This window comes from Mesocricetus auratus, unplaced genomic scaffold (assembly GCF_017639785.1).
Source record: "Mesocricetus auratus isolate SY011 unplaced genomic scaffold, BCM_Maur_2.0 Super-Scaffold_100676, whole genome shotgun sequence".
In the NCBI taxonomy this organism is placed as follows: domain Eukaryota; kingdom Metazoa; phylum Chordata; class Mammalia; order Rodentia; family Cricetidae; genus Mesocricetus; species Mesocricetus auratus.
Genome location: NW_024429266.1, coordinates 161,430,330 through 161,570,530, shown reverse-complemented (window position 1 = coordinate 161,570,530; position 140,201 = coordinate 161,430,330). Strand labels below are relative to the sequence as shown.

General features: G+C 43.0%; 1 protein-coding gene across 1 annotated transcript; it reads left to right on the top strand.

Annotated features, from left to right (window-relative positions):
- Window positions 1–25,994: 25,994 nt before the first annotated feature.
- Shq1 (SHQ1, H/ACA ribonucleoprotein assembly factor) lies at window positions 25,995–122,162 on the top strand. The gene is made up of 11 exons (XM_005071212.4): window positions 25,995–26,232; window positions 27,352–27,416; window positions 31,644–31,766; window positions 32,484–32,644; window positions 39,640–39,752; window positions 47,776–47,903; window positions 58,543–58,697; window positions 61,188–61,241; window positions 62,516–62,639; window positions 83,322–83,442; window positions 121,473–122,162. The coding sequence occupies exons 1-11, from the start codon at window positions 26,090–26,092 to the stop codon at window positions 121,981–121,983; spliced, it is 1,698 nt and encodes a 565-aa protein (XP_005071269.1). The 5' UTR covers window positions 25,995–26,089; the 3' UTR covers window positions 121,984–122,162.
- The last annotated feature ends 18,039 nt before the right edge of the window (window positions 122,163–140,201 follow it).

Genomic DNA, 140,201 nt, shown 5'->3' with positions numbered 1-140,201 from the left:
CTTGGGCACCAACCTAGTCCCTCTTGACCCAGGGCAGATTTTTTTTTTTTTTGCACTAATGAATGACTGCTGGATACAGTCCCTCTAGGTCCATGTACTCTACTGCAATTGTAGAATGGATTGCAAGGTTTAAATTTGAAATCTGACAGTCACTGGCTCGGCGAACCTCAGATAAACATGGAGCTTTTCCAAGCTTGCAAAATGGGAATCATAAGCCTTCTATAACAGGCCTCTATGAGCATTAAGTTAAATAATCCTTTCAAAAAGAACTGCACAGTGTGGGGCTCAAAAATGAGGATCCAGTGGAATTTGTGGCAATGAATAAAAAATAGTTTATCATAATATACACGTGTACATCTTGTTTTCTTGTCTGGCATAGATTTAAGATAGAGAAATAACTTCACAATCCGATGTAAGAATGGACTCTTCAGAGATCTCATTAAGGCAATCACCAGCTCCAGATTAGAACTTCACAGCTCTTTTCCTAAGGCATCCCAGTCAGGACCTGAAACATTAGGACATTCTTTTCTACTCTTCATGAACTGACAGGAGGCATTCTATAAACTCTCCCTGAGGTGCATCCCTGGGCATCTAGAAGACTGTTGTCTTATAATTGATCTAAAATTTAATTACATTATAAATCATTATGTTAGAATCTGATTATAAGTCTTTGGGAACCCACTGTCCTAGCAATAAGGCTATCTAATAAATGAGAAGCTCTTACCAAGCAAGCATCCAGGAGGTAGAAGGGGCACAGTTGGAAATCTATGTGGCAAACCTTGAAAGAAAGGAAGTAGCTCAAACAATGTAGTAGTGGTCCTCCCTGGCTTTGCCAGGAGCCTGGGTGTCATAATCCCACCGTGAAGTGTCTAGACTTGTGGGGAGGGTGTTTCGGGTGGTCACGGTAATTACCAGGTTCTTCTGCCCTGTTGCTGACACTGCAGCAGTGATCTGGACACTTGGCAGAGTAAAATATTGACCTGGGCCAAGGGCCAACATAGATACTCAAGACCTGGCATTTGGCTTTTAGATTCAGAAATGCTGTTAAATTGGAGTATAGCCCAGTAGTGAAGAACGCTCCCCTGAATCTGTCCAGGTGCCTTCCCAGTTCCATAAGAAGAATGCTGCACACAGCAAAGACCCAGTAAGGCAAAGTAGGTCAAAGTAATACACCACTGTGGCCAGGGTTCAGGCATCAAACACAAAGAAAGAATTTGGAACCCATAGACTGAATCAAACAGAGGATGTGGTTTTGTGGAAGCTTTCTGATGGGTATGTGCATGTTTATGTGTCTATGTGTGTGTGTGCACATGTGTGTGCAGTTGTACATATGTGTTTAGGTACCTGTGTGTGTATGCATGCCTGTGGATGGCAGAAGACACTTGGGATGTGTTGGTTTTTTTTAGGCACTTTCCTCCTCTATTTGGGGAAGTAGGATCTAGCATAGGCCTGGAGCTCACTGAGTAGGCTAGGCTGGCTGGGCAGCAAGTTCCAGGGACCTTCCTGTAGTCATCTCCAATGCTGAGATTGTAAGAGTGCACCAACACTCTTAAAGGAAGGGGAGAAAGCCTTCTACTTTTTTTTCTTTAATGTGGACTCCAACCCTCTGAAACAGTATGACCTAGGCAATTTATTGTTGTGGAATATTCCTTTATATTATGTGAAGATGTATCACCGTGATTGCTTTAATAAAAAGCCAAATGGCCAATAGCTAGAATTAGGAATAGGCAGGACTTCTGAGATGACAGAGAGAGCCCTGGGAAGAAGAAAGTTAGGGTTGAGAGCCGGATGCAGAGGGAGCAAGATGTGCAGGAGGAGAGGTAAAAGCCATGAGCCATGTGGTAGCCTATAGATGGATCTAAGCTATAAGAGCTAGTAGCTATAGGCTGGGCTTTCATAATTAATAAGTCATTTTTGTGAGCTACTGCTCCAAAGGGGAAAAATCTGTCTACAACTTATAAAAGAAAGCATTTATTTGGACTTACAGTTGCAGAGGGCTGGAGTCCATGATGGCAGAGTAAACGCTTGTTAGTTGCTCTTTCAGCTGCTCAAATCTAAGTTCTCCTTCCGGAACATTGACACCTCTGTTACTGGTTGCTCCTGCCAGAAATTAGACCCATTCTCTTTCCCTCAGTTTCTAGATGAATTATTTACAGCTTCATAAGAAGTGGCTCCAAAATACAGTGGGGGTAAAACACCACACATCTGGGGGTTTGTTTGTGTTTTTGAGACAAGGTCTCACCATGTTACTCCAGTTGGCCTAGAACTTGCTGTGTAGACCAAGCTGTCCTCAAATTTACAGATATTCCCCCCATCTCAGCAGTCTGATTTCACAGTTTCTGCATGTTGGGAATGAGGTTGGTTGGCCAAGGTGTGCTGTCCAATCAGAAGGTTCAGCTAAGGAAGTATGGCAGATGGAAGGATCCAGTTTTTCTTGGTTGTTGAACTGAGGGCAACTATTATTGACTGACTGGTAATCAGAGACCTCCCTCAGGTCCTTGCCATGGGGTTTCCTCTTTCTTTTAAGACTGGGTCACAAGGTAAGCCAGATAGACCCTCCTAGCAAGATAAAATCTACAGGCTTTCCCCACCTAATCCCAGCGCTTTGCCACCTTTCTATTGGTTCAATTCAGTCCACACCCCTGGGGGAGGGAATTACACAGGGTCTGAATGCCAGGAAGAGACACCTGGAACCCTTGTGAAGCCACTAACTTCCTATCCCCCCCCCCCCGCCATTCAGCAAAACAATTACTTCTGCTGGTTCTCCTCCCAAACCTAACTGGTAGCTGTGTAGAACCCTCCAGAGAAACCAGCACGAGGTAGGAACAACCTACCCTTAACCAACAACCTCTGGAAGCTCTGTGGGACAGCTGTGACAAAGAAAACCCTCAAGGTGGACAGTTTTGGGGATTTCACGGTTTTGTGAGGTTCCCTCTGGGAGCCTCTTCCAGCTTTTCACAGGAAGTATTGGAGAAAACTCTCCTCCCACTTCTGGCAGAGAAGAAGTTAAACCATTTTGAAGCCCACCAGGCCTTGCTAAGAAGGCGTCCCTTCAAGAGAAACTTCCTCAAAGCCTAATTTTATTGGGTGTAACAGAACGCTACCAACCTTGGCGAAGGGAAACGCCCAACTTCAGCCCCTTCCAGTTAGCTTGGGCTACTTAAGACTGATGTTGAGCACGGAGGAGCACTCGTGATGTCCGCTGGAGGAGCACTTGTGATGTCCCCTGGAGGAGCATTTGTGATGTCCGCTGGAGGAGCATTTGTGATGTCCGCTGGAGGAGCACTTGTGATGTCTGCTGGAGGAGCACTTGTGATGTCTGCTGGAGGAGCATTCGTGATGTCCGCTGTAGGAGCACTCGTGATGTCCGCTGGAGGAGCACTTGTGATGTCCCCTGGAGGAGCATTTGTGATGTCCGCTGGAGGAGCACTTGTGATGTCTGCTGGAGGAGCACTTGTGGTGTCCGCTGCTGGGTGCCACAGACAGCAGAGGCGTGGCAAGACTGATGCCCAGTCTCATCACTGCCAATTGCTCCTTTCCTTCTTACCTTGTCAGTACATCCCCAAAGCCACCTGCCCCAGTTCTTTATGACCAGTACAGAATCCTTGACATTCAGCAGCAACAAAAGCATCCTAAGGCATATGAAAAGACAAAAGACCCAGGCTGAAGAGACAGTGCCTGTATCAAATAAGTTTCAGATTCGACGCCCATGTGACACCGTTAATGGGATTACCAGTTAGTGACTTCAAACAAGTGTTCTTAGTACGCTAAAAGCTCTAGTTAGAAGAGCAGAACAACACATAAGAACAGATGTGTGATAAAAAGAAAAAGATGGAAACTTTAAGAACCAAGAAAGGGTGCTAGTGGTTAGAAAAATAAAGACACTGAACATATAAAGATTTTTTCAGATGGGGTCTCATTTCCTCATGTCCAGGATGGCTTTGAGTTTATCATGTGTAGCCAAGGACGAACCCTTCGGCCTTCACCTCCCGAGTTCTGGAATTACAGACATGTGCAAGATCAAAGTAGCCAAAATCTTAACAGATGTGAACCTAGCTAATGAAGTCCCACCCCTATCTGAGGAGCTATTGGTTGTTGGTGGCTATAGGGAAAGGGAGAGTCACTTTTTCAAAGTCACATGCACCCAGAGGCCACCCATGCTTCAATAGATGGTCCCACACCATGCACATAGGAGCAGCAGTAAGGATATACAGCAGATGTTAACTAAAGCGAGAGAGTGAGTTGGGAGGGAAAAATAGAGGGGATGGGGAGAAATCAGAGGGAAATAAATGGGATGCATTGGATCCAAATACACTATTTGCATGTATCAATGTTAAATGAAATATTTAATAAAAAATTAACAAACTATGTAATATCCTTACAAATCCATGTACATTAAGAGAATTAAAGAATACCATAAACTTCATGACTACACATTTGATAACCTGGATGAAATAGACAAGTTTCTTAAAAGATATAACTCATAGAGCTTCCTCAAGAACAAACAGAAAATCTTAGTAGGTTTATATCCATTAAAGAAGTTGAATCAAGCTGGGCTGTGGTGGGTGCATGCCTTTAACACCAGCACTCGGGAGGCAGAGGCAGGTGGATCTCTGTGAGTTCAAGACCAGCCTGGTCCTCAAGACCTAATTCCAGGAAAGCCTACAAAGTCACAGAGAAACCCTGTCTCAAAAAACAAAACAAAAAAAATGAACAAGTGACAGCCTTTCAAAAAAAGAAGTGCCCAGCCCAGATAGTAGGTATCTCGTAAGTTCTATCAAACATATGTGAAAAATTTCTATCAGTTCCATGCAGTATCCTCCATAAGACAGAGCCAGAGGGAAAACTTACTAGTTCATTCTATGAGGCTGGCATTGCCTTGCCCACCAAATCAAAGACTTTGTAAAAAAAAAAAGAACTCATGAACTTAGATGGAAAAACACTCAGCAAATGCTAAGGAATCAAATTCAACAAAGCATGAAAGGAAATCTACATGCTATAACCAAATGAGACCTCCTGCAGTTGTGCAAAGATGATTCACATTCAAAATCCAGTTAGCATTATTCATTGTATCCACAGACGAGGGGAAATTAATGGAATCGTGTGAACAAAAAGAGCTTTTGACAACATCCACTACCCATTCATAGAAATAACTCTCAGAAAACTAGCAACAGAGGAAACCCCCTTAGTCTGGTAAAAAGGAAACAGTTGTTATAATACTTAATGGTGAGAAACTAGAAAACTCCTTGCTAAGATCATGAACAAGACAAGGACATCCCTTCTCATCACACTTGATATTCTAGATGATGTAATAAAACAAGAAAAAGAAATAGCAAGGGTAAAATGGCTAGGAAGGAAATGTAGCTGTCTTTGCAGATAACATGACCAAGCTGTAGAACCCAAGCACACACAAGCCTCAAGGCAAATAAACAAGTTCAATAAATTTGCAAAATACAAAGTTAATATACTGAGGCTGATCCCTTTTTGTTGGGGACTGCTAGAACCTTGAACAAAATGGAGTCTGTCAACCGTTTCTTGGCCTTCTGACTACGTGACTACGAGCACACATGCCCTTGAGACAAAGGAAAAGGCTAACCATAAAAGTTAAATTTACACAGGGCAGCCCACCCGCCTAGCCAGAGGGAAGTACCCTTACAGAGTAATTGTCTTTGTTTACAAGATTATAGCGTTCTGCTGTACACTCCCTACCCCTCCCTAATTCCTGCACCTGACTTACGCCGACAAGCATTTGTGGAATGCAACTAATGACTGATGGAAAATTACAGCTTTGTCTTTACCGTATTTGGTGTATATTTGAATTGAGACTTGATTGACATGCTTGTACCACCCCCTGAGGTCCTTCCTCTATAAGTTCCAGCGCGCCCCAAAAAAATAAAGGCTCTTGATCAGCGAACGTTGTCTTGAGCCTGTTTCCATTAACCTCTTGAAGTTCAATTTCCAGATCGGATCTGCTCGTGAAGGCCCACTAAATTAGTAGCGACCCTCATCACCTCACCCCCACGGGTCGGGGGTCCCTTCCCGGGGGTCGCAACTGGCGCCCAACGTGGGGCACGAGTTACAGACCACTGATCGGACGGCAGAGGCGCGACGAGTCCGGAGCCCACTCATAAGGCGTCAGGTAAGCCCCATCCGGGTGGCGGGTGGCGCAGAGTAGGGTTAGTCTAATGACCTAGGTTAACACCGCCGTCCCATCCGTCCCGCGAAAATGGGGACTAGTATCAGCACAGAAGCTAGATTTATTAAAGGAATTCAGAAAGAATTAAGAGATAGATACACTGAGGTTAAAAAAAAAATAAGGAAGCCATATTTATTAAAGGAATTCAGGAAGAATTAAAAGATAGAAACATTGAGGTTAAGAAAAAAGATTTACTTAAGTTTTTGCTTTTTGTACATGAAGTTTGTCCCTGGTTTGTCATTACCTGCCCAAAAATAGTTTGCAGTACTTGGGAACGGGTCGGGGCCGAATTAACTAGTTATTTCGAAACCAAAGGCTCTAAAAGCGATAAAAAGATTATGCAAGGTATTGGGATCTCTTAAAAAGTATCATTGTTAACACAAAGGAAAGCCCCCAAAATGAACAAATTCTTAAAGATGCCCAGCAACATCTAGAGGTCGCTTCCCGAGGGTGTTCTAGTGCAGCTCCAGGGCAAGTTCTGTCGCTGATCTTTCTAAAGATTGTTCCTCTTCCTCTGCTAACTCTGACTTTGATAAGCTTCCTCCTTCTCCTTCTGATCAACCTACTTCATTTGCCCCTAAAGTTCGATCTCTAGCCACCTGTATCTACCCCTCCCTACGGGCTCTCCCCTCTGCTCCTCCTGAGGAACCTCTCGATCCTGGGGACGCCCAGGAGCTAGAGGAAGAGGCTGCCACATACCTTCGGGTTCGGGCGCGAGGTCTCTCTGGCCACGAGACCTCCTGCCTACGATCCTTCCTAGCTCCCTGATCTTCCTCAACCTTTTGCTCCCAAATACTCCTCCACTGTTGATGCTGGGAATTGAACCTGGGTCATCTGGAAGAGCAGCTAGTGCTCTTAACCACTGCCCCATCTCTCCAGTACCCCAAATATCAGGATATTTGTTTGGTGGATATGAACAAAATGCCTTTAAGTTTAACCAGCTCAGTATTGAGGCTGAAGACAGTTATAGTATTGACTTACTGTAAAGCTTAGTAATCTATATAGTATGATATTAGTGAAAATCCAAACAAGTCAATACAACAGAATATAATGCTTAGATGTCAATTCACACAAATACCAGGCAATTCAATTGAGTAAAGATTCCTTCTCAACAAATGTGCTGGAACAGCTGTATTCCCATACACACACACACACACACACACACACACACACACACACTATGTATCTTACACCACCCACACCCACTCCCCCTCACACACACACCCCAAAATTGATCATTGGCTCAAATGTAAAAATATTATAAAACTTTTAGATAACACTTGATGCAAGACTGTCTAAGTGGCCTTGAATTAATATTGATGAGCTTTTCTCTCTTTTTAAAGATACAATGCTAAAGGCTGATTCACAAAAGAAATTCATGGATTAACTGGACTTCCTTAAGGTAAAAACTGGTCTGTGAAAGACAACGTAAAAGGAATGAGTAAACAAGACAGACAGAGAAAATATTTGCAAAGGACTCATCTTATACAAAGAACCCTTAGCACTCAGCAATAAAAAGAAGACCAACCTTTCAAATACAGAAGCCAAAGACCTAAACAGACATCTCAATGATGAAGACATACAGATGTCAAACAAACATATAGAAAAAGGTGGGGCTGGAGAGATGACTCAGGGGTTGAGAGCACTGGCTGCTCTTCCAGAGGACCTGGGTTCAATTCTCAGCACCCACATGGCAGCTTGCAACTGTTTGCAACTCCAGTTCTGGGAGACCTAGCACCCTCATGCAGACATACATGCAGGTAAAAGTAAACTAACAAATAAACAAATCATGTTTTAAAAAGGGAAGTAGAGGCAGGCAGAACCCTGGGCTCACTCTGTAGCCAATCTAGTCTACCTGGTGAGTCCCATGCCAATAGAAACCCTGTCTCAAAACACAAGGTGGATAACTCCTGAGGAATAATACCCTAGGTTGACCTCTGACCTGTACATGCATGCACACATAAGTACCCATAGGAATACTCTCTCTCTCTCTCTCTCTCTCTCTCTCTCACACACACACACACACACACACACACACTCTCTCTCTCTCTCACACACACACACACACACACACAATCTCTCCCTTTCTTTCACACATACACTGTCTCTCATCCCCACACACACTCTCTCTGTCACTCCCTCCCTCCCTCCCTCCCTCCGTCTCTGTCTCTGTCTCTCTGTCTCTCTGTCTCTCTGTCTCTCTGTCTCTCTGTCTCTCTCTCTCTCTCTCACACACACACACACACACACATACACATACTGGGATTGTAGGCCTGAGCCACCATGCCTGTCAACACTTTCTCTTTATAAGGTAATTACCTCAGGCTTCTCATGGTAGTGGTGGCAAATTCTTCAGTTGTTCCCACACAGATACCACCCAGTTCACCTTTCCCACATCAGTTTGAGATAATCTTGTCATGTCACAATACTCCTGTGTGTTTTAGAATATTTCCAGGGTTTCTATCCCATACACGTATCTCCTGTGTATGAGTGAAAAGGCATTTTCCTAGTACCTACAGTGTTTACACACCTAAAATGGTACGGTAAGTCTGATCACGTTGAGAGCTGTCTATTTTTCCACATGAACTTAGAAGTTTGTCTTGTAAATTTTCAGATGATGCATTTGGCATTGAGGCTACTTCATAAATTAACTTATTAAGAGTTAACATTTTCATTATGGTGAGCTATCCAAGACAATGACGTGTCTCTTGTTTGTTCAAATTGCATTTGGTGTCTCTTGACGGTGCATAAACTCCTTTCGATATGCATGACTGAGCTGGTGGGAACGAGGACACTTAGTGATGCCCGAACCCAAGAAGCTAACAACCAGGGTTCTTCAGTACTGAAGACTAGCATGTCTGTGAAGACTAGCTAACAATCATGATTCTTCAGTACTGAAGACTAACATGTCTGTGAAGATTAGACAGTCAAGGTCCCAAGGCATGTAGTAAGCATTAGGACATTTAATTAAGACACAATCCCTTCAAAGGGTGTCATTTTGGTTAGGAACACAATGATATGTCTCCTTCACAGAAGCTTCGAACTATGCTCCTCAGAGGAGGAAGAAGGCAGCAGGGAGTTGGGGATTCCCAACAACCCTCATGTGGGTTGATCTTCCATGGGAAAGAAGTTTCAGGTGGAAATGCCAGACCAAAGCAGTCTCAAATAGGCAGCTCCTTCCATTTCCAAAAGCAAGAACTAATTTTCATTGACAAAACACAATTTAATTCTAGGTGTTAAACATTGTGTTGGGTTTTTTTTTGTTTGTTTGTTTGGTTGGTTGGTTGGTTTGGTTTTGCGAGACAGTATTTCTCTGTGTAGCTTTGGAATCTGTCCTGGGACTAGCTCTTGTAGTCCAGGCTGGTTTCAAACTCACAGAGATCTGCCTGCTTCTGCCTCACAAGTGCTGGGATTAAAGGTGTGCACCACAACCTCCTGGCACAGTGTCTGTTTAAAACCCATATCTGCTTAAAAGTTCCAGCACTCACCTGATTTGAAAATAGCTCTTTTTTCAAATGTAATTAGATAGATACTGCTAAGTAGGAATCCTCAGGTGAGATCATTCTGGATATAGAGTAGGACCTAAAGCCAATGGCTGGTGTCTTATCCATGGAAGAAGGAGAACCGGGAAGTATAGTTCAATGGTTGGCTCTTGTCTGTGTGCTAAAGATGTACAAGACCCTGTGTTTCATCCTCAGAAACACAAAAATATACATAGAAGAAGATTTGAGAGGGCACTGAGAAGCACATTTACACAAAAGACAGCCAAGTGAAGACAGAAACAGATTTCACTCACAGTGTCATAATTTTAATGATGCCATGACAACCAGAAACTGTAAGAAGTAAGGAGGATTTTTCCAAAAGGTTTGCAGGGCAAGCCTGTCCCTACCGGCAGTATAGCTTCGGCATTTTGCCTTCCCAAACCTGAGAGAATACATTTCCATTGCTGAGGTTACCCAGATGTAATTTTCTGTGGATGCCCTTGTCAATGAATGCACCAGCTTCTTAAGGATCCACACAGATAACAGAGGAGAAGATAAATCATGACAAGCAAAAACCAACACAAAGAATAAGTTACAGAGAATGCTGACAGAGCAATGGCCAGTGTGGGATATAAGATTAGTATATACAATGGTTCTAAAGAAAGAAGAGTCTTGGGAGATGCTTAATCAGTAAAGTGCCTGCCATGCAAGTACAGGGTACTGAGTTCAGATCCCCAGCACCCATGAAGAAAGCTGGATGTGATGTCACAATGGAGCAGCAGAGACAGGACAATCTGTGTAACTTGACTGATCAGCTAGTCTTGGCCCTGTCTCAAAACTAATGTGGAGAACAATAGAAAAAAATACCCAGAGTTAACCTCTGCTCTCCACACGTGTACACACGTCTAACTACAGACACGTGCACGTGAATACACACACACATATACATACAATGTAAATATAGTTAAAATAATAAATAGGAGAGGTTACAGAACTAGTGTTGATATAGAGATTATTTAAAATAACTAGGAAATTGGAGAAGAGGTATAACATCTAAAAATTTTAAATATATAACAAGTAGGAACTCAATTAATAAACTAGATAGCATGTGAAATTTACCTGATGGAAAATGGGATAAACTAGGTGATGCAACCAAGGGAGCATCTCAAAATGTAGTCCTAATAGATTTCTTTTTAAAGTCATAAATTAGGAAGGGTTGGCAAGAGGTTTCACAGAATATAGCCCTTGAAGTGCAAGCCTTCTGACTAGAGAGTTTTGATCCCTAGCACCCACATAAAATTAGGCAGAGATGGCTCGGTGGTTAAGAGCACTGACTGCTCTTCCAGAGGACCCTCGTTCAGTTCCCAGGACCCACATGGCAGCTCATAACTGTCTATAGTTCCAGTTCCAGGGGACCCGACACTCATGGCAAAAACCCCAATAAAATAAATTTGAAAATACAGGCAGAGCAACCCAATTGAAATCCTCGCACTCAGGAGGAAGAGGCTGAACTTCGCTGGGGTGGACTTGCTAGCTAGACTAGCAGGAATTGGAATTGGCAAATTCAAGGTTCAGCAAGAGACCCCTGCCTCGGGAGGCCTGTCGAGATGGCTCAACAGCAGTCAGCCAAGAGCACTTGCTGCTCTTGCAAAAGACCTGGCTTTGCTACCCAGCACCCAAAGAGTGGCTCACAACACCAAAAACTCTAGTTCCAGGGAATCCAACACCCCCTACTTGATCTCTGTAGGTACCAGGGACACACATGGTGCATGTGTATGCAGGAAAAACATACACACATGAAAATAAACAAACAAACAAATAAATAAATAGGCGCTGCTTCAGTCAATAAAGTGGACAAGAGGCCTGGTGTCAGCTTTAGACTTCCACACGCAGCAGCAAACATGTGTGTGGACACATCAATAAAATGTTACTATTATACACAGGTCTTTCACACGGCATTACTGAAAATACCCGAGCAAACAGTATGCGTGGTTTGGTCTTATCATAAACAGATGTTTGAAAAAGAAGTGGACATGCCGGGCGTTGGTGGCGCACGTCTTTAATCCCAGCACTCGGGAGGCGGAGGCAGGCGGATCTCTGTGAGTTCGAGACCAGTCTGGTCTACAAGAGCTAGTTCCAGAACAGTCTCCAAAGCCACAGAGAAACCCTGCCTTGGAAAAAAAAGTAAGTAAAATAAAAGAAGAAGAAGTAGACAATATTAGGGTTGTGTTTATCTCTTGATGGGAAATTAATTTTCTTTGTATTTCCCATTTTCCTATTTTAATAAGCAATCCTCTAAGACAATTTAATGTTCCTGAGACTTTTCTTAGCAATTCTTAGTGCTTTAAAAACTTAATGGAGACTGTCTTACTTTCAAGAGCCAAAAGCTGGAAATGGGGCAAATGTGTTTCAGTTGGTGAACAGAGATGCAATTTAGATTATCCAGGTAGTAGAGAACTGTTCACGAATAAAAGGGGGTGGTGTATGCTGTGACACGGATGAACCTCAAACACTGAGGTATGTGGAGGAAGCCAGACTCAGAAAGCTGCATGTTGTATGATCCACTTGCTGTGAAATGTCTAGAAAAGGCAAATGTAAAGTAAAAGAAAGTGAAGGACTCAGGCCAGCTTGAGCGTGGGTGGCTAGCATGGCCAGCATGGTTCTGGCAGGCTTTGTCCCCATTATCTCTGCCGAGCTAAAAACCTTTAGGTTACATTCCTAAAGCTGCCCCCAAGGCTCATTCCCTTTTTTGACCACTTCCTCCTCCTGAGGCAGACTACCAAAGTCCAGCTATCAAAATATTGAAGTCCAGCAATCAAAAGCCCCCCTTGACTCACCTAATTAACATGCCCAATTAAAATTAAGCACCTCATTCTAATGGGGTTTCCTACCTTTACCTTCACAATCCACCATTTGTTTGTGGGTCACATCTGCCTCCACTCCACCCAGAGGCAGTCCTTTGTCCCTCCAGGACAAATACTCCTGCCCCTTTCCCTTGTTCCCTCCTTCTTCTCCCTTGTCCTCTGTCTCCTCTTTGTCTCTTCTTCCTGCCCTCTGTCCCTCTGGGGCAAACAAACCATCTTGGTCTGATGACTTGGTCTTGGGGATCCTAGGCAGATACCTTTCCTTTCAGAAAGTAGATCAAAAAGCCATGGTTTGGAATGGGGGCAAAGTTTACATCCAAGTGGGGAGAGAGGTTTTGGGGGGGATGGAGTGTTCTGGATTATGTTGACAGTTGCATAACTTGAAACTAAAAATCCCTGAGTAGTCCACTTAGCGTAAATGCTACAAAATGTAAGTTATACCACAATAAAGTTGTTTTTAAAAACTTAATGGAGAATTTGGTGAAAGTTCAGAGAGTAAAAGGGGTTTGCTTTTCAATTTTCTTTCGGCTCTACTTTTAATATGAAGAGGGTGGATGAGGGAAAGTTGGGAAGAGATTTACAATACAAAATTAGAGAGAACTCGGTTTGAAACACTCTTGTATCCGCATAGACAGAATTGGTAGCTAGATGGCCCACAGTGTTTCTGATGGCGGGACTGAAAGCCTGTCTACAATTTACACACAGAACACTCTCCTTGTTTCGTTTCCATAGCCAACTGTGGCTTCCCAGAGGGGAGCCGATAATGGAGTTAGCCTTGAGGATTCATGGCTTCACCAACCAGCTTTGTAATGCTGCCCAGGCATGGAAATTCTCTAGCCTTCACTTTCCTTGCCTGGTAGAAGGCGAGCAGGCTGTGCTTTTGATGGTGTGAGAGTCCTGTTCCGCTACAGGTTTCTTTTCCTTGGCATTCACCACCGTCAACTGCTTGTGCCAGATTCCAATCTGATGACCTCCAGTCTTGTGCTCTTCATCTCTGATAAGCTGACATGGATCCACCTCGTTATCTACGACTCTCCCTGCTCCCACTGCCTTCGTTCATTCTCCCAGACTTTCTTATTAAAAACAAGCTTTTTCTAGTTGTTCCAATGCCGAAGCATTTCTCCATCTTTGGATCCCTCTGATCAGTGGTTCCTGACCTTCTAATGCTGTGACCTTTTAATACAGTTCCTCATGTTGTGGTGACCCAACCATAAATTTATTACCATTGCTACTTTATAACTGAAATGAATAACTGTTGTGAATCATAAAGTAAATATCTATGTTTCCCAATGGTCTTAAATGACCCCTGTGAAAGGGTCATTCAACCCCCCAAAGGGATCACAACCCACAGGTTGAGAAGCACTATCTTTGACATTAATTTGTTCCTTATGTGTTGGCTTTTTACTCTCCCAAACTTAGTGCCTTGAGGCATTTTGTTATACTCACCATTTTGTTAGGAATGAAGATAGACACAGTAGCTTCTCTGTGATATAACCAGACCTTGGCTGGGGCAACTCAGATGACTGGAAGTAACTGGATGGACTTTATTTTAGAGACTTGTTTCTGTCGTCTAGATTCTCCCCTGCAATCACATGGCATCTGCTAGGACTTGAAAGTCCAGAGTAGATTCCTCAATCTTATGAATGACTTCTGGGCAAAAGTGGCTGAAGAGCTGAAGTACAGGAAAGCCACTCCATTGAGTGCTGTGTTTCAGAGTAGTTGGATTTCTTACCCAGTGACTGCCCTCAGAGTACACAGTGCAAGAGTCCAGGATGGAAACAAAGTCTTTTATGATTGGGTGTTCCTCTTATGTTCTAGTTAGCTACATACACCCAACTTGGATGCACTGTGGAAGGATATTCCAAAGGCATACTTACTGAGAGTTCTGGTTCCAAGTGATGTATGATCACTCTTCATTGGTAATTTGACTGGATTTGAAATCATTTGGGAGACACACCTCTGGGTGTTTCCAGAGAGATTTAACTGGGAAGAGGAGATTTACATGAGCACAGGTCATTCCACCTCACGGACCGGGATCCATAACTGAATAAAAGAGATGAGATTCTAGGTTACTCTAAATCTAGTCAAGTTGACAAATGAAGATTAGCTGTAGTGATACTTTGTTTGTAATCTAACAAGTATAGCTTGCCTGAAGATCAGAATGCAGAGCTAAGCCACTAGTTAATAACACACTTAATTAAAAGCTAAGCCACTAGTGAGCCACACACCTAAGCCACTAGTTAACCACAGAGCACCGGCAGTGGTAATCACACCTTTAACCCCAGCACTCAGAAAACAGAGGCAGGTGGATCTCTGTGCTACATGAGATGAATCAGTCTAAAAGAGAAACAGAGCTCACACCTTTGATCCCAACACTTGGGATGATACGCCTTTAAGTCCAGCACTAGAGAGGAACATAAGGCGGGAGCTCAGTGCAGAACAGTCTGAGTTTTTGGTGGAGAGCATTGCAGTCTGTAGTCACTCTAAGGACAAGATCGCCCCCACTTTGGTCTGAGCTTTGATAGAGGTAAGAACTCTCTAGAGGCTTGGTTGCTTTGCTCTTCTGATCTCCAGCTTGCACCCCAATATCTCTTTCTGGGTTTTTATTACTCATGCAACAATTAACGATTGCATAAAGTAAGTTTGGGGGTTCCTATCCTGGTCATGTCAGTGGTGTGTGACAAGGTGTGACTTGGAATAGTCTCTCAACCTTCTGCATTCCAGTTTCCTCATATTCTTATGGTGATCATGGTGGTGACACAAGTTTGTTTTTCACCTAGAGCTGGTGTGTAAGTTGAAACAAAGATATTGTTTGCTAACTGTCAGAGAAACCACTCTCACATCAATAAGAAACCCACAAACATCAGCCATTATTATTGCCTTAATTTATACTACTAATGTATTCTGTTGACTACAGTGCTTGCCACATAAAGAAAAGAGAAAATTCTAGGCATTGTCTCCTGAAGTAGAACATACCCATTCCATAGACTGTGGCAATGAAGTCAACTGGCTCTACAGTGTCCATTTAAACACTGTGTCTTATAGCTTCAGGACCTGAGCCTAATTCCGAGAATCCACAGAAAAAAGTCCAGCATGGTAGCATGCAGCTGTAATCCCAACCCTGGGGAGGCAGAGACAAGCAGATTTCTGGAGGTTGGCGGCTAGCCAGCCTAGTTTCCTTGGGAAGTTCCAAGTCAGTGAGAGGCCTTGTCTAAAAGAAGGTACCTGAAGAATGACATCCAAAGTTGTCTTTTGGCTCGCACTCACATGTGCACATATGTGCACCTGCACACACATTAGCACTTGCAGAGTAATATGGGAAAATCCGAGTGGAGATGAGAGCCAAGAGCGAACAAGATGGGAAGAAGGCTCCAGAAAGTGTTGGATGATGTGAAATTGGCAATAGCATAATTGCTACCTGCATTTTCTCCACCAGAGCCTCTTACTGAGAGGATGTGAATTTATTTTGGAAAAAAAGGTGACTCATGTGAACTCTTCTGGGAAAACAATATAAAAACAAGCCCGTTACACTATTTTAACTTTATAGAGAAGTGCCTGAAATGAGTTTGTAATCCATGTAATCAACAGAAATAGCCCCAGATTGCAGGAGGGCCTATTTTTCTTCTCCTTAGAGCTCAGAGTTTTGTGGCTGTTGTTTTCCACAAGATTAGTTTTCTTTTGGTCTAGCTGCACTACTCAAATTGCACTTAGGAAGAGATGGTGAGCCCTGGCAATGTGCTTCAGAAATGCACACAAATTCGTGACTTTATGAGTGTCCCCTCAGTGAAGGAACCCTGTGAAATGATGCCGCAGGAAAACAGTGGAGGAGGTGGCTGTAAAGTTAATGTGGGAAACTCCACCATGAAGAGGCTCAGCATTTGACTCCATTTGAAACAATGGACCTATCGGACAGCAATGGTCTTTCCTTCCTTTGTTTCTGGGGTTGTGCTGCTTTCTTCAGTGCCGAGGATCGAACCCAGGGCCTCAGTCATGCTGAGCACATGCTTCTCCAGGTCTTCAGATGGTGATCCAGCTAGGACCCTTAGAAACAGACTCGAAGGAGGTTTGGGTGGATGGGTTGGGTGCAGATGGTCTGGGCAGTCAGGGCCCATGTTCCTGGGGGAAATCCTTATGGAACTCATAATGAGGCTAAATACTGCAATTACAACGAAAGCCTCTCTCGGTTGTTGGGCTCCAGAGATGGAGTGGCTTTTTCTTTTCCAGGATCTAGCTTTCTAGAATGGTCTCATTTTAAATGAGGGGTCAGGTTCTTGTACCATTAAACCTCTGGAGCAGGGTGACATTGGACAGGGCAGTTTTCTGAGGCTAATGGCATGGCTGTGCAGTAGATGGTGGCCAGGCAGTAACAGCCTACATATCCTGTGTTCCCTAAGATATTTTACACAGCTAAGTGCACAAAACCTCAAACACAAAGCTTTGTGAACATTTACACTTGCACATGCCCAGGCAATCCCACCTGTATCAGCATCCCAAAAGGCTTGTGTACTCTCCCAGTCAGGAACCATTCCTACAAAGGAAATCACTATTTTAACATGTCTTCAATTTCAAATAAATGGGAACATCTAGTATGTATTCCCTTTAGTCTGGCCTTTTTGACTTAATATACCTATGTAGTTCATGCATGTTGCTGAGTAGAAGAATTATAGGATTGGCTCCCACAAACAAACACCAGAATATGAGCTATTCAAATCTCTTATATAAAACGGCATCGTATCTGTGCCTCATACCTATATTATCTTATAGGATTTCAAGTCATTTCTAGGGCTGGGTGTGCTGGGAAGAAGTGGTGTGTGTGTGTGTGTGTGTGTGTGTGTGTGTGTGTGTGTGTGTGTGTGTGTTGTAGTGGCATCTTGCAAGGTCTTTGATGCAGCTGAAGACTAGATAGTCACAGCTAATATGCTCTCTGATCTTAGCTAGAGCATATTAGGTACAAGATTTAGACTTTTCAGAATAAGATAGCTATCAGAATAATCTCTGTAATATGCCTTTACCCTGGGACTGGATATTGAGTATGTGTTTCTTGTGTAATGTTGCTCTTGCTGGTTGTAGGACTAAATTTTTGTATGTTTTTACCTTTCTTCTCTTGAGTATGCTTGATATTTGTTATCATTGTATATAGTTTTTGTATCAGGCCTAAAACTTTATTTAGACAAAAGGGGAAATGTAGCGGCATCTTGCTTTGCCAATGAACCTGTGGTGGTGGCCACATCCTAGGGGCATGTCTTCAGGTGTGCAGATGTGACCCCTAGTAAGGAAGAGGAGGGGCTGTCTCGATTTCTTGGGTTGTGATGAGAGCATCGGAAGGGCAGAGACTGCATCTTCTGGAGGTTATTTGCTATTATATGTATAAGTGCTTCTCTAATAAATACCTGTTTATCATTTATCTTGGGTCTTGTGGACTCAATTAAATTTCAGGGGGTCAATGGTTCAAGGCCAGCGTGATCGACACTGTGAAACCTGTCTTAAAATAAACAAATAATAAATCACGTCTAGGTTCCCTACATTACCTAATACTATGTAAGTAACTGCCATACTGCATTGTCCAGGGGGAACAACAGAACAAAGGTCTGTGAGCATGTGACCTGGGCAGTTTTGTTTCCTGAATATCGTGAGTCTGACGTGTGGCTTCAGAGACTGTGGGCCAGGCTGCATGCAGGTCATTCATTCTGATGGACAGCAACATTAACTGGATAAACCACAATCTGCCACTTTTTCAATTTATTTATCTATTTTTTTAGCACTATGGGTTGAACTAGAGCTTCATATGTGCTAGGCGATTACAACTGAGTTAGCTTTCCATTTTTTTTTTATTTTTAATTTTGAAATAGGGTCTCACTATGTAGCCCAGGCCTTGAACTTAATATCCTCAGCCTCATGAAGAGCCTATAATACTCTGTGTGTGTGTGTGTGTGTGTGTGTGTGTGTGTGTGTGTGTGAAGGCTGGAGGTAACTGTCAGTTGTCTTTTCCTTTTGTTCTTCACCTTGTTTTTATAAGATGAGTTCTCCTGGCTCTAGTTACCTCCACGCTTAAAAACACTTACTGCTCTTCCAGAAGACCTGAGTTTGGTTCTGGCATCCACTCGAGGCACCTCACAGCAGCCTTTAACTCCAGCTCTAAGGCATCTGGTGTCCTCTCCTGACTTTAAAGACCCCCCCCGCTTAATAACACACACATACTCATGAATAGAAATAAGAAAACAATCCTTAAGTCAGGTGTGGTGGTATATAGCTTTAATCCCATCAATCAGGAGGCAGAGGCAGATGGGTTTCTGTGAGTTTGAGGCCAGCCCGGTCTATGTATCAAATTCCACAATAGCCACATAATGTGATTGTGTCTCCAAATAAATAATCTTTTTAGAAAAGAATATTAGAGAACTTGGCTTAAATCACTATTGTGTCTGCATAGCTGGAAATGCCAACTAGATGAACCATAGTGTTTCTGATGCCAAGACAGAAAGCCTAACTATACTTACATGCCCAACACTGGCCTTCTTTCCATACAAAACTGTGGGAAAACATTTTTAGTTGGTCTCTCACTAAACCTGGAGTTCACCAATTGTCTACACTGGCCAGCCAGCAGGCTCTGGGGCTGCATTTACCTCTGCCTCCCTGCCCTCCTTCCTTCTCACTGGGCTTACAGGTGAGGCACACGCTGCCACATCCAGCTTTTTCCCCCACACATAGGTGCTGGAATCCAAACTCACGTCATTATGCTTGTGTTTAAGGGCCCAGAGTGTTAGCAACTGGGTCATCTTCCTAGTCCTCTCTTATTCTTTTTTTTTTAAGACTTTTATTTATTATGTATACAGTGTCCTACCTGCAGGCCAGAAGAGGGCACCAGATCTCATTACAGATGGTTGTGAGCCACCATGTGGTTGCTGGGAATTGAACTCAGTGCCTCTGGAAGACAGTCAGTGCTCTTAACCTCTGAGCTATCTCTCCAGCCCACCTCTCTTATTCTTGATAGCCATTTAAATTATTTTCTCTTTGAACTACTGTGAATAATGAAGCAATAAATATTCTATCACACGTGTCTTGATGAACAGCTACTATTTTCTTTTTGTAACATGAAAAATAAAAACCCAGAGACTAATATTGGGGTTCAAGCTTCAAGTTGAAGATCAGAAAAGCAAAGCAGCCAAGCCTCTTACCTCTACCTCAGGCTGAAAGGGCTGATCCTGTTTCTGTGAGTTGTCACCAAGCCTCAGACTGCTGCCTCTCCTCAGCATGACTGGAGAATGAATGCCTTGCTTTCTTCAATGTGGCTGGAGAGTGAACGCCAGGTCTGAGACCCTGTTCCTGTCTTAAATACTCTTATGAGTCCTGGGACTAAAGACGTGAGCTCTTTTATACTGATTCAATCTTCTATAGCCCTGGGTTACCTTGAACTCAGATATAGCAGGTCTGCCTTTGTCTCCTGAGTCCTGGGATTAAAGGTGTGTACCACCACTGCCTGGCTTCTATGACTAACTAGTATGACTGCTTTGCTATTTTGATCTCCAGTGGCTTTAATGAATCATAAACAACATATCACCACAGCTTTTTTCCCTGTTGCTGTGACAAGATATCGAGTAAAGCAACTCAAGGGAGGAAGGGTTTACTTTAGTTTATTTCAACTCGTGGTTCAAGGATACAGGCCATCATGGTGAGGAAATCAAAAAGCAGCTGGTTACATTTCAGCTACAATCAGGAAACAGAGATGTATATTGTACCCAGCACTCTTTCACCATTTACACAGTTCAGGGTCTCAGTCAGGGAATAGCGCCAATCAAGAATTCATGGATCCTTCTGTCGAACGCAATTAATTTAATTAAGGTTATCCCACACTGGTATGCCCAGAGGTCCATCTCCCAGGCAATCCTAGATGCTGTCAAGTTGACAGTTTGCACTAACCATTACACCACTCATTTGTCTTGTGTGTCAGAGAACTGCAGTGTGCTAAATGATGAATATGTGTTCAGATTTAGTAGATATGGCCAAATGGTTTTTAAGTATTTATGTTAATTTTCAACTTCCCTAAGTGGAACATTTAAATAATTTTTGCATGGACTCATGTTCACTGAATAAGGAGGAAGATTAATTAAATTAAGGATAAACAGTTATCTGAATTATTTGAACCAGGTATTCTCTGTGAACATCGAAGATACTGTTTCCTAGTAGTTTCACGTGAATGTGGTAAATGTTAATGGGCTTTCCAAGACTTGGTCATAGGTTAGATTTCCTAGAAAGAAAACATGATGGAATTTATCAAGGGAAGGTTCTCAGGGGAAAACTGTAAGAGGGAAAGTGAAGGAGGGGGAGGGAAGAAAGGCCACAGTGATGTGGGCAGAGGGAAAATTCAGCTCTGACCCTGATCTCATGTGGACTCTGCACATAGACCGCACCACTGAACCACCTTCCCCTTGAAAGGATCTTCTCTACCCCATTCAGGCATTACAGCTGTGGGTCTGGGGTGGTGGTTGTTCTTTTGGGGGGTTCCCAACAAGCTTGAGGAGTTGTTCTTAAACACGAGCAATTCTCCTCTTCAAGGGACTGTATTACTTTCTTTTCTGTTGCTGTAATAAAACAGGGTCTTGGTTAGGGTTTCTATGGCTGTGAAAAGACACCATGACCAAGGCAAGTTATAAATAAAAGCATTTCACTGAGGGCTTCCTTACAGTGTCCGGGTTAGTTCATGATCGTCATGGTGGGGAGCGGGGCAGCGGGCAGGCATGGTGTGGTGTTGGAGCAGAGGCTGAAAACTTACATCTGATCCTGAAGCAAGAGATGAAAAGAGAGGAGAGAGGAGAGAGAGGGAGAGAGAGAGAGAGAGAGAGAGAGAGAGAGAGAGAGAGAGAGAGAGAGAGAGAGAGAGGAGAGAGAGGGGGAGAGAGAGGGGAGAGGAGAGAGGAGAGAGAGGAGAGACAGGGAGAGAGGGAGAGAGAGGGAGAGAGGGAGGAGAGTAGAGAGAGGGAGAGAGGGTGAGAGAGAGGAGAGAGAGGAGAGAAAGGGAGAGAGGGGAGAGAGAGAGGTTAGAGGAGAGGGAGGGAGAGAGAAAGAGAGAGAAAGAGAGAGGAGAGAGAGGGAGAGAGAAGGAGAGAAAGGAGAGAGAGGGAAAGAGAGAGAGGAGAGAGAGGGAGAGAGGAGAGAAAGGAGAGAGAGGGAAAGAGAGAGAGGAGAGTAGAGAGAGGGAGAGAGGGTGAGAGAGAGAGGAGAGAAAGGGAGAGAGGGGAGAGAGAGAAGAGAGAGGAGAGGGGGGGAGAGAGAGAGAGAGAGAGAGAGAGAGAGAGAGAGAGAGAGAGAGAGAGAGAGAGAGGGGGGGGGACTGAACATTGAAATACATGAGCCTATGGGATCCCTTCTTATTCAAACCACCACAGCATCCTTTGCCGCTGTTCTTAAGTGTCTTTAACCAGGCTGCGTTTATCTGCTGGCTACCTGTGTCTTTACCCAAATGTTACCTAATCTAGCCTGGGTGTTGTGGTTCATGCCCTGTTGTTCCACTATCTCAGAAGCAGAGGTAGGAGGAGGCCTGTGAGTTTGAGAACAAATCTGGGCTACAGAGTGAGCCCCAGACTCAAACAAAAACTGACACCCTAAGGAAAAGAATAATGAAGTTGGCGTTTTAACTGTTTTGTAATGTGTGCTTATGGCTCTAGCATTAGTTTCTTTGGTTGGTCTTTCCTCAAAATGAATCATTACTTCATTCAGTTCTCTTTTTAAAATGCCAGCAGTAGTGTTAGGAACTAAGAAGGATACAATAATGTATACTTCTAGTAAAATTATAGTAGAAGGGAGATACTTTAATGCTATGATAATTTTAAAAAGAGAAGTATAGAGTATATACCATTTTTGTTGTAAAAATATTTCTGTACTTTTTTGAATAGAGTAAAAGTTTGAAATGTTTCTATCAAAAAATTAACAGGGCCTGCTGTGTGTGGTGGCTTACCCTTGTAATCAGAACTCAAGACTGAGGCAGGAGGATTGTTGTGAGCTTCAGATCAGCCTAAGGGGAGTCTAGCCTTCCGCTTGAGATATTGTCTTTTAAAGAAAGTAATAAAAAATTTTAAGTAATAAATAAAATGGAACACAATAACAGTGGTTTAGCTTGAAATTCTGTGTAAGTGATTACTACCTCCCCCAAATTGCGCAGAGAATCAACTAGAGGTATAACAGCCTTATCTGCTTTAAACGCCAAGGTTACAACCTGCTGTTAGTTAGCATTGTGCTCGCCACCTTCTGGACGCAAGCGGTATTTCACCATCTGGAGACCATACAGGACAATCAGAATTGTTTATAATAACTTGGCTTTTATAAACTCAGCCCTAAGTGGGATGTCTCCATAAAATCCCTCCCCTCAGAGCTCAGGAAATCCCCTGGAAGAGAGGCAGAAAGACTATAAGAGCCAGAGAGGAAAGACAACACCAAGAAAACAAGGCCCTCTAAATCAACACAAGCAAAGCTCATTTGAACTCAGAGACTGAAGCGGCTTGCACAGGGCCTGCATGGGTCTGCACCAGGTCCTCTGCAAAAATGTTATGGCTTCTAGTTTAATGTTTTTATAGGACTCCTGAGTGTGAACGAGTGGGTCTCTGATTTTTTTTTTTTTTTTTTTTTGGTTTTTACGAGACAGGGTTTCTCTGTATTGTTTTGTAGGCTGTTGGTCCAGCCTGGCCTCGAACTCACAGCGATCCTCCTGCCTCTGCCTCCCGAGTGCTGGGATTAAAGGCATGCGCCACCACCGCCTGGCGGGTCTCTGATTCTTGTGCCTTCTCTTGGGCTCTTTTCCTTTTGTTTGTTCGTCTTGTGCAACTCTAATGTTTTCTGTCTTATTATATTTTATTTTGTTATACTTTATTATTGTCTCTGAAAATCCTGTTCTTTTCTACTGAGAGACAGAAAAGGAGTGGATTCAGATGGGAGGAGAGGCTGGGAGGAACAGGGAGGGAAAACAGTAATCAGGATATATTATGTGAGAAAGCAAACTATCTTCAATAAATAAAGATTTTGGGGAAATTTGTCTTTTAAATTTAATTTTTAATATTCAAACTCATAGGTCACAATCATATACTTTAGACTAGGAGAGGGGATTTTTTTTCTTTTTTAAGTTTAAATAAGAAACAAACTTGTCTTACATGTCAATCCCAGTTCCTTCTCCTGCCCCTCCTCTCCTGCTCCCCACTGACCCCCATCCCACCCCCTTTCTGCTCCCCAGGAAGGATGAGGCCTTCCATGGGGGATCTTCAAAGTCTGTCATATCATTTGGAGCAGAGCCTAGACCCTCCACTTGTGTCTAGGCTGAGAGAGTATTCCTCTATGCGGAATGGGCTCCCAAAGTCCATTCATGTAGGGGATAAATACTGATCCACTGTCAGAGGCCCCATAGATTAGCCAGACCACCAAACTGGCATCCTCATTCAGGGGGTCTGGAACAGTGCTATGCTGGTTTCCCAGCTATCAGTCTGGGGTCATGAGCAACCTCTTGTTCAGCTCAGTTGTTTCTGTGGGTTTCTCCAGCCTGGTCTTGACCCCTTTGCTCATCACTCCTCCCTCTCTGCAACTGGATTCCAGGAGTTCAGCTCAGTGCCTAGCTGTGTGTCTCTGTTTCTGATTCCATCAGATACTGGATGAAGGTTCTATGATGGCATAAAAGGTAGTCATCAATCACATTATCAGAGAAGGGCATTTAAGGTAGCATCTCGACTATTGCTTAGATTGTTAATTGGGGTCAGCCTTGTAGATCTCTGGACATTTAACTAGTGCCAGATTTCTCTTTAAACCTATAATGACTCCCTCTATTATGGTAGCTCTTTCCTTTATCTCCTCTGTTCTTTCCCTGACTTGATCTTTCTGTTCCCTCATGTCCTCCTCTCCCCTCCTCTTCTTCCCTTCTCTTTCTCCTAACTCCCTCTCCCCTCCCCCCATGCTCCTAATTAGCTCAGGAGATCTTGTCCCTTTCCCCTTCTCCGGGGGACCTTATATGTCTCTCTTAGGGTCCTCCTTGTTTCCTAGCTTCGGAGAGGGAACACTTTAAAGGCTATATACTTGTTAGTGAGGAAAACTATGAAATAGGCTTACGTGGATATGTCTGTAGACATTTATAAAAGAGCCTGCAATGACAGGTGGAAGAATTACCTTTGGAGAAAGAGAGCCAAAGTTGTGCATCAGCTAAAAGGAGAATGAATGTATAATTTGTATAGCTTAGCACTAATAATAAATGCAAAAATAAAGTGAACTTGGAGCTGGAGAGACAGCTCAGCAGTTAAGAGCAGTGACTCCTCTTCCAGAGGACCTGGGTTCAATTTCTGATACCCACATAGTAACTCCCAACTGTCTGTAACTCTGGTTCCAGGAGATCTGATGCCCTCCTCTAGCTTCCATGGGCAGCAGACACACAAATGGTACAGATATACATTCAAGTAAAACATCCATACATTAAAATTAATATTAAAAATAAGGAAAACTAAAAAAAGGAAAAAGGAACCAAACTCTCCCTCCTTTTCCTCACATGACAAATCCCATTATGTTATTATAATTATTTCTGAGTTATAGCAGATATAGCAAAAAAATCCTACTACAGAACAAAAGTATTGAACCTTATAGCCTGTTTTTCTGTTTTCTAGTACTTACTCATTCTCTGTCTGTCTCTGTCTCTCTCTCTCTCTCTCTCTCCCCCCCAAATATATATATGATCAAGTACTCAGGAAAGTGTAACTTGAATTGTAAAGTGTTTTGAGTCATCAGGGCTGAGTAGTAGAGCTTGTTTCTTTATTTCCCAGGCATGAATAATTAAAAATATTAATGCTTGTGACCTACAGGAATGAGGTCCCATGGTAGATATAAAGATTCTTTCTAGGGAAGTGAGTTTGGAGTAATTGGCCAAAGGCCATCTCAGGGGAATCTTTTAAGGGCTTTACTAATCCCAGATTGGCATCAATTCATTGTCAGAATAGACTATGGTAAGTAGCTGTGGCTTCCGCAGAACCCGCTCCCACTTGCTGAGTGCTGGCAACTCGGAAGGGTACAGCGCCCCCCTGGATAACTTCATGCTATCCTAGCAGATCTGAGGAGGCTGACCTAATATTATTCTCCTTTCATAGTTGAGGTTTCTAAAGTATGTAGACGTTTTGTAGTTTTCCTAAGGTCGTGCTATTGAGAATTCAAATACACTCTGCTAACTTGAAAAACCGAGGCGAATAAAGAATTTCTAAGGCTCTCTATAGACCCTTAGTGAGTCTAAAGTGAATTGGTGTTCCGGTTCGCCCGCAAATTTCCGGGCTAGATTTCCAGTTCTTCCAAAAATTCCCTCAGTGGAAGCCTGGCTCCAGGGCGTCCTTTTCCTTTCTATTCTAGTCAGTTTGAAAACTCCGCCTAGCCAGAGAACGCGTCCCGTCTCCAAGGAGACTGGCGCAGGAGGGGACTTCCGACCTCAAGCGCACCCACTTCCGCCTCGGGCCGGAAGCGCCGAAGCGGGAGGCGTGGGTCTGGTGCTCCGGGACCTGGCGCGTGCGTAGCGGGGCCCGTGGTGGCTCCGGGAGCGCGCGGCGATGCTGACCCCCGCGTTCGAGCTGAGCCAGGACAGCGAATTCCTCACGGTCGCCATCCGCATCCCGCACGCGCGCGCCTCCGAGTTCGACGTGTACTTTGAGGGGGTGGACTTCAAGTTCTACGCCAAGCCGTACTTTCTGAGGCGAGTCCCCGCCGCCTGCGCTCTGCGTTTCTTCGGCATCCCGCGCTCTTGGCTTCGTCCGTGCCTCGCGGACGCACTCGCGGGCCTCCCGCTGCTGCCTCGGTGGCTCCTTCCTGGCGCGCGGTCTACCTGCCGCGGAGTCGCCTGCTTCCGTACCTGCGGATCTCTCCCCAGGGCACGGGGCCACCCACCCAGTGTCTGTCCTGTCCCCCTCGTTCTCGATCCTTCTCACTTAACGCAGTTCCTTCGCCGCACGCCCGCGCCTCTCCCCTGCGTGGTGGCTTCCCCGCGTGGGTCGGTGTTTTGACACACGCCGCATGCTTTGCGTGTCCGCCTCTTGGAGGACCGCCCTCTGATTCCTGCAGTTAGTTCTCAGGTTCCCTTCGCTTCTGATTAGTCAGTTTCTGCCCGGCTGCCACGAGAGGCGAGCAGTATTTAGCACTTGCCCGTCTGGATTTTTCTCCCTGTTGAACCAAAACAGTAGTGGCAGCTGACACGGGGTCCAGCTTGGTGTGGTAGGTGGGCAGTGTCTTAAAAGCTCGCTTGCGTCATCTTTATCTGGGTAGCCATATTTTGAGTTAGGCAGGACTGTTAGCCCCCTTGTGCAGAGGACGCTGGGAGCCTTCTTCCTAAACTCGCTCGTCCACTCATTGTCTTCCACTTTTCAACTGAGCGCACCCCTGCAGTCAAGTTGGTTTCTCTTCACTGCTCTTTCGGGAGCCACATTAGATATCAGTTCGCATGCCATCTTGAAAATCCTACCCGTGGACGATATTTCCAAGTCTCCTCAGTGGGTATCTGAAACCATGGATAGTAATGAACCCCGTGTGAACTATTTCCCCTATACCTACAAACCTTAGATGTCGTTTTATTTATAAACTAAAAGCAGAACAAACATAACTGCATTTGATAACCATCGGGTCTGATTATTGGTAGCTAAAGTATTAAATGGAAAGGTGGGTCATTTTTGATTTTTACTTTCTTAGTTGAAGAAGGAATCTAAGTTCTTTAGCTTGTAAAAAGCGAAAGAAGTGCTGAAAAGTTGCCATTGAAATGGCTGATAGATTTCGATGGCTAAAAATGTACTTCGGTTAATGATCACTTCCCTTAAATCTGCAGACTAACACTTCCTGGAAGGATCGTAGAAAATGGAAGTGAGCAGGGGTCCTATGATGCAGATAAAGGTATGGCCTTTGGGTTTTGGAAACATTTTTCTATATTTTTTTAATGTGTGTATGCTTGTGTTGCTAAAATTCCTTCCCCAAGAGATATGCTCTTCCTCTCCTGAGGTCTCATTGACAAGCTAGGTGTGAGTCCATCAAAGTTCCCTGGGGAGCCATTGAGTTTGTTAGGTTTACAGAGTGGTGCACTGGTTAGGGGCTGTGGGCGGAGCATAGGTGATCCTGAAGTAGCCACAGTGGAAGGTCTGCATGGCTTCTCCAGGACGGTGTAGATTGAATTCCCTCCCTTCATCCTATACTCTAGCTCCTCCTCAATGACCACATGCAGTTGGGACAGAATTGAATCTGTCCCACTGGTTGGGGATGGGGATGAATAATCAGGTGAGGGTCCTATGCCCCCCCTCTGTGAGACAAGATAAAATAGTCCACAGACTCGGCTGATGACTTTTTGTAAGCAGGGCCTCTGTAGCAAAGGATGGGAGCAGTTTGACTCCAAGCATAGTACTATACAACAGCATATGTAGGTGCAGGTGGGTGTGTTAGGAGGGGGTTCATGTGTGTGCATGTGCAAATGGAAGCCAAAGGAAAACCTCTGATGTCATCTGGAGGAATGCTTTTTAGACAGGGTTTCTCGATTGTTGCTTATTGGGCTAGACAGGCTGGGCAGTGAGCCTCATGAATACCCATCTTTGTCACCCCAGCTTCAGGATTACAAACATGCTCCACTACACCTTATGTTTTTATTTGGGTTCTGGGAATCAAACTCAGGTCCTCCTGCTTGTATGGCAAGTGCTTTACTGACTGAGCCATAGGCCCAGTCTTGGTTAAGGGTTTTATGGATTCCTTATGTTACTCTAGCCACATAGTAGTAGTCCTTAAAGATACCATAGGAACTTTTAGATGTCTAGCAATTGCTGTAGGATGCATAACTCTTTCTTTACTGTTTAGCGCCTATTATCTGGATTTTGGGCAGTTAGCAGTTTTCTGTCTTTTAAAGTATTTTTTTTAATAATCTTTAAAGTGAATTTGAATCAAATGTCCTAGTTTCATTTCCTAGAGTTGTTTCTACTTTTGACACATGTGTAAAAGTAAACACCAACATGAAATGATTGATTTTTAAAATAGGAATGATTTATGAGCTTTTGAATGGAGTTTTTCTTTTACAGTTTTCAAAGTTAAATTTTAATAGCAGGTAGATGAGGAATTATCCATGGAAGAAATTTAAAGAGTAATTGAATTTTCTTTTCATGATTGGTAAGTCCCCATTCTAGCTAGCCACAAAACCGGTTTATTTTACTCTTCTGCAAGCTCTGTCTTTTCCTTTGTAAGTGGGTTTGGAGTAAGAGCAGCATGTGGGGCCAGCAAGGTATCGAAGTGGGTAAAGGCGCTTGTCTAGTAAACCTGTCAACCTGAGTTTGGTTTCCAGAACCATGTAAAAGAAAAGGAGAGTGAACCTGTCAACCTGAGTTTGGTTTCCAGAACCATGTAAAAGAAAAGGAGAAAACTGCTTCCTCACAGCTGTGCTCTGACTGCCACACATAATCATAGCACAAACATACCCCACATGCACGCACAGTAATAATTCTTAAATTTGAAGAGTAGCATGTGTACAGTCATATAATTTATTCAGTAACTATTGACCATGGACTAGGGTAAAGGAGGGACAATGAGACTAAAGGAATTTATGATCAGATTCTCACTCATCATGCAGTATTACTGATGTGAAAATGAGATAAAAGGAAGCCACCATCTTAGCCTATGGATCTACCTTTAATTGCTAATAACTTACATATAACAATGAAATATATATATATATATCCCTTAAAAAAATAAAACAAAAGCGCAAAGTTCTTAGAGTTGAGAAGTTGTATATGTATGGGTATTTGGGTTGAGCTTCATTTGATATATTGGATTGCCTGTCAAGTGTGCTGAAAGTGGTAAAATGTTTAAAACAGGAGACTGGAAATAGGAGCACACACTTGTAGGAACCTAAGGTAGGAACATCATGTCATGTGAGTTTGAGGCTAGCTAGGGCTACATAGTAAGGCTGTCTCAAAAAAAAAAAAATCTCTTAAGTTAAAAAGCAATTACTATACTGTCATTGCTTTAGTGTGGTTTTAAAGCCACAGCTGTTTTATGGGTTAGATATTCTAATTTCCCTCCTAGTCCAGAAATATATTTTATAAGTAATTGTTGGTTAATGCTGTTACCTCCTCAGGCCACTGAATTTTAGAAACTCTTTGAGTTTTGATATTTTGACAGGTTAAGATGGTACTTGCTAATACTGAAGCATTCTGTAGTTTGATTGAAAAAGAAAAGCCCTTTTTAAGACTTTTTTTAGACTTTGATATATAGTCACTAAATCTATAATAAGGGCCAAATTTTGGAACCCTGTGAGGAATTGGGTTTTATAAATAAAAAGGTTTTTAACAGTTAAAAATGTTTTATTTGTGTATATTCATTGCAGAAGGTGTTAAGCTTCATGAAAACAATTTCTTTCAAGTATATCATGTATTTTGACCGTATTTACCATCCCAGACTTTTTCCTTTCTCCCTTCTCCCTTCTTTCCTCTCCTGCTGCTGTCTTTGCCCCTAGTTTCCATATGCTTTCATGTCTCACACACGGACATACCCATTCTCTCTCTCTCTCTCTCTCTCTCTCTCTCTCTCTCTCTCTCTCTCTCTCTCTCTCTCACACACACACACACAGAGATGTGTGTGTATATCATCTGTCTATCTGTTCATGCATCTATTTGTCCTTCTTGTAGATGACATCATTTCATTCTTTTTAATGACTGAGTACAAGTTCATTGTGTAGATACACATTTTTTTTTTAAATTTATCTGCTTATGGGCACCTAGACTGAGTCCATAGCTGTTGTGAATGTGCTGCAAGAAATTTAGATGTGTAGGTGTCTCTGTGGTGTGATGACTTGGACTGGATTGTTTTGTGATTCTATTTTTAGTATTCTGGGGCATCCTTACTGATTTCCGAGTGGTAAAATTGGTTTATATTCCCACCAGCAGTGTATAAGGGTTACTTTTCTCTGCATCTTTCTACCATTTGTTGTTGTGTTTTCTTTGTAAGAGCCATTCTGACTGAGTTGAGATGGAATCTCAGTGTACTTTTAATTTGCGTTTCCTTGTTGGCTAAGAATGCTGAACATTTTTTTCTCAAGTGTTTATTTGTTATTTGGTCAATTTTTTTTGTCTATTTCTTTGTATATGTATGTAAGTGTGGTTTGTGTTGTGATCACTTTAACTGTGTAAAGATGTGTTACATTTGTTTATGTTGGGGAATATTAATTTAACTATGTAAAGATGTATTGCATTAGTTTATGCTGTATTTGTTCAACTATGTAAAGATGTGTTGCTGTTACCTTGCCTGTTTAAGACACCTGATTGGTCTAATAAAAAGCTGACCAACCAGTATCTAAGCAGTAGAGGGACAGGTGGGGCTGGCAGGCCAAGAGAATAAGTATGAGGAGGAATCCAGGCTGGAGAGAAGAGAGAACGGTGGAGAAAGTGAGGGAAGGGCCCCTGGCCAACCAGCCAGGCAGTCACCAGCCAGACACAGAAGAAGCAGGAAAAGTACCATACAGAATGAAAGAAAAGCAAAAGCCCCAAGGCAAAATGTAGATGGAGAGAAACAGGTTAATGTAAGTTATAAGTGGAACATGCATAAGCTAAGGCTGAGCATTCATAACTAATAAGTCTCTGTATCATGATTTGGGAACTGGTTAGTGGCCCAGAAGAAAGCCCATTACTGGTTTATATTGTGTATGTGTTCTGTGTGTATATACATATGGGTGTAGACCAGAGGTTGACTTAGAGTATCTTCCTCCATTACAGTCCACCTAATTTTTCAGACAGTGTCTTTCATTGAACCTGGAGCTTGCTGCTTCAGCGTGGCCAGCAAATCCCAGGGTTCTCCTGTCTCCAATTCTGTAGCACTAGGATTATTGGCATTTGATGTTGTATTTATTGTATATGTGCTAGAGATTCAAACTTAGATCCTTATGGTTGTATGAGAAACACTACCAACTGGGCCATTTTCCCAGCCTGAGTATTTGTGTTTTGAGTTCTTCATAAGTTATGGTTATTAATTCTCTTCAGTTATATAGTAATAAAGGTATTTCCTTATGTAATTACATATACTTGCATTTCTCTTATATATACTAATGAAGTCTTTGAATATTTTAATCTGTCTAAATATAACTTTCTTTTAAAGGAATTTTTACCATTCGATTGCCCAAGGAAACTCCTGGCCAGCATTTTGAGGGGCTGAACATGTTAACTGCTCTTCTGGCCCCAAGAAAATCCAGGTCTGCAAAACCACTTGTGGAAGAAATAGGTATGTTGACTGTAGTTGGGAGGAAATGAAGATAAGCAGAATATTTGTAATAGTTTCTGTTTCTAGGGGAAGCAACTTGGGCCCAGAAAACTGGAGGGAAAAAAGTTCAAGAGAATAAAAGAAAAAGGGAAGGTTCAAGTTAATGTGAAAATACCTTATCTGGTATCATAATTAGAAGTCGTAACCAGTAGTGGACCAGTAGACCAGGCACAATTTTTCTTGTACCAATTAAAATGGTGTCTTGTCAGAAGTGTATAGTTGAAACTGTTATATAGCATGAACACCTGTGAGGTCATGAACTGTAGTGTTTATTTTCAGTATCCAGGGAATACTATCCATGCTCTTCCCAGGTACTGTCCCTGTTCTTTCCTAGACCACCAGTACCCCCCCTTTGCCTGATTGTGAGTTGGTACATAATTATTCCTTAGAGTGTGTTTCTTTTCACTTAGCATTCTTATGAGGTGTATCTGTTACATCAGAGGTCCATATATATACCTTCATCACCGTATGGTAGATGATTTTGTGAGTTGATCTGTACCTCCTACTGCTGGTGAACATTTGGGCTGATTCTACTTTTTTGCCATCACGAGCAGTAAAGCTGTGGATATTCTTGTCTATACCTTTGATGCACAGCCTTTTCCCTCTAGCAACTTGTTTCTCTCATTGTACTAGAGACCTCAGGACTCTAAGGAACAAAATAACTTTTAATACATTTAGGTGCTTCTGCGGTTTCTGAGGAAGGAGCTGACGATGAGGATGCAGAGTTTGACTGGGAAATTGAGCAGATTCCCTATGAAGAGGTCTCAGAAAGTGCTCTGCTCTCACAGTGTCACTACGGATTTGGAAACCTGCGAGCAGGTGTGGTTCAGCGGTTGCAGGTATGCTGTCCCTCTGGAAGACTGGCACGTGGGGTGTTTCAACTTATTTCTGTTTACCTGGGGCATTTTTAAGGTGGCATAGTTAGTGCCTGTAGCAAGCAGGATTAGACAGCTGTCCATTCTTCCCTGTCCAGCCTGCTGTTGTCCTTAGGGTTCTAGATGAGAACACTCTAGAACAAATACGGTACTTCTAGACAACCTTAAAGAAGTATGATACTTCTAAGGGATGGAGATCATGTACTAGGGTGTGATGTAGTTTCTGTTTTACAAGTGTAGGAGACAGGATTTTCTGATGAGGATGAGCCAGTGAGCTTTTTGTTAGTTTTGCTTGTTTTTATTTTAAACTTGGGGATGTGTGTGTGTGTGTGTGTGTCTGTCTGTCTGTCTGTCTGTCTGTCTGGTAGGTAGATAGGTAGGTAGGTAGGTAGGTAGGTAGAGATAGAGCTCAGACTCTCTTTGAGCTTATGATCCCTCTGTTTTAGCCTCTCCTGGGATAACAGATATGTACCTCCTCTAGATTGGATTTTGATAAAATTGTTCCGTTCTTGGTGTACAGTGGATACTGTAGTCTGCTTGTTCTTGGTGGATGGCAGATGCAAACTCTCATTTGAGTGCTGCTTAGGAAGTTTCAGGTTTTGCAATGTTTGGCATCTTAGATTTTCCCATGACTGGTGCTCATGTAGTAAAGTGTATCTGAGTCTCAAGAAAAAAGCCAATAGTCTACATTTGGTTGCACTTCTGCCTCTGTTTGTATTTGGGATGATCGCTGGCCACAAGTGAATTGTTCTCTCTTGGGAAAGTGGGAATAATTTTGCTAACCTATTCTGTAAATTTATTGTGAAAATGTTGTGAGATAGTGCAAACTTAAGAAAAAATTCTGGAAAGTGTTGGACACTCTAAGGACTCCTGCCCTTGAAACACTGAAGTTACCCTCAAGATTCCTGCAAGAGAACAAAACTGGCATTTACCCAACAGCAAGTAACCCACAGGAACATGTCTTTGTAAAAGCGTGGGTATTTCTGCAGCATGTGATGTGCCCTCTGCCACTCCTGTCCCTTGTTTTCCTGGTGACCTCTGAGTCAGCTTCATGCAGCTGTGGCAGAAACCAAAGTGAGTGGACCTCGGTTGTTTGACCAGCTGCTAATTTGTGATCATTTTATTTGGGGCTGGCCTGTCCAGAGCTAGGAATGAAGGCTAGTTAGTGTCATACAGACTAAGTCCAGAATCTCTATTCGGGCTAAAAGTGCCCCTGTGCAGATTGCTGGTAGGGAAGATCCCTTTGAGGGCTTTGTTTACTTGCTTTGGTCATTGGAGACAGTCTCACTATGTAGCTGGCCTTGAACTCAGTATCTTCCTGCCTCAGCTTCCCAAATGTACACTTTGAAGGGTTTCTTCTTGCTTAAAGGAGGTGAGACCAAGTCCCTTTTAGGTCAGAAGTTTTGTATTTATTGAAAAGCTTCTTAAAGTTATTTAGGTTGCTTTTAAACAAACATTATTATAAAATACTCTCTGTTTTTTGATATAGGGTCTTATGTATCCTAGGCTGTCGTGGAACTCACTAAGTAGTTGAGGCTGGCCTTGAACTCCTGATTGTCCTGTCTCTCCTTCTCAAGTCTTAGGAGCACAGATATTTAATATGACACCTAGATTTTATTGTAAAAAGTGGTACTTTAAAACATAAGTAATATATATGCTTGGAAATAACATGGTATTTTAAGATATGTATATAGGTAGTATTCTGTGTCTACCAAAGAGCTTAGAAGTATTAGTGTAGTTAGGAGACACTTTCTATCCCTTTATGATTATATCTTCTCTTTCCCAGTCAGAAATGCTGAGTTTGTTTATTTAGTTTAACTATCAAAAATTGCTGAGCTTTTTTTCAAACTTTAATAAAATAAACATTGTTTTCCTAAAAAAAAAAATTGAGCCTCCATTCCCTCAATTTAGAAAGAGAAGAGTGCTGGAGTGAGTGGACTCCAAGGATTTTAGAATGTAAATAGTATACTGCCAGCAGTTGAGACTTGTCACCCGATGATGCTCTGTTTTATTTGGCAGCAAACCTTATCTGAAACAATATAGTTTTTGTTCTAGTTCTCTCTCTCTCTCTCTCTCTCTCTCTCTCTCTCTCTCTCTCTCTCTCTCTCTCTCTCTCTCTCTCTCTCTCCCCCCCAGGCTGGCTGGAACTCAGTATGTAAATCAGGCTGGCCTTGAACTTTGTGATCCTCCTGTCTCTTCAGTGGAATGAGTCACCACATCTGGTTAGTTCTACCAATATGTTTTAAATTATTTAATTAAAAAATTTATTCTTATTGTGTTTGTGTATATGTGTATGACTCATGCATGTGAGTGCAGGTGCGTTTGTGTTATAGCATGTATGTGGAGATCAGAGGATAATTTTCCGGATTCATTTTTCTTCTTATACCTTGGGTTCTGGGGATCAAACTCAGTTTATCAGGCTAGCACACTTTCCGTTGCTGTGATAAAATATCTTGACCAAAGGCAACTTAGGAAAGAAAGTTTATTTGGACTTACGGTTCTAGAGGAAGGGTCCTGGATGGTGGGGGAAAGGGCATGGCATGATGGCAGGAACAGGAGGTGGGCTGTTTACATTTTCTTCCACACACAGGAACCAGAGAGAGGGAACTAGAAGTGGGAAGAGGCTATACTCTTTCAAAGTTTCCTCTTACAAGGCTCTGCATCCTTAAGGATACATAACCTATCCAAAAAGAGCTCCATCTGTTGACCAAGTATTCATGTGCCTGAGCCTGTGGGGGACTTTGGCTGTTCAAACCATCATGCACAGCAAGTGCTTTTACCAACTGAGCCATCTCTCCAGCCTCCAGTATGGTTTTTTTGTTTTGTTTTTGTTTTGAGACAGGGTTTCTCTGTGTAGCTTTGTAGACCAGGCTGGCCTCGAACTCACAGAGATCTGCCGCCTTTGCCTCCCAAGTGCTGGTATTAAAGGCATGGGCCACTACCGCCCTGCTCCCCAGTATGTTTTTAAAGCTGTTGTAAACTACTTACTTAGTGTGCGCATTTGAATTATTACTGTAGAGGTAGTAATGTGCTTAGATAGAGATCACTACCCTAGCCTTCTGACACACACTGTTAAGCACAGTGAGTGTTCTTGAATACCTTTGCAATCCAGAGAGTCCTAAACCTGAAGCCACCCAGTTGGGATTTATATGGATCTCTCTGAGCACTGTTCTTGCATCGGCCCAACAATACTGTTCCTTTACTATTGTGTCTGCACTTTTTACCAGGAGACAAATCCAGTAAAGAGCTTAAAGAAGATGGGATTTTCTTACATGAATTAAATTTGAAGGATATGGTGTTCTTTATAACACTAGGAATTAATCAGACTTTCAGAAATTATAGTAAGGTCAGTATGTTTTATCAGATGTGTTTACAACTGCTCTGTTTGTTGTGGTCACATCCAGTGGCTAAAAGGTGACCATGTGACATTGAGAGTATTGCCCTTTTCCTTTAGTAAAGAAGCTATATATGCTCCTAGAAAAAGTTCATCACACAGTAAAAGAATTCAGAACATTTGTCTCATGATATAATTTAAGAAATGACTTTTCTAATACTGTGTTTTCTCACAGTTTTAGTTTCTCTACTTTCTGCCTTTAAGTCAAGGCACACCCAAAACATTTTTTCACTACTTGTGTTTTGCCAGTATTTCCCTATTCTTTTAAATGAAAACAGTTTTGTTTTTTCTGATGATAAAACCAATTTAAAAATGTAATACAAAGAAAAAAATAATGTCTTCAGTGAATAATTTAAACAGGTTTGCAAACTTATCTGTTTTATCTGATAATGAAAATATTATTGCTGAAGCAAATTCACCAGCTCCTTCCCACCCCTGCTTCCCATGTACATACACACACCCGATTTCTTGCCTTTTCTGAAATCTCTGCCAGCCACCGGGGCGCCTTTGGAAAACTGCCCTGGCTGCTCAGAGTCAGGGCTGCACAACAAGCTGTTGGCACTGGTGACTGCCAGCAACCACAATCCTGGAGTCTCTGGGCGCCGTCCCAGCCAGCCGTCTCCTGAGACAGCCTTAGTTGCAGGATGCCAAGCCTTCTGGCCCTTGCTTTCCTTTGGCTGCTTCAGACCTGAGGCCTTTGTCTCCAGGAGACACACTGGCCAGATGCACACACAGTTCGTTTTCTTTCCGGATTGGCTCCTGTTTGATCTGTGATTTAAGTGTACACAAGCCTGGCTTAAATCCTCCATGACCTTTTCTTGGCAATGCTCATCTTCAGATCACTCGGAACTAGTGACCACAGCAATTCTAAAACAGAGAAAAAGAATTCTTTCTGCTGAAGTTCAGTTTTGTTCCTTCCTTTCCTTTGGTTGCTTAATGCCTCATACTTTTTCTTCTTTTGTAATGCATGCTAAGCAAGTGCTCTACCAGCAAGCCCTGCCTGCAGCCGTGCCTTACTTTAGATCCCAGTCTGACTTTGGGCAGTAGCTTTCCATACTCTCACTACAGTGCCTTGTGGGAGCAATTTAAATGAGGAAAGGTTTTGCTTCATGTTTTCTGTCCATCATGATAGGGAAGGCATGCCAGGGCAACGTATTCATGGTGATGATAGCTTGTGGCAGAGGCTGCTCGCATCACAGGACCAGGAGGCGGTGTAAGACAGGAAGAAGAAGGGGGTAATAAACCCATAAGGACCTGCCTCCAGTGACCTACTTCTACCAGCTAAGCCGCACCTCCTAAAGGTCCTACAGCCTCCACAAAGTGTGCCACTCCACAGGGAACAAATAACTGCAAAGCATCTGAAGGACCTTCTACATTCAAAACTTACCTTTGCCTTTTAGATTGTTTTAGTTTCTTTCTTTTTTTCCCCAAGACGAGGTTTCTCTGTCTAGCATTCACTGTCCTGGAACTTGCTTTGTAGACAAGGCTGGCCCCGAATTCAGAGATCTGCCTGCCTCTGCCTCCCAAGTGCTGGGATTAAAGATGTACTACCACTGCCTGGCCGTTTTAGTTTCTTGTTAGGGTTCAGTTTGAGCAAGGCCATTACCATGTGGTATGTAAGCCTAGGGATTGTTTTGACTATGATGTCCAGAGGCAGCCCCTTGGAGGATGGGACAGGAATGGGTTTATGATGAGAAGGATACTGTAGATGCAGAGGGTCAGAGTGGAGATGGATGTGTATGTTCCATAAATGAAAAGAATCTAATATGTGGACTTGAGCCAGAGGGAGAGGCTGGCATCCATTTGAAAGGCAAGATGGCTTGATGATGTAGAGTTAGGAGTCTGGGTTCTGAGAGTCCATTTACTCTGAAACACAGTTTTCTGTCAGTCCTCACAGATTATAGCCCATTCATGACCTTAAGTCTTGATTAGTTGTGTGTCGTGTCATGCCCCCCCATATCCCCCCATATACCCCCCATATCCCCCCCTTCCCCCCGCAGTGGAAGGAGGATTTGTGTTTTCAGTAGGAAGCCAGTGCATTAGTGATTCTATTTAGGCCTGAATTATATTGTTTAGTGCTAATAACAGCATGTGGTTCTGAATGCTGCTCTCTTCCCCAAGAAGAACAAAAAGATGTCATGAAGATTTTACATGACATGGCAGAACTTTGCAACTGTGGTTAAAGGTGATATGGACATGGATTTTGTATGTGGGCCCACTCTAATCACAGAGGGAGGAAATAAGGCCATGTAGTTCGAGAAGCTGAGGGAATGATGGCATCATGTTGTAGTGTGGTCCAAGGGAAAGAAATGGCCCCCATAGTGGTTAGTATTAAACCATGGCAAGCCCTGTGGATTCATTGTACTGCCTTCCTTCCTGAGGTCTTTGTCCGCATAAACCCTAGCCTGTGAGGAAACGGAGGGAGGAAGAACCGATGCTGTGCTGATGGGGAGGAGATGTTCTGATGGGTTTAACTCCAGAGACTGCAAGTTTTTCCCATGGAAACTTCTCTGCGTGCTTGTTAAGCTCTTTGCATCGTGAATATTCTGTTTCAATTTATTACGAATTGCATAAACTTGAGGGCTGCCCTGAGACTCTTAACTACTATTTATAATAGGATTTCTGTAGGAAAATGTGTTCCAAGTCTCCCAAAAAGTAAATTGAAAAGGAACTTTGGAATGTAAATTTTATGTTTGTGGACAGCCATTAGTCTGGTTGTTGCCTCAAGTGTTTGTATTTGAAAGTATTAAGATAATCTAGTTGATCCAGTGGCTTCTAAAAAGGTCACTGGATTCTTTCATTATATTTGATTGTACTTAGGTTAAGACCTATATTCTTTATGGTAAGAAAGAGTTTATTTTAATTTTAAACTTTAGATAAGTGTTTACATGCCATGGCTTACAGATGGAAGTCAGACAACAGCTTTAGGTGTCAGTTCTCTCCTTTCACCAGGAGGGCCCTGGGGATTGAACTCTGCCTCCTGAGTGCTGGGATTAAAGGCGTGCTCCACCAATGCCCGGTGTTAGTTGTGGATTTAAATATTGCAAGTATTTCATACTCTAGTGATCGGGCAGATTCTTTCATGCTTTGACGTTCGTCTTCCTTTCCCCCAATTTGATTGTCTGTCTGTCTGTCTGTTTGTCTATCTATCTATATTTTTTTAATTTTGTGAGACAGGGTTTCTGTGTGTAACAGCCCTGGCTGTCTTGCCTTTTTGTAGACCAGGCTGGCCTTGAACTCAAACATCTACCTGCTTCTGCTTCCTAAGTGCTAGGAGTAAAGGCGTGCACCACCATGCCCTGTTTATTTTATTTTATTTATTTTTATGTGCATTAGTGTTTTGCCTGAATGTGTATCAGTGTGAGGGTACCAGATTCCTTGGACTGGAGATACAGTTTGAGCTGCCGTGTGGGTGCTGGAATTGAATCTGGGTCCTCTGGAAGAACAGCCGGTGCTCTTAACCACTGAGCCATCTCTCCAGTTCTGTCATGTTCCCCCCACCCCCATTTGATTTTTAAATGCTAAGGATTGGGAATAGTGTTCATTCTTGTTCTGGTGTTTTTAGGATGAACTGAGTGAGGTTATTGATATTAAGGATCCAGATTTCACTCCTGTGACTGAACGAAGGCAGAAACGCCTGGCTGCTGAGCTGGCCAAATTTGACCCGGATCATTATTTGTGAGTATTAACTTTTGTGGCAGTTAAATCGCTATTTAACACTTGCTTAATTTTTTCCCAAAATCTTTGAGTGTATGTATTTGTGTAGTTATGTGTGCATGTGCACATGGAGGCCAAACCTTGACAATGGCTGACTTCTTCAATCATTCTGCTTTATTTCCAGAGACAGGGTCTCTCACTGAATCCAGAGCTCACCCATTCAGGCCCATCAGGTCTGGCCAGTGAGCTTCAAGAAACCACCTATCTCTCTTTGTCTTCCCTGCACTGGGCTGTAAAACTGGGAAGGTGTTGGGGATCTGAACTCAGGTCCTCATGTTTACATGGCAAGAACTCTACTGAGTGAGCCATCTCCCCAACCCCTCAGTGTCCTAGACATATCCTCGAATTAGTGATGGCACCAACCCTACTTCTCATCTTACCTAACCTGTACTTGGGTGGCTTTTGTAAAGTTGCTACTTAGTTTATGCTAGCAATGGAAAACTCTTAATACTCTTTAACGGTTTCCTCACCAGGTTTTAAAACATCAAAATCATGAGAGTATTTGTCTGTACTTCTTTCAGGTAGAATTTTTGTCATGGTTGTTTGTGTATATAAATGAATATATCTTGATTTCCATAATAATCCAGTTCCAGGTCTTCTACTTGTGCTGTATTTCTTGCTAGTCTGGGATCTTCCTAGAACATTTATCTACAGTGAATAGGTAGTTACTCTCTGGTAGAGTATCATTAGAACCTAATCGTAGTTCTGTTGTATTTTCCACCTGCATCTGTTGCAACATTTGCTGTTATCAGTGTTGTGCCCAAATTCTGAACCCCAGAATCACCAAGAGACCCAATCCCATGCAAAAGCAAAGAGTCTTTAATTAATGAGTTTACTTTATTAACTTGGTTCCTCCGTCCATCCATCCAACACAGTGGGTGGAGAGAGAAGGATCCAGAGGGACCCTGGGTCAGGGAATTTATTGGGGTAGAGTAAGGGGAGTGTCTGGAGTCTACAACAGTCTCAGGATTGGTGTTCTTCCAGACTTGGGCAACCTGCCCTGTGTTGATTGGTTAACCGGTTGCTATGGCCTATAGGCCCTCCCAGGGTGGTTGCTATGCTCTGTATTGTTACTGGAAAGTACATCCAGAGCCTGCCAGCTATCTTCTGATTTGTTTTTTGCCACATGGAGGGTATCTGACCTCCTAGTGACTAGGAGGTTGTGCAAGGTCAGGAAGCTCAGCACATCTGCTGAGTCAGGGGTCTTTGTCTTGCTGGGTCTTTTCTGCAGCCTGTCATGGCTGCTAAAGCAGGGGGCTGGGTGAGGATCTGGTCCCTTCAGTCAGAAGTATATTTGCACGAGGAGCTTATCAAAGCAGAGATGTGTCTCTTACTGTCCAACATAGCAGCATTTTTTTTTGCATTTCTACTGGGCCTCTTAGTAACTGACTTCTTGGGTGTGTGGAGAATGAGTGTAATTTATATGTTAACGTAGCCCTCATTTATTATTTTTCTCAGGCTCTGGGACAGTGATTTCAAAACTATTACCCATATAGCTATAATCACAACTTCTCAATATGTTTGTACGGTGTTTTCAGCTTATCAAGTCCTCTCAGGATTATTTGATTTCGTTTTCACAAGGAGGAAAGAGGTGAAGGGACTTGCCCAAGGTCACACTACTACTATGTGGGTTGGGTAAGAGTTGAAAAGAGGCTCCGTTTGTCACTCTGTATCTCCCTTTTATGTACACTATTCCACTTTAACTGCCATTGCTCTTGTGATTAACGTCCTCTCTCCTGTGACCCAGTGGGATGCTAATTGGAATGGCGGAAGTGAATCTTGTGATGTGCAAATGGAATGAGTGATGTGTGGTGATGAGTGGCTGAACTGTTGAACATCCTAAGGGAAGCTGGGGGAGAGAGGTTGTGTTACAGTGTGGAGGACATCTGAGAGACTCGGCTCCATTTAGACTGCCATTTCTAATTACTTTTATCTCTTCAATGGTGGTTTTAAAGGTCCACTGAAGAGTAATTTGAAGAAACCCATTTAGAATCATGCTGAATATTTAAAGTAGGAATTTCATTGTCAGCAAATTTCTCAGCCAGTATGAAAACAGAATGAGCTTTTCAAGGCTGAAATTTCAAGTGGGAGGGAGCTTAATTAGAGAACTGCCTAGAAGAGTATGCTTGTGGCCTGAGAGGATTAGGATATTGAAATTTATAGCTGGCAGCATGGTAGTCAAAGCCACCCCATTTTCCTCCATCTCCTGTGCTGCTTTATCCAGAAGCTATCTTCTTTAAAAAATTTTAAACGACATTTGAGAGAGAGAGGTGTGAGAGGTGTGTGTGTGTGTGTGTGTGTGTGTGTGTGTGTGTGTATTCACGTGTCATAACACATCTGGAGATCATAGAACAACTTGCAGGACTCGAATCTCCCACAGTGTGGGTTCCCAGGTATTGAACTCAGGCTGTCAGGCTTGGCAAATGCCCCTATCCACTGAGCCATCTCACTGGCTCCAGAAGCTCATTTCCTTTAATAGTTTCCGTGGAATATTCTTTCCATTTCTTGGGGTGGTTCTCAGTGAAGTGGTGATGTCAGGTGTTGAAAAAAATGAATGTGATTTTTCCCTAAGCAGGACGGAGTGAGGCCAACTGCTTAAGAGAGGAATTTGTGCATTTCAAAGTGAAATCTAGCTACTTGTGGGTTACAACTATTTTGAAATCTGTTGTAAAATCAGGATCTGATGTAGTTTGATTATTCTTTTAGGATGTTCTTCAGCCTGAGGAAGTGCTGTTCAGGATGATCTGTAAATCTCACTGTTTTGATTCTTCTTGTTTAATCATTTATTCCTGTTGGACATCATTTTAGAATTATTTATTTATTCTCGCATGTATGTGTTAGTGCAGGTGTATACCTTGTCACCAAGTGTCAGAGGACATTTTCTTGGCTTGGTCTTCTCTTTTTCCACCATGGTTTCCAGGTATCAAATACGGGTCATTAGGCTTTGGTGGCAAGTGGTTTTTTACCTTTGAGCCATCTTCTGACTTAGGCGTTATTTTTATGCTAAAGTCTGTAGATAGCATCTTCAAGTATTCCAAAGTAATCTTTCACATTTGTGTATGGCCAAATGTTTGTATTTCTTTTCCTTAGGATATTGCTTTTTCTTTCTACATTTGTTTTTGATTCTTGGAAAAAATACATATCATAACCAATTTATAAAATCTTGCCTCATTTCGTGAATAACTGGCTTTTGAGGCTGTGCTTAGACATCACTGTCATGGACCTTCCATCTTTGGCTGGGTGAGGATGTTCTCCTCAGTGTTCCCCTGTGTAGCATACTTTTTCTTTTAAATCCGCATTGTGTTCTAAATGTCTGTATTTGTGTCCGTGGTTCCCATTAAGTAGTAGAGCCCTGATAGCAGGTCATTGGTCTTACTGTTGCTGTGTGTGTGGAGGACATTCAGTGATTGCAATGGCATTTTAAATTGTGAAAATAATTGATTGTGGAAAGTAGATGGTTAGTTGGTCACAATCACATTTACGCAACTCTGAATTCATAAACAGTGTAAAGATAAACTTAATTAGCTGGGCCTAATTGGTACAGCTCCACAGTCTTAGGTACACTGGAGGCTAGGGCAATAATGAGGACTATGGAGAAGCAACTGTAAGGTTTAGAAGTCACAAGTTCAAGCCCTGCTTGAGCTATTGTGTGGGTTCAAAGCCATCTAGGCAACTTAGTGAGACTATCTCAAAATGAAAAATAAAAAGCAAGCTAGGAATGTATTGCTGTAGCTTAGTGGTAGAGCACTTGCCCAGCATGTATAAAACGTGAGAATCAATCTCCAGTACAATATAAAAGTGGAAAGCAGAATAACCCTTCACAGTTTGGATTCTTGGAACGGCATCTAAGAATTTTTATTCAAAATAATCAGTTTATCATTTTGGAGGGTTTTATTGGGGCGGTAGGATGGGGTGGAGGTGGCTGGGGTGCCATTCTACCAAGCCAGCTTGCTTTTTCTCTCGTGTCTCGTCAGGTGGGCTCTTTTCCTGTGTCCTCAGTGCTTCTGCGTCCTACTGTGTCACCGGACCAGCTCTTCCTACATGGTTCTTTCCTCTTCTGTGGTCAGACTTGTGTGTCCAGCTGCCTATTGGATAGGTGCATGTTTATATGCCCTAGGTAGATACATCTAACTTAACCTGTTTCAGGCAGAAGCTGTTATCCCTTTTCTCATACCTGTCAACCTCCTGTGGCACTGTCTCCATGAAGGGCACTGCTATCCCTTGCATTGCTGAGCCACAGTCCTGGCTATTACTTTGATTCTCAAAGTTCCTTAGCCCCTACTTCTGAGGACCCTACCTTCGACCTATATGTCAGATCACCTTCTTGGCTCCCTGTCCTCTGCCACCATCCTGTTCTGGCAGTTTCTGCTTCTTTAGAATTGCCCCTCTAAGCTGTATGACCTGTGTTCAGTGACCCTAGGAGTATTTCTAGTATGGCTTTCAGGTATGTCCAACCCTTTGTCTTGATCTTGTTATCTACAAAGTTCACAGGAAAGAAGTAGGCAATGAGTTACGTATGTGTGTATGCACACATACATATATACATATATATAACTGTGTATATATATATATTAATTTTACATTATTGTGTTGGGTCTGATTGATAGCTACTTTGAGGTGTATGCAACCTGTAGGTCATGGATTAGACATGCCTGGATGGTTATTGTTCTTAGTATCTCGTTTTCAATCTATCTTGGCAGTTTTTCCTTCAGTGTGAGCTTTGTTTTTTAGGTATTGCCTATTCTTTGAGCTCAGGCTACTCACTCTTAAGCCTATTATTTTTTTAGATTTTATATTCTAGTTAAAATTATGCATCCACATGTGATCTGTGTGTTTGTGCACAGGAATGCAATGCCTGTGGAGGCCAGAAGAGGGAGGTAGCTCCTTGGAGCTGGGGTTTCAAGTGATTCTGAGCTGCCTTGTCTGGAGTCTGAGAACCAAAGTTGGGTCCTCTGCAAAGGCAGTGACTGTTGTTAGCTGCTGAGCTGTCTCTCCAGCTTCTCTCTGACCCTCTTATTGTGAATTCTTAATTGTCTTTCAGCTGTTGGTTGAAATAGTATTTCCCCCAAGGCTCTTGAATGTCGTGTCAGTTTTGTATTGCAGTAGGTTTTATGCTGCTGTCTCACAGCATTTTGCCATACTTGAGTCTCCAGTGAGACTATAAATTGTATGAGTACTAGGGCAGTCTGTATCTAGTGACCAGAGGAAATCTCATGTCTAACATGGATCTTAGAATATGGCACAAAGTTATTCCTTTTTTTTCTTGATAATTTTTAAATTTTTAATTAAAATGTAATATATAATTTTCACCTTTCCTTTTCTGTCTCCAACCCTTCTCTTGCCCTTTTCCTCTTAACTTCTCTGATATCTTTCTCTGAATCCTCTCTCCAATTTATGGTCTCTTTTTCTTCTTTGATTATTATTGTCGTCCCGTCCCCCCAAGCCTGCTAAGTCTGTTTACAGTTGCTTCTATGTATGTGATTTTAGGGCTGATCTTTTTATATTATATAGTCACTTAGGGGGCTCCTCCCTGGGGAAGTCTAATTTTCCTCTTTCCTCTTCTCAGTAGCCATTAGTTGCTTGTAGTTCCTTGTCTAGGGCTGGGACCCCTTGAGATTTATGTCTTCCACTTTAGCATGTCTCTAAGTGTTGTCATTGTCTGGGTCTTGTTTAGGCGTCCATATTGTTAGAGTATCATGAATGTGGCTTCCCTGTCTTTTCTAGGAGACAGTATTACAGTAGACTCTCTGGTCCCATGACTCTTAATCTTTCCACCCTGTCTTCAGCATGTTCCTGAGTCTTAGGTGTGATTGTGTCCTTGGAGATAGGCACCTCACAATCAATTGTTGTTTGTATTTTGGCCAGTTGTGATTTTCTATGGTGCTTTCCATCTGCTGTAAAGAAAAGCCTCTTGGATGAGTCAGGCAATTTGTAGGACAGCACATTTACTCGTATAGTTTCCTTTTTTGACACTCAGTTCTTACAAGAAGCTCACATTCTGATAGATGGCTGAATTTGTAGTCAAGCCTACATTCAGAACAGGTGTATCTGCTCCCTAAGGAGGCGGGGACACTTCATAAGGAAATAGATTTGCAGAGCTAGTTAGTTGAACTGCTGCTGTATCTTTCTCTTGTATGCTTGTGCACCTGACAGAAATGAATAGTATTTTTACTTTAAGATAATAGCTATTCCGTTTTTTAATTTAATGCATATGACTGTTTTGCCTGCATGGATGTATGGATACCACATATGTTTCTGGTGCTCACAGAGGTCAGAAGAAGGTGTTGGATCTCCTAGATTTATAGGTGCTTATGAGCCCCCATGTAGGTGCTGGCAAGCAAACCAAGGTTCTCTGGAGAACAATGAGTGTTTTTACCACTGAGCCAGTTCTGTAGCCCACGTGTTTGTGCTTGTTAAGAACTTTGATTCTGGAGTAGGACTTGAGTGTCCACATTCAGCTGAATTTACTGTTTCTTTTTTTTTTTTTTTTTTTTTTGTATTTATTTATTTGTTTCTCGAGGCAGGATCTATCTACATAGCTTACACTGTCTGGTAACTCACTGTGTAGCCAGGCCAGCCTTGAACTCACGGAGATTCACCAAGTGCTGGGATAGTGTTCACTGCCACAACTGGCGTTGTTTATTTTTTTTTTTTAAGATTTATTTATTTATTATGTATGTAGTGTTCTGCCTGCATGTATGACTGCTGGCCAGAAGAGGGCACCAGATCTCATAGATAGTTGTGAGCCACCATGTGGTTGCTGGGAATTGAACTCAGGACCTCTAGAAGAGCAAGCCAGTGCTGTCAACCACTGAGCTATCTCTCGAAACTTATATTATTTTTTTGTGTGGGTATGTGGGAATGGTTTGTACATGACATAGCACGCATGTGGGAGTCAGGACAACTGTGGGAGTTAGTTCTTTTCTTTTACCACACTGCTTCTGCCATCAAACTCAGGCAGTCAGGCTAGGGGCCCGTATCCACATTTGCTGAGCCATCTGACCAGCCTTCTTACTTATTTTCTAGTCTTGGCCGAGATACGTGACTTTTCTGGGCCTCAGTTTCCACACATGAAAAAGGAGAGTTTTAGTAGCATCCTTTTCAGATGATGATACTGGGAGGAGTGGAGGGACTCATGGGTGCAAAACACTGTACCAGTGCCTGCAGCATACTGGCAGCTCTGTGGGGATCTGTAGTCTTTCTGACTTTAAAAAGATGGCAGTTTCTTAGTTGAAAAAAGTACAGTGCGTGAGGCCGTTAAACCATTAGTGCTTATGAAAGCAACTGGTTCCTTGAGTTTCTAGTATACACGGAAACTTTAGAAAGACTTAGACTTTACCAGTTTTCAACTTTGAAGGCAAGATTGTGTGTTTCAATCATTTTAAATCAAGGAACTGTTAAGATTAGAATAGCTAAATAAAGTAGCTGGTATTTTAGTAAAATGTATTCATGCTAAATAGTGTGTTTCAGTGTGTGTGTGTGTGTGTGTGTGTGTGTGTGTGTGTGTGTGTGTGTGTCCGTCTGTCCTCAGCCTCTTTGTGGAAATGCAGTGTCCTGAATTACCTGCTCACCGCTTACCTGTTTGCTTTTTTGCGGCTGGGTCTGAAAGGTCTGTCCTTTGTCTTAACATCACTCATATGTGTGCTGCTTGCAAACCCAGCATTGGTTCTAGACCGCAGCACAGTCAGTGTTCCAATTCACTTGAGCTCCACTGGGATAGGACAAGATCTCAGGGTAGAACAGCCCTTCTCTGTGCTTTCTGTATAAGAGGTCAGAAGCGACCACTGTCCTTTAGTTAGGGTGCCTTTTGCTTCATGGGATGGATGAGTAATCATAGAGTCAGCACAGTACTCTGTCTTCTCTCAGATTGTGCATTGAGTTGAAGAACTCTCTATTTCTGTGCAAATGTGATAAGTTAGGATTATAAAAAGAAGAAAGAAAAGCAGTGTAATCTGTTATAACAAGCCCATGTGTTTTTGAGCAGAGCTGACTTCTTTGAAGATGAGGCTGTTGAGCAGATTTTGAAGTACAATCCTTGGTGGAATGATGCACATGCAGAAATGATGGCCTCTTTGGGGAAGAGCCAAGAGCAAGGAGATGATGCTGCGTTAGGTAAGAAACTCAAATCATTTGTTCATTGTGCTCATTTGCGATTTTTAATACTCATCGTTGTGCCAAGTCACTGCCTTTCATTCTGTATGGCATGTGCTTCCAATTGCCTTTCGTTGTGGAAATGGGATTTTTGGTGGCTGATTCTGCCTCATGTCTTTGCTTTTCTACACTAGCAGATTTGAACTGTGCGGGACCATAATCTGTACTGCTGGTACAGGCTCCATGTCTTAGTCCTATACTTGAAAATTCCACACTAAATCATTCAGCTTATGTTTGTTGGAAAATTCTTATGAAATAGATTTTACCTTAGACTCAGTGGAGTCCTTTTAAGCTTTTAATTGATTCATTTTTAGAAAATTAAGGATATTAACACACATAACATTCATAGTTGAAGAATCTGTTGGAGAATTATAACCATGCCCCTGTGCTGAGGACACATAAGTATGAGTAAGGGAAACCCAGACTCATTCCCTCTCTCTAGTGAATGAATTGTATGTAACCTCCTCTGTGTATTCTCAGGTAATGGTATGAGGGAGCCAGAACAGCTGTTTCCATTGTAGTTTCCAGAGCATGGTGAAACAGTTTGTACTGGAGAATGCTGAGGTAGGATTTTATGAGCCACAAGAGGTGACTGTCCCATGTGAACACAAGCATTACCCAGAGTCTTTGGGTGCATATGTTCTCATCATTGGCTCCAACACAAGCTTAGTCGGAGAAGAATAGAGGAGAGCAAGAAAAGAGATACCATAATAGAGGGAGCCATTATAGGTTTAAAGAGAAATCCGGCACTAGGGAAATGTCCAGAGATCTACAAGGATGACCCCCAACTAAGATTCTAAGCAATAGTGAAGAGGCTATCCTAAAATGCCCTTCCCCTATAGTGAGATTGATGTCTACCTTATATGCCATCATAGAGTCTTCATCCAGTAGCTGATAGAAGCAGAAGCAGAGACCCACAGCTAAGCACTGAGCCAATTCCTGGAATCCAGTTGTAGAGAGGGAGGAGTAATGAGCAAAGGGGTCAAGACCAGGCTGGGGAAACCCACAGAAACAGCTGACCTGAACAAGGGGGAGCTCATGAACCCCAGACTGACAGCTCAGAAACTAGCATAGGACTGAGCCAGGTCCCCTGAATATGGGTATCAGTTTGGAGGAGGTCTGGTTAATCTATGGGGCCTCTGGTAATGAAACAGTATTTATCCCTAGTGTACGAATGGGCATTGGGAGCCCATTCCCCATAGAGGGGTACTCTCAGCCTAGACACATGGGGGAGGACCTAGCCCTGCCCCAAATGATGTGACAGACTTTGATGATCCCCCATGAAAGGACTCACCCTTTCTGTGGTGTAGAAGAGGGATGGGATGGGAGTTGATAGGGTTTATGGGAGGATGGGAGGGAGGGGGAACTGGAATTGAAATATAAAATAAGATTGTTTCTAATTTAAATTAAAAAATGAAAAATGGGATAATTTAAATTAGGAAAGCTGGCTAGAAACAAGCCAAGCTAAGGCAGAGTATTCATAAATAAGAATTAACTCTGTGTATTTATTTGGGAGCTGGGTGGTGGGTCCCCAAAGAGTAAAAAAAAGAAAAGAAAGATTCAACTATGCTTTCCCTCCTAAAAACAATTACTACTAACAGTTTTGAGTGTATTTCAAATTAATTTATTTTTGTGTTGACCACACTTTACCCCCCCACACTTTACCCCCAAGCTGTGTCCTTCCCACAGCTGTACTCCTAGCCTGGGTGTTTTTAAAGTACAGACACCACATCTAAACACTTGATTTAAGATGGTGTACACAGAAGGTGCTGTGACTGTGATCTTTCCGTCTTTGTTTTGGGTTGTACTGTAGGTTGAAATCTTCGACATGAACACACACAGATCATTCCACTTTTCTTGTACATGGAAATCACTGGCTGCTGTGTGCTATATTTCTCTCATGATTGGGGAATATTTGGGCTGTATTGCCAGCAGCCATTTGGGGTTTGGTTTACTGCTCTCACTGATAGTACAGGAGCCATTTTTACGTCAGTCAGAGTGATGGTCTCTTCTGCATCAGTTCTTAACAATTGTCTTCAAGCAGTCTAGTCAGCTGCTATCTACTCCTTGTTTTTTAGCATATGATATAGTAATTATTGTATAATAGGCACTAAGAATAATTTATTAAGTATTTTTATGGTTAAGCTTTGTTAGAGTTTAGATAGTTTCTACCAGTGTGAAAAATTGCCATTGTAACTTTAGAAACTAGACTTACTGGTTCTGAGTATGGGTCTGGTCTGTGTGTGTGTGTGTGTGTGTGTGTGTGTGTGTGTGTGTGTGTGTGTGTGTGTGTGTGTGTGTATGTGTGTGCCGTTGTTTTCAGTGTGCTCTGTGTTTGTATTTGATGAGTGCTTACGACAGCTTCAGACTCCCTCCCCAGCTAACAGACTTGCAGATGAAGCATTGCTGATTCAATTTGGGTCATTAATGATAAGCTAAGTAGGTCTCAGGTTTGCTCATGAAGGTCAGCTGCCCTCCCCAGTTTCGTCAGTGTTGTAGTGAGGTGATATGAGCTTGTGGCTGCGTAGTTGAGTTTTCTCTCCACCAGAGTGAGCTAGTTGCCCTAAAAATCGCGAGAAGGCATTCCCTTTGATTTCAGTGCTAGCTTGCTCTCCATTAATAATGGCAGTGTGTTCTGAGGCCAGTTCTCCATGTCAGCAGTGCTTTGAGTTAGGTCTTCCGTAATTTTAGCAGATTGAGCCAGTGCTCTGTCTTTTAACCGCTGTCTCCTGACCCTTTATCTGACTCCTGGCTTGTAGCCAGGCTTGTGGTTCAGGCAGTCTGTCTGGTCAGCCATTACGGTGATTCATTCCAAAAGTCACCTTTCAAAACAGCAAGGGTATGTGATCTGAGGTGGAAGAACTTGAGCTGTATTGAACAGAAAGGGCATCCTCCATTATTCCAGGGATAAGGTTAAGTATGGGCAGGACAGGGCTGAACACGAGGCTTCCATTTAACTTCCCCACTCACTGCCAGTTGAGTGACCACACAGCCTTGGCTTGCTGTGGAAATCTTCTGCCTCCCTCAGCTGCTGTCAGGATTGAATGAGGCTGTGTGTATGAAAGCCTCACTGCATTGTGAGTCTTAGACATTATTGTTAGAGAGTGAACTGAATGACAGGGGAGCCAGTTATTGAATGACTTCTCAGTCAAATTGACATTTTTGTACATGTTACAAATCTTTAATGGAAAGTTCCTTGTTAATGAGATTTTTCTTTCATTTTATTCTTATTCAAATATTTGAGATACACAGAACTGGAAGAATGATCTGGGGTGTTGAACTATAATAGAATATGGGAGAAAAGAAATAAAGCAAGGAATTGACCTTACCAAGATGTATGTTGCTGCCATCCATGTCTCTCGCCTCCACCAGAAGTGTTTCTGACCTTCTCTGCTGCCTTGTCTTCCTGCTTTGTGTCACACAGTAAGGTGTAGTCCCTTAGATAGGACAGTGCAGATAATACGGGTGCACCTTGGAGTCGTCGTTCATCATACTTATCATAAGGTGTTCTGTTTTGAGTTCTAGATAGGCTATAAGTGGTAAACTTAGCTGCTAGCTTTGCTTGAGTGGTAACTCTGGTCGTATTTATTGGAGCCCAGAGTTACAGAAGCGAGTCTGTGATTAATATCTTCAGCTTTATAAAGATCGAGGTTTTCCTCCCCAAAGGCTTCTGAATGGCAGTGTTAAATGCTGTGCTCTCTGGGAGCTCCAATTTCACGAGGATGGACTCACCACATTTCCCAAGTTGTCTTTCAGTGGTTAACGTCAGCCCAGGAGTCTTGGCACATAATTGCTTGTTATGACACCACATAACATTTACAGTCCATGAACTTCCTTGCAGGGCTATCCTGTTTGGCACCAGTGAGCCCTTGAGTGTTTGTGGAGATAACTGGCAGTGTCAGCTTTGAAAGTGGTGGAACGGCAGGGCTGCCCATTTAGCTGAAGGCTTGAATACAGCGCAGTTTCTTGGTCTGTTTCCAGTACACGTACAGTAATAGACAGATATGTGTTACTCAGAGGAGCCAGATTATGGATGACTGAATCACTGATCCGGACAAGACAGGGATGTTTGGGAGGGGGATTTAAAGAGGAAGAGAAGGTTTAAAGTTAACAAAATCAGAAGGAATTTGGGAGAAAGAGCAAGTACCTTACCAATATCTTTCCATCTTCATGGGCTCCTTCAAAGATCTCAAACATATCAGTGAGGTTGCTAATGTTGGGAGGTGGCCCTGGGCCGTTGGCTTTAATGTTTGAGCACCAGTGTCTCCTCCAGGCCTATTGAGCTGGCTTTTGTTTTACTAAAGATAAATTTTAGGAGTGTAATTATTTAAAATGTCGTGAACTCTGCAGCTAAGTCACACAGATTCTTGACAGATGTTGCTTGAGGTGGTGACCACTCAGGTGTTGTTATTGCTGCATCTGTAGGTGTATCCTGTACTACTGCTAGCTTAGACCTGACTGTGGGTTGACTACCCCAAGTTCCCCTTCGCCATGTGAGTTACAGCCCTGATGAACTGGGGTTTAGGAAGCTCAGATTTTGTGATTTCTATAATGATATCCTCATTTGTTGTATATCCTCTGATTCTTTTGATTAGATCAAATATAAAATACATTTGAACTAAGAAGGCCAAAATAGAACCTAGAAATGCTCAGAAAAGGTTGACATTTTAAGAAAAGGCTAGTACCAAAGGCTAGTGGCAACTAGCCTCTATAAATTCAAGATTATAGTCAGGTAGGCTTTTCCTATGCTGTTCAGTCACTGAAAGTGATATATAATGTGTGGATATCCTTCCATGTGGAATGTAACTTTGGAGCTTACAGTGCTGAGGTTAAACTTTCCAGATTGTCAAACAGGTATGGCTGTAGTTTCTTAATGGAGACATGAATGTGTAGAAGAGTTGATGTGTTTTAAGACAGTTCTGGGCATGCTTACTCTGTGATTCAAGAGTTATGTAGAAGCGGAGGTCTTTATTAGTCAACCAGGGTATAAAGGCTTTTCTCTAGTGAGATACTATTACTGTGAACACCTGGCACTTTCCTATTAGCTAAATTAATGACTGTCTGAGAAACTGTGCTTAAGGGAATCCTATCTCAAATCTTCTTGCTAAGTACACGGGTCTTAAATACTTTGTCAGGTGTACTTTCTTCATGTATTGAGTTTGTTTTTTCATGTAGCTTCTTAAAACCAAACCATTCAACATGAACTGAGCACTTCTATTTTCATAAAGGCATCTTTAGATGGCTCCTTTAATGAGGCAAGCAACATTCAGTTATCTGTCCTGTTTTATTTTTAAACATTGTTCTCTAAAGAATGCTTTACCTGACACATATCAGTGTTTCATTTTTCAAAATACATATTCCTTAGCTATGATGGATAACAAATTAAATGAGTTATTAGAATCATTTGTCATTTGTATAAGTACATTCATTTCTTTCCTTCCTTTTTACATAGATTTGCTTAAGATGGTTGAAAAAATAGTTATCTAAATATATTTCAAAATCTGTTTTTGTGCACTAAGTGCCTTTTAATAAGTAAAGGGTGTATTGTTTCTGCTGATTTCAGTGTGTTTAAGATTTTTTTTCTCTTAAGCTGGAAAAAATTTAAACAAGGAAGTCATGTTAAACATAAGCTCATACCAGAGGGCAGAAGTGAGTTTGGAAATTCTGTATGAGAAGGGCTCTGGTAATCAGCTGTTTGCTACTATAACAAATATGGATAACCAGCTACAGAAGAGGAAATTTTGTTTTATTCCATGTAAAGTCAAGCGGGCCTATGGTGGGTCAGAAAATGATAGCTTAAGCTCATGGTGAAGCCATTCGCCTGTGGCCAGGATGTGAGAGAGATTGGAAGAGGCTGAATCTTCCCTAGGAAAGGGCTGGGTTCTTAACCATCCTCCTCAGGGTTGCTCCCTGTGATCTATATCTCCCATTTGGCTTTACCTTAAAGATTCTACTGTATCACGGTCCCAACATAGACTGGATAACAGGGCCTTTATTTACCTTGTGGGCTTTGGGGAACACTTCTCCAAACTAATGCAAGGGCTTATATCATTTTATATGGCCTTTGTCAAATTGTGAATAGGAGGACAGTCTTGTTGAGCCGAAGCAATAAGAGAACGGGCAGCTGTCTGTCTTATGAGGCAAATGATTTAAGAATATTAAAAGTCAGCCTAATAGTTTTTGGTCTCTGGACAATGTAGCAGAGAACCATATGTCTTTTTATGACTCTTCTTTCAGTAAGAGACCTCCTTGAGCTACAGCTGGGCACATCTCACTCTGCTAGTGCCTGGGTTTCCTTTCTTTACTAGCAGCTGGATGTGACCACGTGCTCTAGTTCTGGTTGGAAGGACATGATGGGTGGTGCTATGTGTACTTTCTGGATCCCCTTCTTTAGAAGGGAGGAGTTTTTCACCCTCTTCATTCTTTCTGCTTTCTCATCATTTGGAAAATGATACACACCTAGAGCAGCCGTCTTGGATGTATGTAGAAAGAAGTCATACACGGGGAACACAGTGCCCACCAGGCCCTAGTCCCTTACCCAGGGTAGTGGAGTGAGGGGACATGTTTTCCCTGAGCTGTTGGTTTTGCTATTGGCAGCTCTTCACCACAGCAGTTTAGACTGTCTTTTACACTGCAAGTCCTTCTGACATAGTTTTTCTATGAACCACCAGAAGTGGGAGCAGGGCCCCTCTGCTAGTGGGATGAAAACTTTTCAGTGAATTTAAAAGTGACTGATAGGGATGGGGAAAATTGCTAATTTGTAAGGTGAGAGTGCACTTGCACTTTTACTTGGATAGCCATACTTGGCAGTGCCATACATGCCATGCTGGCTTTGGTGACATGAAGGATGGAAGAGTAAGGGGATCATGGATTCTTCTTCTGTGGTTTTAGAGAACCATTGAGGCTAGGCAACATGTAACAGGGGAGTCCCTGCAAGGCTGTGAGAGGACATTGTGTAAAGCTGTGAAATTGACACCTGGGTTATGATGGAGACCCCGGGGTGTTAAGAGGTGCCAGCCTGGGCTGTCTGCCATGGAAAGCGCCATACGGGAAGTAAAACCAGCCTGTGGTAGTTTGAATGAGAGTAACTTGCATAGGCTTGAGTACTTGGTCCCCAGTTGCTGCATTTGTTTGGGAAGGTTTAGGAGGTGCAAGGGAGGAGGTGTGTCACTGGGAGTGGACTTTGGGGTTTCAAAGGATTCACGTTGTTGCCCGTTAGTTCTCTGCCTCCTGATTACAGATCAAGTTGTGAGTTCTCGGCTGTTCCTGTTGCCTTTTCTTCACCATCTTTGACTCTCACCCTCTGAAGCCATGCGCTCAATTAAATGCTTTCTTTTATAAGTTGTCTTGGTCGTGGTGTTTTGTCACAGCAGTAGAAAAGTAACTAAGACACAGCCCAAGGGAGAGTTATATTTTACAGGCAGCAGCAAAACTTGAGGGACAGAGTCATATAAGCCCTTTGACACTAGACACAGAGCTACAGGATTTGGGGTTTGTCCTGCTGGGTTTCAGCCTTGCTTTGGTCTGATATTTCTCACTGCCCTGTTACTTCCTTTTAGGATGGTAATGCATGTTCTATACCATAATATGTTGGAAGTACATAATTTACTTTTTGATTTTACAAGTAAGAGCTTGCCTTGAGTATCAGAAGGTCCCTTGGACTTTTGAACAATGTTGTGTCTGTGAAAGACTATAGGGGCTTTTGAAGGTGAACTAAATGTATTCTGTACTTAGATGTGGTCATTAGTGTATGCTGTGATTTGAATGAGAAATGTTTCCTGTAGGCCTGGGTGTATGAACACTTGGATACTACTTGGCAGAGTTGTTTGGGGGAGATTTAGGAGGTGTGACCTTGCTGGAGGAGAACCTGGGGGTAAGCTCTTAGAGCTTTATAACTTCACCCCACTTGTTGTCTCTCATTGAAATATGAGCTCTCATTGTCCTAGTCTGTTGCCGCGGGTTTGCCCCCACTTGCTACCACACTTCCCCACCTCCCTGCCATGATTGACTCTTACCCTTTAGAACTATAAGCCAAATAAACTCTTCCTTCTATAAGTTATTTTTGGTCATGGTGTTTCATGATAGCAACAGAAAAGTAACTAATGCAGCCATGTTTTGCTAGAAACTGAACTGTTTGTGTTTATGGCATCCTTCTGATCATGCTGGAGATATATTTATTTTACTTTATATGGTATTGAGAACTAAAAGAGTGTGAGATTGAATAGAAAATATATTCATGATGGGGCTGGAGAGAGATCCCAGTAGGTGAAGTATATGCCATGTAAGTGGAAAGTACTAAATTTGGATCCCCAGCACCTACATACAGTGCTGGATGAGTGAGGTAACTTACCTGTGATCCCCAGCACCCACATACAATGCTAGGTGAGTGTGGTAACTTACCTACAATCCTAGAAATAGAGATGGGATTCCCAGAGCAGGCTGGCTAGCTAGACTAGCAGAATTAGTGAACCCCAGGCTCACCAAGAGGAAAGAATGATGCCAACCATCTGGCTTCCACATGCATGCACACACAAATGCACCCGCACAATACAAACACTTATCTCCACACACCATAAAATACACACATGCACATACAGACTTTTTAGAGACTTGATACTAATAGATGCACGATAGATTGTCTAAATTGTAGGCATCAAAGGAAACTTAGAAACTGAAGCCTAATATTTGCTTGTCTTCATGTAAATAAAGCATTTTGTTGTATCATTAACATTTAAGTATTTCAGTATGTTGTTTTAGAATATGTAGTCAATATTTGGTAAAGTGGCTGGTATAAAAAGAAGAATTTTTTTTCTCTTTTATCATGAAGCATTTGATGATAGAAGTGGGGAAAATACTGTATTTGCAACAGTTGACAAAAACCAAAAATACTTTGAACTAATTTTAGTAACAAGCAGCAAATCTGTCTGACAAAGTTGGTGGTTCAGTGTAGTGGGAGTCACTGTTCATCTGGAATAAAGTGAAGTCTTGAATCAGGAAAAGCTACCTTCCAGATTTGTTGTTGTTTTATCATCACAGCAACATTATCATTATTTTACGGTTACCATTTCTTAAATGTGTATTAGTGTTTTGCCTGCAGAGGTCAAATAAGAACTCAGATCCCCTGGAATGGGAGTTACAGATGATTTAGAACCACTCTGTGGGTGCTGGGACTCAAACCTAGGTCCTTTGGAAGAGCAGCTAGTGCTTTTAACCACTGAGCCATTTCTCCAGCCCCAAGTGAAACAATCTTAAAGAGACTTCATGTAACTGAAGTACCCGGTCGTGAGTCACAGTTAAATTTCCTGCTTATCTCCATGTTTGTGTTCTCACAGTCTCCATACATTAGAGGTCAGGTCTGGCTCTAATGGGTCCTCTGGGGCCTTGCAAGACTGGTAGCTCAGATATGTCTGTGGTCTATGGGATGAGAGCTATGAATGCAGCCCAACACAAAATCAAAAACTTATATAAAACATTATGAGACTTTTGAACGATCTGTTTTGTAACTAGATTGTGTGGTCCTTTGATGTGCTGATCATCATGACATGACAGCATCATTTTATATTGTTAAAAGGTTGGATGTGCTTACTGGCCAAATATGCCATCTCTTTTAAAAAGTAGGTTTGGTTGCTACATTCTTTCCTTCGGGCTCATATTATTATTGACAGAATTCTCTTCCTTCCAGTTGCAAAACTGGCCCCACTTTCTCGCCAGTTACTAAATGGGGCCATCTTCAGATTGTGACAGTCTCAGAAGTAACTGCCACATAGCCTTTTCACATGCCACGTCACCCCAGGAGTTCCCCGGCTCTACTCTGACAGTAATGGGATGTAAGCATGGCAGTGACTGTTCTGTCGTCTTTGTCACATTCTGTTGGGCAGAATCAAGTGACAAGGTCTGTTCCTCAAAGGCAGTGATGCCATTCTTTGGGGGTTCGTCTTGGAATTCTCCTTATTACAGTCACTTAAATTCATTAAACTGGAAAGAAATGGTAAAAGTGCTGCTAAGTTCATTGCCAGGCAGGGTGAGAAGTATGTGTAGGAAGGTGTGCTGGATAATATGTCAGCTTGATGCAAGCTTGAGTCATTTTGGAAGAGGGAACCTCAGTTGACAAAAAGACCCTACCAGATTGGTCAGTGTATGTGTCAGATAGCTCATAATTGTCTTTAATGACTGTTCTTGGGGGTATGATATTTCTAACCTCCTGCAGTCACATGCACATGCCCACATTTACACACACACACACACACGCACGCACGCACGCACGCACACACACACACATGCACGCACGCATGTACGCATGCACATAAACACATACACATAATTTAAAATAGTAAGAATAAACCTTGGGAAAAAGATTTGTGAAGTCAGAAACTGCTATTGAAATGTAGGCGGGAAAGGTCTAGAAGGTTTGAATAGATGCCTAGCTCTTAATAAAATTTGAAAAGTCTCCTTTAAGAAATTGCCTTGTATGTAGAGTTATAGATAAATAACTTTGATTTTGATTTTATATTCAAAATTCAAATTTTGGCAAATCTTCTGCGCTGGTGGTTTTATGAACTTCAGTGGCACATTTAATTTTCAGAACTGTGTTTTCTTCTAGTGTCTTTTTCAGAAGAGGAAAAATATCAGCTAAGAAAATTTGTGAATAAGTCTTACCTGCTGGATAAGACAGCTCACCGTCAAGTGTACTACAGTTTAGTTGACATCCTTCTGGCCTATTGCTATGAAATACGTGTCACTGAAGGAGAGCACAATGTAAGTCTGTGTGTGTCAGGGCAGACCAGTGTGTTAGTTAACGGGATCTAGGACTTAGCTGCCTGTTGAGAGCAGAGCCTGTGGTGATAGATTACTTAGGGGCTGACCCAGCAGAAGTGCCTGTGGTGGTCATAGTAGATGGTAGTGGACACTATCATGAAGCATAATGCTAATTGTGGTCCTGTCTTTTCTTTCTTAGCAGTAGATTTACTAGATAGATAGCAGAGCAGGGAAGTATAAGGAAATAAAGCCAAGGGTAGAAAGAAAGCTCTGCTACTTGACACTAGATAGTGGCAGAGTTGCTAACTACCACACTCCAAGCTTTCATTGGTTTCATGCAGTGTAAAACCTTTTGCAGAAAAGAATCTTAGCATAGAGAATGTGTAGTTATAAAAGATTTCTTTTTATTTATTTATTTATTTATTTATTTATTTATTTATTTATTTATTTTTTACGAGACAGGGTTTCTCTGTATTGTTTCGGAGGCTATCGGTCCAGCCCGGCCTTGAACTCACAGAGATCGCCTGCCTCTGCCTCCCGAGTGCTGGGATTAAAGGCGTGCACCACCACCGCCCGGCATTATAAAAGATTTCTAAGTCCCATTTTTTTTTCAAAATTTCAGTCATACCTCTTTTTATTATTTAAAAGAAATATCTCAAGCTGAGGCAAGAGGATTGAGAGATCAAAGCCAGCCCAGGCTGTAAATGGAGACCTTGCTTTCATCTTTTTCATCTTCATATTGCACACTAACATGTACATGTGTCATGTCATGTATTTTAAAGACTGTGTTCAATCACCAGTGCCTCAGTCAATCCAGCCAATCTTTGAATCAATAAAGAAATAAATGCTGGAAAGCCAAAGTCTTTCTAGATAGTGTGGCCTCACTATTTATAATTACCTGTGCTCAGAGTCAGATGCTTTCCTTTTTCTTTTTGATTATACAGATAATTATATCATTGGGATTTCCCATAATTCCAGTAGCTAGTAACAACCGCAGTTACAAGATCATTTATGTGGTTTTCTTTCACTGTGTGTGTGTGTGTGTGTGTGTGTGTGTGTGTGTGAGTGTGTGTGTGTTATACATATGTGTTCCTGTGGGTATATGCACATGAGTCTGGGGACATGTGTGTGAGTATGTGTTTACTTTGGGTTGCAGCCTATATACACTGTGATTTAATTCACTTACCTCACACAGCATCATAGCATCAATAGTAGTTGGAGATGCCTTTTTTTTTGTTGTCATGATTCTGAAAATTTCTAAAGTGACTATTGCAGTTTGCATATGATCTAAATGAATAGTCAGGGTTATCAACAATGTGACTATCTGAAAATACTTTGTTTTCAAGTCTTTTTTAAATTAATGTATTTTTGTTTTATGTGTATTGGTGTTTTTTTTTAAGATTTTATTTATTTATTATGTATACAACATTTTGCTTCCATGTATATCTGCACACCAGAAGAGGGCACCAGATCTCATAACAGATGGTTGTGAGCCACCATGTGGTTGCTGGGAATTGAACTCAGGACCTCTGGAAGAGCAGTCAGTGCTCTTAACCTCTGAGCCATCTCTCCAGCCCCGTGTATTGGTGTTTTGCCATGGGTGTTGGGTAGAATTATAGATGATTGTGAGCTGCCATGTGGGTGCTAGGAGTTGAACCAGCAGTCAGTGTTCTTAACCACTGAGCCCCTCCCTCTCCAGCCCCTCAAGTCATTTTTTAAAGTAGATAAAATGTTTACTTAGGCCAAAAAGAAGCTCTTCATTTATAATATTATTGAATCTTTTAAATATTTTGAAAGATTTAAAATTTTATGTATATGGGGTTTTACCTGAACATATGCATTTGCACCATGTTTATGCCTGGGAAGGTCAGAAGAGGGCATTAGATACCCTGGTGCTGGACTTACGGATAGTTGTGAGCCACCATGAGGGAACTGTGAAACGAACCCAGTTCCTATAGAAGAACAACTAGTACTCTGGACCACCGAACCATTTCTCCAGCCCCACATATTAAATCTTGATGAGTCAAAGTGTTATACTTGATAAAATTTACCAATTTTTCTTCTGTTTGCATGTTTAAAATCGTGAAGTCTTACGACTTTGCAAACCTCTGAACTACTGTTCCTCTGGCATGCATTTTCTGAAAGGCAGTTTCTACAGGGTTTTCAGGCGCCCAGCAGCAGTTCAACAGTGAGCAACTTAGTAGAGAAAGAAACAGTAAACATTTTGTTTCAGTTTTGTTTGAAAGCCCCTGTTTATTTGTTTGTATATTCTGGTACTCTCATTGTGAAGTGTTGAAATCAATAAAATTCCAAGTACAGTGAACAGAGGCATCTTCTATTAGTCTCTGCATCAATACAATTATTTTTCTACATTCATAAATAAATATATCCTTCCATTGGTTAGTATAACTCATGTACTAGTTCCAGTGGATATATTTGTTTCATTTCTAAATGACTTTTGAAGGTGACACTCTTTTCTCTACCACAAAGGTCGAGTCTGCATGGACTATCAGAAAGCTGAGCCCAACTCTCTGCTGGTTTGAGGTATGAGTTCCACTTGAAATTGTTTAGGCTTCCATTGTTCATAAAGTTAATTTTTCTGTTGTTGTTCATTTTGGTTAGTTCAAGCAGTTTTTTTGGTTTAAGAATTTTTCTTAATATTTTTAAATTGGGAGCTTTATTGCACTTTTTAAAAAATAAATTTGTTGGGATAATCAAGCCAGGTAAGCATTTTAGAAATTGTGGGTAGAAATACTATGTGGAGGAACACTGAGGACAGTGTGGTTTGCTTGAGAAAATGTGGGGAGAGTTGCAGGTATGTTAATAAATTGGCTCAGAGTTCAAAAACGGAAAACAAACCTAGATGATAATGGATCACCAGGGTCATTTGGAGTTCCTTATATCTTGCATTCACCTTCTTCCTCAATAACCTCATTGAACAGCACTCAGTAAGGTGAATGCTGTTGAATTTACAGGTGGAGAAACTTAGATCATATAGCTTAAAACAAATTGTTCTGTATCCTCTCATTTTATGGTTAGAGCTATTAACCTCTTTAAAAAGTTAAAATTGTATTTGCCATCATTATTTTACAGGGCACTTATCATAGCATGTATGTGAAGGTCAGAGAACAGTTTTGTGGAATCAGTTCTTAACCTTCCACTTTTATGTGGGTTCCAGGGGTTGAACTTAGGTTTACAAGGTAGCAAGTACCTCTGCCCATGCAGCCTTCCCACTGGTCTGCTAATCTTTTTTAGTGTAAAAATTTTTCTGTAGTTCTCACAAAATGTATTTAAAAGTAGTCTCTTTTAAGTTTCTGAGTTTGGAATAAATTGTCCAGCATCAAAGTCGTGCCATCAGTGGTTCAGATGTTGTGTACTTTAAATTGTAAAGTGGGGATTGCTTCATACATTACTTCCTTCTATGAGGAGGTGAGATTTGGTCCTGTCACTGAGACAGGTACCATGTGAGAGTAAGAGTGGGCCAGCAGCATTGCCAGTCACCTCAGCGGGGAGCTACTTATACAATCAGGAAGCCTGTTCCCATCCCCACTCTGCCATCAAATCCAAGTCTATAGTATGAATACCTACCCCAGTTAAGACTCTGAAATGCTCCTGCTCTATACGTGGGTTTTAATCCACATTTGTGATTTGTTGATGCAGCATGAGGAATTATAATAAAGAAGAGGTATACAAGAAGAATCTCACTTGTGCTAGTGATCCAGGTTTACAGGGTGTAATTGGGATTGTTCTTTTTCATTGTGTGTTTTTGTTGTGTTACATATTTTATGGAAATTACTTACTGAGATGCCTCTTCTTAGACTTGGACAGACGTTCATGAAATCCTGGTATCTTTTGGAAGGAGAGTTTTGTGCTATCCACTTTATCGTCATTTCAAGCTGGTGATGAAAGCCTACAGAGACACTATAAAGATACTGCAACTAGGTAAGGTAGACTTAATATCTGGGCATGAGAAGCTGTAAATTTTTAGTGAAGATGTAATCATGATTTTTGCTCTTTTCTATATATACATTAAGTAATGAAAATCATCAAATTCACTCCCCAGGATATAGAAAGTAATGTTTCCTCTACAGAGATGCGCAGTCATGCTTACCTTTTCTAAGAGAGGCGGAGTAAATTGAGATGTACATCAAAATCCCAGATCATATTACACTGAAGATAGATTGCGTTTTCAGTGTTTCTTGAATTCCTGTAACTTTCTAGGCACTGGGGTGGGACTGGGGGTTCAGTAATGAAGTTTGATAAATCCTCTCCTCCAGTGAACTTTACAGCTTTGTCAGAGACGTGATAAATAAACCAGCAGTTCCAGTACAGAGCCTTAGGAGCTCTGACTGAGAAGTACAGTGGTTGTTTAAGAGGGCACTTGTCACCTTGCCTGGGAAGCAGGGAAGATTGTCCAAGGGAAAGCATCACCACTCTGAAGACTCTTGACTGTGATAAGTTTAGCATGAAAAATCATTTCTGACCATAAGAATATAGAAAATTCCAGTCTCCAAAACAAATTCCGAAACACTCATACCAACATTATTAGAAAGGATTAATTTCCAATGTAATGATTTTGAAGGGGCATCATCCATATTTGTAGATTAGTTCTGGTACATTCATTTAAAAGTCACTTTCCGTACTTCATTTTTTTGTTGTTGTTGTTCTGCTTGTGTGCCCATGTGCGGGTGTGTGTGTGTGTGTGTGTGTGTGTGTGTGTGTGTGTGTGTGTGTGTGTTGGGGGAGTATTTGTCTTTTTCCTTAGAAAGGTATTAGTGGATCTTAGTTTTCAGGTTCAGCATAAGGAGGGAAGTCCAGCACCATGTCCATGAGAAGGGAAGTCTGTCTCCGTATCCATAAATGGGAAAGTCCATCTCATATTTATGAGAGAGGAGCCCATTCCCATATCCACGAGAAAGGAAGTCCATCTCCATATCCTTGAGAAAGGAAGTCCATCTCCTATATCATCCTTGAGAAAGGAAGTCCATCCCATATCCATGAGACAGGAAATCCATCTCCATATCCATGAGAAAAGAAGCTCACATCTATATCCGTGGGAAAGGAAGTCCATCTCCTATGTCATCCTTGAGAAGGGAAGTCCATCCCCATATCCATAAGAAGGAAGCTCATCATTCCCCATGTCCAGGTGACTTCATTGGATTGTTAGGGAAAATCACGTTTTCAGTGTTTTGTCCCAAGGAACACCTAGCTTTTTGTCATCAGTATGACCTCTATTCTCTGGGGGAGGCATGCTTGAAGTAGATTATAACTGTAAAAGTGAATCATAGTTAACTGAAAGATGCCTTTCACTCACTGACAGGGTTAGACCAGCAGTGTTTTACTTTGATGGATTGTTTAGGATACATGAGTGAAAGCATTGAGAAATCTTTCTGTCTCCTTTAACTGTGGGAAACAAACTGTCTTTTGTGGTTTTTTTTTTTTTTTTTTTGGTATGTTGTTTTCTCTTGCTTCTCATCCAAGGTACTTCTTGAATCTCTAAAATTACCTTGGGAAATCAATCTACTCTAAATGACTAATTGTCGAGCTGGAGCTATATAACACAAATTACTTGTTTTTTGTTGTCTTGCAGAATTTTCCGAACACTGTTCATAGATTTAAATTTGGAGGGTCTTGTGTTAAGGCTAAAGTGTAGCAAACTCTCCCGTGCACATGCCCATATACATCCACATACTCTCTCATTCATATAAACTATTACTTGTTTCTTTTTATTCTGGGAAGTAATCTGGCTCTCTGGGATTTTTATTTGAAAAGTAATCAGTCTATGATTGCATAACCCAAAATAAATTTGATTGCCTTGACTTACAGTCTAATCAATTATTCAAACAGTTTTAGTAGGTTAGGGCTGAAATTGAGACTTAACTTTTCATCGTTATCACTCACAAAAAATAGTCTTATCAGCTGTATTTTGTTAGCAGCAGACTAGAAATAACACACTAGAGCCTCTGTTGAAATGAATGTGAGCTGTCTAAGCCACAGAATTGGGTTCTGCAACTGACTTTAAGTTGTGCTTAGTGTGGAAGCAGAATGCCGGATTGTCCTGAACCTGTGCCATTGGATGTGAGGGTGACAAGCTCTGAATGAGGGTTGTGACCTGTGCTTGTTCAGGTGGATGGCACAGGAATGCCATTATTGTCACTGAGGAATCTCATTTGTTTGGATACTCCATAAGTTAAGTGGAAATAGCACTAGCCTGCCATTTGGTGTTTTCCAAGAATGAATTTGTATCTACTTAAAATTCAGAACACAGCCCTAGCAGTCACACTTTTACTGTAAAGGTCAGATAGTGCTTGCATAGTTGAAAGTAATGAATGGCTCTTTCTCCCAAAGAAATACTGATCTCAAATGGGTGAGTTTCCAGAACCAATGTGGAAATGAATCAGAAGCTACAGAGAATAGTTCATAATAACTGACTAAGATGAGAGTTTCCAAAGAGCCATGAATTTGCTTTATCTGACTTCATAACAGCCTTTATAAGCATGCTTTACTGGACCTTGAGCATCTTTTAAGTTTCCTTCATCCTTACATCTTCCCATCTTTCAGAAGGCTGTCCTTTACTGTCTCTTTTGTTGTATATTAAATTCAAATTTCCTCACCCTGGTAAGTACTGTTTTGGTGATTAACAAGGGACTTTGCTCGTAAGATTGTTCTCCCCCCTTCAATCCTTTTGGGGGCACAAAACTCCCCCATGTATTCTGTATTCCTGACTTCTCAGCAAATGTCACTGCCTCCTGATGTCTGATTTTTTTTTTTTTTTAAAGAGTGGACAGAACCCCTCCTGGATCGATCCTTTTGCAGTTTTCAGTCAGGTGGGAATGGGAAAAGTTGAAAGAAGCCAGTTTCCAGTGTACCTTAGTTTCATTTTACTGAAGCTATAAGCCATGTCCTCCAATACTTCATCGTACGTTGTACACTTCACTGAGTATTTGGATTCGTGTCTCTATCTTACTATAAACACTATAGGGTTTTTCTCACTCTACTTCTGCTAGAAGGCTGAACATTTTGGAGTGGGAGGACAACAACCCAGGCCCACCTTAGAACTCATTCTGTGTCTCCAGTGCCTTGGATGGAAAGCACACATGCCTTCCCTAGTATAGGCCCTGTAGGTTTTTCTGACACTTTAGATTCTATACGTGATTTCTCAACAGTCCTAGTTACAAGAAGAATCTGATTTCAGTACTTGAAACTTTGCACTGCTAAAGAGGAAGCCTTGACTTGCCTGGCTTGTGCCTGCTTCAGGTGGTGGAGCCAGCAGTGAGTAGGATAGCTGTAACAGGAAGGGGCCTTTTCATTTGTTTAGTGGGCAAATCACATCTCTAATGGCTAAGTTACCATATTGACTTTGCTGTCATGGGATGTACCAGTTGCCTCCAGAATAGCCCTTGCTGCTCAGCTACCACAGGTTGCTCTTTCCTGCTTTCTGAGGGGATCAGGTACAAGTTATTGGTCTGTTCCACTTCCCAGCACAAGGAGGTTGAACTCCGGGGGCTTCTTTCAAGTAGGCCCTGACCCATTTTGTTGTATGTGAACCTTAGTGGAAATGATAATCACACCCCAGCCACCATGCAGTTGCTACTTTCTATGTGTTAGCTTCAGGCTCTGTTCTTCTGATGCCTTCTTATCCCAATTTGTGTCTAGTGCATCTGGAAAAACAGGAATTACTGCCAGATGCTGGTAGAGGAAAGGCAGTCTCTAAAAAGCTAAGTGAACAACCAGGGTAGATGACACGGCCCGAACTTGATTTCAGGTCTGCCCAATTCAAAGTCTGAGTCCCCTTGCCTATTTAAGTCATTATAAATGGAGTCTGGCATTAGCCTTGAAATAACCCACATTGATTATGAGAAAGCTAGTGTTGTTGCAGTAAGGGGTGCTATTGCAACACATTTGCTGCCTGGCAGTGGGTGTGTGGGATTCATGATGTGGCCCTGTTTTGTGTGTTACAATTTCCTTTATATAAAGTTGTTTGTTTTTTCTAGGTCTCAACTTTTAATCACTATACTGTGTTTCCTATTTCAATTTAGTCACTATTTTGTTTGGACAACTGTATGAAAGTTTTTGTCTATTAACACATGTGAAATTAGAGTTTAGAAGATCTGGAGTGTAGCTCAGTAGGGAGGCTTGCCTTATCTCTGCAGTGCTCTAGGTTCTGTTCCCAGTACCCAGAAAAGAGGCAAGAAAAATCTGCCTGTCTTATTTCTAATGCTAACAGAAACCTATCCTTCTGTAAATACTTGAAGTCTGATGAATGCCAGGCAATGTGCAGCCCAAGAAACCTCCTGCATGGGCTAAAGGCCAGTTTCACTTGAGATGAGTAGCAGCCCTTACATAGCAGCTTCTAACAGCTCAATAATAACAGACTGCTTTACAGTCCTCATCTGTAAATACAATAACATGATCAGTAGGAAAGCAAACAACTGCCAGGGCACCAAGCACAGGCCTTTGGGCTGACATGAATTTCATTTTTAAGAAAAGTGGATGAGTATAAATTGATGCACATGTGGTAGGTGTATTATATGAACTCTGAATTCCGACGAAACTTTACAAGTGAATTTCTTCTTTTTTTAATTATTCATCTTTATTTTATGTGCATTGGTGTTTTGTCTGCATGTATGTCTGTGTGAGGGTGTCAGATCTTAGAGTTATAGACAGATGTTAGCTAACATGTGGGTGCTGGGCACTGAACCCAGGTCCTCTGGAAAAGCAGTTGGTACTCAACTGCAGAGCCATCTCTCTAGCTCCATGAATTTCTTCTTAATATTTAAATTGTATTTATTTCAGAGTCAGTTTGGAAATAATATGTGTGTTATGCATGTAGGTTCATGTTTTCATGTGTGTGGACACATGTATGTGCTTGTATGTATGTGTGTAGAGACTTGAAATTGATGTTGGTTGTCTTCCTTGGTCACACTTCATTTTATGGAGTCAGGGTCTCTCAGTTGTACCATGGTTCACTGATTCTGGATAGTCTGTGTAGCTACTAGCTTGCTCTAGGGATCCCTTGTTTGTGCCTCCAGATTGTTGGGATTACAGGTGGCCTCCATGCCTCTTGACTTTCATGTGGGTTCTGGAGATTTAAACTCCAGTCCTCAGACTTGTGCAGCCAGTGCCTTATCCACTGAGCCAGCTCCCCAATTCTAGAAAATACTTTCAAAAGTTCAGTTAGAAGATACATCCCTAAAAGTAGAATCTTACCAGATGAATTCATTTAGATTGACTAATAAGAACATTTCTTAGACCTTTTAATTTTTATTGCTTAAATGCATTCTCTGCAACTACTCTGCAATCTACGCAGCAAGTATTTGTTGAGTTCCTGCTGTGTCAAGGTACTGAGCTGGATCCTGAAAATGCAGTCGTTTGGGTAAGAGAATGATATACGACATTGCATTTTCCAAAGGAAATTTAGAAATTTCACTTTTTGTTGCTGAGGATTAAGCCTAGAGCCTGAAGCATGCTAGGAAAGTATGCTATGGTTGAACATAGCCCTAGTCTACTCCCAATGGGTTTTTTTTTTTTTTTTTGGTAATAGTTTTGAATTGTGTATATAAGAAGAAGCTTAGAGGCCGGGCGTTGGTGGCGCACGCCTTTAATCCCAGCACTCGGGAGGCAGAGGCAAGTGGATCTCTGTGAGTTCGAGGCCAGACTGGTCTACAGAGTGAGTTCTAGGACAAGCTCCAAAACAATACAGAGAAACCCTGTCTTGAAAAACAAAAGAATTACAAAAAAAAAAAAAAAAAAAAAAAAAGAGCTTAGAAGAGAAATGTAGAGAGGGAAAATCTAAAATCAGGGAAACTGACATAAGTCATTTAAAGCATGCCACTTCTTGTAGAGGGGAGTCACTGCTATATTTGACTTCCATGTCTCAATTCCCATCATTTTCCTAACACATTATCAAGTATCTGTTAATTGGTTGATGAGTTTATATGTTGATTGATTTATTCAACAGACATTTTAAATGAGTACCTACTCCAAAGCTCTTCTGGGCAAAGGGCCCAGTAAAAATTAAGAGCAATCGAAAGAGGAATTAGTAGATTTGTGATGTTACTGACCATTGTAGTGACTTTCTTCTAGCCATAGTCAATGCCACAGTGTTCTTTAACATAGTGGTTGGTGGTAAGTCCATGGGCTGTATATCTTCCACTTGTTTGCAGAAAAAGTTGTACTCATAGCACTGGAGAAAATAGGTTTTGTTAGAAAGGTTCCTTCTTTCAGAGTTGTTCCAGGAGTCATGTGCCGGGGTGGTGACTTTACATGCCATAATGGCACTGGTGGCAAATTCACCCTGTGGCAAGAAATTTTAGGGTGAGAACTTCATTCCAAAGCATATGGTCCTGGTCTTCTGTCAATGGCAAATGCTGGACCAAGCACAAATGTTTCTCAGTGTTTCATGTGCACTGCTGAGACTAAGTGGTTGTGTGGCTTTCACGTGGTCTTTAGGAAGGTGAAAGAAGGCCTGAGCATCTTGGAAGCCAGCAAGAAGATTCTTATTGCCAACTGAGGACTATTGTAATGCTTTTGATTTGCATACGTCTTCACCACTAGACCATCCCTTCTGCAGCTCAGGAGAGCACATCCCAACCATCTGCTCACAGCATCCTGTAACCTTTGTACCCTCCTGTGGTTCTTTGCTGTCCTGCTCAGTGTTTGTTTGTTTTTTGCTTTTTTTTTTTTTTTTTTTTTTTGTCAGTTTAATACAAGTTAGAGTTATCTGGGAAGAGGAACCTCATTTGAGAAAATACTTTCTATCAGATGCCTGTGAGCAAGTCTGTGGGGTATTGTCTTGTTTGATGATTGATGTAGAAGAGTCCAGCCCATTGTGGGTCCTGCCTCTCCTGTGCAGGTAGTCCTAAGGTGTATAAGAATGCAAAGCGAACAAGCCAGGAGGAGCAAGCTTGATCTCTGCTTCAGTTCCTGCCTCTAGGTTCCTGCCTGGAGTTTCTACCCTGACTTCTCTGCATGATGGACTATGAGCTGTAAGGAAATAAACTTTTACTCCCCACGTTGCTTTGGTCATGATTTTTCACAATAGAAAGCATAGCTAAGACATTTGAGTTGCATATTTTCCTTATTCCTCTTTGAGTCTAGCTTGATTGCAGAGTTAAGTTTATCATTATAAATGAAAACATAGGTCAGAGGGGACACAGGCCTTAGTGTCGGTGTCACTAAGTACTAAAGCAAGTACTGTGCACTAGCTGGTACACAGCACAAAGACAGCATGATTTGCTTGAGGTTGGACAAGTCCTCATGGAGGTTATGTAGTGGTAGGCTGATCTAGTTCTAGATACAATTCATATAAATCCTAATTAAAATCTTACAGGAGTAAGCTTCAGAGCAGGAGTCAATTCCCAAATTGTGGTACTGAGCCAAGAATGATGGAACTTTATAGGGACTGTAATTGAGCCAGCCTGGGCTACTCTACTTTCTCCCTCCTCTCAAGCATTAAAGCTTGAAATCTTATTTCTTCCATAGAGTGTCAGTTAATGATTCTGTCTCTTCAGTGGTTCTGTTTTCCCACTCATGTTAGTTAACCTCAGAGCATTTGTAAGTTTCTGCATATGCCCCTCTAGAAAGATGTTGATATACAAATGAGCATCAGAAGTAAGAAAACCATGTCTACTTGTTTCCACAGAATCCCTGCCTCTCTTATATTCCTGCTACTCAGTAAGTATTGTTAGCTGTTACTTACAAGTCTATGGATTGTCCTCCTAGTAATTTAGAAGTTAAAATTACAAGAAAAGTTCTTTGTTCACTTAAAATATAGTATAGGGGGAGCAGCATTTCCTATTTGTGGTTTGCATATTACAAATTGCCTTCTATTTACTGCAAATTGCTAATAGTTTGAGGTTATCTTGGTACCAAAAAATCACTTAAAATGTTTTTTAATGTTCTGTTCCTTGAAGCTTGACTTATGTATGGTGCTCACTGGTGCTGTTGGCTCAAAACCAGTTGATTTTAACTACTTTCAGAGCATTCACATCTACAATATATTTCCCACACTATTTAATTAATAGGCTTTGCTAAGTTCTGCAGTTTGTTAGCTGACTAATACAGAAAATGGAAGAAGTTAGTTATATTTTTGAACATGTGATTTTAAAAAAATAACTTCATAATTAGTTCTCTTTAAATATCTGTAGAGTCAGTTTTAAGTCTATTTTGAAAATGGGAGTAACTTCATTCCATGTTCTGTAAGAAGATAAAAGCAGAAAACCGTATTTATCTAAAGTGAGGTTTGGGTGGGGAGAGAGGGAAGCTTTCATTTCACTTAAGGTCCTATTGCAGGTTAATAGATGAAATCAACGGAATCATTTTATATTTCCCCCCAGAACACGCAAGAATTCTATTTATGTAAATTAAGAGTTTTTTAAATAAGGAGCTGATCTTTAAATACTAGCAAGTGACAGGCATGCATGTGTTCAGCCGACAAGAATCAAGTCTGCTTTCTGTGAAGAATGTAAGGTTATACACAACTTGGTCTTAGCTCTTGAAGAGTATTGTGCGATAGAAGTGAAGGAACAAAAGACAAGTCATAAAATGTATGTATTTGTAAGATTACAGGGGCCTGCTGATAGCCGATAAATGGCTCAGTTGGTAAAGTGCTTGCTCCATGGTTTAAAGACCCGAGTTTGGATCTCTGGTACCCACATAAACGCCAGGTGGGTGTGGTGGCCTGCTTGTAATCCTAGCTCTTGAGAAATGGAGCTGGGATTCCCAGAGCAAACTAGCTAGGTAAACTAGCTGATCTAGAGTGTTCTGGGTTCAAGTAAAAGACCTTGCCTCAGTGTATAAGATGGAGAATAGTCAAGGAATACACCTCTGTCCTCTGCATGTATGTTCACACACCCACACCCACAGCATACTCACACATGCACCAAAAAGTGTGTGTGTATGTATATATGATAAAAAGTATGTGTAAGATATAAATGAGAAGGTCTCTTAAGAAAATACCTTAACTTTCCAAATCACTGAATCTATCCTGTTTGGTCATTGAATTAAGTAAAAATGATTTCATACTTTAATTTTTTTAATCTCATTTATTTATGTAGGACAGCAGTTAAGATAGGGTCTTGTGTCATGTAGCCCAGGCTGACCTTAAACTCTTCTTGTAAACGATTGCCCTTGGATTGTTGATTGCTCTGCTTCTGCCTTCCTTAGTGCCAGCATTTTAGGTATGTATTACTATGCTTGGCTCTCTTTTTACATTTGTAAGTGGTTAAAAATACCAAAAGAAAAAATATCAAAAGCAAAGTGATACTTGAGTCAAGTATGGTGGCACACCCTTAATCTTGGCATCTAGAAGACTGTGCAGGAAGGCTGCAAGTTCCTGCACATGGAAGACTCTGTCCCGAAAGAAAGACAAAATAGTGTTTTGTGAAATGAAAATTATATTCACTTCATACTTCAGTGCCAATAAATAATATTTTACTGGAACACAGTTGTGCCCAGTCACTTACGTGTTTTCTATGGCTGCTTTTATAATTTAATGGCATAGTCGAGTAGCTACAGCAGAGATTACACACCCTACAAAGCTAAAACATCAAATTTCCAGCTTTTCACAGAATAGATTTACCACCTTTGCCTCGAGTTTATTATGAAGGATTGGAAGTAGCTCTCTCCTGTGAGCTGAGGTCATGGGCTGCCTCCCATCTCTAACAGCAGTGTGCTAATGTGTATCACTTTCCTTGCTATGCCTCCCAGCAGGACAGGATCTATTTGGTTTATAGTAGCATAGGATCCTCCACACTAGGAAGAGCAAACTGACATGCCTAGTTGGCCAAGCAGTAAACAAATAAGGCAGGGTGTATGAAAACAATGATGAGATGAGGGGAACTGGGCAGAAACATGGCCCATCTGTCGCTTACTGTCACTGTGTTGTATGTAGTCTTGCCACTCGGCAGGACTTCACAAGAATTTAGAAAGTATGACTACTGATTGTCAACATTTAAAAAGAAAACCACCTTGGCACAGTATTCTACATTGTCAAAAGGTGCGTGTGTGATGGGCCTGAGTTGGTTTTCCTTAGGTGCCACTTAAAGTAGCGACTAGCTCTTTCCTCCTGTCTACTCACATTCCTTCTGTCTGGCTTCATATAGCTGTTTTCCCAATTTGAAGCTAAAACAGTTGCTGAAGATGTGTCAGAGCTTTTGTTATTAAGCAGTACTGATGAAAAAGTGAAGTCTAATGAAGCCAAGTTTTAGTTGGACATGGAAATATATGGCACATTCTTAGGATGAAATTGTTGAGTCAAAATTGTGCTAAAATATTTTTGAAGTTTTCAATATATGTTGGGTTTCAAGAAGCTATGTGTCTTTGACTTCTTAAGTTGTCCATTTTTTCCTTACTATGCAAATGGGATTTTAAATGTCTCTTTCTTAACTGTCTAAATGAGTGAGAATCAGTTATGCAACCATCAAGTAATTAGATGACATCTGACTGTGTGCTTAGAGATTGAAACATCTGACACTTTGACAGACTCTGATTAAGGGTTGTAAGAACTGAAAAGAAAAGCAGCCTTGGTTTTGCAACAGTGCAAAGGGGAAAGTTGGTACAGCTGAGTTTCAGGTAGTAGACGTAATAAGAGAAGAAGTTGGAAACAAGTTGTATGTTATTGGGTGACCTTTTCCAGGGAGACACTGACAGCAGACCAAAGCAACAGTTCTATACAAGTCTAGTTTAGTGTATTGGTGACCTTATGAGAGTTACTTAGAGATCATGGGGGAGAGGCTACTTATATGAGCATGAGTGAATGAAGGCAGTGGGTTCACTAAGAAGCCCAACCCAGCATGAGTAGCATTCTTGGAGTTCCTTGCACATAAGTTATGATAAAAGATTCTACATACCACCACTGCAAAAGAGAAGTTGCCCTTCATAGTGGAGAATGCAATAGTGGTTTATGGGTGTGCCCACAAATGTTTTAGAAGGCAGTTTGATGAGCACAAGATACCTGTTTAGTAATAAACAATAGCAGTTGCTTTCCTGCTGCAGTCCAGCCGTAGGTCTTTGCTGTGATTTACAGTGCCTGGCATGAGTTTCCTCCTACAGAGAGGGCATTGAATCCCATTAGCAACCAGTTAATGGCACCTATAACAGTCATACCACTATTGTTTTGGTGGACACATTTTACCTGGTATGTGGATAGTATATCATGCAGTGTCTTTAACGAAACAGTACTGTGGGTGACACTTCTGCCCGTGCAGCCTGCATCATTTAGCTCTATGAAAACCAGCCAGCAAGGTCAGAGATTCCAGCTCACTCCTAGCCTTACTTCTACATGTCCTACTGCCCAAGTATGTGGTTTCTTGTAGCAGTGGAGACTTACCATCTAATTTTGGCATGCAACCAACAGTAGTTCCGATTGTGGGGCCTCAAGAACTTCCTTGGCTACCTTATAAGAGTGGTAACCTATCCGTAGCACCAGGATTGTCATCCAGTATTATGGCTCCTGTGAGTGCCTTCTTCCACCCCTGTGTGGTACCTTTGTTCAAACTCTCTTATTTTTATTGCTATTCCAGATGCTGTTCAAATCTGTAAGACACTCAAGGGATAGTATAGCATTATATAATTGAGCTTTTTTTTTTTAAAGGGAGGTAATCAAGCCTTTTAACAGGTTTGTAAGGATATTTGAAGGTATACCTTATCCCCTCTAAGTGGTATTGAAAGAGAAATCTTAGTAAGGTCTTGTATAGTACAAAATTATCTTATGCATATCAATTGTTTCATCAAAGAACAATGTTGAGGATTCAGTTAAGTGCTTGCTATTCTGGCATAGGAACTTGAGTCCAGATCCCTAGCATAATGGAAAAACTTGGACATACCATTGGACACTTTAGTCACAGTGTTGGGAAGTGGAACCAGGACATGCTGGCTAGCTAATCTAGCTGATCAGTGAACTCTAATTTTGGTGGATTGAGAATTGGGTGAGGATGATATCCAACATTGACCTCTGGCCTACATTCATTCACGAATACATGTGTTCTAGCAATTCTTCTGTATGCATTCAAACAAGATCGGTGTTGAGTACAGTAGCATGCATGGAGACACTTCTCCATCTAGCCTTCTCTAATCTGTAGTTGTTCTCCATGAGATAGACATCTGGGTTTGGTCATCTTAGTGTGCTGGCTGCTGCAACTGCTGCTGTGGCTGTGGCTGCCATGCATCTCTGCTCCAGTGGTCTCTGTGGGGCCAGCTTGTACTGCTCAGCCTAACTCAAGGCCAAGAGGGAGCAGGGCTTTGCTCTAGCCTGTGGTAGGCACTCGAGTTGGCTCTTGGATTCTGACAGACTGTGGACTACCACTGTGCACTTTTCTGTTCATCAGTCTCACCAGGAAGGTGGAGTGAACTGTCACCATTGCCAATGAACTTTCTTGGCAGGGCAGAAATGCACACTGTATTCTGGATGTTAAACTGCCCACCCCAAGATAAGCTTTGTCTTTTCCACCCGTGTGGCTGTTACATCTTCCCTGAACACAGTCAGGCTTCAGAAGTTCACTAGCATAACCTTTGTCTTTCTGGTCATTTTCTCCTCAGGAACTCTGTTCCACACAAATCTTGGCACATTTGCCATCTAGCAACCTGCACAGACTCCTCTCTGCTTTGACTTTTTCCTTCCTTTTGATTGCTTTTGTTCCTTACACACCTGGCTTACATACCAGTCAAAGTCATCCAGGTCTGCTGGAGCTTCTCCTACGTCATAAGTCCTTGCAGAGACAGCCTTTTTCCTTCTCCCCACTCCCTTTTCCTTCTTTTGACATATTTTTAAATATGTGTGTCCATGTGTAGTACAGGTGCTCATTTCGGGCCAGAGGCAGGAGTTACAGGTGATTATGAGCCCCTTAGTGTGGGTGCTGGGAATCTAACCTGGGTCTCTGCAAGAGCAGCAGTATGTGATCTTAACCACTGAGCCATCTCTCCAGCCTCTCAGCTTCTTTCTTAACTCTGCTGTGAGCACAGTCCTATCAGGTGAACTGGTCATCAAATACTGTTTCTTTTACGCCAAACTTTTTCTGTGATGCCTGCCTTTTGTTGTGTTATTGAAATCCATGGAAACCTAAACTGGTGAACCAAGCTTTCTGATGATGCCCATGGCAGTCTATGGATACTGCTATTTGCATTGTGCTTCAGGCTATGCAGCCTCTGTCTCAGGTAAAGATGAGTGATTATATTACTTAGTGTCTTGGTTATTTCTCTATTGCTTTAATAAAACACCATGACCAAAACAACTTACAAAAGAAAGCATTTCATTTGGGGCTCACAGTTGCAGAGGGTTAGCATCTGTTACCAGTATGGTGGGAAACATGGTGGCAAGAAGCTTGGTACTGGAACAATACCTGAGAGCTTGTAGCCTGCCTGATCCACGGATAGGAAGCAGGGCGTGCTAACTGGGAGTGGTGTGGGTCTTTGAAGCCTCCAAACTCACCCCTACTCCCCACTGATACACCCCGTCCAACAAGACCACACCTCTTAATTCTTCCCAAATAGTTCTACCGACTGGGGACCGAGTATTCAAATACACGAGCCTATGGGGACCATTCTCATTCAAACCACCGCACTTAGTTTCTCTGCCTTCATGGTACTCAAACTGGTCCAGTATGTCCACCCTTTTCACAGCCTTACTTAGCCAGGCTGTCAAGGAGTTGTTCATTCCTCAGTTGAGGTTTTCCCAGTTTAATCAGTATTCTCTGATTACCAGTTTTCTGCCCTGATGCCATTGCTTAGGTCTCCATCTGAATATTGAATCATGGACTTTTCCTTCCTTTGTATTAAAGGTGGAACTTGGGAAGTATTTTCTAGCACTTCTACTTTGCTCTATCCCGCCTCACTGATTCTTCCATGAATGCTAAGGTTTTGGAGCTAAAGAAAAACTCTTTAGCACAGATCTAACATATGCTGTCTTTTTATTACATCATTCCAGCTGTGAGAAATGACAAGGTAACACTTCTATCTCACCTTTTTCTTTCTCCTACTTTTCTGCCAGTGGGTAGCATCTGCATGCCTTTTTCTCATAATTCCTCTCTTATACAGGCAAGTTCTTTTATCATGTTTGGGATATTACCGTTTCACAGATGAACTCCATTAGTCAAGGGAGCATGCTACCCATCTCAAGTAGAAGAAGATGGCCACCTGGAGGTTATCCCCAGGCATGCTATACTCTTAGATGGCTTGACCCTGGTTGCATGTCCTGGTATGTCCTATGTAGTATGTAACCACCAGATAGCAAGGAGGATGGGGAAAAGCAGTTCTGTCGGGATTGCTGATGAGGAATGCCCCATCCTCACACAGATCAGCCTCAGTTGCATATCTCAGTACCTGTTCAAGGAATGAGCACTGTCAGTTCTGTCGGTCCTGTTTGGATGTCAGTTCTGTTGTGTGATTCTTCCTGGGGAAACATGAATCAACTTTTGTTCACCCTAGATAGGGCACTGACAATGGGCCAAAGGAATACTTCCCTTCATGCCCAGCGTAGTAAAGCAGTGCATTTACTGGGGTTACTTACAGGAGTATAGGCAAGGGTTACTCACAGGAACATGGAGACTCAAAAGGCAGCTCCATCTCCAAGAAGCCCACCTCAGCATCAGTGATGACTCACAAAGCTGTATCCCTACAGCTCCCAGAACAATTTGCAGGAGCTTGACTGGTCCTTGAGTTCTTTCTCCCTAGCAAATGCTTATTGCTTTTTATAACCTTAGAGGTCTTGTGAATGTTGTAACTCAGAAGCTTTCTGAATCCTAATAGGCCTTCTCCTTACCCCCTGGAGGGAATGATCCACGATTGCCATGACCAAGTGGTTTTTTATTGTTTGTTTCTAATAATTTATTTGTTTTTGTTGTTTTGAGACAAGGTTTCGTTCTGTATCCCAGATTGACTCACTGTTGCCCAAGCGCAACTTAAACTGGAGATAATCTTCCTGTGCTAGATGGAATTACAGGTGTGAGCACCATGCCTGTAATAATACAGTAGCTTGCAGTAAGTTCACAGACCCCAGAGGTGTTCACCTACCATTCTACATGTTAACCAAACAGTCTGAACAAGGGTGTAAATGTTAGCTTCTGTTCACTCCAGAGTGTATCCTTTATTGAACATGAACATATAATTTTCTGGATGTTGTATCATTCCGGAGAATGAAAGATGAAAAGTCACATCCTTTCCCCTAACTAGGAGTTCTCCATGCAAGGTGATGAATTTAGACATTGTTTATGGCATTGTAGCTAAAAGTCAGACATACTTATTTTCAAATGACTGGGCCAAATCATTCACTTCTTATTTGTGCCTGTTGCAAGGTTAGTGATGTGATGTGGGTGTTGGATCTACCTTATATAATAAAGAGGTATGCCAGGCATTGTGAGGATACCTGAAGTGGGCCTGGGGGAGTGCTAGAACTCTGTTCCCAGAAAGAAGGAATGCCTGAATTGATACGTGGATGGAAAATTAGGCACTGGATTGAACCTGTTTCAGGCAGAACCGCCTACAAACTTGCTTCCTGTTAATTCTGTTTGTGAATGTATGGATACTACGTGTAACTGTAATAGCAAAGAATATTGGAATTTGAGGATGGTAAAGACTTACCAGGCTGAGAAGCATTTTGTTGGTAGGGACTTGACTTTATTCTACATCTTAACAGGGTTTGATCATGAAGCAAATGACCTCATTTTGGTTCTCTTAATTTTGATTGATTTGACACAGTGTTTCTATCTTCTCCCTTTTTGGGCTCAAATGAGCTATGGAAATTGATGTTAGAATAATTGCTAGGATATCTCTTTTGATAATATTGTCTCACCAGACTCTAAGAAATTTACTCAGGTATCTGCTAAATGATGTTTAAAGATGATAGATACTGTTGGCTTTTATTCTGATACATTTTATAAATAATGACAAGGCAGCCTTTCTGTCAAGACTTTAGAGTCTTCTGTCCCTTCCTTGGCTTCTTGTTTTGCTTAGCTGAAGACATTAAGGAGGTGGCTTTGTCAGAATGGGCCCTTGCTAAGCATGGAAGAGGACCTATGTTTAAATGCCTGGCACACATGTAAAAAGCCAGGACTTAGCTGCCAGGTTCAGTGAGAGACCCTGCCTCCAGAGAATAAAACAGAGTGACAGAGCAGGCTACTTAATGTTCATCCCTGGTTCTCCACTCACTGACCAGCCTTGGCTACTCACTGAGCGCCAGTCCAAAGAGATACTGTTTTAAAACCAAGGAAGATGACTCTTGGAGAACAACCGAGGCTGACAACAGTGTACGTGCGGAGATCAGAGCTAGGTACCCAGAAAGCTATAGCTGCCCACTGAAAAGAAATAGAGATCTCCTTAGGTATAGACCGCAACTTACATTATTCTCCCTATTCTGACATTTAACCAGCAAGACCATTTCCCACTCTGATCCTTCTAGGGACGGGACCAATTTCTTAAATGCCTTCAGCCACAAGTTGGTCTGTCACTGAGAGATTATTACCCAACCTGTTCTGCTAATAGAAGGGAAAGCCAGAGAACATGTTAAATCGTGTTTACTGACCACCTACTATTATTGTCCCCCATATTTTCTTTATGTTGTCATTATGTTTCTGTGTGTCACCATTAGACAGTCATTCCAGTGAAGTAAACATTCATGGCGTTTGTCATTTATAATCCCAGGACACTAGTTTCTGGTGCCTATATTATGGGTGAATAGGAGACCCTAGATTCAGGGAGAACATTCTTATGTGGATAGGGTTGGCTTTTTCAGCCAATCAGTCCTAGAGAATCTCAGAGTTTGGGGCCATTTGACATCCTGGGGATGCTGCTAGCTCCTTCCTGCAGTGAAAATAGTTACCGTGGTTACTGTGCAAAAAGTACCTTTGATTTTTATACTCTGGAGCAGGCAATGAACTGCTTGAAAAATGGTCACTTTCATGCAGTGCCTTTGAGCCTAAATAATTATCTTAGCTTTAGGCCTGCGCAGCATTTTTATGCTCATAGGATGGATGACAAGACCACAACTGGGTAAAAGCCCCGCAGGAGGCAGGGACTGTGTGGTTTGGTAAGCTTCTGGTCACCAGCCATGTGACAGCCTAAAAGAGGGATAGTCTTTTCTTTTGTGGATAGCTGCTGAGTAAGTAGCTGAGAAAGGACAGAAAGAGCATTTGATAGAAAATAGATGCTCAAACCCCAGCTAGCCACCTGCATGTATAAACCCCGGAGCTGAGATGCTGTGCTTGCCCTGGGAGGGCTGGCTGCTAGCTTGAGAAACCAAATGACAGTAGCAGGTTGGAGGGAGGGTGATTTCAATGTGCTTCTTTTAGATTGTCAACTGTCACCAGCCTAGTTATCTTTTGCCATGCTATGGCATAGAATTCCCTGAAACTAGTTGTGGTAAGGCTTGTTGAAGTACAGCTTTTGAAGAGAGCTTATAACCCCCATTTTCCCAAGCTCCCTTACATGTGATTGCTTGAAAACCTCATCTGAAGACTGCTTCTCAGTTGCTTAAATACATATGAATCAAAACGTGTAACATTCTTCTGTCAGTATTTAAGGGCTTTGTATGTAGTAGAGTGTGTCCAGGTTTTTGCTGAACAAATTGCATATTTCTAGTGAACATTTTGAAAAAGAAGAGGTGTCAAGAATGAATAACTGCTCCTCCATTTAGACCAGTACTAGGCACACAATGGGCTCACCGTATTGATTCAGTGAAGGGGCCAGTACTCTCCCTACTATCCTAAACCCTGCATTTTTTGTTCTTCTTGTTATATTAGTAAGGTACAAGATCCTGGGAGGGAGTGTTCTGGGGCTGTCACACTGTAGAGAAATAGAGTCAAATTACAAGTGAGTAGCTTTCTGGCAAAAACCTGTGATTGCTATTTGAAGCTCTTTATAGTCAGTCAGTCAAGGTTTTGGTTAGTTTTTTTTTTTTTTTTTTTTTGTCAATTTGACACATGCTAGAGTCATCTGGGAGGAAGGAAAGGCAATTGAGGAATTGCCTCCATCATATTAGCATGTAGGCAAGCCTGTGGGAAAGATTTCTTGATTAATGATGGATGGGGGACGCTCCAGCCCCATCCCAATGTGGGGGGTGCTACCACTGGGCAGGTGGCCCTGGGTTATAGAAGAAAACAAGCTATACTGGCTGGTTTTTGTATCAACTTGATACAGGTTAGAGTCATCAGAGAAGGGAGTCTCAGTTGAGGAAATGCCTCTTTGAGATCCAACTATAAGGCATTTTCTCAGTTAGTGATCAGTGGGGGCGGGCCCAGCCCATGGTGGTGGTGTCATCCCTGGGCTGCACAAGGTTTGCTGAGCAAGCCAGGGGAAGCAAGCACCCCTTCATGGCCTCTGCATCAGCTCCTGCCTCCGAGATCTTGTCCTTTTGAATTCCTATCCTGACTTCCTTCAGTGATGAACAGCAATGCTGAAGTGTAAGCCAAATAAACCCTTTCATCTCCAACTTGCCTTTTGGTCAGAGTGTTTGCAACAAATACCCTAACTAAGACACAGGCTGAGTTCTGCTTCAGTTCCTGTCTCCAAGCTCCTGCCTTGAGCCCCTGCCTTGACTTCCACTGGTGATGGACTGTGATGTGATGTAGAAGTATAAGCCAAATAAACCTCCCTCCTCCCTGCCTCCATCAGTCATTATCACAGCAATAGAAAACAAGCAAGGACAGTGGTATCACAAATCTTAATCCTCTGCACCAGAATAGAGAAATCAAGAGGGAACCAGTTAGTGTGTGCCTAGTGTGACACTTGTCCCTTTGGCAGTTGGAACTGCCAAGTTCAGTTTACCTTTGGGTTTGTTTTGTTTTTGGTGACACTCTGGTTTCACTACAAATACTGCTCTATTTATATTTCCTCCTCTCTTCTTGAAACTCTTCCTTCCATATTATCTACTTCATAGTCAAAATAGGCAGGTAGTAGAGGAGTCCATCCTAATCACAATTGAAGTCCTGCTCTTGACCTAACTGGATGAAGTTGTTGTCTTGTAGTTCTGAGCTTGCTAATTAGTACACCTTTCTCTCACTTAGTAGGCTAGCAATGGAGCTTTTATTGCTATTCTTCCTTTCTGCATATGAGGACAATGCATGGTTGCCACTTTTTGGAAAGGCTTGGCCTGTGTTTTCAAGAACTTAGCTCTTGAATAAAAAAGTGTGATATGGCTGACCAGACAAAGGTTAACTCTTGAATCCCAGGCATCAGCCTGGGAATCCAGCATGGGACTGATCAAGACCCCCTGAATCTGGGTGTCAGTGAGGAGGCCTAGGGAATCTATTGAGCCTTGGGTAGCAGATCGGTACCCATCCCAAGTATACACACGGACTTTGGACTCCCATAGAACAATATGAGGAGCACTCTCACCCTGAACTCTTGGGGAAGGGTCTAGGCCCTGCCCTATATGAAATGACAGACTATGGACACCCCCATGGAGGGCCTCACCCTCCCTGAGGGAATGAGGGGATAATGGGGGGGGTTGAGGGGAGGGCACGGGAGGAGGGGAGGGAATGGGAGAGGAACCTGGAACTGACTTGTGAAGCAACCTCGTTTCTTATCTAAATTTAAACTGGAAAATAAAATATATTAAAAGAAAAAGTGTGATATGACTGCATGACCCAAGAGTGTATTGGTAGCGTCACACAGTGGGTGGTCTGTGGCTCTTTCTTACATCCTGGAGCCTGGGGTTCCCCAGTGAAGTGAACCAAGGAGGTTATAGGAAGAATCTCATGGCTCTCCTTTCTGTTTCCTTTGCAGGGTGTAGTAAAAGGGCATGAGCTGAGGGGTTTGCTGAAGGGACCTAAGACTTGCTAGACCTTGACAACAGACTATGGCAAGTGGAAAAGAAAAGAGGAACACATTAGGGAACACCATAGTCTTGAAAGCACATGCAGGGTGGGGATAGACAACACATCACAAAATGTGTGACCAGTTGGAGAGACTAGAACCAAAGATGGGGAAGAATTCTTGACTCTACACACAAGATGGATGTGTGAAAGGATGCAGACTCTGGTGGCTGGGGAGAGGGCAGGATTAAGGCATTTCCAAGGGGAAAGGGGGGCTGGAGAGATGGCTCAGAGGTTTAGAGCACTAGCTGTTCTTCCAGAGGTCCTGAGTTCAATTCCCAGCAACCATATGGTAGCTCACAACCATCTATGATGATACCTGGCACCCTCTTCTGGCATTCAGGTATACATTCAGGCAAGACCACTGTGTGCATACTAATAAATATTTTTAAAAAAATGTAACAAGGGGAAAGGATGAGATTTTGTGTGGAATAAAGAAGCATCAGGGAAAGAAGCTGAGTGATCACTGAGCTCTACATACTCTCTAGGTATTGGGTACCACCACTTAGAAAACACAAGGTCTCTCTCTTTCAAAATGTGTTTTCAAGCTAGGCGGCAGTGCAGGCCTGTAACCCCAGATACTCAGCAGATAGGCAGGTTGATCACAAGTGAAGGACAGCCTGGGTACCTTAGTAAGACTGTTTCGAAAATAAAAAGGGGCTGGAGACATGGTTCACTAGTTTAAAACATTGTTAAGAAACTTAAAACTTTGGGCTGTTTTAAATACATTACCTCTTAGGATCGTAATTTCTTAGTTAAGAAATCAGATTTTTTTTTTCCCCCTTTAGGCTTACTGGATGTTTTTAAATTTTTTCCTCAGGTAAGAGTGCAGTGTTAAAGTGTCTCCTGGATGTTCACAAAATCTTTCAGGAAAATGACCCAGCGTACATTTTGAATGACCTTTACATCTCAGACTACTGTGTATGGATTCAGAAGGCCAAGTAAGTTTTGTGTCCCTGGGCAATTTGTACATGTTTGCATTTGTGAAACACCACTTAACTGGGAGGAAGAAATGAAATGCCTGGAGAGTTAAGTCTTAATCTGAGAGAGAACCATATAGCTACTGAACACTTAGAAACAGCTGGATTCTAAGCAGGGGCATTAGGGACTCACCTGGGCTACTTAGAAAGACTGTCTCAGAGAGGGGGAGAGAGGAAGAAAATGGAGGGAGGGAAGGAGGGAGGGAGAGAGGGCAGGCTTCATTAACATAGGCAGCTTGGTGAATTGTTTAGGAAGGCAGGTGTAAGTGGATAAAAATTTGATCAGAAGAGATTGGTTTGTGCTCAGACACAAACTGTGGGGCCTTCTAGATTCAAACCCAAATGGTGTGCACACAGAATTGCTAACCTCCCTTCTGAATGGAAATCTGAAGATCAGGTACCTAGACTTATACCTGTGGTGGGGCTGTGTGTGTGCATGGGCACTGACATTTATGTGTGTAAAAGTCACAAGATTTAAATCCAATGCAAACAAGAGCTGTGCCTTTGTCCACAGACCCCTGACTTAGCAAGTTCATGTTTCAAAGTATAAGAAAACCAAACTTTACAGTCTTTCAGGATAGGTATTAAAGAGTCTGAACACTTGTGAATAGGCTCCAGCACTTTCTCGGTGAGGTTTTCTTGATTTGTAAATCCGTTTTGCCTTGCCTCAATCAAGGAAGGAAAATCAGTTGACTGTTAACTTTAAAAGGCAGTACATTCGTATGTCGGGAAGGACTTGAGTGCATAGATCTGCTTCTCATCAGGCACAGCCAGCGATCCACTTCAATAGCAGGGGGCTGTTTGTTGAGCCTTACAGAGCTCTTGATAGGAGCAATTCCTGGGTGCTGTAGAACACAATAGCATAGTGTTGTGTCAGTGCTGACCTAGAGGGGAAAGAAGCAAGAGGCTTCTGTTGCTGCTGTGATTGCCTTTTAATACCTCTTTGAATGAACCGTGATACGGAATGTATTTCTTATTTCTGTTCACGAGGAAGCAATTAAATTAGAGTGCCGTTGAAAGCTCCCTGGCTACCTTTTGGCTGGAGGATGCTCAGGGTAGCTCCAGACAACACCTGACACTATACAGCATGTGGAGTCAGCTTCTGTGTTTGAAATCTAGATTTTGCCAGATGGAAAATTGGATCTTTAACCCCTGAGGTCATAATGGCAGGCCATCACTTTATTGGGTCTCCTGCTAATTGAGCTTATCAGATATCCTGCTGCCGTTTCCTGTTGTGACTTTTGTTTTCATAATATAATTAAATTGAAACAGTCTCTCTGTGTGGGTTGTTTTGTTTTCTGAGAGCAGGGATTTTATAAACATGTAATGAGTGTTGAGGTCTGTGCCAGGATCCCATTTTCATGAGTGCTCTTCCCCCATCCTGTGACATTCCTCATTAAATACAGAGAAGACTACATTGTGTTCCATAGACAGATGTAGGTGTGCAAGTTACTGTGGGAGTCACCAGGCTTATTCTTAAAGTTTTTTCTTTTTCTAACTTGTTTTAAGTCATGGGAAACAGCAGAATTGTTAGGTTCTCAGTAATGAATTGTTCTGGTGGTAGTGATTTGTTTGTTTGGTTTTGGTTGTAAAAGGATAGTATAGTTGAGAGTAGGGAAAGAGAGAGAGCTTGCAGAGGCCCAAGTATTTTATGAACTACTTTGCTTCTTCTACTTCACCAATCTGAACCTCTTTCCTTTCCCTAAGTAAGCTGTGTTGTTTTACTGTGATAAATGATAGCCCAGCACATTTCATCACACATCTGATTTTTATTAAACTTTCTAATTTCATCCTTGGTTTTATAAACGCAGCTTAGGTGGACTTTTTGATGTCTTACCTATGAATCTTCTCACCTCTAAATATGGCAGCGTCTTAACTATTTTTTCTTCATCTTTTGCTGTCTTAGTTTCTGTAGTTAAGCTACCATGTTTTTATGTTTCACAATAGTTTGTGTTTTCTTTAGTCTATATTTGATGATTTTGATTGTAGTAATAAAAGCTGTGTAACATTTTATTGGAAGTACCAGACAAATATGAAATTCTGACCTGCACAAAAACAGCATTGCATTTCTTCCAGTCGGATATTTGCTTTGGCAAAAGTTTATTGAAATGCTGTCTTTCTTGTATTGAATCAATGAAGCCATGGCAACAGTGTAAGGTTTGCCTCATGAGGGTGTTTTGCTTCTGTGCTGTCTGCTTCTTGTGGAACATGGAGCCTTGGATTCTTATTAGGAGTTACGAGTCTGCAGGGAAAATAAAATAAGCATTCCTTATTTCCTTCGGTGTGCATGGCACTGGACTTTCCAGTGTGGTGCCTGCTGTATTAAACATCCCCTGAGTGTCGGCGTGAGGATTGCTGAGGTTTTGCTTGCAGTCGTGATAATAGACACTTCTGTGACAGTATTCTGCCCTGTGGGTTCAGATACTTTCCCAGATAAGTCATGTTACAACCAGTTGTCTTTACTCATAGCTATAGAAGGGAGCCCAAAGAAAAACTGCTCCCCTTGGGAACTCTCCTGGAGGAAAGGGATTTAATGAACCATTTGTTTTGTTCATAGTTGCTCCCATAGTACTTAGTTGAGAAACCGCTGAGCAAATCGTATGCCTTCCCCATAGTGGAATAACCTAAGCCCTCATCTCCACTAAAACTTCAAGGGCCCTGTGAGAGAACACTGACAGTCTACACATTTCTTGTGTGCACACCAATTTTAGTTGAATTGAATGGGCCCTGTTGCTTGAAGGAGAAGTATTGCATTGTTTAAAATGTAGCTCTGGTACTGTTGAGATGGCTCAGCAGTTAAGAGCATTGTTTGCTCCTTCAGAGCACTGGGGTTCAATTCCTAGCACTGCCAAGGCAGAGCACAGCTGTTGATAGCTTCAGGACTCAGGGAATCTGGTGCCCTCTTCTGGCTCCCACAGGCATTGCACAAATATAGTACACAGACTTACCTAGCAGACAAAACACCCATACACATAAACCAAAAATACTTTTTTTAATGTAGAACTTTTAAAAGCTGTGAAATAGAGTTCAAGAGATGGCTCAGTAGGTCAGTAGGTAAAGGTACTTGCTGCCAAACCCACAACCTGAGTTTGGTCACATGGGACTACAGTGGAAGAGAGAACCAAGTTCTTTAAGTTGTCCTTTGACCTCCACACACGAACCATGGCATTTGTGTAAATGCATATATGCACATACACACTCATAATAAATAAATAAAATGCATTTTTTGGGAAAAAAACTGTTCATCAGTTGTAGCTTATCTTTGTTGAAGTTTTCAGTTATGTTCAATATTGGATTTTTTTCTACCTCTGATTCTTTCATGGTGTTCTGCCATTATTAGTAGCTGTTGTAGTCCCATCCTCTGAGAATTTAGTAGTTTCCACCCTTTATGTGATGCAGGATGGGTAAGAGTGAAGTGTAATGTATTCTGCCTCTTTCTCATTGGCTGTGTGACCTAACAGAGTGGCTTCTTCACTCCTCTAGTGCAGTCAGTATTAGAATTTTAATGCTTCCTTCAGATACTTCCTTCCTGCCTGCCTGCCTGTCTGTCTGTCTGTCTGTCTGTTTTTCATTCAAGATAGGGTTTCTCTGTGTAGGCTGACTTTCCTGGAACTCACTCTAAACCAGGCTGGCGTAAAACTCAGAGATCCACCTGCTTCTGCTTCTTGGGTGTTTGGACTGAAGGCATGCACCACACCTAGCTTCCTATTCGTTCTTAAACTAGTGGAAATGCATTGCAATACCCATTTGTAACCCGTTTTACACTTGACAGTGTTCCATAAATCTTTTCCCTTTATAATACAGTTTCTATCGTTTTGTTTTTTTAAATAAGAAACTGCTCACTGTAAAAGGAGGTGTATGTGCCCTAGGAAAAGAATTGCCAGTAAACCCAGTGGTTTTGCTTTGTTTGGGTTTTGCTGGTTTGCCCCAGGATCCTTTTCTTCAGCTTCCCTAATGCAGGGATTGCAGGCATGTTCCACACACCTGCCTTAAAAACTATGCGGTTTTAATTCACAGTACATTTTGAAATGACAGGGTCAGAAATAAGACATTATTTTTTTCTGCATATAAAATTTTATTATTTTTAAATCGAATAAAATCCTGACAGTATTCAGTATAAATATCTAAGCATATAACTGAAGCATTGGATCATGTCCTCTTTCTATTTTTTGTTTTGTTTTTGTTTTTCGAGACAGAGATTCTCTGTGTAGCTTTGAAGCCTATCCTAGCACTTGCTCTGTAGACGAGGCTGGCCTTGAACTCACTTAGATCCGCCTGCCTCTACCTGCCAAGTGCTAGTATAAAAGGCGTGCACCACCATTGCCCAGCCATGTCCTCTCTCTAATATAGTGGTGTTTGGGTTTGGTTTGGTTTGGTTTTGTTTTGTGGTGCTGGGAATCACACCTTTATCCCTACACATGCAAAGCAAGCCCTCTGCCTCTCAGCTAACTCTCTAATTCATCTAGTGTAGCATTTTGTTTTCAAGGTAGGTAAAAAGAATTTAAAAATGTGTGCTTGAAATGCTGGACCTATTTACATTGAGCTGATAGTTTACTCTCTAACACTCTTGGAGCATCTAAATCCCCACTCCCTTTTAGCATACTTTTTCTTCAAAAGTAGCCGTATGACCCCACACATATTGAAGCTAGAAGTTTATGGAAGGACTTCTATTATGAGAAGCCTTCTACCTCAACCTTGGTGATTGTTAGTGAACCTAAATCATTTCCATGCTATCTCACAACAGCTCAACACCTAAGACCTTGCCTCTCTGCCCTGCTCTGCTGTTTCCATGCGGTGTGCTTAGCAGGGTGAGGCGTGTCCCAATTGCTACAGAAGAAGAGGCTTCCTTTGTTAATCTTATCCCTGGCATCTCTGCAGCAGAAGGGGTTGGGGTTGACTCATACAGAGATGCAGCATTAGTACTAAATATCTTGTAGAATATTGTACGCTTCAGCCTTGTTAACCCTAAGATAGGACAGATGCTAAGACAGGTGTTGGAGATGCGCTGGTGAACAAGTAAGGCATATTGTCTAGCAGTGATGAGAGGCTATGGGGCCTTCAGAACAGTATGGGCACAGGATGAAGGGAGATGAGGCTGTGACCACTTCATCCTAGAAATGGGGAAAAGCCAAGGAGCCTGAAGCTAAGGGTACCTGTATGAGTGACACCATTGCATTTTAGGACTTTGCTGGGGTGGGGCTGGGCTCAAAGCTGAAAGACTTGCTTGGGGATGTTATGATCAGGTGAGTGGTGACTGGAGCTTGAGGGACAGTGAGAAGGGAAGCAGATCGGTGGTGAGTCACGAGGTGGTGAGGCAGGGTCAGAGAGAAGGGCAGGGGTGAAGCTGGAGCCAGGTTCTGACTTGGTCAGTGAACCTGACCACTGAAGGTGCCTTAGACAAGATTTAATAATGCTGGAGAGGTTAGGTTGGGAGAGATGAAAAGGCCAGTCTTGCAAATGCTGTCTTGGCCTCTAAGGAAAAAATCCAGAAAAACACGCCAAGAACATTTGGATTACAGCTGGGCAAGATGTCTCAATAACTTGGACAGAGAAGGGATATGAATTAAACAGTGATGTAAAAATGCTGTCTGCTTGCCTGGAACTGTGGTTCTCACGTGACTATAACAGCAATCATTCCTGACTGAAAAAGTAACTGTGCAGGGAGACAAGGCGAGCATGGAAGCAACATGCTGCACACGTTGTCTACCTGTTGCTGTGGTTAGTGGAAGAGCCAAGATGGACTAGAGCTGCTTATTTTGGTAGTATACCTTTATTGCTGCATGAGAGTTAACCGTTGACCTCAGTTTCAGTTATGGGGCCATATGAGGAACTGTCACCCCTCTGGTGTGTTCTGAAGTTGCTAGTTATCTTGCCTTGAGTCATGTTATGGGGGAGAAACTCACTTGGGCTTTGGCAGTAGAAACCAGTGCTAAAGGTGACTGGACCTGGGGGGGCTCAAGCCCTGCAGAAGTGAGCCAGCAGCCCGCCCTAGCCATACCCCCTGAGGCTGCTGTTTCCATATTCACTCTTGCTGTTCTGGGCGCTCCCAGAGGAACCAGATAGCCATTCCACGGCTCCCAGTTTACACATCCTTCCTTTTAGTGCAGATGGTGTAGAACCATTGGTTTGTAATTCTGGGAGAGGAAGAATGGGGTTGACCCCAGTGGCCATTCTCTCTTCTGTCTAGTAACCTTGGTCATAGAAGGTTGAAGAGGTACTTGTGGATTGATTTATACTACCCAGGACCCAAGCATACCTCATGAGGACAGAGCTGTAGCTCGGAAGAATCAGTGTCTCCACATCACTGATGTTTATAGTGAGCCCATAACACCGAGAGTATCTGGCTAAATTTAGGCTTGCAAAGTGACAGGCAGATAGATACTCTGGGTGGTTTGCTTAGAGTGGGAAGTTACTTTCCTGACCCATGGTTAAACCCATCAGAACACATGAGTGTTGCATGTGTTCTACTGACAAACAAACAATTGTGTGTAACTCAAGCACGTTAAACCTCTTTGAATTGAAGTCATTCCCAGTGAGATGCTTGTTCTGTCATGTCGGGTTGCTCTTTAGGTTTACTATTTATTTTTAATTAAGCCCACAAGTTCATCCTGGATGGAAGTAGAATTTATCTCCATACTGAAGGATTACTACAGTGCAAATATATTCTCCCTTGTGTCCGTCCAGTGAGGTGTCACAGAGAAGGGATCTGCTTAATAGGCCTTTACCTTATCACCGGTAGTTCAGTGGTGAGCACTGGGGACTGCTGCTCTTCCTTAGACTTCTTTTGCAAGCAAAGTGCCAGGAAATCATAGGATTACAGATATTCCTGTGATTAAGGACTTCTGTAACCCTTTGTGAAGAGACCAGTGCTCCTGGAACTATGTATCAGAAAAATTACACACCAGAACGTTAAGGGTTTATGAAAGGGATTTTGTTGTCATTCTTTCATTTGTAATTTTATCCTACTTCAAATAATCATGTGTGTGTGTGTGTGTGTGTGTGTGTGTGTGTGTGTGTGTGTGTGTGTGTGTGCGCGCGCGTACATGTGTATTTGCAGGTTTTTCTGCACCTGAGGTCAGGGTCTGGTGTATTCCTCAATCATTCTCCACCTTATTTCATTTATTTTTTAGTTTTCTGACATGAGGTCTCTCTATATAATCCTAGCTGTCTGGAACTTGTTATACAGTTCCTAAGCTAGCTTCAAAGTCACAGAAATCTGTCTGCCTCTGCCTCTAAAGTACTGGGAATAAAGGCATATACCATCGTGTCTGCTTACCAGCTTTTTTTTTTTTTTTTTTTGAGACAGTATTTCCCACTGAATCTGCCGCTCATCATTTGAGCTAAGCTAGCTGGGGATCTGATATATATACCAGTCTATACTCCGTCTCCATATACTCCCACCAGATCCCCAGACCTGGGGTTACAGATGCAGCATCTTTTGTCTGACCTTTGATATGGGTGTTGGTGATTTGAACTCATTCCTCATGTTTGTGCAGCAGACACTTTACCACGTGCGTCTTCTTGGTTCCTAGATGGATGTTTCTGGTTTAATACCGTTTTAGACTTGCAGAAAGTTGCAAAGATAGTCCAGAGTTACCAGATACGCCAATATTCGCATAATACATTAAATGATGTGGTGTCAGTTAATGAGTTAGCATTGACACATTATTATTGACTGAAGTTTTTTTTTCAGGTTTAACTTAAAGTCTATCTTCTGTTGTTGTCTAGTCTGAAGTGGAACCCAAGTCAGTTCCTTAGGCATTTGGTTATCCGAGAGTTTAAATTCCCTAGAAAGGTCCAGAAATACTATGGAGATACCAGTTATCTATCACAGATCCAAGCCTTATAGAGAAATGGTTGAGGAGTTTCAGAAACTTCAAAAGGTAACTCAGATGCGCTTGTGTGTACACATGTAGTCTGGGCATCAGTATATTGATGCAGTGATGAAATAGAAGACTGTGAAAATAAATTAGGCAACACTGTGTCTTACTACTTTCTTAAGATGGTGGAGATTAGGGGAGAAAGTGTGGCTTGGAAGCGTGTAGAAAGCTAAGAGCTCCCAGCAGTGCTTGGGCATGGCGATGCCTTGCCTGTCTAAGGAGTAGTGTGCATACCCAGCCCATCTTGTAGGTTTGACTGGGTTCCGTCTGCCTCTGATTGTTCTCACGCTCCTCATTGCTGGGTGGCTCTGGCCTCCCCAGGCTCTTGGAGCTGTAATTTGCAGCGGGCAGCAAATGGTGTTTCCCTACACCTCCTTGTTCTTTCCATTTTTATGTCTTAAAACTCTGGGTTGAGTGAGCGTGGGTGGTGATAGATCGAGTGGGTTTTGTGAACCACATTCTGTACCTTGTGGAGAGTTTCTCCTGTGCTTGAATGTCTTAATATCTTACTCAGGGAAGAGGCTTACATTGATTAATGTGGCACGTGTGCAGTTATCATGCTCAGAAAGCTCTCTGTTTAAGGAGAGCTTTGTCAAGAGCGGTCTCTGAATGGAGTCACAAAAAAGCTTTTAAAAAACTGACAACTTCAAGTACAATTTCCTTTTCTTCTGCCTATTATGATTGAAACCCAAGCCTTGTTATAACATAATTATCTTAACCGAAGCCAGCAGGGAGTTGCTGCCTTATTGTAAGGGGTGTGAAGTCCCCTAAATAAATAGAGGATTAATTACAGTCACAGCATGTTGTGAAGGTGATGAGATTGATTGTGGTCGTTTGACTTGTCCCATTTCCTGCTCTGACTACTTCTTGAATAAATAGAAGCTGGGAAAATGAGAACGAGAGCTTCCAAGCATGTTGCTGGCCTGGGGTATTGGAAAAGGACCTTTTCAAGGCCAATCTCCAGATTTTAAGTTGTTTATGTGATGCTTATTTTGGATAATTCTATTGTTGATCTTTCTGTTTTCAATTTAAAGACTTTTAGAGATAAATTTTACTTCAAGAATATACATAATAGCAGAATATTTCAAAAATTTGACTGTTTTGTTTGTGTTTTGTAAGTGGATCTCACTGTGTAGCCTAGGCTAGTCTTGAATTCATGCTCTTATTTTAGACTTATGAGAGCTGAGATTACAGGTATGCACCAGCATACCCAGGCAACAGTTGTGTTTTAATGTGCTGACCTTTCTCCTTTTCCTTCCCCCTTATGCCTTTGTCCCTCATCTTTCTTTTCCTTATGGGGATCAAGCCAGGTGTCTCACATACTGTCAAATACTTACCGCTGGATGGCATCCCCAACCCCAAATATATACATTTCTGGTCCATATCTGGATATTTTTATTTAGTCGGCCTATTAGAAAGTTTAAAGAAAATATTGGCTGTTAGGTTTTATCTGTTTTGCATTGGAGCTTATGCATTTGTTAAACTTCAAAGATTTATTTATTTATTTATTATGTGTACAGCTTTAAACCTGAATCTATGCAAGTCAGATGAGGGTACTGATCTCTTTATAGATGGTTGTGAGCCACCATGTGGTTGCTGGGAATTGAACTCAGGACCTCTGGAAAAGCAGTCAGTGCTCACAACCTCTGAGCCATCTTTCCAGCCCCACAGGTGTTAAACTTTAAATAATGAATTCATACCTTTGTGAAGTGGATCTCATTCTCTGTTTTGTGTTTTCTAACCACCTGCTTCTAGAAAAATCTTACAATGTTCTAAATTGATTCATGTATTTATTTTCTCAGTTTTCTACTATTCTGACTTCCTAGATGAGGTGTGCTTACCACAAGGGACCTCATAAGCACAGCTGTGTAGGATGGAGGAAAACTGTAATAGACCTTTTCCCACCTATGTTTATTAGGAGTGAGAATAAGCTTCAATAACATTGTGTATGTGGCAGAAAGTCTATGTAGTGGGTGGTACGCCATTTGTTTTTGGCTCTAGTGTCCTTCATCAGAAAAAGCTATTGCTTCCTGAAACAATGCTCCTTATTTCTAAGGAGAAGTGTAGCCATTATTCCATTTTTCTGAACCTGAATTATGGCCAGGGCAAGAGGTTACCTTTCCTAGAAAATTAAGAGTTGGGGTTGGAGGGTTCTTGTACTTTGTTTCAGTTAAGTTACAGGTGTGGAAGCTGGGTGCTGCAGCCAGAGCCTCCAGCAGGTGTTCAGGGGTACCACAGCTTGACTTTACTTAGCTTTTGCTTTGGGGAATCTTTTTGTTATCCACACTTTGTTTATTCATGTTGTAGGGAGGGGAGACACAGGTGGAGTGAAGGATAGTCAGTGGAGTCAGTTCTATCAGGCATCAAACTCAGGTTATCTGGCTGCCCTGTTTGGGGAACTAAAGAGCAAGGGCCAAGGGTCATTTTGAGAAAACAGACTGGAATTTGAAATAGACAATCGTATTTTATGAGGATGTGTTAATTTAAAACATTAAAGAGCAAAGCCTGAGACTAGGGAGAGAGCTCAGTTGGTGAGAGCCTTGCAGTGCCAGCATAGGGACCTGAATTTGACACCAGAACTTGTGTAAAAAAGCCATGCATGATGGTGTATGTCTGTTACCTTGAGGCTCCCTGGCCAGCCAGTTTACCCAAATAAACATTGTAGGAATGAAATGTCCCCTGTAAGTCTCTGGTATTTAAATTCTTAGTCCCCAGTTGCTAGCTGTTTGGGAAGGATCAGCAGGTGTGGTCTTGTTGGAAGTGTGTCACTGGGGGCAGGCTTAAGGTTTCAGAAGCCTCCTACCTTTCCTGGTATGTTCTTTGGCTCTGGTTTGTGAATTGGGGATTTGAGTTCTCAGTGGCTGCTCCAGCTCCATGCCTGCCTGTGTGATGGTCATGCTGGTGAGAGACTTCTACCTCTCTGGAGCTGTAAGCCCTCCGTAAAACCTTCCTTCTATAAGTTGCCTTGGTCATGGTGTTTTATCACAGCAGTAGAAAAGTAACTAAGACAGGCAAGCTCTAGGTTCATTGAGAGATGCTGTCTCACAAAACAAAGAGTCTAGGAAGCATAATGAGGGGAAAGGAGAATGTAATTCGAAATGGACAGCCTATGTGAGGCGGCATGGGCTTAAACACATGTATGATCTCATGAGGTGTGATTTTATGATTTCATTGTTCATGGGTCTAATGAGCTTTTGCACTGTGAAGGAATCTCCTGGGGGGTGAAAGTTTTACTAAACTTGGTACTCTAGCATGAAACAAAGTTCCTGACCTTTGTTAACAATGCTTGGTAAATACTCAATGCATTGAAAATCTCTAGTTCAGTAAAGTGCTTCAGTGAACACAAGCAGTTTTGCCCTTTCTGTACAGAACACAAACCTGTGTCTTATAAGTCCTCTTTATAACTAGACACAGGACGTTTGGGGGGGGGGATTATATAGTTAGAGTAACTTTGCTGCAGTGCCTGGGTGTGCACAAGTGAGGATGGCCTTAGAGCGTGTAGGTCATATTTCCTGCTCGTTGCAGCAGCAGCAGCTGAGTGTGGTGTTGGCTGCCACGCAGCTTCTCAGAGGAGTCAGACTCAATAATTAAGCACCTCAGAGCCTGCAGCCATGTGCTGTTACCTTGTCCAGAGACAGAGTGGAAGTAATTTTCAGAAGAAAAGGGTGCTCCCCCTTCAATTCTAGAATGTTCTCCACATCATTATCCTCTCCAAATTATGTGTCTCAAAAGAAGACTGAGTGATTTGCTTATTACTGAGGGGCATTATGTATAAGCATTGTTTTTAATCCTGTGAATGACAGTTTTCTAGATCAAACTCGCCTTGTTTATCTGAAATACTTGTGAATGTTTCTGTTCTTAGACCTTCATTTGTGTAAATGAATTCAGATTATAATAGAACCCAAAAGGTACTGAGCACCTGCTGTGGCAGACACACTTCATGCTGGATAGAGTATGAGAGTCATGGTTTCTGCACCAGAATATCTACTTTCAGGGAAAGTTAGCTGGAAGTTTGAGAGCATGTTATTGTAGGGTGATGGAAAGTTATGACTGGAAAATACACGGAGAAAGCAGCATACGTAAAGCTGTACATGCTAAACTCGCTGAGCCATTTTTCAGAACTTTCATAGAAAAAAAATCCTACAAAAAGAGCATGTTAATGATAGTAAAAAAATATCTCTAGTTTGTATTCATGGGAAACTTCTATTTCATATGTAGAATTTGCTACAGAATCTATGTATGAGATTGATAGGTAGATAAACAGATCTCCTTGCCATTATATTTTTTTGAAATAAGCATTTTAAGAACTTAAATGGGTGCTCTAACATTGCAGAATAGCATAGAAGTGAAGGCAGAAAGTGTGGTGGTTTGTACTTAAGCCCAAATGAACAAATCTAGGACCTGCTGGAGCTCATGAAGGGATTGGTTCTGTGGATCTCCATGACTCGGGTGGCCATGGGCCATTGCAGAGGAGTTTCAGTGAGGATTCAATGATGATGGTGTACCAGAAACCAGAAGCCTTTCAACAGACCAGCGACTTGTTGCAATGACATTTGCAAGTAAAGCTCATGTGACACACAGCTCCTAAAGCCCCCAGGATGAGTGAAGATGTGTTGGAGAGGTGGGAAAGAAGGAGGTTCAGAGGGTTTTTTTGGTTTGGTTTGTTCTTGTTTTTGTTTGTTTGTTTACTTGCTTGCTTTGTTTTGGTTTGGTTTGATCTTTTTTTTTTTCTCTCTTTTGGGAGGCGCTGCAGAGGGGAGGGGAGGATATGGGAGGCTGGGAAGTGAGCAAAATTAGGGGTGTGAAATATGAAATTCCAAAAGATAGTTATTAGTGCTTGTTTGGGTTTTCCTAGCTCAAATAAAACATTTAACCAACCAGTTCTTTGGAGTGTATGTTCAAAATTTCTCTCATTGTTTCGATGCACCAGTTTTACGATTTAAACAAAATTAAACAGCAGGAAAGAGGGCCACACCATTTGAAATGCTTAGTTGTGAATTTTGTGGCTATGTTACCAGGTGATAGAGTGTCCCCTTACTATCTGTAGTGTTGCCTAGTCTCAGTCCTGTACTGGATGAAGTGCCTCTGTCACAGGCTTATGATTCTGTAGTGTGTTTTACCTGACACAGGAGTGGGGGTGGGAGAGGGGGATGCGATGCCTCTTCTAGTCTTGATCTTTCTAATTCCATTGGGCTCTGTAGGCCCAGGGCACATATCATGTCTCTTTTCTTTCTTTCCAGAACCCAAAGACATATTCTCTGAGTGAGGAATGCAGTATTTCTCACATGTAGGTTTATGTACCCATGTGCCACTCCAGGGAAGCATGCCAACCAATTTAGTTTTTATTTTTGTCCTTAGTATATCCTAATGCTTCAGGAAAATGGCATTTAGTTCTTACTGGAAGAAATTGACTTCCCTTTCAACATGATGTGTAAAATTCTAGTTGTCAGCATATGTCCTGCTACTTGTCTTAATAGCCACGGCAGTTTAAAAGGACTTCGATTATGCTATGTAAGCTAAAATTATGTGAATTAAACTGCTGGCAGAGGCTCTCCAGTGGGCTCATGGAATCCAGTGTCCTGGAGCACAGGTTTCAAAGCAGCCTTCAGAGCATCCCACCTGCCCGCCCTCAGGCTGCAGGTGTTTCGCTGTAGTCCGTTTCCCTTGTAGCTTCCATCAACTCTTCTTGGTAAGGCCTAGACTCTTCTCAGCCTCCTGTCAGGAAGATCAGCCTTGCTCCAGGTGGGTCAAGAAGAGCTTTACTCTAGTCTTTTAGGAAAACCACCGAGAGTATTCTGTCATGTGTACAGCTCAGCATAGCATGTTTCCACAAGTCTCCTACCCGTGCTTTGAGCATGGCTCAGAAGTTTTACCAAGTACTGGCTTAACTTCATCTTTTTTAGAGTCTTGTTATGTTAGGCAGTGGTAATAGTACTTTTGAAATTGCTACTGTATTGGGTGTGAGCACATGTTCATCCACCTGTTCATTCAACAGAGAGTTGCTACCATGGGCAAAGTTCTGTGCCAAGGGCCTGAGCCTGTGGTAGAATGCAGCATGGCCCCTGTGCTCCTGGAGCTTACAGTATCATCAGGAGAGAGGTGCTAATCAGAGAGTCATATGCACAGAAAGTAGAAAGCATGGAAAGAACTGGGGGAAAAAAGAAAAGAATTCACAGTTTCTAGAGCATGGGAAGGGGGCATAGGAGGAAGAGTACATGTCTTAGGAGAGCACTTGATTTAAATACGCCAAGTCCATGAAGGACTTCATGAGACATGGGTAGTGAACTTCTGGAAACTGCAATAGACCCACTGTGTACAAAGGCCCCGTGGCAGAAGAAAATTCTGTATATGTTTAAAAAGAAATTGAATGATTCTCATGGTGGCAGAAAAGAGGGAAAGGAGCATGTGAGCGGAGGGTCAAGATGAAGCTGGTGGGTGACTGAGCCAGCCTACTCAGTACTTCCAGTGTGAAGCCCTTTGTGGTACATAAAGGGGTTTGTAATAGGAAGTGCCTTTTAGACAGACGGGGGGCCACTGGCAGTATTCCCAGGGATGAGTGTAGCCTACATAGGGAGGGAAGTTTAGGAAGTGAGTGGATTTGGGAACAAGAAAGGAAGATGGAAAGGCAGTGCTGGGGTTTGTGGTTTATGCAGCTGAATTAGGGATGACATTTCTCTCATTTGGGACTAAGACTTGGGATATTGGCTTTTATTAGAGAAATTCTGCTGGCTATGGAACTTAGCCTCTTTTAGAATTCATAATCCCAGGGAGGTGGATACTTTTTTCCTTTGCCTCTGTTATTGCTTCTTTATTTAAAATAACTATTAAGGCTGGCCACAGCTCGGGGTAAACGTGCTTGCTGCCAAACCTGAGGACTTGAATTCAATCCCTGGGACCTATATGGCTGGGAGGAGAAAACCAAAGTTGTCTTCTGACCTTGACATAGCACCCCCACCCAACCAAATAAATAAATGTAATAAAAAAATAAACAAAATGACTTGAGGGTTTGGCTTTTGTGCACCTTTTTGTATGCATATTTGTAGAGTATAGTTTTCTTAAAATATTTCCTTAGGAAACAAAATAAGAAAATGTAGTAATATAGTGTATGCATGCAGTTAAAGGACAATATCAAACTCTGCAAAGATGTCTATGACCAGCCCTAAGAGACAGAATATTGCCAGTTTCTCAGAGGCTTTCTGTGAGACAGGCCTTCATCCAGTTACAGGGTCTCTCAACTCTGTGTTGATCATTATTTTTCTTTGTGGTTTTACCATTTATGTTTTAGTCCCAAGTTTGCTATGTAGTTGTACTTGTTTTAAATTTTGCATACATAGAATCCTCTTATATGTGCTCTTCTATTACCGCACTCCTCCCTTAGTATTGATGCTCCACAGGACTGTGATTACTTCTTTGTTTTCCTGTTGTGCGGTGTGCCTTTGTGTGAGTGCAGTAAGTTCTCACTGTTTCCAGGGCTGTTCTGGCTGATTATCACCACCTGTTTCCAGTGACCTCATGCATTGTTTAGTGATGCTGGGTAGAGAATCCGGGGCCTTATGCAAGCACTCCACTACTGACCTACAACCCTAGCACACAGTGTCTGGTTAAGACCATTTCTTAGTGATGGAATTGCTGGAATCTGGGAAGTAATTGTTGGGTAGATTTCCCTGGGTAAATCAAATTGTTATCCAAACTGGTTGTGGCAACTTAGACCCCATTCTAGCAGTGTAGAATTCCCCTGGTTCTAATTTCATGCTAATACTTACATTAAACTTAAGGTCTTACTGTCTGACAACTAAAATCATATGCTTTCAAGTTAGCCTGGCTATAGATAAAATTTGACAGTCTGAAGGAGTGTGAAGCCATTTCTTTTATTTTTGTTTGTATTTTCTTGAATATCAATAAAGTAAAGCACCTTTATGTATATTCGTTAGCCATTGGTGTTGCTTGTCCTGTGAAATACCCATGTCTCATAATTCCCAATTTTCCCAAGAAGGTTGTCTATCATTTTGACTTGCAGGATTCCTCCAGTCTGCTGGTTGCTAGCCCTTTATTAGTTAAATATGCTGTGCGTGTGTGTTTCCCCATTTGTATATCTTTCAGCCTAGTCGAGTCTTTATAAACAGAAGGTTTTTATTTTAGTATACAGTTTATCAGTATGCTCCTTTTGGCTCTGGTTTTTGTTTCTCGTTTAAGAGAGTCTTTATGATTTAAATGTCATAAAGACACTCCTACAGCATCTTCTAACATTTTATTCTTTTGTGATTAGCACTATAGGTTTTTTTTTTAAGTCCATCTGGAATTGATTTTTATGTGTTATGAGATAGGGATCCCATTTCATTGTTTTCCCATATGGATTACCTTAACCCAGCTTCCTTTATTAAATAGTCTAGCCTTTCATTGTCCTCGGTCGTAAATCAAGTTTACATGTATGTGTGAATCTGTTTCTAGACTATCCATTCAGTTCCATGGATTTACTTGTCTGTCATGTGCCAATAACATACTTTCTTAGTTATCATAGCTTTGTATCTTAAAATCAGCTTGTCATAATTCCATGAAAAACATTGTGATGGAATTGCTTTGAATCTATCAATCAGTTTAGGGAAACTAAAACTGTTAGCCAATTCAATGACATGGTATATATGACTCCTAAGTTTTCCTTACTGTCTTTCAATAAAATTTTGTAATTTTTTTCTGTAAAAGGCTTGTGCATATTTTGTTTGCTCTATTGCTTCTTGTTTGGGTTGCTGTTATAAATAGGATACTTTTTAAACAGTTAACTTGCAAGTTGTCTGTCTGAAGCGCAGGGAACTCTTCCCACTCCTGGCCTTCTGAGGGTGCTTTACACGTGTGCTTGCTCCTTCGTTTTCCTGTAGACAGTGGTACCGCACTGAGGTGCAGCTGGGTGTTCTTTTTTCCATGCCTTCTATCCTTTGTCTTTTATGTTTTGAATTCTTTCCATCTTACTGCTCTGGTCTTCTTCAGTGCTAAGTAGATTTGGTGGTAATCTGTCTCTCTTTCACAGCATGCTTTCATACATGGTCTTTATCTTAGTCTGCAGAGTTTTGATTCTAAATGCTTGTTCAATCTTACTGCATCTTTTCCCTCATTTTTTCTTTAATCTGTTAATGTAATGTGTGGCATTTGTAAAACTCCTAACTTAAATTAGGCCTTGTATTCCTGTCTTAGTTATGGTTTGTTATTTATTATCTTGTACAGGTCTTATACATGTTGTCACAGCTGCTGTGAGTTCATATGTGCAATTACCCTGTTGTGTCCAGAAGAATACTTGTTTTGCTGTAGCCTTTCACTGCCTCTGTCTCTTATAATCTTTCTGTCCTCCTCTTCTGTGATGATGCATGAGCATTGGGGGATGGGAATGTGTTAACAGATGTCCTGTTTAAGGCTGAGCACTCTATAGTCTCCTGTTTTCTGCACACTGACCAGTCGTGGGTCTCTATCTAAATTGCCATCTACTTTATGAAGAAGCTTTTCTGATGAGTGTTGAGAAGTATTAGTCCATGAGTATAATGATATTATTTTGTAGTTTGTTTTTTTTTTTTTTTTTTTTAATTCTTTTGGCTCTTTGTGGGGCCCACCACCCAGCTCTGGAATAATCACACGGAGACTTATTCTTTCTTATGAATGCCCGGCCTTAGCTTGGCTTATTTCTACTCAGCTTTTCTTAAATTATCCCATCTATCTTTTAGCTCTGGACTTTTATCTTTCTCTGTTCTAATTACCTTTCTTTGCTTCTTATTCTTTAGCTTACTGTGTGGGTAGGTGGCTGGCCCCTGATGTCCTCCTTTCCTCCTCTTTTTGTTCCTTGATCTCTCTTCCCAGATTTCTCCTCTTTATTCTCTCTGCCTGCCAGCCCTGCCTGTTTCTCTTTCCTGCCTAGCTATTGGCCATTCAGCTCTAATAAAGACCAATAAGGTGTTTTAGACAGGCAAAGTAACACAGCTTCCCAAAGTTAAACAAATGCAACATAAAAGAGTGTAACAAATCTTTGCATCATTAAGCAAATGTTCCACATCATAAACAAATGTAATACATCTCCAACTAATAATCCACAACAGTGTTTAGGATTTGGTTTAATATGCCCATTTAGCAGAATAGGAACTATGACCTACCTAGTCATGGGTTCTTGGTGAAGTCTATAGGATCTTTTAGTTGTATGCTCTTGTATCTTCAAACAATTAACTCCTTCCTTCCTTATTTGTGTGTCTCTTTTCTTACTATGGCAGCAAAGACCCTAAACACTATAGTGAGTATGAGTGGAAAGCATAGGCACCCTATTTCACTCCAGATTTCAGAGAAAATGCTCTTAGCATGACATTGGTGTGTTATATATAGCCTTTATTTTGTTGAGCTACTGTCCCATCTTTTTCTAGTTTGTTCAGGGTTTTACATCATGAAGGGATGTTGAATTTTGTTAAAAGTCTTTTGTGTGTTGATTGAGGTGATCATCCTGGGAATGAAACCAACTTGTCATGGTGTGTAATCCTCTGAATGTGTTCTTGAATTCAATTTGCACTGATTTTATTGAGAATATTTACATCTGTGTTTATCAGGGAAGTTAGTCTATTCTATTTTTGTTGTGTCCTCATCTAGTTTTGGTGTCAGTGTAATCCTGACTCTGTAGACTGGTTTTAATAGTGTTCTTTCCCTTTCTTTTAAGGAACAGATTAAGGAACATGGTGTTGTCTCATTTTTAAAGGTTTGCTAGACATCACCAGTGAATCCACTTAGCCCTGGACTTCTTATTGTTGGAGGCTTTTTATTACTGCTTCAGTCTTATTGATTATTATGCATCTGCTTCCCAGGTTTTTGAACTATAAATTTTCAAAATACTTCCTGATGAGTTTCAGTATTTCATTGGAGTCTGTAGAATTCCTGTAAATTCCTTTTCGCCTCTAGTTTTACAGTCTTTTCTTCCTTTGGGTTTGTTTGGCTAGGGTGGTATCAGTCTTAATTATTTTGCTTTTGTTTTTTTTTTCCAAAGAACCAACTCTTTGTTTGATATTGTATGTCTATTTATTCTTCATTTTGTTCATTTCTGACCCGATCTTTGTTGTTTCTTGCTGTCTACTGCTTTGGGATTTAAATTGATCTTGTTTTCTATGACCTTGAGGTGAGATGAATCATTAGACTACTTGAGGTCTTTCTGATTTTTTGTTTTATTTTTAACATAAGCTGTCATAGCTAGAAACTTTCCTCCCTGTGGACTCTGGAAAGCTGTGCTTTTCATTCTTATTTGATTCTAGAACTTTTTAATGTCCTTCCTGATTTCTTCAGTTCTGTATTGTTCAGTCTCTATGTATTTGTGTAGTTTTGAAGGTTTTTTTTTTTTTTTTTGCTATTCGGGTTGTAGTTTTACTGCACTGTGATCTGATACCATAAAAGGTTGTTGATTCTTTTGTATTTCTTGAGACTTGATTTGTAGTCTGGAATGTGCTCTGTTGTTAGAACGCTCATGGGCTGCTGAGACTAATGGGTAATCTGCTTCTTTCAGATGGAAAGTTTTGTAGATAACTGTTAAGCCCCTTTGACCTGTGCTGCAGTTTAACTCTGAGGTTACTTTATTGATTTTTTTCAATTAGATAACCTATCCAGAAATTAGAATGGGGTATTGAATCACCTGCTATTATTCTGTTAGGACTCATCTGACCTTTTGTATGTATTACTGTTTGTTTTATGAATTGGGGAGTTCCAGTGTGTCTTCTAAATAGTTGTGGTCCAAAGTCTATTCTGTCAGATATCAGAATAGCCAGGTCAGCCTTTTAAATCATCTCCGTTCACTTGATGGATTGTTTTCCATTCTTGACCCTCAGTTTGTGTTTGTCTGTACCAGTGAGATTGTTTCTAGGAGGCAAAAGAAGGGTGTGCCTAGTTTTTTAACGTCCTCAGGAAGTCTATTTCTCTTTTTTGGTGAGTTGAGGTCATTTACATTTAAGGCTGTTATTGAAAGATGTTAGTGAATCCTATAATTTTGTTGGTTGTTTTTCTGATCGGATTATTGTTTGTTCTTTACTGTTTATTAACCCTGTTAGTATGAGGTGTTTATTGGACAGCTGTGTTGGACAATAATGGATTCCTTCTACCTTTCCTTTGTTCAGCCAATCTGTCATGAAATATATTATTTCCTTTGTTCTTGTGATTGAGACCATCTTTCTTCCTCCTTTGTGTATAGTATTCCTGTAAGTATTTTTTGCAGTGTTACCTTGGTGGTCATCAACTGCCTTATTTCTCCTTAAATTAAAAAAAAATAGTTTTGCTGAATATAGCATGCTTGGCCAGCAGTTACTTACCTTCAGGTCTTGAAATATACGATTCCATGCTGTCCTGACTTCAAGAGTTGCTAACCAGAATGCTACTGCTCCTGTTTTTGTCGGTGAGTTGGCATTTTCCCCTTTACAACTTTGAATATTGGTTTTTGCTTTGTATTTCTTGACAAACTGCTTATATTGTGGAAGAAGTCTTCTCTGGCCACATGGGGTTCTTAATGCCTCCTATTTGAATATCTGTTTCTAGATTTGTGTTACTTTCTCCTATAGTTATTGCATAGGCTCTCTGCCTTAGTATTTAATCTTGGCTTCATCTGTCTCATGAAGTCTGTGTTTCAGCTTTGATTACATCCCAGAGTTCCTGGATATGGTTATGTTTTTCTTATTTTCCTCTTATCAGTGTTGGAATACAGTATTTTGTTACCTGTGACTTCTACCCCTGATATTATTTTTCCTGTTTGGTTCATTCTGTTGATGGTGTTTTTTACTGTGTGTTTTATTTTATTTAATTCACTTCTAACACTCTTTTTAAATCTCTTTCTTTGCTGGGTTTTCCTACCCTGTTGCTGAGTTGTTTATATGTGTGTGTGTGTGTGTGTGTGTGTGTGTGTGTGTGTGTGTGTGTGTGTGTAGGTATGTATGTATGTATATATCTGAATTCTGAATTGCTGGTTTTCAGATCCTTTATGCTGCCTATTTTTCTGGTTTTCCTCTCTGGGACCTAAATGAATTCATCTAGTTGTTTGTATCCTCTTTAGCTTTTAAAATCCCCACCTAGCCTTTTGTCTGTTATTGTGTCTTTGATGCCAGTAGTCAGGGAGTCTATTGTCTTTTAGAGGAGTCGTGTTGCCTTGCTTTTCCCTGTTTCTTGCATTGCTGTATTGTGTGTGCCTTGCACATCTGTTAGTTTTGATACCTCTTCTGGACTTTTGGAGAGGACCTCCTTACTGAGCAGCCTGCTCTTGAAGACTTAATCTCCAGCACCACAGAAGAAACAGCTGCTGTAGCAGCAACATCAAACCACCTAAGATAAATGTGCTTAAATACATTATAATCCCACAAATAACCATCAATGATCACAGATCTGAAAATGACAAAACCTGTTGTAGAATGTGCTATGAAATAAAGGGTTACTTAAGTGTGAAAATAGCGAGTGAATGAGATATAGAAAGTAGATCAGGAAGGCTGAGTATGGTGACTGCTCACCTTTAATTCCAGCACGGAGGAGGTAGATGCAGGAAGATCTCTATGACTTTGAGGCCTGCCTCATCTACATAGCAAGTTCTAGGCCAGCCATGGCTACATAGACCTTGTCTTTAGGGAGGGAGAGAAGGATGGAGGGAGGGAGGGATGGAGGGAGGGAGGGAGGGAGGGAGGGAAGGAAGGAAGGAAGGAGACTAGGAAAGGGAAGAGAAAGAGGAGATGTAAAGTTAAGTAGGTCAAAGGAGGTCAAAGGAGAAAGGAGGATAATGAAGAGGAAGCGTGAAGATCAAGAGATGGGGGCAGGGAGAGTACCAAAAAAAGATTTCATGGTGAAAAAGTTCAGAAACAAATTTGGAAAATATAAGAAGGGGAATAAAAGTGTAAAAGACTATTAGAGAAAGTAATTTTGTAAAGCTGCTGAGATAAAGATACTACTAAATATAAAGAGAGAGCCTAGGAAAGAAACCAGCAGAAAGGAGAAGTATTTTCCTAAGTGGAAAAAGGATTAGACAAGAGTATATGGAGGGGGACAGCAGACAGAATATCTTTTAGAATACAATATAGCAAAAACCTGCTAAACGTTACAATAGAAAGAAATCAGAGTGGGAGCTTCTTTCTGTCCCCTCAAAACATGGAGTCTGCTGGCTGTGTGCACAGAGTAGCTGAACCTGTGAGTTCAGCTGTGTAACTGTTATGTCTGTGTAGGACCAGTGTATTCTGTCTACTACAGTTATAGTCATTCCTGTGTTTTCCCTTATGTGCTGGTTTGAATGAGAATGGTTCCTGTATGCTCACACTCAATTCCCATTTGTGGTGCTGTTTGGGTAAATATAGGAGGTGTATCCTTGCTGGAGGAACTGTGTCACTGGGCACGGGCTTTGAGATTTTAAAGCCATGCTCCAGTCCCAATTCAATCTTTCTGCTTGCATTTGGAAATGTGAGCCCACACCTCCCAGCTTCTAACTCCAGCTGTCCTGTCTGCTGCTTGATGCCATGCTGGCCCCCAGTCCTCTGGGATAATGAGCCAAAAATAAACTTTTTCTTTATAGTTGATTTGGTCAACTATGTATGAAAACAATAATAGGAATAGCAAGAGAAAAGAAACTAATATACCTTGTTTGTGCATTGGGGCCTCTGCTGGTTGTGCTTAGCTTTGCTATATATATATATATGTATATATATATATATTTGCTCTAGGTCATACCCCCTAATGTTTTAGCTGAGGGGTGTTTCCCAAGCCAAGTGTGTTGAGACACAAGAAGCAACCATGACATTGAGATCAGTAGTAGTGGCAGGGGTCAGTACTGGCAGTGGGGAAGTGCCATTGTGGCCATCGTGTTTGGAACTTTAGAGTTCCTGGGCTGTGTTGCAGTGAAGTTCAGTGCCCAAAATGTGATCTACTCAGTAGCCTCAGGTTCAGAGCCACCAGGGGCAGATTTATCATTTTCTATGATGTCTCATACTGATCTCCTGCTGCCTGTACCTTTGAACTTGGCAGAGCTGCTTCCCTGAGGCTCCCCAGCCTGTGAGTGCTCCCCAGTCTCAGACTCCCAGGGAAATTCAAGATTTAATAACACATTCTTTTTCATGGTGGTGCCTGGCTGCTGCCCTGAGAATCAAAAAGCATAAGACTGGGGTTCTCCCTGCTGCTAACCTGTCCACTGAGAAAGTACTCTCACCAAAAACTGTGTGCTGGCTGGTTGTATGTGAACTTGACACAAGCTAGAGTTATCTGAAAAGAAGGAGCCTCAGTTGAGAAAATGCTTCCATAAGATCCAGATAGGGCATTTTCTTATGGGTGGTACCATCCCTGGGCAGGTAGTCCTGGGTTCTTTTAAAAAACAGACTATGTAAGCTATGAGGAGCAAGCCAGTAAGCAGCATTCCTCCATGGCCTCTGCATTAGATCCTGCCTCCAGATTTCTGCCGTTTGAGTTCCAACTTCCACAGTGATTTTGGTCATGGTGTTTCATTACAGCAATAGAACCCCTAACTAGTACAACCTGCAACTGGACTTGAGACTTGGGGGAGCTGTGGGTTTGTCTTGAGGCCAGGAGCACCCAGCTTTCATGTCTTCCCTCTGGAAGCAGCATTGGAGTTTTCAGGCAGCTGCTCCTAGGGCTCTTCTAGGCTTGCCTCTGCCTTGCCCATCTGTTCCTGCTCCTTCCCAGCATCCTTTCACTTCTTCCTTGGCGTTCTGAGATTGTCTTCTGTTTCTGTCTTTGGGATAATTAGGTTCTTCTCATTTGTGACTTCTCCACTTGCCCTCTGAGAGGCAGTTTCTGCTCTTCCAGCTTACTGGGAAGTACCATTATCATCTTGGATTCTGTTTTGATAGGTTCTATTTTTCTAGAAATATGTCTGTTTCTCTGATTTTCAAGTTTTCTGGCTTAAAGTTGTCTTTCTGTTATGTATGTCCTCTCCACGTGTCTGAAATTGTAAGGATACCTGTTCTTGCTCTGATTATGTTATTGTTTATAAGGTAAGCTGCAAGAAGGAGGGTGTATTTGCCTCATTTATCAGAGCTCTTTGTGGTAATCCTGTGTGATTTTGTTTGTCTTCTATGTGATTGCTTTCAGCTTTTATCTGTGTCATTCTGGGGGTTTATTCAGCTTTATTTTCCTCCTTGGCTTGCAATATCAACACTTACTAACCCATTACTATGAAGCCTTGTATGTTTCCTTCTAGCTTGTGGCTTTATACTTACTGCATAGGTTTGGAAATCACTGAATTTTCATCATTATTCAATTCTAAATATTTTCTGCTTTTACTCACAGAATGTGTGGGTTTCCCCTTTCCAAACATTCTGATTTTTAGAATAACTGTATTTGCTGTTGCCTTTGAACAGTTCTGTTCCTGTCAAAGAATTCTGGTATTTTTTGGAAATTGGTTGAGGTTAATTTTATTTGTAGCATATAGTCAGTTTTCATGAATTTTCAGCTTTATCTAAAACAATGTTTATTTTCTGTTTGTTAGCTGCTGTGCTCCATGTGTCTAACACACACATGAGCTAGGTTGTCAGTTGGATGGTTTGATTTCCTTTGTCATTACTGATTGGCTGTTTCACCTGTTAGGTTGGAATTGGAAGAGGTATGTGAAAACCTCCTACTGTGTTGGCAGTCTTGCCAGCTCTACTGTATGGAGACATGCGTTATTGGTGATAATAGTTTATAATTGTTACATCTCTCTGATGAGCTAAGTGTTATTATGTGGTGATCTTTCTGTCACTAATAACAGCTTTTGTCTTACTGTTTGTCTGCTAGTGGTGTGGCTGACTCAGCTCTTTTCTTCTTCATATAGTTAAGGCCAAGACTTGCTATGTTCAAGCTGGCTTTGAACTTGTGATGTTCCTGCCTTAGCTTCCCTGGTGCTGGGATTACAAGCATGCACATCATGTCCCATTCCAGTTCTTTTAATTGCCATTTTTATCTGATTTGTTTTCTTTTTATTCTTACTGGACTTACTTTTCGTAAAAAATTATTTCAGTAAACTTTAGGCAACTGATTTGTAGTAAATTCAAATGCCATTTCAAAATCTTACTTTTTGTGTATGGGAAAATTATACTTCAAGCACATGATGTAAAACTGAACTGCATTAATAACTCAGAACTCTTTAGATGTTCTGGGCTTTGGTCCACATTATGTAGGTTACGGTGTCTGACTTCTCTCGGTCATGTGTTCCTGTCTTTGATTCCCAGCTCCATATTGAATCAATCACTAAGTCTTTTCCATTCTTCCTATTCTCTCTTTTATGTAAATCCCTCCTTTAGGTCCTCATTAATACATATTTGTGTGTCTTGCTTCCTGCTGTAGTGTCCTCTCTGTTTTCCTTCCTGCCATGGTTTCTCCCCTGGGTCTTTCCCATAGTAATGCCAACCTGGCCAATTGAAATGACATTTTTACTATAACTGTCTTGTTTTTTAGGTATCTGCAATTCCTTGTTCATAGTATAAAAGCTTGGGTTACTCTTCCATATCCACTACCCATTCTCTAAGCCAGATGTGTCTGCCCCACTGCCTACGACAGCATGTGGTCAAGAATATCTGTGAACATGGCTCAACACAAAAATCAGGAAGCTACTTTTTTTTTTTTTGGTTTTACGAGACAGGGTTTCTCTGTATTGTTTTGGAGGCTGTCGGTCCAGCCCGGCCTCAAACTCACAGCAGTCCGCCTGCCTCTGCCTCCCAAGTGCTGGGATTAAAGGCGTGCGCCACCACCGTCCAGCCAGGAAGCTACTTTAAAAATTTTTTTGTTTATATAACTTGATTTCATGAGCTTTGAAAATGGCAACATCATGTTGCAATATCAAAGCTTAGACTCCAGGCTTTATCCCTTGGTTCTGATAGATAACCCCTTTCCTACTATGGAGATACACTCAGCATCCCTCAAACTGGCCACATCTCCCGCTGTTCATTGCCCTTGCATCTTCTATTCCTCTTACCAGAAAGGTTGCATTTTGTCTTGGATATCTCTGACAACCCCAGCATAGTCATTTCCCCACTGTAAGACTTGAAGCTAATGCTGGCACCACTTTCCCTAAAGATGGTCCTTTGTAATGCAGCCCTTACAGAAATCACCTTCTTTTGCCTTTAAATCATTTTTCCAGGTTCCATGTTTCCACCCTTTTGCCCATCCTGGCCTTACTCAAGTAAGCTCCACTTGGTCGTACCCTGTGGCCCTTTTCTGTAGACAAAGTTTCTGTTCCACCCCGTCCCACAGCTGTTTAGTCCCAAATAAACACACAGAGGCTTATATTAATTATAAACTGTCTGACTGATGGCTAGGCTTCTTAGTGACTAGCTCTCTCTTAATTATTAACCTATTTTTATTAAACTGTATATTGCCACAAGGCTATGGCTTACCTGTAATGCTCCGGCATGTTACTTCTTCAGCGGCTACATGGTGTCTCCCTTGAGACTCACTCTTTGGGTTCCTCTTCCCAGAATTGTTAGTCTGGTAGCCGCACCTATACTTCCTGCCTGGCTACTGGCCACGCAGCATTATCCACCAACCATAAGAGAAACATATATTCACAGCACACAGAAGGACATCCCCTATCACTTTTCAGTCAGGGCTTCTTAAAAGTATTCTCCAGATTGAATATGACACTCCAGGCTTGGCCAGAGAGAGGGGCAGTTGCTCTTGTTTTATGGTGACTATCACTTTCTCAACATAGACCAGGAGTTCGTCTGTTTGTGTTGGGAACCTTAACATTGTTTGGTCTTACTTTGCAGTTTAGCCAAACTCCTAAAATCCCCCTGTCTGGGTGAGGTACTGCTCTTAAACACAATTCCTCTGCTGTTCTGGCTGTTGGAAGGCTTTGCCTCTGTCCCTGTGAAGTTTCTCTTGTTGGATCTGGGTTGGCATGTCCTTCCATTTAGTCTTTTTGGAAGTGGACTCTATTGTCCTGTTGTAAATGTGACTCTGCAGATCTACCAGTAGTCTTGTGTAGAGCTCTACAGTGTGCCAGGTTTAAGGACAGGCTTTGGAAGACTGAAGAATTAGAGTTTCTTATCTGAAGAAGTTAGAATGAACATTCTGTTTTACCTAAGATGTAGATGGAATATTGAAAAAGGAAAACTGAGATCAGAATGGGGCTATCTTCTGCCAAGTTAAATTCAATCAGAATCTCTGGTCAGGTCGAATGTGAACCAGGTCACCTTTTTTGATCACTTACTCCATGTTCCCATCCAGAGACCATAGGAGATTGTCACAAGAGTTCCTGGGCTTAGGCTACACCAATAGGTGGCCTCACCTTGTGACTTCCAGCAGTTCCTGGGGATCACCACTTCTGGTTTGTGGTCTCATCTTCTCTTTGCCTCGCTGAAAGCCAAACAAGACACACCTCTTTGCTATCTTCTTGAATAGCTGTCTCTTCAAGAAGGGATGCACACCACTCTGATTCCTTTCTAGTTTGTGGGATCAGCAAGACATTTTTGTCAGTTAATCTCTATCACAACTTTGGTCCCACATGATAGCTGTAACCGTGGCATAGTTTCTGAATATGTTTCCTTTTTCCTATCATTCTTAGTTTATCCAACAAACCAAGAACCCAAGACAGGCTGGCAGAGAAGCAAGCTCTTCTCTCCTGAGACTTCTCAACTACAGTCAGGACTAGAGTAGCCCTTGGGCTCTTGATGTAAGCCATGGTCAACAAAGCCATTCCTGTGTTCAGTTTGGGAAGACAGAGGTCACAGAGTTACACCCCCCCCGCCCCCACCACTGAATACTGTAGGAAGATCATAGACATCATGAACATTATGATCTCTGAGCCATCTTTTCAGTCCTCAGACTTTTGCTGTTTCCATAGACAAGCCACTTAACTGTGCTCTTCAGCCATCTCTAAAATAGGGGAGTTAGGCATACAGTGTAAGTGGCCAATAAATGCATGCTAACAACCAAGCTGTACTGCTGCCGTGCTGGCTTAGCCGTGGGGTCAGTCCATAATGGTAACAGCTAGCATTCATCATGTGCTTACTGCATGCCAGGCATTGGGTTCCATGCTTTATGTATACATTCTCTCTTCCTCTCATGGGATGCTTAGGCATTTGGGTTATGTCCCATTTTATTATAGCCCTAGGTTATAAGTACAGAAATTGAGACTCAGAGAGATCAAGCAGCCCCAGCCTGTTTGATGTCGGTGCCTGAGGCCTTAACTGCCTAGCTGTGGTCAGCCAGCCCCTCTGGAGTATTTCAAAGCACAAACCCCAAGACAAGCTCTAAATTCTGTTGGTAGAGAATCCGAAGCAGTGTCTATTACAGAGCATGTGTTCTAGTTGGAGAGACAAGATATACAAAGGGCAGAACTGGAGAACTTATGCTTGACCCCCAGCTCACTGCCCAGGACAGGACATAGTGAAGACAGTCATTCAGGGACAGGCACTCATCCTGGCACATGGGGCTCAGTGGAGGAGGGTTTTGAAGATAGGTGTGTGTGACCTAGCACAACAAGGGGAGGGGAGATGGGCTAGGCAGGGCCAGAACTTGCAGTCATGCTGTGGTACCCAGAAAATGTCAGGGAATTGAGAAGATGAAGCTAAGTGAATGTAAAGGTTGCAAGCTAGTTGTCTTGGGTCACTTTTGGTGGCTCTCCCTATGTTTTTAGAAACTTTAAATTGGGTTTAACACTTAAAAATTGGAAGATTTTATGTAAAAGTCTGGATTTATAATGGCTCTTGAATAGTGGAGCTCTGGTAGTTGCTGGGGCCAGCTGTCTCTATTATGAGGTACAAGTGCTTTCCATTCTGTCCAGACCCCACCTGCCCATGAGACGCCATCTGTCTGGTTTCTGTGGGCCACGGTTTGTAGCCTTGGCCTGGTGGGTCAGAGCTTTGACACTGGATACAGTTTATTGTGACTGGGCAAGCTTCTGGCATTTCTGGATTGTCAGGGCCTAGCGAATCCTGGCTCTTAGTCCTGTGGCACCTGGTTGGCAGCAGTGACCACATTAGAGTGGAATGGGCTTTGTAAGCCACATCAGGACTCTAGAGAGCTTAGGGGAACCAGACCAAGGTTGCACCGGCCAACCTGGTGGTTCATTTTGAGCTGTGTCATAAAGCACAGTGTGGCTGGCCATTAGCCTCCAAGAGGCTGCACACAGTGCAGGGAACAACATGAACGTGTGTGCGCTGAAGGAAAAACTGCTGCTTGTGATTGCTTGTCGTCCAGCTCCCTGACCAAACATAGAGAAGCTCTGTTGCTGTTTGATTCTTTGGATGCACATTAAACAATAGGAACTACAACAAAAAATGTACAAGCCAGGCTTATAATACATAATTGCCTCACACATCAGGACAGCAGCATGACAAAGACTGCCAGGGCTCCCCGCCCTGTGTATTTTAGCAAGAGCCTGTAAAACCTAGTTGCCTTTGAGTAGCGCTATGATCTTCCTTCCTGGCTGCTGACAGCGGCTTGCCTCTGCATTTAGCCTATGTTCTTGTTTTGTTTATTTATTTATTTCTCTTTCTTCTGCACTTGGTATTCCTCCAGGCTCCTTCTGAATGTACCTTGCCATCAGGAGCACTAGGCAAGAAGAAAGTCCTACTGTCTCTCCCTCAGGCTTAGGCTTAGGAAAATCAAAGCCAAGCACAGGCAGCTCTTCCCGGCCTGCAGCAGGGTCAGCAGTTTGTGTAATGTTTTCCCTGTCATCTTATCGCAGCTGACTTCTTGTGGTTTCGAGCAAGGGAGTGAGTGAGAGCTGTGTGCTTGCTGCCTTTTGAAGCAGGTGGGGCCCACAGCTGTGATCAAAGCCAAGCTCTGTGCTCCCTGCCAACAGACCACATTCCCTGCTTTTTTGTAAACTGCTCCCTGTGGGGCTAGCTTTCTCTGAGGAGTGAGATGGCGCGAAGAGGAGACCCACCTGGACTCTCAGACAAGACCTAAGAGGGGAACAGCGCTTGGGCCCCTCCTTCTGAGCAGCAAGTGCTTTGACACCATCATTTGAGTCAAACCATAACCTGCTTTAGCATCCAGTCCCTGAAGAACATTCACTACCATTCAGTTTAGCTGAAAGCATCTATCTCACTGTGGGGGTTTTAAGTTGTACTTTGTTTGCACCCTGGCTTAGTGAAATAATGTATCAGCCACTCTCTCATTCTTATTTTTAGCAGTCAGTGATTTTTTTGTAGATACCGATTTGGGTCTGACAGGGACATGTTAGCAGTTCTCCAGTTCTAATTATAGAAGAGTTATTTGTCTGTGAGTCTTGAAGAATAAAGGAACTTGGGATTTTGATGAAGTGTCCAGCCAATTAATGGGGTCTTAATCTTCTGTGGTCACATGATCACTGTAGTAAATAAACCTCAAAACTGTCTTAGACAATTTGCATGTTGTGTTGACAGGTCTAGGACTGTGCACATTAACAACAGCATCAGTTCTTAATGAGTCTGTCTTTGATGCCCCTCGCGACCTCCGCCAATGCTCCGCACATACACGTGCTGAACTCTCCTCCAGGTATCTTGGTGGCTGAGAATAAAGCTTTCCTCCTTCTCTTTTATGTTTGGTTTCTTAGATAAGCTAGTTGTGGAATGATATATTCCAGTGCCCTAAAATAGTTTTATCTAGTGTCAGAATCTGGAAACTCAGGTCTGTTTCCACAGAAGGTATCGACAAGCTTTCGTTAAATGTAGGGACATGCTATAGAAACTTTATCATGAGGAAGTGGTGGTTCAGAAGAGATACAGGCATCAGTGACGCACTCTGATGGTGTAATCCCTGAGGTACACCACACACGGTATAAAAATGCTAGGAAGAGGGAGTTTCAAAAACAATGGCCTGGAGAGGTGGCTAAGTAGCTAAGAATTTCTGGCCTCTGTGGATATCAGGCTCCCAAGTGGCAAGAGACTCATACACAGAAAATAAAAGTTAAAAATCGTTTTAAAAAGCAATCTGACTAAATGCTTTGTTATAAATACATAAAAATACATGTTTGAGTCTATATGTCTACTAGGCATATAGATATTGGTACTGGTAAATACTGATACATATTATTGATAAATTAATTAATCCCTTGAATTTCAGAATTTATTTGGGGAAAAATCTCTAACTCAAATGGCTAAAGCAGCTATAGTTTCACAAAGACATGTGTGATAGACCAGGCTCTTGCATGGAAGACACTGTAGATGCACTAGATGGAAGTGAGCAGTCCAGCAGCTGAGGTCGACCAGATAACTTTCATCCTCTCCTGGTCCTTACAGCAGTGACATAAAGACCTGGGCATTTGATAGAGTGGCCTTTGATTGGGGAAGTTCTTTGTGAAATAGTTTATCTTTTATACCGTTGGGGACTGGACTGGGGAGATAGTTCTGTAGGCAAAATGCTTGTCTTGCAAGCCTGAGGATCTGAGGGGGATCCCCAGGACCCTTATAAACAAAGCTGAGTCAGTGGCATGTGCTTGTAATTCCAGTACTGAGGAAGCAAAGGTGGCGGAGGGGGAGGTGGTGAACGTGGCGGTCCTGGGGCTTGTTAACTAATCACCCTACACTACTTGGTAAGTTCCAGGCCACTGAGAGACTATGTCTCAAAAAAGAAGACATAAGAGGCTGGAAAGATGGCTCAGCAGCTAAAAAGTCTGTTGTTCTTACAGAAAACCTGAATTCAATTCCCAGTACTCACAAACATTCACACTCCCTTTCCTGACACCCTTGTCTGGCCTCTGTGAATACCAGATATTCATGAGGTAACATAGACAGACACACAGGCAAAACACTCATACACATAAAATAGATCTTTAAAAATTTTTTAAATATAACAAGATGCATGGCAGCTGAGGATGACAACCAAGGTTTTGTGATATCTGCACATACATATGGGCACACATGTGCATATACATACACAAGCCATGCACATACACATAAACTATCTTTTGAGAAAGTAAGCTTTTTCTTTTCTGTAGTATACAAATTAAAAGATGACATTCACTTTGGTTAAATATTTGTACAAGTAAAACCGTGATCCCTAATGACCCATATTTGGCTAAAAGAGCTATTTGAGAATTTGAAACAGTTTTTTTTTTTAATGTTCTAATTCAGAAAATACTGAAGTAGCTTTGTAGGTCCAAAGTCCTGGGGCAAATGCCTTCAGACACATCTAAAAGTGGCCCTAGACAATACTGTGACTGACACTCGGATCTGCTGGCGTGCACACACTGTGGACTTGTACAGAGAAGACCCCTTCTGGCTGCTCTGTACAGCTGGCAGAGAATGAAGCTTCATGTTGGGTCTAGAAGCGTGTGCTCATCTTTTAAAAAGAAGCTTGGGATGAGAGCATTGTAATAGAGATCTGACATTTGCCCGTGAACTTGGGAGCTGTGTCTAGGACTCGGGCTCCAGTCACTTTCCTGCTCCAGCCTCCAGAAGTGGAGGCTTCTTTTTCAGACTCATAGGTAGGAAGGTGTTGGCAGGAGTGGATTGGGGGAGGGAATGTCTTCAGTTCATTTTTATTGAGGTCTGTGCAGACTCTCGATATACATAATAAGCTATTCAATAAGGTGAAACATTCTGTAGTTACGTCCCAACCCTGAGACGTGACTTGGACACTCCAGCAGTCTTCCTTGTGCTGTCCTGGCACCACCGCCTTGTTCTTGGACTGCTGCCTCTCACTAGCCTACTTTTGCACCTTGTCTAACTAAGATAATGAAACTACTGTTTTTGTGAGTGACTTCCTTTAGTAAATATGCATCTTTTTAGGGCTTACAAACCAGCATGGCAGCCTTAACCCTCCACAGGAGCATGGCTAGTAAAGTAGGCGGGAGGATATGGGGAACGTTGGGTACACTTTCCTCTACCTTGCCAGTTGGTTACAAGGTGAAGTGAAGGGAACCATTCACTGAGAACCATTCAATGTGAAGTCATTGAATTAGAGCCTCACCATAATGCAGTGTGACCTCAGCTCTTTGTCACTTCATGACATCTGCAAAAACTGTCTAAACGAGGTCCTATTCACAGGTTCCAAGAGAGGATGTTGCCATATCTTTGTGGATCAGGGTTCAACCTGCAGTACTTTGGATTCCTTTTTGTCAGTGGCCACCCTTATGGTAACTGAATTCCGACAGCCATCATTAACTACCTTGAGCCCCTTAGGTTAGATGACATGTGAGGTGCTTGCAGAATTGTTCAAGTCTGGCGTATCCATGTGCTGTGCTTCGTGGGGCTGCAGGGTAGCTGCAGAGAGGAAAGGGGGGCTGGAGAGCCCAGGCTCCTCTTAGACATGAGACTCACTCTCCCATATCCCCTTCTAGCCTACAAAGATAGGTGGGTTTTGTTTTTTCAATTTGACCAGCTATTTGGTTTAGCTCATAAATCGTTAGCTGATATCCTGCTTGGTACCAGAAATTGTTTTTAATCAGTCTGCCTTCCTCTGTGCCCCCACCTCCACCCCCACCGCCCTTTCCTTTCTCCTTCAGTCCACACTGGATGGGGCTCAGATTCCTCACTGGCAGCCTGAAGAGGTTCAGGCTGCTGTGAGGCCTGAACAGGCTAATGAGGCCTATCACTGTGAGCAGAGCCTGCCCCAGTATAGGACCCAGGAAGCAACAGCCCTTCTCTAACCTGTGCAAAAGGGAGCTGTGTCCCCTTCCATGGCCTCTTGGTGTGGTCCAGTCCTTGTTAGAGCTGCTTGCCCTCATAATTTGACCATGTCACTTAAAGGTTTTATTCCTCTTCCCCATTTGAATCCACTGTGGCATATATACATATCCAATGAGCTAATGAGCATTCATGCATTCATTATCATTCTTAAATACTAGAGCCTAAAGAAATAGACAGTGGATGATCATAAGATTGCCCTGAGAACACTTAATAAAGCACTTAAAACATTCTTACCATTGTTGCATGACTATATACTTATAACTAACTCTGTGTGTGGAGTGTATAGATCTGTTTGATTTTTACGATTTTCCTGTACTTTATGATATTCCAAGAAGATGAAAGAAAGGTTTGATCCTGGTTTATGGCTTCACTCAGTTGTCATGATAGTTTTCCTAAGCTCATGCCATCAGTCAAGTTGACATCTTCATAGGACTTGATAGTACGGAAATGTGTGTACATGTTTGTGCTCACGCTGGCATGGGTGCCTAGAGGCCAGAGGTATAGTTTGGGAGTCCTCCTCACTTGTTCTCTGCTTCAGTTTTTGAGACAGGGTCTCTCACTGAACCCGGAGCTCTGTGTTGTCTAGACTTGCTCACCCGCAAAGGCCCAGGCTTTATCTGTTTCTGCCTCCTACTGTGGGGAGTGGGAGGTGCTTACTGGTACACCCAACTTTTTACATAGGTACTAGGAAGCCAGATTCAGGGGCTAGCTCGTGTTTATGCAGCAGGCGTTTTACCCATTGAGCTTCCTCCTTAGCCCCACATGAGAGTTTTTACTTTCTTTCTCAAACATTAAATAATTTGGATTGCTGCTACAACTGGCTGATACGCAGTTGAAACAGCAAGTAAGAGGGGAGAGCACTGCTCATTGGAACTGTGGGCCCTGCCCAGTGGCAGCTCTTGCTGTGGAAGTCTCAGGGGCCTTCAAGCGTGCGGCAAAGGAACCCTGACACCAGCATAACTGTAAGTGGTAGGGTGCAGCAGACCCATCCTATAGGTTGAACTCTTGGTGAGTCTGTCTGTTAACAGACATCTGTGTGTCCTGCAGGAAGCCCTGCTTTGCAACTGCTCAGCCTCCAGGTGTCTGCCGGTGGGAAGTTAACAGAGAGAAGCATGGTGATGGGGGCTGAGCTCAGAATGGTGCATCTGCAGTAAGCCACAGAGCTCCAGCACTTCCAGCCATGCCAGATGCTAAGGATAGCGGTGGGGCAATCCTTCCCTCAGAGCGAACTGCCTGCCAGCGCCTTCACTCTGCACCCACAGCCTCCAGAACCATGAGGAGCCGCTAGCCTACGGGTGCTAGGCAGCTCCGAGTGGAGGGTTCAAAAAACTACCAATCCACAGACTGGGTGTTTCTCATCATCATGCCACGGAGTGCCTTAAAATCTAGTTGGAGACTGAACAGGAAGTCATTTCATTGCTCAAGCTGACATGGCTTACACAGTTTATACTCAGCATCCCCTGAGGGATAAAGTGGTAGCTGCTTATTGGGGGGCTGGGGAGGTAGCAGACATCATTGTTTGTCATGGGGCTGCAAATAGCTTCCACTCTGATAGGTCTTTCATGGCAATTCTCAGAAGCAAGGTAGGACTTTTGCTGGCAACTTCTACTGAAAGCCCTGTTTACTACCTTTTAGATTAGGCTATAGAAATAGGTTTAGGGTAGGGACCATTGAGATGGTGTGCAGACAAAAGCACGTAGCACCATACCTGACATCCAAGGTCAGTCTCTGAAAGGAGAAACCCAACTCCCTCAAGTTGTCCTCTAAACTCTATACACACCAGGGCACCCTCCACCTCCACATACACTAAACAAGTGTGTGTGTGTGTGTGTGTGTGTGTGTGTGTGTGTGTGTGTGTGTGTGTGTGTGTGTGTGTGTGTGGGCCCTGAAATTTAGAGATGTTTCTAAATTTCCACTAGAAAGGAATCTGACATGGCAGAATTAGTGCCCTTTAAAAAGTACCACTGCTTAGCTCCAGGTTGAACCTAAGACAATGTATGGGGCCGATGGACAGAATCCTATAAAAGGTGAGGTGTCCTACTGTCACCCAGTATGAACTGTCTCTAATTGCCTGACTGAAGTCCTGGCCTGCATTAGCAGGTGCTGGCCACAGCCTCAGAGCATCCTGCCCAGCAGGCCTGGGTTTGAGCAGAGGAAATGAAACCTAGTTGTTTACTATGAGATTTACAATAGACCTGCCAGTACTGGAAGTGGTGAAAAGTTGATTGATCACTTAGACACAGCTCTACAATGAGAAACAGGATGTAGGCTTTCATTTATGCCTGAGTCCCACCCCCTAGTGTATTTTAGGCTCCTTTTGCACTTTGGCTGTTTCATGGGCTGTGGGTTCTTTTTAACACCACTCCCCCAAAACGTAGTCACCAAATGTAAAGCAATTGGGGGAACAATACCAGTTTAGCTGTGTCAGAGGTATATACTTATAGCTTTTACTTTTATACTTCCACTGTAGTTAATTTACTAGAATTTGTCAGAAATCTTTAATTTTTTAAATCCTCCAAATGGGATATTATGTCACAATTGCACAAGAATAAACTTTTTTTTTTTTTACAGTTATGTGGTAGGATTACATTTGTATCAACTTCTAAGAAAATCTAGTTTGGGGTGTGAATTTATATAACAGTATGACCAAGTCTCTTCAGTCTAACAAATGCATTCTGAGCATGTGAGATGTTCCTCATTTACACATAAAAGACATGTGACTACAGCCAAGAACTCCTATGCGTTCACTAAGAGTATCAGAATGGCTGGCGCTTGTAACAGTCTGGATATTTAATGTCACTGACAAAGCTCTTTTTGATGTGAACTAGGCAGTTCTGCTTTGAATGTGACAAGAGGAATCACCAACTTCCTTAGATGGTTTGATTTTTGAAATGGTGGCACCATTACAGAAACAGATTTTAGAACTTACAAAGAACAGCAAATTAGAACCAATATTAATTATACTTGTGCTTGTAAGAACAAAATGGCTGCCTGTCACGACTTGATTTTTCTCACCCAATAATGTCTCCATTTTCCTCTTATCTGCATGAAACAATGGAGTAGTGAGCCCATTTTCATTCCTCCAGCTCTTACATCAAATTCTGTGCTCATGCTATTTTGAATAGGTGGGGGTGGGGTGGAGGGGGAGCTCCAGAATGACACTTGTGTAGACTTTAGAGTGTCTGTTAGAACTTCAGTCTAACAGGACACTAGCCAGCTTGAGCTAGTGAAAGTGGGACAAAAATAAATAGAAGCTGAGCATGGTAAGTGCTCACTTAAACCCACCACTCAGGAGCTAGAGACAGGAGAGTAGTAAACTTGAGGCCAGGAAAGTTCAAGGCCACCCTGACCATTTCTCAAAAACACAAGTACTGTAATTGTAGGTCATTGCTAGAGTTTATCTAGCATGCATAAGGCCATGGGTTTAACCTCCAGGAAACCCTTCCCTCAAAAAAAAAAGAAAAGAAAAGAAAAGCCATTCTGGTGATGGATCACATGAACATATGCTTTTAAAGTAAAATACTCACATAGGTGATTATGCGGTGCATCCACAGTTGCACTCTGCGATGCCTCATAGTGGTGAAAGTCCAGCTGCAGGTTGTCCCTCTGCTGAGTCATTAACTCTCCACCTGGCCCGCCAGAGTCCTCTTTACCTTGGCAGGCCTTCTCCCTTGGTAGCTCTCTGGAGATGCCCATTGAAGCACTGGGCTTTTCTTCTGTCAATGATGCTGCTGCCCTAATCCCCTTCTCCTCACTCTGCCCATCCTTGGACACTGCTCCACCGTGTCAGTGTGGAAATGCATAGGCACACTGACTACGGTGAGGGAGGGGCTCAGACACGTGCCAGCTCCTCCATGGGAAGTGCTGTTTGTCCACATCAGCTCTTCTGAAATGAAGCCTTGTTTGCTTGTTTGTTGTATGAGTGCATGTAGAGGTCAGAGAACATCTGTGGGAGTCAGGTTTTCTCTATGTGTGTCTAGAGGATGGGACTCGGGTCATCGAATGTGGTGCCTTTACTCACTCAGCCATCTCACCAGCCCCAAAATATGAACGTTTTTAATTGCATTCCTCGTAGATTTAGCAGTAAGCAACACTAAGGCTCCATCACCTGCTTATGTCATTTGTCCAGTTTTCTGTTGGATTCCTCTTGTCTGTGATATAAGTTGAACATATTTTTCCCACCTTAGCATTAGCCCCTTGACCTGGCTTTGCTGGATTATCGGGTTTCCCTTAGTTGAATGAGTCAAGCTTCTCTTCCCATAGCTTCTGTCCTGTGGGTGGGAGGAAGGGCTTTCCTCATTCTAAAGTCATAGAAAGTCCACACTTCCTCCACTGCTTGTATGCCTTCTCTTTTTCACACACACACACACACACACACACACACACGCACGCACGCACGCACGCACGCACGCACGCACGCACGCACGCACGCGCACCTGTGTGCCATGTGGGGGTGCCAGCTTTGTATTGTTTTATATCCTATTGTCACCAGTCTGATTAATGAATAGACCTAATTTTGTGTCTTAATACAATTTTCAAGGTCCAAAAAGTTGGCTGCCCTCGCAGAAGCCATGAAAGCAGTCTCCCTCAGTAAGGCCCAGCTGGGATTAGAGCTGCAAGAACTGGAAGCTGCCGCACTTCTTGTCCAGGAGGAAGAAACTGCCGGAAAGGCAGCCCAGTGCGGTCCCATGCAGGCTCCAGGCTCCAGTCCTGAGCCCAGTGACTCGGACAGCACCACGTCGTCTGACACAGAAGACTCAGCTTCAGAGCAAGAGGAGCTTGTTGGGACGCAGCCCTCACTGCTCACGTCTCTGCAAGCCCCTCTTTTGGAAGAGGATAGCTCCCTGCTCATCCAGGATAGTGGGCTCCGCAGAAACATGGCCAGCCAGGAATGTGAAGTCAGTCAAGGGCGAACCCGGGCTCCTCTGATAGAGGAGATTGGGGATGAGCTGAGGACCGTGCTTCAGGTTTCCACACCTCCTGATGTCAGTGCTGGGAGCCACAGCAGCATGCAGGATGAAGAAGAGAGGGGACAGGTACCCCATGATTGACTCGAGTGGTTAGCTCATAGGGAACTAGGTCAGCTGTGCTCTCATATAGACATGGAATTTCTCATTTCCACTGTGTACTTTTTCTGCCTGGATATAGGCATTGCTTTTCAGTGAGCAAACATTTATACCTTTAATTTTTTTGTTTTGCAGTTTGAAAAATAAAATCCTAAAGTATTCTTTCCAAGGTGTAAGTAGTATTTTTTTAATGAAGACCGTAGTTCTACTAGAAAAAGCTCTAGACCAGGGGTTCTCAACCTCCCTAAGTCTGTCACTCTTTAATATAGTTCTTCATGTTGTGGTGACCCCCCAAACATAAAACTACTGTGTTTTTACATTGTGAGTGTAATTTTGCTATTGTCATGAATCACAGTATAAATAATATGCAGGATATATGACATTCAACCCCCAAAACGATCAAGACCCACTGGTTGAGAACCGCTGTTCTAGACATAGTGGGACACCGACAGGTAATACTCACATTTGAAGTGTGCACAGTGAGAAATACTAACAACTGAGTACACTAGGCGAAATGCTCACTGCAACCAGGATAATGAATTTCCCCATCAGCTCCAGCTGTCTGTGGACCATTTGACAGCCCTCTCTCCCAGCCAGATGCCACCCACCTGTGTCCCCTGAGCAGTCCTGATGTGATGTGCTGTAGTCCAGTAGCTTGAGTTGCACTTAAACCGAAGCATTCAGAGCACCCTTTTGGTCAGGCTCTTTCACTGCACAGTTACTGTGAAATTGTTGTGTGTGCTAATGTATGCCGAGTGAGTGCGAAGAACATTTCTTGGAATGGGTTTGTCCATTCACCAACTGGTGGACATTTGAGTTGCTGCCAGTGTTTGGACTGTTAATAGAGCTGTATGTTTCCTTTTTCCTATGTTAGTATCAGTGTGACATGGTTGAGTGTGTGGTAGGAACATGTTTAACATTTTTTACCAGATTGTGGAATTGTTTTCCCTCATAGCTTGGAGGGACCAGTTTATATCAGCAGTAGGTAAGTGTTCCTATTTTCTCCATTGCTCAATGCTACTTAGTATTTTCATCTTTTTTACATTTGCTTCTTTAGTTACTGGGCATTCGTGTGAAATTGGAGGTCAGAGAACCACTTTGAGGAGTCAGTTCTTGCCTTCCTCCGTGTGGATTCCAAAGATGGAGCTTGGGTCATCAGGGTTGGTGTCAAGCATCCTTCCCCTAAACCATTTTGCCAGCCCTCTTAGTGTTTACCATTCCAACAGGTATGGAGTTGAAGCCTCATTCTGAGCTATGTTTACTGATTTAAGATTTACAGTGCTGAGCCGGGTGATGGTGTAGCACACCATTAATTCCAGCACTCAGGAGGCAGAGGCAGGCAGATCTCGGAGTTTGAGGCCAGCCTGGTCTACAGAGTGAGGTCCAGGGTAGCCAGGGCTACACAGAACCCCTATGTCAAAAAAACAAATGCATGCATACATGCATGATGTATTGTGCTGAGCCTCTTTTCACAGGCTTTGTTTGTTACTTGCATTTCCTCCACAGTGTCCAGATCTTTTGCCATTTTTTAAAGGATACTTCATTTTCTTACTTTTTAGTTTTGAGAGCTCTACATAAGGTTTGTATACAAGTTCTCATTATGAGTCATGTTTTCCTGCTTTCTTACATGCCTTATCTATCATCTTTGATCAGCTGGCAAACCCTGGGTTTTATCTTGCTGGGTGATGGGTTTGCATTCCCATATTTTTTATCTTTCTTTAGTGACTCAACTAAGTGGCTTGTCTGGTTTGGACCTGGCTTCTATCCTTACTCGTTCTAGGACAGAGAGCTTGGTCTAGGGTCCATTATTGCCCAGTGTTTATATTCCTGGTAGTCGTCTTTCAGTGTCGTGTGTCTGTGTCTATCTGTCTGCCTCTCTACCCCAGCCCCTGACTTTTTGCATAGCTGTCACCAAACACCTGGCAGAAACAACTTAGAAGAGAAAGAATCATTTTGGCTCATCATTTCAAAGAGATTTCCACCCTTTTGGGTGGGAAAGGCATAGGGTGGGAATGCTTCCATCTGTGAAGGTGGGAAATTTCAAGGGTAGCTTGTTCACATGGTGACAGAAAACAGACCAGAACCAAAAGCAAAGACCTGTCTCTATGACCTCCTTCCCGAAGCCACAACCACTGCAGTGGCTCCACAGGTGTCAAAATACTGCCACAAACTGAGAAGGAAAATGCCCAAAACATAAGACTGGAAACTTTTCAGAATCGAATCACCATGCTTCCCTGCTCTTTAACTTTTCCCCCATGGGCAACAGCAGCTGCCTATGGTTGGAAAGCCTGTCTCCTGAGTATCGCACTTCTCTGGGCTCTACCTGGTTTGTCCCTCTTGCACAGTGGGCTGGTCTTAGAGCTCACCTGGCCTGTTTCCTGTCTTCCATCACCTCATGTTCATTGTCTTGAGGAATCATGGCTTCATACAGTTCCCATTTTTCTCTTCTGCTGCTCCCTATGTCTCCATCTTGAATGGAAATAGTCACAGTTAGGCGCATCCAAGCTTGCAGGTCAGTTGCTGGGGAAGTAGAGCTGGGTCAGGTCTTGTCATTCCTAGACACCACTACTGTATGCTCAGGGATGTAGAGACGCACGGGGAGTGAATGAACAAGTGAAATAAACCGATTTGCTTTGGGTGGAAATGAAATGAAACCTGATGAACATTCGTTCACCTCAGCACTTTTTATTCCAAAACTGTGTGGCCCCCTTTCCTCTGAATTAGAAAGACTGCAAGGATTTGTATTTCTAATATAAATTCCAGTTGTATTAACATGTTAGTTGGGGTGACTGTGCTGTTTGACATGCGTGTTAACTCGGTAACAGCTTGGTCCAGGTGTGTTGGAGCCTTTTCTCGGGCTCCCTGGAGAGCTTCACAATTTCTGTGACCATTGCAAATGCACTTCTCCTCAGCAGCGTGTCACTTGAGGCTGAATTGAAAAGGCCTTGGGTCCATTAACTGCAAGTTGAACAAATCCTCTCTTGTTTAACATCATGGACATTTTTTCCTTTCATCTGTTCCTGTCACTAGGAATCTGGACAGGGTTGACTTCCGTGAGAATTGTCTTGGAAAAACTGCTTTCCTTAAAGATATGCAAACGTGATCCTGATGGTGTTCCTAAAGCCAAGTGGCTCTGTGAACTCTCTCATGACTATTAAAGGTGACATGTGTGAGTGCCACAGCTTCAGACGCCTGGGTTCAGTTTGTGGCATTCCCTTCAGCCTCCCTTTGTCCATGGGGCTTAAAGCTCATGTGTCACGCCACCTGGCCTTTGTGGCTAAGAATATTATTGCACCACACCTGCAGCCCAGAACTCCCCTCAGATGGGCTGCCCTTTGGGTTTTTATGCTAAACAACTTGTCGGGCAACTTTAGAAATCTCCTGTAACCATAGGAGTTTCCCAAGAATATTGGATAATGGGAGAAACAGCAAGTTAGGGAAAGAACAGAGAGGAGACCACAATGACTCCCTAGTCCCAGCACAGTGAGATTTGACTCTTTGAGGTTGGCAAGACATGGAATTGAATTCCAGAACCTTGGCTCAGGGGTGACCTGCCCTGGAGGGCTATGTCGAAGTACCAAACCTTTCTTTTCATCTTGAAAATAGGACTGAGATTATAGTCATGGGTTACCTAGCAAGGGGTGTGTGTTTAAGAAGTGCAGGGTTGAGTTATTTTGTTATTCAGTATGTAAACATCATAGAATCTTCTTACAGAAAGGTGGCTATAGTATCATCAAGTGATAGAATCTCTTGGGTTTGGTTTTTTGGTTTTTGTAACAATGTCTTACTATATAGCCTAGGCTGTCCTGAAACTTAGTGTTTTCCTGCAGCAGCCTGCCAAGTGCAGGAATTATAGGCCTGTGCCACACTGCCTTGTTAGGTGATGGAAACTTAGACATCTACCTTCATATATGCAATGTGTCTCTGACTAAAACATGAGGAACTTGTCTGTATTTTTGTTGCTTATCTTATAGGACTGTGAGACTTGATGTTCAAAACACTCGATGAACTTAAAGAGTTAAACCAACACAAGGTTCATCCTTCTTGCCTGACATCCCCAAGCTACCCAACAACAGGTTGCTAGGGGAGTCCGCATTGTAAAATGACCCAGCTCTGACCATCATTCAGAAACAGGCTAGTGATCAAAGTCTGTACAGTTCAGCAGGTTAGGTAGAAATATTAATTATATCAGTGAGTCACAGTGATACCTTGTCCTCTGGCTTCTCATCATCACCGACTGACTTTGCTGTGTTCTGCCTGTCCCATTATCCTTGAAGAGTAATGCTCGGTCTTGCTGTAGGCACGGTGGGGCTCTGCTGCTGTAACCAGGATGGTATCATCTTTCACCAGCACAAGATTAATTTACCAATAAGACGGGGCTGCTCCCTGCCACATGCAGAATGGGATGGCAGCTGCCCGGTGGTTTTCACACCTGCCAGTGTGGGAAACAGATCCTGTTACTGTGTGCTGGAGGGACTTATAAACATTTATTACATTATTTTCAAACAGACTCCTTTATATTTTATTTTATAAGAACTCACTGGAAATCTACGTAATAATGATAAGAACATATACTGCTAAAAGAAATAGGAATGAAATTTAAAATACATTGTTTTCAGAAATGTTAATTGAAAAACATTTTATGATATAGAATTTTGCATATCAGGTAAATTCAAGTTAAGTTTCACAAGCACGGCTCTTTGAGTGTTTGGTTGGGATTTAATGTTAGCCTAACTCCCCAGGTGGGAGCTTGGGATCGGAACTATTGCCGCCTGCCTTCTGAGCATGTTCTATAGTTTTTCAGCCCACAACAAGTGAAGGAAGCATTGATTAGACTTGATTTAAAGCCGTGAGTGATAAATGCAGCTGGGAAATTGATTCATGTCTCTCAAGTGACTGGGGCACAGCCGTCTACCGTTGACACAACTCCTGTCTCAAGGCTGGAAAACAAACAGGGAAGCGCACGTCAGACATAAATGATTGCTGCTTTCAGCTCCTAGGGAAGCCATTTGTTTCTGAGATAAGGAAGGCTGCTCTCCTGTCATAAAAAAGATAAGCCAGGGGAAGGGGTCTGTGGAATTTGATGCCCGAGAACTTTACAGCTGATAGAGGAAAGAGGAAAGGATTAACCTCGCTAGGAACCTCATGCTGGGTGAGGCACTGGGAATACTGTCGTAAGGGATCTCTGTGGCACACCGGTGTCTGTGAAATCAGGTCCTGGGACACATTCCCTGCTGCTCTTGGTTCCCTCAGCCAGGGCAGACACCTGAAGCACTGATGCTCCCAGCCTAGAAGGCCTCTGGAAACTGCCCTGCTCCCCGGCACTTCTAAGGAGACTGGTTTATCAGGCTTGTGTGGTTGCTGCGTTTGCATTTCTCTTGTGTACTCAACAGCTTCTTCCCAAGTACTGTCCCTGTGGCTTCTGGAAGTTTGTACATTTCCATTTCACCCCAGCGACTCCTTCAAATGCCTCTGCCCACAGAATGTTAGTTACCCGTTCCTCTAGGCTGAAAGTAATTTCTCTCCTTGACTCTGAAGAACAGTTTCTGTCTCAGTACTTGCTGCTTCCAGCTGGGACTCAAAGCAAAGAGCTGTGTGCAGCTCCTTCAGTGCCGCAGAAACCTAAGGGACTTTGGGTCCCTCCCTGCAATTACACAATGCTTGTCTGTAGAATACTTTCATGTGACACTTGTTGAAAGACAAACTGGGTGGCTTCTGTGAGCACTGACCTCAAACCCTGGTTGACTGTTAATTCTGCAGATGCCCCTACCTCGCATGACAGAACCATCTGTTCATTTCTGTTCCATAAGCCAACACTCTAATCAGGAAGATCAAGTATGTATCTTCCCTGACCAGCTGGGTCAGGAGCCCAATCAGCACCTATGGTCTGCCAAACCCTGACTTCCCAGTATTCTCTGCCCATGATTCACTAGGTGAGCGGTCAGCTAGCAGGGATCTTGTGAAGTCATCTCTCTGAGCAGTATGGGTGGGCACCATCGAATCAAATCAGAACCAGAGCTGTGGGACCCCAGAAAGCTGGAGAGATGGAAGCAAAAAGTAGGTTCCTTCCAGGCTGTGCCCTGGAGCAGTGGGCTACAGAGCTGCGGATTCAGACTCGTGCACAATTAAGTTAGGAAAAGACAAAACAGAACTGGGCACAGAGTGCTGGGGCCTGTCCACTCACCTCCTAACTTTGTAGGTATCCAGCCTAACCACCATTCCGAAACTACCGTCTTCATACAAAAGCTGAAAATGAACACATCATTAGGCTTTAAGAAACACTCCATCCAGCCGGGCGTTGGTGGCGTACACCTTTAATCCCAGCACTCAGGAGGCAGAGGCAGGCGGATCTCTGTGAGTTCGAGGCCAGCCTGGTCTACAGAGTGAGTTCCAGGACAGCCTCCAAAATGATACAGAGAAACCCTGTCTCGAAAAACCAAAAAAAAAAAAAAAAAAGGAACACCCCATCCTTGCCAGTTGGTGGTGACACACACTTTTAATCCCAGCCCTTGGGAGGCAGAGGCAGGTAGATCTCAGTAGTTCCAGGACAGCCAGGGCGGTTACACAGAGAAACCCAGTCTCAATCTTTCATGCAAAAAGAAAGGAAAAAATGTCCACACATATTCACACATTATTGAAATAGTATTGGGTTCCTCTACTATGTAAATTTCATTATTCTTTCTCATTTTTTTTTTGTTGTGTCTTGTTGAGTCAGGGTCTCTGTAATGCTATCTTGGAGCTCCATATGTAGGTGGGGCCTCAAACTCACTCTGATCCCCCTGCCTCTGCCTCCTAAGGACTGGGATTAAAGATGTGTGCTTACAAGCCTGGCACTCTGTTTCTCTTAATATGAAGTTCCCTGTTGTCACTGAAGAACCTTCCAAAGTCTGACCCCCATGGTTCTCATTGCAGTGGAAGCAGTTACAGGCTACACGTGAGCAAGATGCAGTGTGTCTGAAAGCAGGTGTGTCTCCTCAGACTCACTAGGGGCATGTCAGTGGGCAGGAGCTGAGTTGATAAAATTGCCCTCACAGTGTTGCACTGGGGCATGAAGGAAGGGCTCAGGCCCTTGGTAGATGGAGAGGGTAAGGGAGGCATCAAAAAAGGTCACAACAGGGATGTGGAGTCAGTCTTGCAAGGAGGAAGTCAGAAGGACCCGTGTGCTGAAGGCAGCATGCCAGGGAAAGGGCGTGGGCACCAGGGAGTCTTGGAAATGGGCATGGTGTGAAAGAGGCAGACCCTGGGAGTCCTTAAAGCGGTGTTACCTGAAGGAGAAGACATTTCTATCCGCAATTCCCACGCCTCCCTTCCGTGCTTCTGTTCACATCAGTGTGGACCCAGAGCCTGTTGTGGGTTCAGAGACTGCCTCCTTCGTCCATGATCTAGTAAGTTCATTAGCCCTTTATCCAGCGTGACCCCGGGATTTGCTTCCCTGTAGTCACCCATGGTCTGATGACGTTAAACAGAGAACCCCTGAGGTGTAAGTTGCAGGCTCCTGAGTTGTGTGATAGAATCTTGTGTGACTCCGCCTTGTCCTGTTGTGTATGCTACCTGCTCTTGGTCACTTTGCGGCTCCTTAGCTATCACATCAGCCATTGTCTTGCCTTGCTGAGTTTCAGGTGACCCTTACTTTACTTAGTAATGCTCCCAAAACATGAGTTGTGATGCTGGTGTTGCAGGTGTCCCACGGAGAAGCTGCAATACACTTCCCTTATGTGAAAAAAGAACTCAGAAGAAAAACTGGTGAAGTTGCCAAGTCCTGTGCTACATAAGGACCCTTGCATAGGAGAAATGCTGCTGGAGGTCCTATTGGTCAGAGGTTGCAGTCTACCAAGGCCTGACAGCTCTCTCCAAGCCTAGCAACATGGAGGACTCCCTCCCCCACGGTAGCGAGGGTGGTAAGGGGGGTGCTTCCTGCTCTTTATCTGACCTTATTTGGAGAATGTCTCTAGGCCTGGATGGTTGGCTTATCTCTAGGGTGACCCTTGACATGGTTCCCTGCAGAAGCTTTCCCCCTTATGGTAATTAGATATTATGCTAGGAGCTTTCCTATATGACCATTCTTCCACATATGATAACTAAGACTTGTCCTAGGAGCTTTATAATAGAAATGGGTTGTTTACTGCAAATTAGGTGATGCCCCAGCCACTGCCCCTATCCTTTATATCTCCCCACTCCGGAATAAAGTTGAGCTGTCTCCGGGAAGGCTATTTCTGCTGTATTCACAGGTCATCCAAAACTGCCCTTTGTCCTTGTGCACTGGGGCCAATGAACCAACAGGAAAAAGGGGACCCCACAAAACACCATATACAGAACTTGTATTACGGGTCTGGTATAGCTGGTCTATTTTATTATTCCTCTTACTGTACCTGATTTATAAATTAAATTTAATCATAGGTGTGTATGGGTAGGGAAAACATGTACAGGTTCAGTACTGTCTGGTTTCAGGCATCGGTGGGTCCTTGGGGAGGACACCAGAGAAGATAATGCTGTAACAAGAACCCTAGCACAGCGGCTTCAAACAGTGGGATGCCCAGTGTGCAGTCCGAGAAGTGCAGCTGTAGAATAGGGCTCAGGAGCAGCTTGCACAAGCTCCTCGCATGGGACAGCTGGTTTGTGTGGTCTCTGCTCCAGCATCCTCAGTGATGACATAATTCCAGTTGGATGCCCCTCTCAGTCATGATGGCTGCCAGCAGCCTCGCAGCTTCCTCTTTTTCTGATCAGAAGAGGTTATTTGTCCCAGTTTCCAGCAAACTCTTCAGATAACCCTGACTAGACCAGTTCAAGTAGACCCTGACTTATGGTTGGACACCGAGATGTGTGCTTGTTTGGGGCAGAGTCAGGAGCTTTGTAGGTGGAGGATGAAGGACAGTGGGGAGAGCAACTGATAAATATCCAAGCCACCCCTTTCAGGTCGCGATCGCAGCCACCTGGAATGGGCCACTCAGCCCCACCTTGTAGAGATCGCCCTGTGTGGCCTAGTGGTGAAGCCTGTTTCCGGCATTTGCGAATCCCAGGGTTTCCACTCCCAGGAAAAGAGGCAGGATGGGAGCAAAGAGAGAACCATATAATTGTGAACCGACAGCCTCCAGTCATCACCCCTTGACTTCCCCGTCCTGCTGAGTGTTCTGAGTCGGCCACTGGGCGGTGCTAGAGTCGGGTGTCATAAGCAAAGGCCTTTTCTACCAGGCAGGCGGACTCGAGATGCCCCATCTTGCCAACCCCACACCTCAAGCTCTTCCCAGGCAGCACTGCAGTGCGTGCAGGCTGTCCCTGACCGGGTTTGCATTCCCTACCCTTCTCCCTCCTGCCTTTCTCCCTGCTCTAGCTTCCTCTCTCACTTCTGTCTTGGGCCCTTCTATCCACAGGGTCAAACTAAAAGCCCTGGATTATCCCAGATATCCTAAGTAGCAACGCTGCGGCTTCCCAGGCTCCCGCGCTCGCTTCGCACGCCCCTGCGACGCAGAGAGCACCCTTGCCACGGAAGAGGGGCCAGCTTGCAAGTCTAGTGCCTGGCCGGAGATCGCCCTGCGTTTCCAGTTCGGATGTGCAGCTGCCCGCAGTGTGTGTGCACTGGGGGATGGTCCTTCGGGTTCCCGCAGAGCCGGGGAGGTGACCTGAATCACTCAACAGAGAACAGGATAGACACCGTTCCCGTGGGTGTCCTGGGCCATTCCCACTAGGGTCCAGGGCTCGCAAGGATACGGATCCTCACCAACGGTCCTGCACTGAGCGCGGACCCTTCGCAGGGGACCTGTCGCCGCGAAGGACTCCGTCTGTCAATCATCCTTGCTCCAGGAAGGGGCGGGAGAGGATGATCCTTGCTGACGATCTCCTCGCGCGCGGTGGCGGGGAAGGCTCGGGTCTCCAGCCCTCCCCCGCTAATCCGCTGCATTGTCCGCTGACGTGTTTAATTATGTGTCTTACAACCACCGCGTTCCCCGGAGCAGCGGGGGCCTTCTGGCGGAAAGACGAGAATGATTGCTCCGTCTGTTCCCGCGGCACCTGGGGGAGGGAGGTAGTGCGCGTGCGCACAGGGCGGGCGGGGCGGTCACGCGGAGCGCAGGTGCCTCGGGAGCCGGGATCCCCGCGGCAGGTGCAGGTGCCAAGCTCTCCCCGGCTGAGTGGATGCTTAATTACAGTCGACCGCAGGGGCTGTTTCATTCCTGAGTGACGGGTGGAGCTCCGGGTGAAGCTCAGAGCAGAGCTGGAGAAGGTCGCTGACTGGAGACTGCTGGGAAGCGAGAAAGAGGTCGTTCCCTAATCACCGGACCACGCCTCATCCCTGGGCGGATTAAAGAGTCCTTTGGGCTGTGTAGATACTCTACAGACATTGCCTTCTATTCCGGAACATTGTTTTCGTGGCTCTACAACCTGGACAGGAATCCAGACTATCGAAAATAGGCTGTCCTTGGAGTCAAATGTCAGCGGCTCATCCTTTCTTCCCCAGTGTACTGGGGATGGAACTCAGGATCTCCTGGGTGCCGGACAAATGCCTCTAGTTCTGGTGCTCAAGCTTGGCCCTGATGGCGTGGGCACGTGTACAGTGGGAACTACAGAGGATCCGAGTCAGTGTTAGCAGCACCGAGTGTGGCTCACGGCGGGAGCTGTGGATGGTCTCCCGAAGGAAGGTGAACGGAAGCGGAAAGGCTTTGCAAGCATGGAGGGAGCTGGCCTCTGTGGGGCTAGATTTACCCCAGGAGAATGAATCTGATGGATGAGGGAACCGGTTTGCTCAAAGTGGGTAGGACAATGGGGTGCAAGCAAAGCTAGTCGGTTGGGGCAACCCATAGAAAGCCAGACAGCGTTACTACATACAGGAAAGGAAAGAGAAGCGTCACCAATCCAGGATCTACAGAAACGGAAAAGTAATATGAAGGTGTATTGCGGCTGGAGGCGTACTTCATTATTAGGTCTAACAAGTGTTTTCAAACCTTTCTGTCTTGGGGTGAGCAAAGTGCCTCAACTTGTCACCGAGTCTGGTGACCCGAGTTCCAGTCCCGCAACCCCAATCTGGGACCCACATGGCGGAAGCAGAGAACTGACTCCAACGATTGTCTTCTTACACACTAGCGCACATGTGTATATGCTAGCCTGTGCTGGTGTGAAGAGGGGCCACACAAAAATATGCACACACAAAATTAATAATAAATATATTAAATTAATTTAGAAAGAGACTTCTTGTGCCCTCTCATTCTTGGTTGTCAGAGCCATTGCTCCTCAAATTTTACTAGATGTAACTGACCATTTTCTCCTTGCATGCAGTTGACCTGCCAGATGTTAAAAGCCCTGATACTGATGACAAACCATGTTGTAAACACCAGTGCTAAGGGCTCAGAGACCTCCAGGCCCTGCTACAAATGAGGAGGTAGACTACCTTGATCCCATTCTACAGATAAGAAAACTGAATCCTTTACCTAAGTTCACCATATTATTAAATGTGTTAACAGCTGAGACTGCTTCTAGGTTAATTCCAAAAAACATATGTGAATGGGTGTCTTGTCTGCATGTATGTCTGTGTACATGTTCATTGCCCACAAAGTCCAGACAGGGCATTGGATCCCCTTGGGCTAGAGTTATAGATGGCTGTGAGTTGCCGTGTAGATGCTAGGAACAAACCCCATATTCTCTGAGGAGCAACCTGTGCTGTTTTTGTTTGTTCGTGTTTTTTGCGACAGGGTTTCTCTGTATTGTTTTGAGGCTGGCCTCGAACTCACAGAGATCTGCCTGCCTCTGCCTCCCGAGTGCTGGGATTAAAGGTGTGTGCCACCAACGCCCAGCTGAGCAACCTGTGCTTTTAACTGCTGAGCCATCTCTCCAGCCCTACTTTAAATGCTTTTTTTAAAAATTGCATTTACTTACCATCAAACACACCACACACACATACATACACATGCGTGCGCGCTTGCACATACACTCAAAAGCGGGCATTCACACGTATGCATCTGAAAGTAAAAGGATAACTTACAGGAGTCGATTCCCTTTTTCCAGCATGCTGGACTAAGGGATCAAACTCAGGTCCTCAGGCCTGGCAACAAGCTCCTTTACCCACAGAGCCTTCACAGGTGGTCCAGTAATTTCTACTTAAAAAGACTGTAATGATATGGGGAAACATGGAGGCTTCATGAAGGGCATCCTTTGAAGATGGACGGACATTTCCTGCCGCTCGCTCTCTGCTGTTAGACCTTGAGCCACAGACTTCTTTTCTGTGTGTGTGTACATGACTGCATGTGTTTGAGTGCATGTGTGAACGTCCTTTTTGATCGCTCTTCATCTTGGTTATTTAAGGCAGGGTCTCTCACTAAACCCCACAAATTCCTCGCTAACGCTAACTAGCCTGCTCCAGGGATTCAGTTTTTACTCCCAACCTGAGATTACAAATAGGCCGCTATGTCCAAAAGGCTTTTACTGGATTTCTGAAGATCTAAAATCTGGTCCTCAATGCTTGTGTTGAGCCCTGGACTTGTAACTTTTCTCTGAGCTTCAGTTTTTAAAATATCTACCATAGGGTGATGGTCTTACCTCTCCAGGTGGTTGGGACAGGACTGAAGGAAAACAGCATTCTCACCACAGTCTGGCCCATGGTGGAAGCCAAACCATTTGCCAAGTCTCTACCCTTGCTGGTTTCTGAGGACTCAGTCCAACAGAACATGGGCTCTGTGCACACCAGGCTTCTAGTTATTTCCTTTATCCTGTCTCCCCTGCACCAGAACCTCCCGGCACACATCACAGACACTCAGTATTTTTTTCTGAGCCTGAGTACTGGGTTCCTGTGAGCTGTTGACTCTGAGATGTGACTTGTAGCGGCTTCCTAGGAGATTGAGAGGGATCCCTGGAATCCATCTTTGCAAAGTAGAAGTGAGACGGCCGCTTCCATTTCCACCAGCAGCAGCCAGGATGAGGCTTATGTCTTACTGATCGTGGCCCAGTGTGGGACAACAGCCAGGCACTTGCTGGGGATGCCATGTGAGTGTCCTCTGCAGCCATTGTAGTCCCCACTCCTGTGTCCCCCCTGTCGCCCTGGGTTTCACAGTGGCTCACCGGGAAAAGATCCATGGGGCTGTTTTGGTGGTGTGAAAGGAAATGGCCCTCAAAGGGAGTGGCACTATTAGGTGGAGGCGTGACTTTGTTGGAGGAGGTGTGGCCTTGTTGGAGGAAGTGTGTCACGTGGGAGTGGGCTTTGTGGTCTCTTTTGTTTAAGTTTCACTCAGTGTGACAGTCTACTCCCTGTTGCCTTCTGATCAAGATGTAGCCAGCACTATGTCTGCCTGCTCATCATCATGCTCCCTGCTGTGATAGTGAACTGAACCCCTGAGCTGTAAGCCAGCCACCCCTAATCAATGTTTTCCATTATAAGAGTTGCTGTGGCCCCCGTGTCTCTTCACAGTGACAGAAACCCTGACTAGGACAGCTGTCTAAGGTATGTGTTACCTACAGGCCGCCCAAGCACCCACCTGTCACTCAGGAACTATCTGGCTTCTGTCCAGCCATTGAACTACCCTGGGTGCCTCCAGACCTAGCCTAGTGAAGACATGGTTGCTTTGGGCCGCTCGTCTTAGCTGGAGAGGTCATGGAGAGTTGGAGCTCCACAGTGAAGTGTGTTAAATGGTTCTAATGTCTTTCTTCCACCCCTTACTCTGAAGAAGCTGAATGCTAGACTGTAGGTAGGAAGTGACTTTGGGGAAGAGACTCCAAGGTTTCGCCCATGGTGCTTGAGAAGCAGGTTGGAAGACGGGGTTGGCTGTGATGGCACATACATGGTGGCCTTTCAGGGCAGGCTCCTGAGCTTCCATGCTCCTGCAGACAACCCAGAAGCTTGAAAAAGACTAGAGGCTGGGGAGTTAGCTCATCTTGCAAGCATGAGGACCCGTGTTTGGTTCCCAGGACCCACATAAAGAAAGCCAGGTATAGGAGATCACACTTGTAATCCCAGCAGCGTCCCTCAGGCACACTGGCCAGTCAGCCTAGCCTACTCAGTTAAACCATTGAGAACATGTCTCAAAAAAAAAGGTGGATGGTGGCACCTACGAAGAACACACAGGATTGACCTCTGGCCTCCATATGCATACACACATGTGCACATGTGTGCACGTGTACTTCTGTACACACGAACACACACGCAAGCAAAAGAAAGAAAAGGGTGGCCTGTAAAGCCAGCCAACTCTCTGAAATCCCAAGGAGGCTGGTTTGTCAACAGGTCTGTGGGACAGGAGGCTGGGGGAGAATGAGAGCTCAGGACAGGACAGGATAGGACAGGATAAAAACTCTAACTAATTCTTCGTACTGGCAACTCTGTGGGATAAGCAAGAATCCGCACTTTTCCTGAGGCGTGTGAAGCTCGCTGGCAATGAGAACAATTGTGACTGTTGGTGTGCAGCAGGGGGACCTCTTCCTCTGCTCCAGGAGCCTTGTCTGCCACCCGTGCTGGGCACCATGCAGCCCCATCGTGTGTGTGTGTACGTGCACATACAGCTTTAGAGACTTGTAGAGTGCTGCTTTTGTCACGCACAGTGACCCAGCTAGTGGTGAATGGCAGCCACTTTCTTAGCTCACTCAACACTCAGGACTTCCTGCCAGGCAAAGTAGCCAAGCCACAGATTATTTTTAGTTATGATTTCTTTGAGGTGGAGTCTCATTACGTTGCTTAGGTTTGCCTGCATGTGTTTATGTAGCTAGCCCAGGCTAGCCTGGAACTCTAGCTCCTTCTGCCTCAGTACTGGGATGCTGGGTATTCACCACCAAGCCAGCCATAATAACAACTAACAAGATGGCTGTATATTCTATGGACATCTAGTGAAATGTTCATGTCTGTTTTCTTAGTATCCTTTTAGCATTTTGTGTTTCTCTTGGGCTGTAGTGTGTTAGTGACTCTAGAAAATGTTGCTATGTGTGCATATGTGTCTGTGTGTTTATGGTATGCATGTGTGTGTCTGTGTGTTTATAGTGTGTGTGTGTGTGTGCATGCGCTTGCACTACTGATAGATAGCACATCTTTTCTGGAGCCAGCGCAACAGTGGCTCAGAGCACTGAGAGATGCATTTCTCCCCGTCACACTCACTTCCCCCTGGTTGAAGTCAGGAGCCTGACGGATTTTTCATAGGAGGTCGTGACTCATGTGCAAACCAGCACCCCAGGTGAGGAAAACCTGAGGTGGCTGAGAGCCAGCCTAGCAGGGTCAGCTGCAGCCAGTGTCAGCCAGGACTGCTTCCCCTCTGGTACGCGATGCAGACAGAACAGGATGGCCACTTCTAGGCAGTGTAGCAGCCCCTGGGAGAGAGAGAGAGTGTGTGTGTGTGTGTGTGTGTGTGTGTGTGTGTGTGTGTGTGTGCATTCAGCCATCCGTTTACTCAGCCGGAAGTAGCCAGGGAGTGGTTCTCGTGCCCAGCCTGAAGCAGAGGGAGGGAGGAACAGATGGGATGTGAGCTTTGTCACAGTGGCTGGCTGGCTTCCTTTTGCATTAGCATTTTATACCCTGGTGCTCGCTCGGCAGTGGGAAGCAGCCAGGAAGCAGCCGGCAGCAGTGTGCCTGTTGCAAGAAGCCTCAGCCTCAGGAGGCCCTGACCCTGTCGTGACCCTAGTAGGCACCTGGTGCCCAGGCTGCACCTGCACTGTGTCCTCTTTCCCGCCGCCATGTCCTCTTCCCAGCTGACAACACTGCAGAGAACTGAAGGCATCGGCCCAGAGCCCTGTGGAGAACCAGGAGCAGAGGGGATTTAACACAGCAGGCACATCCCAAAGCCCTGCCCTGTGCTCTTCCACACGTAGGGAAGTGGTTCTCAACTTTCCTAACGCTTTAATACAGCCCCTCATGTTGTGGTGACCTCCCCCACCATGAGATTATTTTCATGCCAGGGAGTAGTGACACACACCTTTAATCCCAACACTCAGGAGGCAGAGACAGAAGGATCTCCGAGTTCGAGGCCAGCCTGATCTACAGAGTGTGTACCAGGACAGTTAGGGCTACACAGAGAAACCCAGTCTCAGGGAAAAAAATGTTTCTGCTTCATAAGTGCAATTTTTCTACTGTTATGAATCATAATGCAAATATCTGCTATACAGGATATCTGATTTGTGACTCCTGCGAAGGGGACTTTTGAGCCCCCAAAGGGGTTGCAGCCCACAGGTTGAGAACCGCTGCTCTAGAAAATGTCACTGTAATTTTCTACCAAGCCTCAAAAACTGGATTCCTTCCTCATTCCAGAGTCACTCTTTCCTCACTTAAGGGAGAAGTGGCTGTGTCTGTGACTGCTTCAGGACCTCTGTCTAGGACATAGATACTATGCAGGGGAGCTAGAAGTGTCGGGGAGGAGGCCGAAGCCCAGCCATGTGTCGCCAGCCTCGTGGTAGCCTCTGCCAGCCAAGGGAAAGGGGGCCTGCTATCAATGGGACTGTATTGTCTGCTTTCTGTTGCCATATCTGAGGCTGACCACTTTATAGACATTAGCTGCCGCGTTTGAGGGGCAGAGTCTGCGGTGCTAGTGTCTGCTTGGCTCTGCGGAAGGCCTTCTGATTGCATCATAGTAGGAGCAGGTCCAAGAGTGAGAGCTCTGAGGACAGATGTAAAACAGGAGGAAACTCAGGGGAAGATGTCAGCGAAGATGAAGTGACTCTTACAACCACTTCATAATGCCACTGGGGGACAGTGGGGAGAGCCGTGTCCACACTCTTGTGGACACAAGAATACCCTCCTGCAGGGCCACATTTGTCCCCTTGGCTGCCTGGGTCACAGACGTGTGCTGTGGGCTGTAGGCTCGCAGCAGGGGTCCTTTGGCGTCACCTGACACCTTTGGAGGACTGTCTTGCTCAAGGCAGTCAGTCCAGTGTGGTCTTTCCTCAGGGAGGAACTGAGGCACACTCCTGACAGAGCCTCCCACCCATGCCTGACCCCTGATTGCTTCTGGGGATCATGTCATCCCACAGCTGTTTTCAGGGGCAGCAGGGCAGTAGGGTTTCACCAGCCCCACCCCTCCCCCCATGACCATGGCCTTTGACCTCTTTTCCACCTCTCCTCTGACTTAGGAAAGAAAGTCTGTTTTCTTGCTCCTTGCCTTCCCATTTTTTTTTTAATCTTTGAAGTCTCTCAGGGGCCATTTTTGTCATTGTTGGCCAGAGCAAAGGTGGCTATGAGCTGAGGGGGACAGGCTGGCGTGTGTATGTGTGTATGGGGGGGGCAAGCCTTGTTTTGAAGGTGTTGGCAGCAGAAGCCAACGACTTTCTTGTCACTGATGGAGGAGGGATAGCCATTAGAAACTGCTGGTACCCTCAGCCACCCTCCACATCGACCCCAGTGGAATCTAATTACCAATTCTTGCTCAGCCTGCAATCCTCAGGAACCCTCGTCAACTGCCCTCCCTCAAATACCTGTGTCTGCCCTTTCAGTGCTGTGCATGGGAACCAGGAGCCTCACTAAGAACAAAAGCCCTCGTTGACAGATGAGGGCAGTGGTGACCCCAGTTGTAACCCCCAAAGCCAAGTGTTATTACTAGACTTCTCCTTTCTGCAGCTGTTCTATTGCTACTCCCAGAGAAGGTCTGCTTAGATGCTCCCATTTACACGTTTACACGCTCCTGTTTTTGTCTGTGACACAAACATCTCTGGAAGGAGGGGAAAGCAGAACCCTGAGGCTGCTCACACACAAGGGTGTGATGAGACAGAGACCCTGAGAACACAGGGTTCCTGTTCCTCAAAAGCCCAGCTAGCTCAGTCAGTAGAACATGAGATTCTTAATCTCAGGGTTGTGGGTTTGTGCCCCACGTTGGACACCAATTTAAGGCATGGTGTAAATGAGCTCACAAGACCCAAGATAAATGACAAGCAGGCATTTGCTAGGGAAACACTTATGCAAATAATAGTAAATAACCACCTCGGTCCTCCTGCTCCAGAAGATGCAGTCTCTGCCCTTCCGATGCTCTCACCACAACCCAAGGGAGTGAGCCAGCCCCTCCTCTTCCTTACAAGGGGTCACATCTGCACATCTGAAGCCATGCCCCTAGGATGTGGCCACTACCGCAAGTTCACTGGCAAAGCAAGATGCCGCTACACATGGACACCAAGCCTCCTGCACCTAGAGGAGGCAGTCACCTATCTGGATACCTCACAGAGTCTCACGTGCTCTGTCCTGGTCCCCAGCACACAAGCTTCACCCTCCATTTTGCTGGGGTGTCTGTGCTGTCCTGATTCTGCTGCAAAGCTCCTATGAGATG

Bases quoted from the DNA above. Each gene is read 5' to 3' on its own strand.
- Shq1 (XM_005071212.4), top strand. From the start codon at position 26,090: ATGCTGACCCCCGCGTTCGAGCTGAGCCAGGACAGCGAATTCCTCACG. The intron at 31,767-32,483 runs GTATGTTGACTG...TAATACATTTAG, and splicing joins ACCACTTGTGGAAGAAATAG to GTGCTTCTGCGGTTTCTGAG. The intron at 83,443-121,472 runs GTAAGTTTTGTG...ACAATTTTCAAG, and splicing joins GTATGGATTCAGAAGGCCAA to GTCCAAAAAGTTGGCTGCCC.